Below are 140,160 nucleotides of genomic sequence, written 5' to 3' on the forward strand. Positions count from 1 at the left end.
AAACGACGGCGGTGTGCATTATAGTAATTTATACTTAGGTGAGCGTCATACAACGGCAAAGACAGTAATAAAATGTAGTCCTGATTCAGGTGTGTGGCTGCCCCGGGTTTGTGGTACTAATTTCAGGATTGGGTGCTGACGAAAGAGCAGAAGGAATGTTTACGCGCCCGGAACTACTTTGAAACGCAAGACGAGCTAGAACAAATGTGTGAATGTCTTAGCTCAGTCTAAATGCCTTGGTGAAAGAATGGATTGCCACTGTCAGCAAGAAGAAGCTACCTGAGCAGCACAGTAAAGTGTTTACTTTTGGCACGTATTGACTTGATGTGCATTTCAGAGGTGCTGATATTGATACTCTATGCGTTGCTGCAAGACACGTGGAACGGACTGCTCGCTTCAGCTTGCAGATGTAGTCGGTTGGTCGTCGCCTGAGAAGCGTACGCGAGGCTATAGCCCTGCGCCGTTCTTCGGCGGGCAGTATGGCAGGAGGTACTTCGAAGTAGCACCATGCCGCCGAGTACCGATACATCGCAGAAACACATCGCTTGCTTGCAGAAGCCGATCCAGGCTTGACCGAGGAAGCGCACGACTTCATCCATCGAATCTCGACTGGAGTGGTTGGACTTCTTGTGGTATGCCTGCTCCTATTTAGTATGCGATCATCGGAGGAGATGACACAGGCACAGAAACTGAATTATGAGGGCAATTTGCAAGACGCATGGCTCAGACCCTTTTGACTGGCCACATTTGCAAGACGCATGGCTCAGACCCTTTTGACTGGCCACATTGTGAGATTAAGCAGAGGCTGTGAAGAGCATAAAAGTGTCTCGTTTACCACCGGTTCTGCTTCTGCATGACTTCTTCTGAGACGTTGATGAGGAATTCATCGAGGATGAATTACATGTACCTCATTTTAGAGAATCCATAGATATTATACTCGGAGTTGAGCCCAGTGCAGACGTTAGAGATGACATCTTGGAAACTGAGAGCTTAGCTGACTTGCGCCCACTGGTTGAACCAGAGCGGGACAGAACTGATATTCGGCTGCTGTTTCTTACGGTAGTAGCTTCAACATAATAGTAGGTTGTAGTCGTTTCCAGAGGGGTGCCGGAGTTTAACTTTAACATTGTTTAGGAATTGAAAGGGTGATTCGTTCATGGAACGCCTAGCTAACAGAGTAAGGACTTCGTTACGTGGCTAGGAACCATCGGCAGCTAGTCTACTCCTCCATAAATGTTATTTAACTTTTAGTTCTTGTGTTAGTGCTGAAACGGTCCCGTCCCTTATCTAGCTTGGACCACTGATGTGCAGGCCTACTTATTGGATAATTCCTTTATTGTGGTGGCAGTTGACATCGGAGGAGATGACAAAGACACAGAAACTGAATTATGAGCGCAATTTGCAAGACGCATGGCTCAGACCCTTTTCTGGCCACATTGTGAGATTAAGCAGAGGGTGTCCAGAGCATCAAAATTTCTCGTTAATCACTGGTTCTGCTTCTGCACGACTTCTTCTGAGACGTTGATGAGGAATTCATCGAGGATGAATTACATGTACCTCATTTTAGAGAATCCATAGATATTATACTCGGAGTTGAGCCCAGTGCAGACGTTAGAGATGACATCTTGGAAACTGAGAGCTTAGCTGACTTGCGCCCACTGGTTGAACCAGAGCGGGACAGAACTGATATTCGGCTGCTGTTTCTTACGGTAGTAGCTTCAACATAATAGTAGGTTGTAGTCGTTTCCAGAGGGGTGCCGGAGTTTAACTTTAACATTGTTTAGGAATTGAAAGGGTGATTCGTTCATGGAACGCCTAGCTAACAGAGTAAGGACTTCGTTACGTGGCTAGGAACCATCGGCAGCTAGTCTACTCCTCCATAAATGTTATTTAACTTTTAGTTCTTGTGTTAGTGCTGAAACGGTCCCGTCCCTTATCTAGCTTGGACCACTGATGTGCAGGCCTACTTATTGGATAATTCCTTTATTGTGGTGGCAGTTGACATCGGAGGAGATGACAAAGACACAGAAACTGAATTATGAGCGCAATTTGCAAGACGCATGGCTCAGACCCTTTTCTGGCCACATTGTGAGATTAAGCAGAGGGTGTCCAGAGCATCAAAATTTCTCGTTAATCACCGGTTCTGCTTCTGCACGACTTCTTCTGAGACGTTGATGAGGAATTCATCGAGGATGAATTACATGTACCTCATTTTAGAGAATCCATAGATATTATACTCGGAGTTGAGCCCAGTGCAGACGTTAGAGATGACATCTTGGAAACTGAGAGCTTAGCTGACTTGCGCCCACTGGTTGAACCAGAGCGGGACAGAACTGATACTCGGCTGCTGTTTCTTACGGTACTAGCTTCAACATAATTATTTATAGTAGGCTGTAGTCGTTTCCTGAGGGGTGCCGGAGTTTAACTTTAACATTGTTATGTCGCTTCGCAGTGCTGGTTTGCTTTACGTACTATTCGTAGCTAACAGAGTAAGGACTTCGTTAGGTGGCTGGGAACCACCGGCAGCTAGTTCAATCAACTGACCGAGCCCTGTAGGATGCACACGGCTGAGGTTGTAACCTCTGGCTTGACCACTGATGTGCAGGCCTACTTATTGGAGAATTCCTATTTTGTGGTGGAAGTTGACATCGGAGGAGATGACAGAGGCACAGAAACTGAATTATGAGCGCGATGTGCAAGATCACAATAAAATAGTTCATCTAAAAACAGCTTTCAACGCTGGCCACGCCACACAGGCTGTATGTGTTGGTGGAAGTTGACATCGGAGGAGATGACAGAGGCACAGAAACTGAATTATGAGCGCGATGTGCAAGATCACAATAAAATAGTTCATCTAAAAACAGCTTTCAACGCTGGCCACGCCACACAGGCTGTATGTGTTGGTGGAAGTTGACATCGGAGGAGATGACAGAGGCACAGAAACTGAATTATGAGCGCGATGTGCAAGATCACAATAAAATAGTTCATCTGAAAACAGCTTTCAACGCTGGCCACGCCACACCGACTGTTTGTGTAATAACCGGTTTACAAGGGCGGATAACTTAGATGCGCAGCGGCACCTCCGTAACCATCCCCGTGAGAGCGGTTTTCAGTCTTCTAATATCACTGATGCATCAACAACACCCGCCTCATCAACGGGTACCACCGCCTCCGCCGTCCCGCAACGAATTCCGTTTATAGCTCTGAAGAGGAGGTACTAATCAGGGATTGAAAGGGTGATCCGTTCATGGAACGCCTAGCTAACAGAATAAGGACTTCGTTAGGTGGCTAGGAACCACGGGCAGCTAGTCCAATCAACTGCCCGAGCCCTGCAAGATGCACACGGCTGAGGTACAGCCTGCACTAGCTGTAGAGCAATCCTGTTGCACTTCAGCCTCCTCACACGGGAGGAAACTGGCGGTGAGAATGCAGAGACATGGTCGTGCGACTTATCGTGGTGAGGAGAATTCCGTTGATACATCCGAACAGAAGGTCGCAAAGAAAGTGAACGTCACTTTCATGACCACACCGGTGCCAGGCACTACAAGCAATGCATCAGCACTTCTAGAACAATTCCAGCAATTTGTCCAGGCAGCCAGGTAAGTCGCAGACAGAAGTCTGCCTGGCCATATGAGAATCCAGTTTATAGCTCTGAAGAGGAGGTACTGATCAGGAATTGAAAGGGTGAGTCGTTCATGGAACGCCTAGCTAACAGAGTAAAGACTACGTTATGTGGCCAGGAACCACCGCGAGCTAGTCCAATCAACTGACTGAGTCCTGCAAGATGCACACGCTATTGTGGCAACTTCCTTGCTCCGATTGCTATTCATAGCCCGTCAGTGCTTGTACCGATTTCCCAATCCGGTCATCTGCTCGATATGTGCAAGGCAGCTACCCTCATGGCTGAGATAATGCTGGCAATGAAGTCCAACGAAGAATTGTCGGAGGAGTCCGTCGGAAAAATCTGGCGAACATCCAAGCTTCTGTGGTCGGATGTGCTGATGCAACACGAGCCATCTGAAGAGGAATTCCTGGATAGGAAGGGCCTGAAATTCTTGAGTGGTGGTGTTGATGTTGGCAAACATGTGAAGACAATGTTGGAGGGTGGTGCCCCTGACAGTGCCATCATTGACTGGATATCTGCTAATGTCAGTCGTGATGATCAACGCAAGAAACCATTCATCCAGGCGCTGGTGTCCGCTTTGGTCAGCCACAGCGTTGTGCCTGCTGCTGCAGCTGCTGCTTCCATAGCTCCAAAGTACACGATGGACAGCAAGCAATTTATTGAGTGAAAACAGATCCTGGTGGTGAAGTACTTCTGATGTTACCCGTCAGCTGTACGCTGTCTTAGCAGTTGAAGCCTTGGTTTTCAAGTTGGAGCATCCTAAGGGTCTTCTTCATGAAATCTTCAACGCCCTGTATGTGGAGGCAATGTGTGATGCTATAGAGGAAGAGGCTTTCTTTATGTGGCAGAAGCTCCCGGCTGGAGACGCTCCACAAGGCCATGGCGTAGCTGTTCAGTCAGTTATGCAGTTCATTAACTTCCTGCGCAGTGCCGACAAGGCATAAACTGAAGGCATAAACTGACGTCGGCAAGGCGTAAACCGACCGCAAAGCTTGTCGGCTATTTGTAACTCTTCCTTTCCTCTTTCCCTTTTTCTTTGTTTTGTTATGCTTTGCCATGCTCACACATGCAAGCATGCAATTGCTTGCTCGCTCACACACACCTACACACACACACCACACACACACACGTTGGAAGACCATCGCTAGTGCAATGCACATACACACACTCGCTCACACACACACACACACACACACACACACACACACACTTCTATCATCTCCTCTCTCACTCCTGCATTATCTACTCTGTAGATGGAGGAAACTTTCATATAATTTGGAGTTGTCTAGCGATTTTAATTATGTCACCCAACGATTATTTTCCTTTAGTGCGCATGTTTGCTGGCCGGGCCAAAGGAACAAATCTGGTGTTGTTTGGTTGTTGAGGTTCAACTGTTCAAATCTCCTAATTGTGTAGACTCATCGCATTTGTGTATACTATTAGGTCTCTGACATGCCGGCCAACATGTACTCCATCTCTCTCTCTCTCTCTCTCTCTCTCTCTCTCTCTCTCTCTCTCTCTCTCTCTCTCAACTCTCTTCGAATCCCTCTCTTTCACAATGTAGTCGTTTAGTTCCTCTTTCTCTCCGTCTCTCCGTATATGATAAATGTCCCACTACTAGTACTAGTACCTGTCCCCAGTTGTTCCTTTGTGTCTGCGATGGTGAGTTATTGTCTGCGATGGTGAGTTATTGTGTGACTCAACAAACCTAACAATGATCAATAGAATATAGATACCTCGTACAAGATTTCGGCATCACCTCGGTCTTTTACTCGGCTTTTTTCCTATATTGAACTCGTATTGAGAATCGGCCTAATGCGAACCACCAGCCTGCAGCGGCAACCCTGGTCACTGGGAATCTAGGGCGTCTTCGAGAACCATTTAAGACGGCAGCAGATGTATGAAGGTACTGATACCTCATTCGACCCCTAATTCTTAAACTTCGTATATTTCGATGTTTTGCCCCAGGCTGCCACCTTAACGCGAACCATCAGCCTACTGGCACCAACCCTGGCAACCCTGGTCACTGGGAATCTAGGACGTCTTCGAGAACCATTTAAGAGGGCAGCAGATGAAGGTACTGTTAAGTGAAAATGCTAGCACAGTAACAGTACAGTACTGGGCAATATTTATCGCTGATGGCTGGCTACGGTCCCACCATCTAAACCGCGACCATTACAATACTGCGATATAAACCCCACCGCTAGTTAACAACGAGTCAACCTGTTATGTTTCATGGGCAGACATTTACCATCGTCCCATATTCTCCTCTTGTATAAGTCTTATGTGCGTCCGGCAATTGAATATGCCATTCCTGTCTGGTCATTTAGGATCACATCATTTTTAACTCGCATGGTCGTATTTTTTCATCCCTTTTCCTACAGAAAACTGGTTCTCTTTGGAATTGTCTTCCACCCCGATTGACAACTTTAGATTCCCTATCTGAATTCAAGCGTCATTTACGTATTCACATTGCTAAGTATCAGTTCGACTGCACTGGTACACCTTTGATGTACAATCATTGATTTACATGCTTGTTCTTTTCTTTTCTTTCTTACTTTCTTTCCTTGTGTTTCTTATTATTCCTTTTTCAAACCAACATTTCACACTCACTTTGCGCACTTTCTCTCGCATCCTTAACTATGTTACTAGTACATACACAAATAGGAGATCCCCAGATAGGCGTTAGCCTTTGGGTAATCCTGAAATAAAGATTATTGAAGATTATTATAGTTATTCGAAGCACTATACGACGAAGTCTTTATAAATCCACAGACGTCAACAGTTTTAGTTTAATAGCTAGTCACTTACCGGTATATCCGTTGCCGAAATTGTATTCTTGAACGCAATTTTCTTCTACTTGGCTCCATCAGCACTCGGCCGAAAACCGGAGATCAGCACCCACTGGGCTAGCATCCAGCAGCCAAAGCTGGGGCCTTTTCCTACTACGCTCGATCTCCTTCTAAACAAAACTGACATGCATTCCGTCCTCGCCCCCATACTTATATCACCATCACATCTTAACTCGTACGGTGCTCCAGATACTCTATCTAGATCTAGATCTACATGTCTGGCACGGTACGCACTGCATACTCATTTTACGTTACGGTACGGGAAGGTATAGGATAGTGCGCCAACCATTTTTTTCCCACAGAGACGGTGATTCGCCAGCTAGAAGCAGATAACGCAGCCAGCATTTTCCAACAGCTTGACGCAGATTCGAAACGCACTCCCCTAGTAAAATAATATAATCTACTACTACTACTCTACTACCATCGACTTGGCATCGGAGAAGGGCGCCTCCAGTTGGTTAACGTGTTTTTTTGTTTTTATCACATTGCACATACTTACAGGAGAAGGGGAAACAAAACGAAGACAAAAACAACAATGGGTGTGTAGGCACTACATAAGATGCGCTGGTGAGATGCGGTGGACTCCCTCGACAAAGGGTCTCGGAATCGGCGGTGGGGGGGGGGGGGGGAGTGTCGGCCCTTAAAACGCCATGACTTCCGTCTCCACAAGACAGCCTTCCGTGATGGGCTCTGCTTGCGTTTTGGCTGGACTCCGGAGCGTATGCCGAGTCATTGTTCTTCTGGCAAGGTTTTCACCATTGAGCACGCCCTATCATGTGCTTCTCATCCATGAGGCACAATGAGGTCAGGGACATCACTGCCCACATACTACGAGGAGTTGCCCATGATATGGCGGTGAAATCTGATCTTGAGCCGCTAACAGGTGAGCACTTTGTGCACCGCACTGCCATCATTGGTGATAGTGCGCGGTTGGACGTGGCTGCTAGTGCATTTTGGGGAGGTAGGTTTGAGCGAGCAATCTTCGATGGTCAGGTGTTTAACCCCTTGCGCGCTCAAATCGAAACCCCACCTCCCTGGCGTCCGTCTATGCCAAGCACGAGAGAGAAAAGGGCAGATGCTATGAGGATCGTGTTCTTTTTTTTCCAGTCCACTACATTTTTCTCCAAAAACAACTCCAAAGCACGAAAAGGCAAAAAACTAAACCAAGAAAATGTGCAATAACATGTTATTTAGAAAGACAGGACAAGTGAATAATTAGTCAGTCCATTGTTCATGATGGTCTCCGGCGGTTACGGCGGCAAGCGAGCCTCCGCCACTGCAAAAGCAGCGTGAGGATCGTGTTCTGCACGTGGAGCTTGCATCGTTTGTGCCCGTCGTCCTCAGCTGCACTGGTGGGCAAGGCAAGGCTGCAGCTGCCCTCTATCGCAGGATTGCTTCCCTCACTTCGGAGAAATCCAGAGAACCTTTCTCTTCTACCCTTTGTCTTCTCCGTGCAAAACTGAGTTTTGCCCTCATCCGTTCAACAACGGCAGCCATACGTGGTCATCGACGCCCTACTACCATCGTCCAGCACCGCTCAGCCAACCTTGTCGTTGCGGAGTGTGAACTGGACTGAAATGGTTCCTGAGTCGCATTCATTTTGTTTTCATCATTATTTTGTTTTGTTTGTATGATTTTCTTGGTTTTTCACTAAGTTTTTCTTATCGTTCTAATTATTATTGGGTGCAAATTTAGCGCTACGTGGCTTATGATTTTTGCTATTTCTTCTGTTTGTATTTAGCGCTCTCGGGTGTTATCATTTCTTTTCTTCTTTTAGCACCAAGTTATTATTTTGTTGTTCAGCTTATTCACGGAGAAGGGGGAGAGCCCGAACGTGCGGATTATTACACTACCTTTAAAAAACATTCCACGGGACTCTTTTACGGGCAAAAGCAACACAAAAGCGCCAACCACGCGCCGACGTGTCATGTGAACGGCCCTACCACACAAACTCCCAAATATGCTCGACACTTTTTCGCAACTTTAGCTGTTTTGGAAGAATATTTTTTACTGTGGAACCGCATCTTGTGCGGGCAAAACTCAAAACAATTCACTGAAAACCGGCACGTTCGGATCGAGCTGTCCACCTTCTCCGTGAAAAAAAATAGAAATACAGGAAATAAAACACAATAACGCATGGATCAAAAAGCAATGAGAGAGAGTAAAACACTGTACACTTGATGACAAAAATCCGTTCAGTTCCCACACAATACCGCTCCTGAGCCGGATCAGACCACAATCCGAGCTTGGGCAACCGCCAGTGAGCCAGAAGCAGAGACAAGGTCGTGGCAGTGGATCAGTTGGCCCGCACCCCGGAGACAGGCAACACTTGCACGCAGGAGGGCGAAGCTCAACAGAACACGAATCCAGGCCTTGACGGAGGGGTAGGCTTCACGAGTGTTCTCGCACGACATGAACGCAATGCGCTTGTAGAGAGAAGTAGCGGAATTGCCCATGCCACCATGCGCCGAGAAGGCCACAGGGATGAAGCCTGCCCACTCAACGTGTTGAATCTATTCTCCATAGGCCCGGTGCTCCTCACGCTCATGTACTTTATGGAGCGTGCGGGTTGAAGACCCTGAAGACCCGCACGCTCCATAAACATGTACAAGTAGGTCCGTTCAAACCGGCCGCCGTAGATTCCGCTTGCGACAACATCCAGCCGACCCAGGTCATCCCGCACAGCTGTTCGATAACGCAAGTTCTCCCCGGTCAAGGGACCTCTTCGAACTTGGTCTCACTAGCACCGCTTTTCAATGGTTTTCAGACTACTTGATGTATCGCCGGCAACACGTGGAGACAGGACAACCAGAACAAGGCAGAAGCACAACATAATGCCAGTCAGGGGTTCCTGAAGGGTCAGTTCTCGGACCTCTGCTCTTCGTTCTGTATGTGCGGGACATTGCCCGCGACCTTGCCCTCTCATGACGTCACCACTATTCAGTTTGCTGATGATAATATCTTGCTGCGGGCGAACAGTCCACAGCCAGAAGTTATCTCCCAGCGCCTCACTACTGCAGTTCATTACCTGGCCACTTGGTTGAAGAAACGTGGATTGATCCTTAACGAGACAAAGACACTGATGCTTGCCATACCACACAATAAAGCGACAACCCTCGACATCAATGTTATAATTATGCAATTTAAAGTCCTACCAGTGGTCACATCTGCCGAATACCTTGGACTTCATTTTGACTTGGACATGAGTTGGACCACAATGGTGGACCATGTTGCTCGTCGCAATGCCTGCACAATTGCTGTCCTGCTGCGATATGCTTCCTCGCTGCCATATCAATGCTGACTCACCTACTTCAGATCTATCATTTTGCCAGAATTGTTGTATGTTTCTACACGTATTAGTTACTACCCGTATAATTATGTCAGTTGCTCAGGAACAACGGCTACATAGACTGTTCAAACGTGCCGCTCGGGCAGTCTGCAAGTCTCTACCGTGGACCAGCATTTCTCCCCTGCTAAATTGAATGCATGTAGATCTACTAGTATAGTATGTGACCTACAGGTTTCTGGGCACTTTGATTCATCGACACGACCCTTCTCACCTTATCGGCTTCCCTCACTGGCCTGAAAACAACTTGCGTGCTGGCATTCAGGAAGTTCTTTCCTGGATGTCGTCCTGGAGATTGTCCCCAAATCTATCAAAAACAAAGATCATGCTCTTCCCGCCCCAGCCAGAGTTCACAACCCTCATCCATGCCAACTTTCCAAATCCAATTGACATAGTGTCTTCTCACAAACACCTTGGCATTGTGATTGACTCTGCACTCTCTTGGGTATCCCACATCGAATATATCTGTAAAAATCAAGTAAATCCTTAGGAATTCTCTCCCCCCACTGCACCTACCTCCCACTTTCTTGCAAGCTTCATTTTTATTCCCGTAGCTATGCAGAAGATGTTACTTCAGTAACGTCTGGCGCTAGCCAGGGTCCACACAGCTTTAATTTGGTGTTTGTTTATGTGTTTGTTTGTTTGTGTCACGCCTGGCGCTATCCCGTATCTGTCCCGTACTGTACCGTACCAGCAAAGACAGCTGGCCACAATATTTTTGATTGTTTGTGCCATCGACATGCCTGGCGCTATCCCGTACCTGTCCCGTACCATCAAGAGTACGGTACCATCAAGAGAATGAGTATATATGCGAAGGGTATGGGGGGAATGCATTCAGTGCAGTACCATTAAATTTTGTGTGGATTTGTGTGCGAGGCCGAGATCCCACTAGCAGGCTGGCTGGGCCGCCTGTCGACCAGCCCGAGAATCGCATGTAGGCCGATAGCATAATAATTATAACGTATAGACCTTATTCGATAAACGTCACAGTCACGTGAACCGGGGTCCCGGGATCCAGGGAGTGGCAAGAGATCTGCGCTCAGTGCACAGTGGACTCTGTGTGCGAACATAGGAGTAGATAAATACCGGTATTTTACTACTCTTTTGTACAAACTGGGCCTTTCTTGCCACTCGTTTCTCGTACGCGTGCCCTAGCTTATGACAAATCCCTGGAGGCGAGTCCAAAAGTCACGTTATCGAATAAGGTCTATATACAGTCATGTAGATGTATAGCAGGGAGTCATATTATGTAAACGACTCCCTGCTGTATGGGGAGATTTTCTGGAAAGAAATACGAAGTAGGGAGACGAGTAAATGCGATCAGAATGGATGTTAGTTGCCGTCAGTATAATAATAATAAGAAGAAGAAGAAGAACGCCCGTGATCGGCAGAGTCAGCGCCGGTCCCAGAAAACGTCAGGACAGACATCCCGTCGACTCCAGAACGTCCGTGATCGGCAGAGTCAGCGCCGGTCCCATAGCTATGCAGAAGACGTTACTTGTACTTCAGTATCTCATTGAAACGTTTTTGCAATACAATGATGTAGCTAATCAAAGGAAAAAGCATTTCCATCAGTTCTAACAACATGCGCGATGAGCTAGGCAACAAAGCATAGCGCAGGGCCCTGAGCTTCCAAGCTCTCTCGTTTAGTCTACCTTCGCCCAATATTAATTATGCCGATACGTCTTGGGTTGGATTATCCTCTTCCGCTGCTGCAAAGCTTGAAATACACCCACCTCATCTCATGTGTTTGAATTGGTTCTCTTCTCTAAGAACTAGAAACTCGCTTTTACTCCCTAAGTGTAACTCATCCACTCTTTTGCGCTCCCTCTCTTTATTTCTTTTTCTGTTTGCCTCACTTTACCCAGAGAAGTTAAGGATCTGACCTCACTTCGCCTGTTTAAGATCCGTGCCGCCCCTTATTTACTACGACATAAATAGCTCATCATCCATATGTCCTTTGCGTCTCTGTGTTTTTCACTGTTTTTTTTTTGACATTATCTTTCTTTACGGAATTGTTGTTGCTGTTCATTTTGCTACTCTTTCTTTTTCCCTCCCCTTATTTTTATTCATCGCCGTGGTTGGCAATCACCCACTCTCTTAACATTGGCCGGTGTTTCCACCGCGTCTTGAGATGTTGTAATAAAATATGAAATATAAATTATCTGGCACCGATGATGTTTGCACGATGCATGTGGCACCCTATAACAGTCCTTTTTTTGCTGCCATGCCCTCAACCCGCACACCAGGGGTCCAAAGCAACTTGCTTTAATATAGTCCCACCTGCTAGCAATGCTCGTTCTCATAAGTGCGTAAAGGAGGAGCTGAACAAGCGCTGAGGACCGTTGGCCATTCACAACGTAGTTGCCTCCATACCATATAATTCGCAAGCCCGCGCGGGAGACAACAATGTGAATGGCCAATGTGAATGGCCAACGGTCCTCAGCGCTTGTTCAGCACCTCCATGAGCGACACTGACTCACGCTGCTATCAGTGGTGTTCACGAGGTGTTTGTCGCGCTGGAAACGGAGCGTCTCTGTAAGTGTGTATCCCTGGTAATGTTTGTGCCTGGAGAGCACTATAATAAGTGTTGCTCTTCAGGCACAATCTTCCTCAGCCTACTCAAGCTCAACTGATGAGGGGTGAATTCCCCAAAACACTGTGTATTGAGCAGGGAGTGGTGCTTTCCTGCAGGTTTGCCCAGTGGACGGTTCGATGGACTTCTCGTGTGCTCTGGATGGCAGTCTTGACTCGTGAGTCAGTCAAGTGAGAATTCAAGTCGGCAGGAAAACCGCGAGCCCCCATGTAGGGAGCAACACACACTTCCTCTTTCATTTTATTTGTCCATATAAGATTAATTTCAAGCAGTCCCCATTCCATTGTTACGTAGATTCACTGATGAACTATGTAACAAGAAAACAGTTCTGAACAAATCCTCCCTTTCCCTTTCGTTGTGTGCCTTGCGATCATCGCATAACATTTTACACATACATAATTATCGACATATTTAGTAATTATTATAGGGAATGCTTACGTACCAGTACTGAATTAGTTCTCCTTGTAGCTATATTAAAACTGCTGTCTCCGAAACGCTTGTTAGATTATAATACATGAATACGGCATGGTACGGGACGGTACGGGAAGATACGGGATATATACGGGATACTGTGCGCGTCACGTGAAAGGCCCTAGCACACACGTACACACGGAATGGGAAAGCGCACCAGGTAGACATAGCCGGTTTTTACTACCAGTTCTGCTAGCAAAATATCGAAGTATTTTGACAAGAGAATTTGCTGGCAAAACGGAGCAAAATATCGATCTTTAGCAGTGTGCTTGCAATAGATCTTCTGAGCGTTGTCTAGCCAAATGCACAACCATTTTAGAGATACTATATTGAGGAGCTGCCACCATCGATAATATGGGGCGCAATGGAGAGTTCAATTTATGAATTTTCGGTAGACTATAGAGCCGTGGGCGGACAGAACCAATTGGTCGCATAATGAAAAACTCATGCTCCGATATTTTGTTTACTCTGTTTTAGTTTCTTGAGATAATTAGTCAGCTTTTTCTCCACCCGGTAGGCATGGGCGGGTAATGCTAGCATTATGGCTGGCATTATAGTCCCTTTTTTCCAGGTGGCATAATGCTGGCATTATAACACCATTTCGCATGCAAAATTGGCATTACAAGCATAATTGCCGGTCGACAACGGTGTCATGCATGAAGCTGGCTAGGTCCAGTTCCGAAAATCATGCATCTGAACCCGTCCGGCTTCGTCCGGAGACTTGACGTTGCAAATCAACCTTCTCAGTGGATTGTTTCAGACAACATGCTCACTGCTGTTTAAGTTTTTTTCTTTCTACGCTTTGGCCTTGATCCAAGACGGCCTTCTTAAATAGACTTTTCCAACTTTCAAACTGGCATTATGTAGTAATGTGAGCACTATAAGTGGCATTATATCCTCATTATTATGAGCATTGCCTTTAGCATTATCGCAGCAAATAACTAGCATTACCCGCCCATGCCTACCACCCGGGCTGTATTATCATGAGTAGACACCGGACCAAGTTTTGTGAACCTGCTTGTGTCATCCAGTATGACCGCCATTTTTGCTATATAATCTTGTGTACTGATAATTACTGTGGGCCGGCCCTTATCAGGCCTTGTGATCCTAATGTCATGGTTGTTCATTAGATCACGCCGACCTTAGAGGTGTTCTCTAGATAGTGAAAAGGTGCTGCTGTCTGTACCCTTTTCTGCATGTTCTTCAGCGATAGCCGGAAGGTGGCCTTCTGATTATCAGAAACGGTTGTAAAATCACTAAGGAGGCGTTGATGGAACACGTCAAATTGTGTCAGGACTAACTCCTTTGTGTTATTGGATGGCCGAACTCCAAACTCAGGACCCCGGCAAAGCAATTCTTGTTGCACGGGAGATAGCTCGATGTTAGCAAGGTTGATACCATCAAATTCCGTAAATAAGCCCACCCTAAATAACGCCCATGTCCGATAATACGCCCAGTTTTAGGCGGTGTACACTTCAAGTCCGTTTTAGCGCCCATGCCCGAAATAAGCCCAGGGCGTAAAGTGGACAAGTGGTGTACCTATCAAATCTGTAATTTATCGCTACATTCTTGGTTACGACCAAATTTTCAGCTGTGGCTTGATGTACCTGTACCGCGCTCAGTGTGAATGGTGGTTCACTGAAACTAGTGGGTTGCTGATAGTTTGATCTTCTGCAGATTGCGTCCGAAATAACGCATGCCCTAAAATAAGCCCATGCCCAAGTATACGCCCGGTTATTGACGCTCTGCAAAGTATACGTCCGGTGCTTATTAGCGGAATTTTACGGTAATCGTTTCAGTGTGCGTTGACTTTAAAGGAGTCATATCTTTTGCACTTAGCCATTTGAAGTTTTTCTCATACTTAAACTTTGCGAGTAGTTTGACCCATCAGTCCCCACCAACTATAGACCTGTATCCCTTCTCCCAATAGTGTCCAAGTTGCTGGAGAGGGTAGTGCAACACCAGTTAGTTCGTCATTTGGACTTGACCCAGGCATTACCCGAAACACAATTTGCCTTCCGCAAGAAATGTTCCACGGAAGACGCCCTCTGTGTGCTGACTGATAATCTGCAGAAGGCGAGAGACAGTGGCAAGACCACAGGGCTGTGCTTATTAGACATGTCGAAGGCTTTTGATAAAGTGCACCACGACAAGTTAATTCAAGACCTCCTTGCGGTTGGAATTTCTGGAAAAGCCCTTAGTTGGTTCGTCGACTACTTGTCCGGCCGCAAGCAGCAGATCCTCATCTCGCCTTCAACCAGCCCTGCTCTGGCTTGCACCTGCGGAGTGCCCCAAGGCTCTGTTCTCGGCCCTGTCCTCTTCAGTATATACACACGCGATGTCCCTTTGGTTTCCTCGCCTGTGCCAAGTGTACAATTTGCAGATGACATAGCCCTGTACGACTCCCAGGCCTCAGCGGCGGAAGCGTCCAGAACCCTCACCACAGCGGCAACTGCTCTGGCCGGTTGGCTGAAGTCCCGAGGCCTTATCTTGAACGCCACCAAGAGCCAGGTTCTGACTATCTCTCCCCAGCAGCATGTACAGGAAGTAACAGTCAAAAGCGGCGACTGTCTCCTCCCCTCAGCGTCTTCTGCGCGCTACCTCGGCGTTCACCTTGACAATCGCCTAGATTGGGACACCCATGTAAACTATGTGGTCACCAAGGTTGCCAAGAAAATTGGCGCCTTGTGGCGGGCACGCCGAAGCCTATCAAGACGCTCTCGTCAGGTGTATGTGAAGGCGGTCATAATGCCCGACCTGCTTTATGGCTCCTGCTGTTTTTCAGCCGCAATGCGAGAGGGTCAACTGAAACGACTGCAAACCACGCAAAACAGAGCCATCCGCTGTATCGATGGCAACCCGCCCCGGACAGCCATGCAGCCGCTGCTCACTGCTCACTCCCTGTACCGTGTCAGCGAGCTCTACAGGCAGAAAATATTGATCACCATCTGGCGGTGCATCCACGCCCGCACCAGCCCTGTGCTCGCCCAGCTTCTGACCCCGGCACAAGGCACCCCTACCCGCCATCAGAAGTCAAATGGCCTACTAAGCCAGGCAAACCGTAGCCGCCGCGGTCAGCGGAGATTTTCTGTTGCTGGTGCTCTGCTGTGGAACGCTCTCCCTGGTGAGGTCCGCACAATGACCCGGCTACCTGAGTTTAAGCATGCATGTGTACCATACGCCTGTAGGGAGTAGTTCGAGTTGCTGCTGATTGCTCTGCTCTCCCTCCCCGTGCAGTTCAGTAACCCGCACGTAGTATCACAGATACATCGTATTCTCTCTCTCCCCCCGTTTACCCGCAGTCATTAGTATCCTATTCTCTTACTTTGTGCTTCCATAGCTTTTGCTATGTTCTTCCATAGCCACTTCTAGGCTAAGCCTTCGCCGTCATTTTATTGGGTCGTCATCCCGTTTGAATGTGCGAAGTGAAATAAAAAACCAACCAACCAAACCAACCAACTTGCTGCTTGCGATCATTCTCTGCAAGCCAGCTGATAGCCAGTAAGTTGTAGCACGTCAGTACCGTCGGTCAGTGTCGCGCAATATCATCGCATGATGAGCTGGTTGTTTAGTAACTGGAGGTGCTAGTGGACATTAATGCCTAACTTGTAGCTCCTTGATCCTTTTCCTTTTCATTAAGGATATTATTGTATCGTATCTGACTGGAGCACTCCCAACAGAAGGGGACGGCTTCTTACGGGGAACCCTAGGTGTGTTTGATGTGGCGGCGAAATTCAGCGGGGACGTAGCTTGGCAACAGACCACAGGCAGGGCATTGCAGCGAGCTGCGCCATAACAGTGAATTGAAAGAAAGCCATATCGAGATGCAGCACTAGGCAACACGAGGGCCGAAGTGGTCTTCTCTCTTATGAGAGCATTGGAGCGAGAGCCAGCGGATCGCAGCGTATACAGACAACAAAGTAGAGAGCTGAGCAATCCAGATACACAGCGATAAACAAAACAATACAATTAATTTTAAATCCTAGACACTGGTCTAATTTGTACACATCGGGCAAGAGTATGAATTTAGGCAGTGGCCCGGGGTATACCGATAGTACGATCGAAACCAAAAATGCGGCTAATGGCAACACGGCTAGCAGTGAGAAGTTGATTGCGAAGATTCTGCCATAAACAATAGAAATATGCGTTGCTTCCGTGTCCAGGGTGTCAGTGCAAATGGACCCGTTCTGGATTAGTGAGATACACCGCCAGAAAGCTCTGACGTCAGTATGGAGGTGTACTCATGAAACGGCAGGCCGACCACTGTGTCTCGCCCAACGGAAACCAGAACTCGCCTCCAGACTGAAGATGGCCTTCAGCTGCCGCAAGCTAGGACTTGTTCTGGCACGGTTTGGCATCGCTGCCGCAACTGAATGAAACTCGCTGCCTGCAGCTGTAGCGGTGCCCAATGCCTAACCAAATTTAAACTTGCAGCCACATCCAATACGCTTGACCACTAGTATTCATTTTGATTTCCTCGAAATGTGCGATCTCTCCGCTGTAGCCCTATTGCTCTTCTTCTATTCTTCCTTATCTCTCTCTCTATCAATCTCTCTCTCTCTCTCTCTCTCTCTCTCTCTCTCTCTCACACACACACACACACACACACACACACACGCACACACATGCATGCCCAAGACAGCAGTCAAGTGCTATCAATAAAGAAGCGCATTCTTGGGGCCAGCCATTTGTCTACGCAACACCACAAGGAGAAGAAGACTGCACAAGCAAACGAGGTAGAGCAGCAAAATTATCCGGCCACATCATTTTTAGGGTTACTGCAAATGGAAGGGATTTTGATCTGAGAAAAGCTTGCAGGAACTTGCCTAATGTCTCCTGTGTCGGATGAAGAGATAATTCACAGAGCATCGATAGCTTGTTTGCACTAAGGACTACTAGTACCAGTTGCCACGATACACCTTATCCCAATGATCCCAGCCCTAGCATGGTTTACACCTCTCACTCCCTGGTTAATATCGGTAACGGATTTGATACACCCACTATTCAGCCATTGTGCAGCATCGAAGTGTCAATGGAGAGCAGCCACTGAAGAATTGATTACGTATTAGCGTCTTAACATCTTGTAGTAAAACGGAGAGGTTCCAGGCTGTGCTCAATACCGAAAGGCAGAGCTAGTTCAAACAATAATGAGGGGATGAAAAAGTTTGACTCCAAATCTCACGCACTGAACGATCATCGGAAAAACGTTATGAGTAACTCTGGCTGTTGTTTTATATACATGCACATATACCCACAAAGCGAAAGTGTAAATGACAGCAGTTGTGAAAGATTGTATCAGGGCATGACTTTGAAAGGTGTGAATGACAGCATTGATGAAAGATACTACATAAACTTCAAGTGACACGCGCTGGACCTGGTTGTCTGCTACTTGACTAGGTGATGCCTGGGCTGTGGATGGTTTGAAGCTTCGAAGGTAGTACTTATTCTCGTGGCGACACTTTGACACAAGTTCACTCTTCTTGTTAAAGGGGAAGTTCATCCTAAAATTAAAACTTCACCACAACCTGTAGCGAAAAATGCACTGATTCCAATGGTGAAGGTTCCAGGTTGAGCGGAGCAGCCGCTCTAGAGTTATGCCTGCTTGAATTTTGCACTAAATTTGGTGACATCATGATGGCGTCATTATCAACTTGCCCAGACCAGGCCGGATTTATGACGTCAGAGAGATAGACTTTGTATGGGAGTAGAGGGGGAAAAACCAATGCTTTCTTGTTTCTCAGCAACATTGAATGTCATGCTAGATTTTTCCAGTTGGAATACCGATAGGGTGCCATGTGTCCCATACCCAAGTTTGAAAAAGATCCGACTTCTTTGGGGTAATAGAGAGCCAAACTACCGAATTTTGGGGGGGGGGGTTGGGTGTTTGCGCGATTGCCAATTTTTCAGCCAGGCATAAGTTGCACCTTTTGCTTTAGTTGCTGTAGGCCACTGCTTTGCGGTGGATTGCTCATTGAATGCTGCATGTCCTCCCTTCATCCTTCTTGGCCCAGACGTACTGCGATAGGCGGGTGCCCTTCTCGTGTTGTCTGTGGCGCAATGATGATTGGGGGTTATACTTGTTTGAATGTTGTTGCTGTTGATCCAGTACACGCCTTTTTCTCTGTACCTGTGGTGACTCTTGCCTTATACACGATGCTCTCGGTTAGACACGCTCCGTCCAGTGGGCATAATTCTTTCTTCCGACAGTTACAGCTCCTGGTGTCGTTGTCACCTCCGTTGGTTTGTTTCTTGGGTTGTAGGATCGTGTTATTGTGTTGCTTGATGATACTGGCCATATTCTGCATGCACCTATAAGTAACTTTCTGAGGCACCTATTGGTGTTTAGAATTTCTTTTAGAACTTTATTATTCATGTGTATATGTGCTGCCACTATTTTTAAGAAAAAAACTTTTACGGAGCTACGGTTGAAGATTTTGATGAGACTTGAGCCTTTAGGAGTTTAGGGAAGTGTTTGGCCACTAGCTGGAGGAAGCGATGTCCGACGACTATGGCGCCGTTCTTGCTGAACGATGGATTGAACCATATGATGTTGCGGTGACGATTCTTTTCTTCTTTCTTTTCTGGTCCGTTTTACGTTCGTCAAAGTATTGTACGTTCTCCCGGTATCCACTCTCTCTCTCTCTCTCTCTCTCTCTCTCTCTCTCTCTTTCCTATCTCTCTCTCTCCTTTCTCTCTCTCTCTCTGTCTCTCTCCTATCTCTCTCTCTATCTATCTATCTATCTATCTATCTATCTGTCTATCTATCTCTCTCTCTTTCTCTCTATCTCTCTATCTCTCTATCTCTCTCTCTATCTCTCTCACTCACTCTATCTATCTATCTATCTATCTATTTACTCAAGTCTGTGGACAGCAACTGTTTCGCTCTGTTAGAGCTCATCAGCACAGCTCAGAGGACCGAAGCGCAGCTCTTCGCAATGAAATACGTTTCCGTGAAGCAAAGCATTTTTATAAAGAGCTGCGAACCCCGCCAATAGTGCTCGAAATGCTCCAAGAGCAGTGAGCGTTGCACAAGGCGACCGGCAATCTATCTATTTATCTATCTAGATATTAATCTATCTCTGAGTCTCTGTATTTCTCTCTCTCTGTATCCCTCTCTCTCTATCTCTATCTCCCTCTTTCTCTCTCTCTCTCTATCTCAATCTCTATCTCTATCTATCTATTTATCTATCTATCGATCTATCTCTCTCTCTCTCTTTCTCTCAGCATGTTACAAGCAGTGTACTTTGTAGGGATGTGAAAGCCCCTTCTTTTCATTTTGCTGACCCGTACAGTTCTAACTTTTGCTTTGTGGTGCGTGTTTTTGCGTGTGATGCCAAGACCTCAGGTCGGCAGAGCCACCAATGCCCCACCATCACTGCTGCGTCTCGGTGCAGCCCCTGCTCAATAGTTGTCACGGTTGTCCTAGTCTCAGTACCATTGTCTTTCTTTATTATTTTTGAGCTGGGAATGTGAAGAAAAGAGGTTTGGGTGGACACACCCATTCCAGTCTAACTGCAAATCTGAACCAATGCCATTATTTATGGAAACGAAAAAGGATCAAGGAACTACAAGTTACGCTATACTGATCAAGGAACTACAAGTTACGCTATACTGTCCACTAACACCACCAGTTACTAAACAATCAGCTCATGCGATAACATTGCACGACACTGACCGACGGTACTCACTGTAGATCTACTGACGTTCTACAACTAACTTGCATCGACATGCATGACCATCCGCCAACGTCCTTCACAGCTGAGACTTTCAGCTCGTGCTTATCTTGGCTGCGCTCACCTTCCCCTCCTTATGTTATTTCTATAACTTAGAACCTTCCAATTTATTTGGAAGGCTGTTGGAGTGCGCATCCAAGATGTGCTAGAGCTGTTAGCCAGTTCTCGCATACACTCCGGACTGTAGTGGACTTTCCCATAAAAAATAAAAATAAACGAGAGAGCTTGGAAGCTCAGGGCCCTACCCTATGCTTTTTTGCCTTGATGACCTAGACAAAAAAAGCATAGGGATGTTACGAAGTCTGAAGAAAATGTTGAACGGCCTCTGCTGGGATGACGACTACACCATAGCTCAGTGGTTAGAGCATCGCTGGCTACAAGCGAGGGTCCCTGGTTCGAGTCCTGGTGGTGACAGTCAAATTTTTTCTTCAGACTTTTCCCGTTTGTCTCTTTCCCTCAAACCAGTTAAGATGTTATAAATTCTTATAAATTTCTACTTTTTGTTTTTAGACATAACCTGAGATTCGAACCCGCACTATCGCCCTGCATGCATCCCCCGATACACTTCGCATACATACTAATTCTTCCAAGTTGCTTCACGTTATGATCTTGTATTTCTCGTATACATCTTTTTTTTAATGATCGTTGCCCATTCCATGTGGACCAGTTTAGCTTTCGGAAGCACCGTTCTACCGGACAGCTTCTCACCAAGGTTACGAACGACTGGCTTGTCTCGCGCGACGCTGGACTGCATACGGCGGTTGTCTGTATTGATTTGAAAAAAGCGTTCGATATGGTGAAGCATCAGCAGCTTCTTCTTGCTCTCGCAGCTGTCGGTATTTCGGGAGCGGCCCTGGCCTGGTTCCAATCATACCTTTGTGCCAGACAACAGCGGGTGGTTACCCACACTGGAACATCTCCATTGGTGGCAATCACTAGTGGCGTGCCACAGGGCACCATTCTGGGTCCGGTTCTATTTAACATCTATGTGCGGAAGCTCCCATTGACAGCAGAGGCCTTTTCTTGCAAGCTCCCGATGTTCGCTGACGACATGACGTTGTATGCCAGCAGACGTACACAAGCTGAGGCCGTCGCTACCGTTACTGATTCGTTATCTGCAATTTCTGTGGATCTAGACGAGCTTGGGCTGCGCATTAATACAACAAAGACTGTAACTTTGATGATTTCTAAGTCTTCTCAGCCCCTCACAACTCCAATCGTTTTTAACCAACAGCCTCTGACTCAAGTGTCTAGCACGAGAATCCTAGGAGTCATTGTAGACAGTAATGTTTCTTGGTCTGGTCACATAGACTTTATCGTTAGGAAGACTTGCACGAAAATTGGCGCTCTTCGACGGTGTTTTCGGCAACTAAGTTTGAAGGCAACACGGCAGTTTATCCTCTCTGTTATCCTGCCTGACTTATTATACTGCTGCTCTTGCTTTGCAATGAAGCTATCCGCCAAGGACCGGCAGCGACTCTCGTCCGTTTATCGTCGTTCTGTACGCGCTGCTTGTGGCTCGAAACTACAAGATGACGTCATGCCGCTGTTAGCTAGATTGTCGATTGATCCGTTTGAACATTACCTTATTCGTAGCATTGCTAAATTTATCCATGTTAATCATGTCGTTTTCCCTCTCCCAAATCTGACGGACCTTTTCCCTCAAGTTTCAACCGGCCCTAGGACAACAAGAAGCTCTTTTAATGCTGCTATTGCAATATCTAAATTCCGGACGACTGACGGTGTCAATTCCTTTTCAAATCGTGCTGCCCTGTTCTTTAATTCTTTGCCTGTGGAGTGGCGCACCCAGCACCGCACTACATTTGCTAAGCACCTTCAGACCATGCTAAAAGACGCAGCGTCTTTTCAGAAGTATTTTGATCTTCTTTTCAGCAAACTCCCTCATTGATCTGCACCGCCTGTATTGTATAACTGTGTTTACTGCGTTCCTAGTTTAAATTCGTTTTTAAAAACATCTCTTTAATTCTTGCATTATCCCATTATGACAGTGCTTAAAGACGCAGCGTCTTTTCAGAAGTATTTTGATCTTCTTTTCAGCAAACGGCCTCATTGATCTGCATCGCTTGTATTGTATACCTGTGTTTACTGCTTACTGCTTACTGCTGCTTTATTGTTCCAAGTATCAGTTTAGTTTAGTTTAAATATCTCTTATTATTATTATTATTATTTTTTCTCACCCCACACCTGTAACCGTTTGAAGGTATTCTTGGAAAAGACAATGCTTGCTCAAGGCAACACAACTGATATAGGGCACTTCGTGCCCTAAGGTGATAACGCGCGTGCTGACAGGATAGGGAAAGGTGCAAGATACAGAGCTAGAGGGCAGATAAGGTTAGCGCTAACAGGGAACTGTTACACCATCCCTCCCTCCTAAGCGAGGCACAGGTGCCTCCAGGGAGTCGAGGAATATGTGGAAAGGGAATAATCAAAATGAAATCGTGTCAACCCAACAACGCTCATCTAATTGAAGCACCGTGCAAGGTAACCAAGGACAGTCAGGCGAGTGAAGATAACGGAAATGGGGAAAAACTAAAACAGGAGGGGAATGGATTGCTTAACACAACAAGGATCAAGTGGGAATTCTCAAGGTACACGTGCGATTGAATTTGAGCGAGTAACATTTCGCGGTAACCATAGTGTCACTAACATGCCCTGGACGCCCTGTAACGCCTCAGAGCAACTATCGGCCTACCGGCCTCGTCCAGCAAGTTCTCTTCTGGCTCCCAGGTGGCTTCGTCGTCTGGGTACCCTTGCCACTTGACAAGGTACTGAGTCTGATGCCTTCGCTGGCGATCGTCAAGAATCTTCTCCACCATGTATCTGGTCTGACCGTGCAAGTCGGTGAACGGTGGCGGGGGTGGCTGCCGCCTGCCGGGAATAGTATTCTGCTCATACCGGCGCAGAGCAGTGACATTGAAGACAGGGTGGCACCGAATAGCGCTGGGTAGATCCAGCTGATAGGCGTTGGGTCCGATCTTCTTGATGATTGGGTAGGGCCCGAACCACTTAGGGCGTAGCTTCTGTGAAGGCTGATCCCGGGCTTCTGCGGTTGTTAGAAAATCCTTGTACACCAGCACCATGTCGCCAACCTTCAGGTTGCTGGGCACCCTTCCCCTGTCTGCATACTGAGCTTGTCTAGCCTGAGCGGCAATCATGGCGTCCTTTGCCAACTTGACGGCATCCGCCCGATCCTGGATCCAGTCTGGGGCACTCCCTCCTCCCCTCCGTGCCAGGAAATCTGGTGGGGACTTGGGATTAAGTCCATAATTTAGATAAAACGGCGTGCTAGTAGTGGAAGACTGATATGAACTATTAATTGCAAATTCGCAAAGAGGCAGAAGCTTGTCCCAATTATCTTGTTTGTGGTTAACAAACGCTCTAAGCACATCCTCAATTACTCTATTCATTCTCTCAGTCTGCCCATCGGTCTGTGGTTGATTGGCAGTACTAAACGACAAGGTGGTACCTAATTGATGAAACAATTCCCGGAAACATTCAGAAGTAAATCTTGGGTCCCGATCACAAACAATAGTGGAACTCAAACCGTGTAATCTAAACACATTCTGGAGATACAAATCAGCAGAACCCTTAGCGTCAATTTTGGAAGTCGTGGGGACTAAATGGACACATTTTGTAAGCCGGTCAACAAATGTATAAATTGCATCAAAGCCCTGAGGGGTCTGGGGTAAGCCAACGATAAATTCCATGGAAATATCTTTCCAGGGGGTGTCTGGTACTGGGAGCGATTGCAGCAAACCGGATCTAGGCAACCCACCCTTAGTGCGCTGACATATGCCGCAAGACTTAACAAATTTCTTCACGTCAAGACCCATCTTGGGCCAATAGAAGAATTGACGAAGCCGGAAATATGTACGATCCCGTCCCTGATGGCCTGCCGTAACACAGTCGTGGTACTCCTGCAGGAGCTGAAGCCTTATTGCACACTTGGGTACACACAAGCGATTGTTTGGTGCTGCACGGAGGTATAGGTACCTGGACTCTTCATCCCAATAGTACCGCTCGTGTAGATTATCAGAGGAATCGCCGCGCAGCCGCTGAATTATTGGGGAAAGCTGCTCGTCATTCTGATATGCTTCCGAAATCATCTCAGCAACCCTATCACTCAGTTCCAAAGCAAACTCAATCGTATTCAAATGGGGTGCTGGTAGGATGGGTGGGCAATCCTTTTCCTCAACTACATTGCCAATTGCTGGCCCGCGCAGATCAGGGCGGCGGGATAACGCATCAGCCATATTTTCCTTGCCGGGTTTGTGATTAACTGTGAAGTCATAGTCTGCAAGAAATTCAACCCATCTAGCTTCGCGCTTAGTGAGATTGGCTTTTGTGCTCAAGTAGACTACGGCCATGCTGTCACTGAACACTTCAAAATGCTGGAATAGATAAATTCTGCAGGATCGCAGTGCAAACACCACCGCCAGGGTTTCGCGTTCTGCAGCAGTGTAATTTCGCTCCGCTTGTGACAGCTTACGACTGGCATATGCCACAGGATGCCAAGCACTATCGCTTTCCCCCTGTTGGAGAAGGACGCCTGCTATTGCAAAATCACTTGCGTCTGTTGCAACTCTGAAAGGCTTCTGCACGTTTGCTAGTTTCAACAGCGGTGCACTCAACAAGGCCTGTCTCAGGGATTCGAATGCATGCTGACGGGGGCCACTCCATTCGAACCTGGCATGTTTGCCAGTGATCTCCTCTAATGGCCGCGATATAGTAGAGTAGTGCTCAATAAATCTTCTAAAGTAGTTCGCAAAACCAAGGAACTGTCTCACCTCCGTAACTGTCGTCGGTGGCTGCCATTCCCTCACTGCTTTAAGCTTCTTTGGATCTGGAGCGATACATTCACCGTCGATGCGATGCCCTAGAAACAGAACATCCTTGACACCAAACTCACATTTCGACTGCTTACAGAATAGCCTATTTTTCCGGAGCGTCTCAAGAACTGTCTGGATATGTTCAAGATGATCTTGCCAGGATTTGCTGAAGATAAGAATATCATCCAGAAAAACTACCACAAACCGCCGTAAGTACGGTTGGAGAATACTGTTCATCAGTGACTGAAACGTGGCAGGGGCGTTAGTTAATCCAAAGCCCATGACCCGGAACTGGAAATGACCGAAGGGAGTATTGATAGGCGTCTTAGGTACATCTTCCTGACGGATCCTAAGCTGATTGTATCCCGAGCGTAAATCCAGCTTACTGAAGTATGAGCTACCTTGAATGGTATCAAACAGGTCATCAATGTTTGGGAGGCAAGCTTTGTTTTTGATGGTGATCCTGTTCAAATTCCGCCAATCACAAACCATGCGCAATGAGCCATCAGACTTTTTAACGAAAAAGACTGGGGCACCGTATGGCGACTTGCTGGGTTCGATGAAGCCCTTGCGGAGGAGTTCCGTGAGCTGGGCTTGCAATTCGTCCATCTCGGGTTTGGGGAGACGGTAGGCAGCCCGTGATGGAGGAACGGCACCCTCCTCAGTCACAATCTCATGGTCGACATCCCTCTCAGGCGGAAGCTCGGTCGGCAGGTCGTCTGGAAAGATGTCCGAGTACCGCCGCAGAAGGTTAGCCAGCTGCTCTTGATGATCTGGGTGTTGTCTGGCGGCTGATGGCTTGCTGTCCTCCTCCTCGTCGTCAGTAGCGTTGACCCACGCCAGGATTCCCTGCGCGCCTTTCCTCAACTCGCGGCGAGCCTGAGAACCAGATATGAGCATGCTCTCAATTGGCGGCGACTCCTGACGCTCCGTATCACTATTTTGGCCGGAAGGGGGTTTAGCAACGAGCGGCTCTCCGTTCAGTTTGACTTCGTTGGTCTGAAAGTTGATATCCGGGTTGTGTCTGGTCAGCCATGGCTTGCCCAGGATAGCATCATAGCGGCTCAACGGAAAAACTGTGAAAGATTGGGTGTCGCTGAAGTCCTTCACGATAACCTTTACCGGACCGGTCCTCTGCAGTCCCGATGATGTTGATGAGCCATCAGCCAGGGTTACCTTCAGTGTTTCGTCCTTGCTCTCCGTAACAAGGCCGTTTCTTTGCACGAAAGCTTCCGATATGAAGTCGTGCGTCGATCCCGAGTCAATAAGCATAATTGCCCGGCGGCCGTTGATCCTGCCCTCAACACGGAGAAGGTCATGCTCCAAAGGAAGCTCCGTGTCCTGTAGTGCGATATCAACGTTGCTGACATGGGATTCCTGTTCGGCAACATCTTCCGAATCAGCTTGCAGCGTCGGTTCTTCCAGCTCTAGTACGCTGTAACGGTTGCGTATGTCAACCGGGTAACCGTTGGGTGCTTTCCGCTTGGTCGCCAGCGAGCGCACAATCCCGAGCTAGGTGACCTGGCTTCCGACAAGCGAAGCATCCACCCTGCCGACTCAGGTGACGCCTCTCCTCCGGTGTTAGCCTTTGGCTGACTTCGGTGCTGAATCGGGTTCGGCTGTTGGTCCGCCGTTTGCGCTGACCTGATCGCTTGGCTCAGATCAGTGGGGTGCTCTCGCAGCACCCGGGTCTTGACAGATGGGTGCAGTCCATTTACAAACAGCAGTCCTCGGGTCAGCTCGTCGATCTCAGGCACTTGTAGGCTTAGGCGCGAGAACTCGGTGACATAGCTCTCCAAGCTTGAGTGCTGCCTGACAGCGAAGAGATCCAGTCGCACCCGCTCTTGATGATGCAACGGACCGTATACCTTGGCGAGGGCTTCACGCAGCGCTGGCCACGTCGAGAACTCCACACCCGTATCCAACGATGCGATGAGCCATAGCTTGGCGTTGCCGCTCAGGAAGCCCGCTGCGTAATCCACCATCACCGATGAGTCGGTGATTCCCAGTGACCGAATCGCCAGCTCAATGGAGAAAGCCCACTCTTTGAACTGCGAGGGCTTGCCATCGAAGATCGGCGGCTCCTTAGCGTGCCGAGGCTTCCCGGACGAATGAGCGGGCGGCACAGGGAGCGGTTGTTGTCAGAGAGTTATGCAAGACGTCGAGGTGGGCGTCGAAAGAATGGCGTACTCTCTTCGCTGGTGGAGGCAGTCCTCGGAACAGCAGCCATCTATGGCTGACGGAGGTCCCGCCAAATTTGAACCCAAGATCTGGCACCTGAAGGCACATGGTTTCCAGCAGGGCCCTAAACTGTCCAAGGACGAAGAGTACAGCCTGGCGAGCTTCAAGCGCGAAGCAATGGCCCTGTACAAAAACTCGCGAGTGCCGCAGCCGAACCTGTCTCACTCTGATCGTGAGCAGCTCGTGAAGGTCGGCAAGGACGAGTCGGTCATCATAAAAAAATCTGATAAAAGCAACAAATTTGTAGCAATGAAAATGACCACTTACCTGGAGAAGGCAGAATCCCTGTTGTCGGACGAGTCCCGGTTTGAGAAAGTTGAGCTTACTGTCGACCAGTGGGAGGAGGAGACCCGAAAGATACTCCGCCGAGTTTGCGAGGGATCCTTGGAAAAGGATTTATACACAGCCGTGATGCCGGGTGACAACAGCTTCCCTGAAATGTACGGTCTTCCAAAAGACCACAAGTCCAATATTCCTCTCAGACCAGTCGTTGCGGCCTGCGGCAGCCCAGTTACAAACATCTCCATAGTCCTCGAACGCATCCTCAATCAATGTCTCCAGTTCGTGCCAGCACACCTGGAGAACACTGTTGAAGCACTCCAGTGTATGAGGAGCGCGTTTCCCAACCTCAAGGCCCCGCCCGGCACCATCATTGTGACTATGGATGTGGTGGCCCTTTACCCTAGCATCCCGATTAACGATGGCATTGCAGCAGTCATGAGAGTCCTCCGACAACACGAGGGCAGCATCGATCTGTTCGGTTTCCGAATTGGGCAGGTCAAGGAGCTCCTCGCACATGTGCTGAGCTCCAACTACTTCCGGTTTGGAGCGCATGTGTACCACCAGAAGGATGGTGTGGCTATGGGCAATAACCTAGCGCCCCCCTTTGCCATCCTGTACATGCATGACCTAGAGAGTTCGCTCTTGCGTAGTGCACCTGCCAGCCCAGTTCTGTACAAGCGCTACATCGATGATGTTTTCATTGTGTGGAACCTCGGTCCGGAACTTCTGCAGAGTTTCCTAGATCACTTCAATAATGCCGATCCTAATATTAAATTCACTCACCAATCCACGGAGTTGACTGGCTCAATCAATTTCATGGACACGACCGTCCATGTCTCACCAGATGGATCTATATCCTATGAACTATACCGCAAGCCATGTCACAGCGGACTGGTATCAGACTACAACTCGTCAGTTCCCAACCAGCAAAAGAAAGCAATTGCTTCCTCTGAGTTCCTGCGTGCCGTCCGCCTATCCTCCGATGCCGACACCCTAAAAAGAAGTGAAGAAAAAGTAACCAACATCCTAAAATTCAACAACTTCCCAGAGTCAGTTATAGTTTCGGCACGTGAACGAGCTATGCGCCCCCGACGTGTCAGAGTGCAGAATGAATACCGTGTCACCCTCAACCTACCGTTTCACACCGAGTATATCCACAACAAAATTCATAAATTACTCCGGAAGTACAAGATAAATGCCCAGCTGATCATGATTTACAGGAACCGCCGTCTAAGTTCTATGATTTGCACGTCTGCCCTCCGCAAACCACCATGCCGCAGGTATGTAGACCCGTCCAGGCCCCGTAAACGGGGGCGGCCCAAAGCTGCTTGTGTCGCCTGCATGTCCGGTTCAGGAGCATGCACGGAGCGAAATGTTGTATACCACCTCGAGTGCAAATGTGGTGATAAATATGTCGGAGAGACGTACCGCAGCCTCGCTACCAGGACAAAAGAACACAACGACGACGCACGCAACACAGTGAGCGGCACCGCGCTGGGTGAGCATTTCGCGGCCAAGCATGCATCTGACCCATTGCCATTGGGAGCAACGGCTTTCTCAGGCATCCGGGTTCTGGGTTCTGAGCGTGACCGCCCCAGGAGGAGGATCCGGGAGGCCATCAATATCAGGGAGCGATCCCCGGAAATTAACAACAACAGTGGCTGGGATCTGCTATAACACCACCTTACTGCGAGTGGCGCGGGGCTCTAGACACCTCACTGGTGGTGTGAGACTGGAACTGGGCTGTTATCACTGCTGTAGCGCAGTACATGTATCTACTTTCCTCGCCGTTTGTGCTTGTGTTGTCATGTATATGTAGTAATGCACACCCGCCATGACGTGCTTTGCACTTCTCTACGCGCGCTGTCACTATGTACCGCGCTTTGCTTGCTTGCCTCCTTCTTTTATACTGCTGTTCTTTCCATGTCCACTTCATTCCTGATGATGGTCATAAAGACCGAAACGTTGTAACGATACCAATGGATTTGTGTGAAATGCAGTGCTCTCTTGAGTGTAGGCAGGTTGCCTGCAAACAATTCAAATAATAATAATAATAACTTTATTAGGATGACCCAAAGGCAGACCGCCTATCGTGGGATTTACTCGTCTCCCTACTTCGTATTCCTTTCCAGAAAATCTTCCCATACAGCAGGGAGACGTTTACATAATATGACTCCCTGCTATACATCTACATGACTGTATATACGTTATAATTATTATGCTATCGGCCTACATGCGATTTCCGGGCTGGTCGACAGGCGGCCCAGCCAGCCTGCTAGTGGGATCTCGGCCTCGCACACATATCCACACAAAATGTTACTGCACTGAATGCATTCCCCCGATACACTTCGCATACTAGAGATCTTTCGCTAACGATTTTCGTACACCATTTTCGTTGTGCGGGAACGAGGTTACGAAGATCTTATCCCTAACCGTAAACGTGTCAGTGTACTATGGCTTCAAATTTACCTGCACCTGTTCCTCCGACACCTATTACACCGGATAGGCAACGGATAGTTTGGGACTCAGGCATGGACTTGGTCCTGCTCAGACAGATTCGTGGATCAGGAAATCCTTTTGTCCGTGGTTCGTCGGTAATGGATGATGTCGTGGATGAACTATCCTCACAAGACCGGCGATTCGGCAATTTAAAAAAGAAAGGCGCTTCAGATAGGCTGCACCTGCTGATGTCGAAGCAGAAATCCAAAGATAGCAAAAGCAAATCGGCCTCTGGTATTGTAGAGGACTTCTCCGAAGCAGACGTGCTTCTAACCGAGCTACAGGAGCTGAAGGCCGAGAAGGAGCAAGCCGCAGTGGCAGTGGTGACAGCCAAGCATGCGGAAAAGGCTGTGGCCGAGCAGATGCGAGCCGATGCTTGTAGGACCCTTTCGGAGAAATCTTCAGCGGAAGACCGGCCCCAGAAAACCAAGCGGAGCAGCACGTACGATCAAGCGGATCCTATTATTACGTACCTCGAGAAGAAAAATGATGCTCTTCTCAAGATTGAGGAGAGAAAAGTGTATTTGGAGGAGGAGAAGTTTGCTGCTTCTCATGGTGCAAATGCAGTCGCACTGGAGGAGCGAAGACTCGCGCTGCAGGTATGACCCATTTTTACTTTCATGCTGTATAGAATAAATTTCAAGAGAAAATGCTTCAAATTGTTCATGTGTTCAATTGTTTTTTTGTTTATTGAATTTTCTGATTTCTGTTGGTGATTCTGTTCATGTTACCCAGGAGAGGGAGATGGCCCTGAAGGAAGAGGCTCAACGGGACGAGCTTGCGTCAAAAAAGAAAAAGGAACAAGAAGAGAGCAAGAAAGCAGAAGATGACCGTCAAGATCGCAAGCAAAAGGCAGAACAGGACCGCGAGGAACGCAGTATGTTTCTGCAGCTAACGGCAGCCACTGTCAAAAAAATGCAATAGCTTTTTCACTTCTTCACGAAGGAACAGCCCTTGCTTTGTAGCTTATCCACTAGTCCCGCTTTCACCCAGCACTTCACAGTTGTATACCTGTAACCATTCCAATGTTAACGTCATTCTAACCAGTGTTATCAATGCCTTTTGACCAATTTCACCATGGAATTTCATTGAACAGATATAACAGAGTCTTCACCATTCCATAATAATGAATGACTAAACGTAGTCTGTTTTTAAAACTGCTAAGTAGAGGGAATATCCACAGCCAAGATGTTTACAGTTCTTTCATGGTCTAAGTGTTTGTTGTAAAATGGAGAGATGGCACAGCAACAGAATGATGTAGTGCTGACATCATTGTAGATACTCTGCTAAGGTAGGTGGAGATAAGTTGAAATACTTTGATGTCTTGTTGCCTTCTCGGCAGATGGTACGGCAATTTGTGAGGAGTGCAGACACCTTGTAGTAGGCAGCAACGGGCTGAAGCATGATCTTCTGCTGCTTCTTGAAATCATTGAACGCCCACTGTGCAACGACATCACCAAAGCTCCATTCCACCACCATACGTGCAGAATTCATAGCTGTATTGAATTCCTGTTGCTCAGCTGTTAACGCAGCTCCTTGATAGCCCTTCATAAGAAACGGCGACAGTGGGTATGCGGGATCTCCATACAGTGCACATGGCTGACCATTTGGTTTCCTGGCAAACTGTTGCAGCCTAGGCAGCAAACCACTTTCCAAGAGAACACCTGAATCGTGCCGTCTGCCTTCAACGGGACCAAATAAATGGCAAATCAAGCCATCTGGTGTGACACAGGACTGGTATTTGAGGGCATGAACCCGTTTATGTCCATTGTAGAACATGCGCTGGTGAATAGACGGCTTGCAAACACTCCTAACTGTGCCATCAATGAAGCCCCATACATCCAGTGGCACACTTGTCTTTCGTCGGACTGCCTGGCAATACTTGGCAAATCTGGCAGGTGTCAGGAACTGGTGGGTAAACGGATCAGTCAACAAACCATCCCAATTCCTGAAAATCCATTGCAGGGTGATATTGAACACGATGCTCAGTGATGGTTTGGACCTCCCAAATTCTTCGCACATATCACCAAGAGTGTTAGGATACGAAAGACGCCTCAAAACCACCAGCAGCCCTTCCAATCCTGTCCAACAGTGTCGTGACGGAGCACGAAACCTCGCTGGGAGGCTGAGCCGTTCAAGCAACTCCATAACCTGTGCTTTCGTGAAGCGATATCTGCGAGAACATGTCTCCTCATCAATTTTTTCAAAGTTTAATCGATTACCCACATGCTGAGGGAGATTCGCACAGGTATCTTCAGTTATGCAATGGATGAGAAGTAGGAGCTCCTCTTCATCCAACATTCCATTCTCGTGCTCAAGAAGGAACAGAGATAAAAGCATTTTGAATTTTTGATGATTGAGTCAGATCCTGGCTATAGCATACAATTACAGACCGGTCGTAGCTTGAGTGATCATGGAGTGGAGATAGGAGGAAATCAAAAAACCAGCGTGGGGAATAGAAGGGTGCAAAGTTCAGGTCATGAACTGCGCACCGCCGGTGAGAAATATGTTGCTACGACAACAACGCAACGAAATGTGGACATGCGAGCGAAACGAAAAATTTACGAAACTTCGGTACGTAATCCAGACCAAAGGAAAATTTTTTTTTTTTTTTTTTTTTTAGATTCCAGTGACTCCAAGCCTCTTGTACGGGCAAAATAAACACAAGTGCAAGGTCAACAGCTTAGTACCGAGAGAAAATGAGCTGAAATGGCTGTGAAAACAGTCTTATACGGAGGAAGCTACAATGGCTGTGAAAACAGTCCAATAAGGAGGAAGCTAAAATGGCTGTGAAGACAGTCTAATGCGTAGCAAGGCGAGCCTCAGCCTGGACGAGGTCGACAGGCACAAGGTTGATGTGACGGCGGCGAACGGAGCGTGATCCTCGAACGCACCGGATCGCAGACCTAGCAAGAGAGAAAGCCAAGCAGCAGCGCATCCAGCAAACGACTTTGCTGTAGCTCTCCTTGCGCTTAGAAGCCAGAGCATCAGCAATCCGCTTGACGACGATGGCTGCCTCTGGACCCATTCCGCCGCAAGAGGAGAAGACCAGTGGTGTGAACGAGCCATGTTCAACTTGGTTAACTCTTTCGCCATACTCCCGCTTCTTGGCACCTTCCAACTTGCGATAAATAGATGCAATGGGCTGGGACCGATAGCTCGCTGCGTGGGGATAGAACACCCTCGTATCGAAAAATGCATTGCGGCTATGGTTCCAAAAGCCCCGCACCCGGATGTCCGCTCGCGCATCGGGCTCAACATTGGCAGTACGATAGCGAAAGGCTTCACCGGTGATGGGTTGGAGTGTCGGCTCAACTTCCACATCGTTGTGGATCTCTTTCATGCATGAGGCTAGGAAATTGGTGACCTCATCATGGCGCATGTGAATGAAGCCCGACAGCTTACATATCTGGGCATGGTCCACAGTGAACCGCTCTCCACAAGGACAGGTATCCGGCAGCCTATCCAAGGGCCAGCCATAGCGCAGGTGGACATGATCATGGAAATCGGCTTTCGCGTCGAAACACAGCCCATGTTCCGATACTGGGATGGACGTGAGCGTACTAGAGCCTCCCTTCTCTCTGGCTAATGACATGGCTCGCTGTTGGAGTGGCGGCAGCCTGCTCTGCACCTCATTAGCTCTGGTTGTGGCGGATGCTCGGTTACGCTGGTGAACAACTGCCTTTTGTTCTCGGTCGTGCGCGACCAAAGGAAAATTAACGAAAATCGTTAGCGAAAGGTCCGTAATTATACTCATTCTCTTGATGGTACCGTACTCTTGATGATACGGGACAGGTACAGGATAGCGCCAGGCATGTCGATGGCACAAACAAACAAAAATATTGTGGCCAGCTGTCTTTGCTGGTACGGTACAGTACGGGACAGATACGGGATATCGCCAGGCGTGACACAAACAAACAAACAAACACCAAACGAGAGAGCTTGGAAGCTCAGGGCCCTGCGCTATGCTTTGTTGCCTAGCTCATCGTGCATGTTGTTAGAACTGATGGAAATCCTTTTTCCTTTGATTAGCTACATCATTGTATTGCAAAAACATTTCAATGTACTGAAGTAACGTCTTCTGCATAGCTATGGGACCGACGCTGACTCTGCCGATCACGGGCTTTTTTTTGCTTTTTCCTTTGATTAGCTACATAATTGTATTGCAAAAACGTTTCAATGAGATACTGAAGTAACGTCTTCTGCATAGCTATGGGACCGGCGCTGACTCTGCCGATCACGGGCGTTCTGGAGTCCAAGTGAATATACGGGAAGCAGTTCGGATGGCTGGGCCGAAGTTGTACGGCGTCGGGTCACGTCCCGGTACGTGAAGCCTGTGGCCCCAGCTAACCCCAACATCCTCACAGGCGTAGAAAAAGTCGCGAAATCTGTGTTCTACGTGGGCAATGTCCACATGGAGTGTAGCGCTAACGCAATCACTGACTGGTGCAAGGACCGTGAGGTTGAGGTGCTCAATTGCAGTATTAGCGAATCCCGGACCTTTGGCACAGCATATGCACGACTGACTGTCCTAGCGACGGATGAAGGCAAAATACTCAGTGCAGGATTTTGGCCGGCAACAATTAGCCACACCGTCCGTAAGTGGCGCTTTGCCGACGGTACCAACGTGACTGAACGTGGTGGTGATAGTTCCTCGTCATAATCATGTTGTCTATGTCTTCCCTCAACTTGCATGCTACCCCATTCTACCCCAGATCAGAATCCGACCTAACGCTGATAACCATGAATTGTCGGTCTCTCGTCAATAAATTAGCTGAACTTTCGATTGTTCTGGAGAGCACTAAGCCAAGTATTGTTTGCCTCACGGAGACCTGGCTGTGCCCATCTGTTTCCGTGCATGTACCGGGCTATTCCTGTTTCAGAAGAGACAGACCAGCACACGAGAACAGAAATGCACACTCTTTCACTAGAGGATATGGTGGTGTCGCCGTGCTTGTCCGGACTGATGCTTTTCAACATATTCTCCACAGACCCGACCTGCAGCGTCAGGGCTGTGAATCTGCCTGGGTGGAAGTTAAGTCTCAATGCACCCCTAACCCTATTCTTGTATGTTGCATGTATCGACCCCCTTCCCAATCGGCGGAACAATTGTCCTTCTTCTCGGATATGCTGGTCGATGCTATACAGTCCTCTTGCTATGACGAGTGTGACTTCTTCCTGACGGGGGATTTTAATGCCAAACATAATGATTGGTGCTCTTCTGACTCCACCTCTACAGCCGGTACCAACCTACAGACAGTTTTTTCAATGCTTGGGCTCCAACAACTAGTGAGTTTCCCAACATACACTTCATCAGCGGGTGCCAACTCATGTCTTGACTTGTTGGTAACCAACAAACCCCGACATGTCCTCTCAGTCGACCACGCAGCTCCTCTTGGCACATCTGATCATCTGCAGGTTGTTTGTACGCTCAACTATGCATCGTGCTCGACACCACAAGCGACTGCTAAATCGTCCCTCCATCCCCAGGCTCAGTACAGGTATAAACAAGTGCCTACCCGTGTCTGGCAGGTTGTGAATGAAGACTTGTCTAGGTTGGACTGGTCATTACTTCATCGGCATTCTGATGTTGATGATGCCATTGTCCTGTTTGATGCTTTACTACAGTCAGCATTCCATCGTCATTTGTTGCCTTACAAAGTTATTCCGCGGACAGGAGACTACATTAGGCCTCGTCCTACTATGCGGGATGCATCCCGACCCTGGATCACTCCGGACCTCAAGTGTGCTGTGAAACTGAAGCGAGATTTGTATAGCATTTATAGGAAGTATCCAACCAGTGAAAACTTCATTGCCTTTAAGCGCAAGCGTAACGAAGTGAAATGTTTGTCACGTACCCTCCATCGTCAGTATGTACAGTCGGTTCATGCCACCCTGTCTTCCCATGATCGCCCTAGTCTCCATCAATTTCTCCGCCATCTCCGTAAGAACTGTAGTCGGGAGCCGATCCGATCAATGACAGCTTCAGACGGCACGGTAGCAACAGATCCCGCAGACATAGCAGACATATTGAACACGCAGTTTACGTCGTTTGGACTTCCTGACGACCCTACGTGGCCTATACCACCACTCACCCCTTCACCCTCAATACCTGCGTCCCTCCTATCATTGTCGACTGGTACAGCCCAAGTGAGGAAATATCTCCGTAATCTGAAAACTGGCAAGTCCCCTGGTCAAGACGGAATTACCAACGAAGTTTGGAGAGCTCTTGCTCCGTCTGTTGCCTATCCTGTGTCAATTATCTTGAATATGTCATTTCGCGAAGGGAAATTCCCAGCCATGTGGAAAACTGCGGTAGTCGTGGCCACCTACAAAAATAGAGGACCACGCACCACCCCCAGCAACTATCGCCCTATCTCATTGCTCTCTACTTTATCAAAAGTGTGCGAACGTGTTGTATATGACATCATTTATGATCATGTTCGCATTTCACTTTCGCCAGCACAGTCGGGCTTTTGTCGGGGTGACTCCACCAGGTACCAGGTTACCCGCCTCGTGCAAGACATCCACACCGCCCGGAACGCCCATAACCATGTTGGTTTAGTTTTCTTCGATCTCGCAAAGGCCTTCGACACTGTTTGGCACAGGGGTCTCTTAGCTAAGCTGCGAACAGTATATCGCATTGATGGCAAGGCAATCGGCTGGCTCTCATCGTATCTCTCTAACCGACATCAGCTTGTACGCCTCTCAACTGTGTTATCGGAGCCTTTACCCGTTACTTCTGAAGTCCCCCAGGGTTCAATCCTTGGGTCACTGCTATTTCTCCTGTATATTAATGACCTCCCCGATATTGCCCCTGGTGTCAGCCTTTTCGCTGACGACACAGCTCTGCTTTGCTCCAATGCTTGCCCTATACGACTGCACGAAGCCATGCAAGATAGCATTGGGAAAGTTATAACCTGGATGCATGATTGGAAGTTGCAGCCAAACGTTGATAAAACGGCAGCTATGTACATTTCCCCGTCTCCCCCTTCCCTGCCACTTTGTTTTCCTTCTTCAAGTGTTGCTATTCGTATTGTTGAAGAGCATAAGCATCTTGGCGTTATTATTGACTCTAAATTGTCGTGGTCACCCCATGTGCAGTATGTCTGCAAGCGCACAAGCTCCATCCTTGGGGCTCTTCAAGCCCACTGTAGACATCTTCCTCTTTCTTGCAAACGCTTGTTTTATCGTTGCTATATATTGCCCTTACTTGACTACTGTGATACTGCTTGGTCTGGCATAACTACTACTGCATTGAACAAGCTAGAAACCCATAACCGCATGCTCCTTAAAATCTTATTTACCAAAGATCGTCGCTTTCCCTCCGCTAGTCTTTACGAAGTTGCCAAGATCAGTCCCCTTTCCACTCGACATAAGTACCACCTCTGTGTTCTCATACATAAAATATTACTAAATAAAATACCCTTGCATATGCAGGCTTATAATTGGTTCTCCGAAACACGGAATACCCGGAACTCACTCAGTCTCCCACGCGCTGCCTCCACCCTATTCACTAGATCCCCGATCTTTGCTGGCTATGTGTTTTGGGCAACATTACCAACGCAGGCCAAGACCAGCACGTCGATGGATAATTTTGTTGCTAAAATCTCTGCTCAATTATAGGTTTCATGTATATCCTGCTGGTTTGTCTCCTCCTTTGCCTTCTTTGCCTCTTATTTGTATTCTTTTATCTGTTTTACTGCTGTGGTTGGCTTTCACCCTTGTCTCAGTTTTACTGGCCGTCATCATGATGTGCCATGAGATAATGATATAAATACAAATACAAAAGTCGACGGGATGTCTGTCCTGACGTTTCCTGGGACCGGCGCTGACTCTGCCGATCACGGGCGTTTATCTTCTTCTTATTATTTTACTGACGGCAACTAACATCCATTCTGATTGCATTTACTCGTCTCCCTACTTCGTATTTCTTTCCAGAAAAGCTCCCCATACAGCAGGGAGTCGTTTACATAATATGCCTCCCTGCTATACATCTACATGACTGTATAAACGTACATAGCAGACTCAGCGGAGGACGTTCAGGTTGGTTGTAACTCTGAGTTTCATGCCGCTAGGCAATCATCAGACAACTGATACTCGGGTCTACCCAACAGTATGCTTATAAACATAGAGCCACAAGCATAAACAAATTTAGCGCTAAATCTGGTGTGAGGTATGGGGAGAAAGCTGGCGCGGGCCAAGGCGCGACAGGGGGAAGTGCCAGGATGGTGGCGGGCAACAGGCAGGTGTGAGCATGAAAGCGCGGAAAGAGGCGATGGGGAGGCAGTGTACAGCAGATGGGTGGAGGTGCCAGGAGGGTGGCGGGCAATGGGCCAGTGAGATCGCTACAAGTAGGGAGTCGTTTGGTGACGGGCAGGCGTGAGCAGAGTGGCATCGCCGACTACAGGCCAAGGGATTTTGTTATTAATAATAATGGGTGCTCAGGCAAAGTGCAGGACAGTACTTGGTCAGTTCATTTGATAGGTGTGAAATTTGCGAGGCGGAACTTATTCTCGTGCCTGCATTTCGAGACCATCTCAGACCGCTTGTTGAGTAGGAGCTTCTTGGGTGTAGTCAGGATGTGGAATTTTTCCGCGGTACAAAGATTGCATTTTTTTGACTCACATCTGTATGATCGGCTCTTCTCCCGCACCTTCCATGTAATGGTCAACGGCTTTCCCTCGCTCTTCAGCTCCCATACGTGTTTTGCGAGCTCAGTGCTGTTTTTGTATTTCTCATGACGCATGGAGGTCAGGTGGTTGGCGTGACGGGCTTTGAAAGGTGTCTCTGATAGGCCGATGTAAATCTTGCTGGTAGATTCTGCAGTGGCCTCATACACAATCTCCTTCGTCTGGCACTCTCCGCGCAGCGGGCAGGATTCCTTGATTCTACAGTTGCATGCCTTGGTTTGTTCTGGCTCTCGGAGGTTGCTCTTGTTGTGGCTGCTGATGACCGCTCCCATGTTGGGCATGCAACTGTAGCTCACTTTCAGAGTGTTACGGTTGAAAATCTTCCCGAGCTTGGATGTTTTCGGGAAGTGCCTGGAGACAAGGCTCAGGAACCTGCCAGCGACGTTTGTGCTAACCCAGCCAAATCGGAGGTGGGTGTGGTGAGCAAGGCTATACTGGAGAAGATCGTGGCTGCTGTGCGTCGCCAAACGGCCGTGAACCTATGGAGGAGCACCATGTCGGTGATCGAGTGGTTCAAGGAGATACCCGACAAACAGCGCCACACGTTCCTATGCTTTGACGTGGTAGAATTCTACCCGTCAATTGGTGAGCAGCTCCTCCGTCAGGCCTTATCGTTCGCGGAGCAATTCACCACGATCGAGCCGCGTGAAATGGACATCATCTTTCACGCCCGGAAATCGCTCCTATTCCACGATGGCCGCCCCTGGATGAAGGACAAGGGCGACATGTTCGACGTAACAATGGGAAGTTACGATGGCGCCGAGACGTGCGAACTTGTGGGAGCCTTTCTTCTCAACCAGCTCTCAAGCCTCGTCGATAGATCCGCTATCGGCCTCTACAGAGACGATGGACTGGCCGCCCTCAAGGACACCAGCCCACAGGCCGCAGACCGCCTCAGAAAAAAGTTGACGGAAATCTTCAAGCGCTTCGACCTCAAAATTACCATCGAAGCGAACTTGAAGGTGGTGGATTTCCTGGATGTCACCATGAACCTGGACACCGGGAAATTTCAACCCTTTCGAAAACCAAATGACAACCCGCTCTACGTCAGCAAGCAGTCCAACCACCCGCCTGGGATCACCAACAACATCCCTGCTGCTGTCAACAAGCGCCTTTCCGCTATATCGAGCGACGCGGAGGCATTCAACCATGCAGCCCCCGTGTACCAGACCGCATTAAAGGCCAGTGGATACACCGAAGTGCTGAGCTTTCAGCCCGAGGCACATGAGCACATGGGCAGGAAGAACCGCAGCCGGAAGATCATATGGTTCAACCCTCCCTACTCCAAAAACGTTAGCACAAACGTCGCTGGTAGGTTCCTGAGCCTTGTCTCCAGGCACTTCCCGAAAACATCCAAGCTCGGGAAGATTTTCAACCGTAACACTCTGAAAGTGAGCTACAGTTGCATGCCCAACATGGGAGCGGTCATCAGCAGCCACAACAAGAGCAACCTCCGAGAGCCAGAACAAACCAAGGCATGCAACTGTAGAATCAAGGAATCCTGCCCGCTGCGCGGAGAGTGCCAGACGAAGGAGATTGTGTATGAGGCCACTGCAGAATCTACCAGCAAGATTTACATCGGCCTATCAGAGACACCTTTCAAAGCCCGTCACGCCAACCACCTGACCTCCATGCGTCATGAGAAATACAAAAACAGCACTGAGCTCGCAAAACACGTATGGGAGCTGAAGAGCGAGGGAAAGCCGTTGACCATTACATGGAAGGTGCGGGAGAAGAGCCGATCATACAGATGTGAGTCAAAAAAATGCAATCTTTGTACCGCGGAAAAATTCCACATCCTGACTACACCCAAGAAGCTCCTACTCAACAAGCGGTCTGAGATGGTCTCGAAATGCAGGCACGAGAATAAGTTCCGCCTCGCAAATTTCACACCTATCAAATGAACTGACCAAGTACTGTCCTGCACTTTGCCTGAGCACCCATTATTATTAATAACAAAATCCCTTGGCCTGTAGTCGGCGATGCCACTCTGCTCACGCCTGCCCGTCACCAAACGACTCCCTACTTGTAGCGATCTCACTGGCCCATTGCCCGCCACCCTCCTGGCACCTCCACCCATCTGCTGTACACTGCCTCCCCATCGCCTCTTTCCGCGCTTTCATGCTCACACCTGCCTGTTGCCCGCCACCATCCTGGCACTTCCCCCTGTCGCGCCTTGGCCCGCGCCAGCTTTCTCCCCATACCTCACACCAGATTTAGCGCTAAATTTGTTTATGCTTGTGGCTCTATGTTTATAAGCATACTGTTGGGTAGACCCGAGTATCAGTTGTCTGATGATTGCCTAGCGGCATGAAACTCAGAGTTACAACCAACCTGAACGTCCTCCGCTGAGTCTGCTATGTACTAAGCTCTGTCTCTGACATTGAGCACTCTCTGCAGCTCGGGGATCAACGGATTCGGATTTGACTGAATAAACGTTATAATTAATATGCTATCCGCCTACATGCGATTCCCGGGCTGGTCGACAGGCGGCCCAGCCAGCTTGCTAGTGGGATCTCGGCCTCGCACACAAATCCACACAAAATGTTGCTGCACTGAATGCATTCCCCCGATACACTTCGCAATATTATACTCATTCCCTTGATGGTACCGTACTCTTGATGGTACGGGACAGGTACGGGATAGCGCCAGGCATGTCGATGGCACTGAGGCTGTGTTTACATGAAGCGTTTCAACCCGGGTTGAGTTCGACCCGGGTCAGATTTCAACCCGCCATGTGCACAAAGTGAATGGCGCGTTTACATGACGCATTGCGCTTGACCCGGGTTGAAATTTCGCCCCGGGTTGATTTCAACCCTCCCCCCAAGGGGAGGGTTGAAATCAACCCGGGTCAAGAAATTCGTACAAACGTACTTCTGTGCGTATCTCGCGCCAGGTTTGAACGGCACTGCAGATGCAAATTTCGCGCGAACGGATTCACGTGACCATACAGGACTGTAGAAGTGGACTTTTGGCGGCATATCAGTATTTGACCCGGGTCAACTGTCTTCATGTAAACGCTCACCTCTTTTGTCCATCGTACAGACTTTCAACCCGGGCTGAACTCGACCCGGGTTGAAATTTCTCATGTAAACACAGCCAAACAAACAAAAATATTGTGGCCAGCTGCCTTTGCTGGTACGGTACAGTACGGGACAGATACGGGATAGCGCCAGGCGTAACACAAACAAACAAACAAACACCAAATTAAAGCTGTGTGGACCCTGGCTAGCGCCAGACGTTACTGAAGTAACGTCTTCTGCATAGCTACGGGAATTAAAGCTGTGTGGACCCTGGCTAGCGCCAGACGTTACTGAAGTAACGTCTTCTGCATAGCTACGGGAATAATCATCTACTTTTGGTTTGCTCCTTCTTTTCTTTTTATCTCCTTATACTGTAAATCAACAAATTTTGGCCGATGAGAAATAGAAACCTCTCTATTAGAGGGGTTAAGATGCACGTTATTTCCGACGTGACGCGCAATTTCACGTCAAATTTGAAATTGATCGGTATTTTTGCTCTCACATGCATCCATTGCTCAATCATGCATCATTTGCCTATAATTATGACAAACTTTGGCCTGCGATTTACTTTGGCCGGTTGGTACCAAGCGGCGAAATCAGCGAAATTAAATCGCCAGCGAAAATTAGTTGCTAATTTTAATACAGGAATCGGATTTTCTGGCCTTTTTGTAGTAATACATGTACATTGACCTGTTGAGCCAATGACGACGCCGAATGCATGGTTGCCTGTGGAGCACATTACCTAACTTTACAGTCTCCTAAAATACGTATCCTGTCCGACGGCAAAAGAGGCTGCAGATTTAGTTTTTCTGCGCGTCGACGGGATGTCTGCGATGCGAAAGTTCAGCTCGCGTTATTTGGCTCGCACGTCGAAAAATCAACGCGAGTGACCTGCTGCTCACGTCGAAATTTGGACATTACATAACTTTACAGTCTCCTAAAATACGTATCCTGTCCGACGGCAAAATAGGCTGCAGATTTAGTTTTTCTGCGTGTCGACGGGATGTCTGTCCTGACGTTTACTGGGGCCGGCTTAGACTCTGCCGATCACGGGCGTTCTGGACTCGACGGGATGTCTGTCCTGACGTTTCCTGGGACCGGCTTAGACTCTGCCGATCACGGGCGTTCTGGACTCAACGGGATGTCTGTCCTGACGTTGCCTGGAACCGGCGGACTCTGCCGATCACGGGCGTTCTGGAGTCGACGGGATCTCTCTTCCGACGTTTCCTGTGACCGGCGCTGAATCGCTCGTTCACGATTATTTTGGAGACGACGGGATCTCTCTTCCAAAGTATGTTTATGCTGACGCATCCTATCACCTATTCGGCGTCTATTCTAATTTAATTTCCTCCTCGTCTCCCTTTTTCTTTCCAAATTTCCCTCTACATCAGGGAGTCGTATACATAATACGACGAATATTGTAACTGTACGGGACAGATACAGGGGCCCGCAAAGATTGTGGACAGCTGTTATGTACAATCCTGTAGAGCCTTTGTAGTCACAGATACGGGACAGATACGGGACAGATACGGGATAGCTCCAGCCGTGACACAAACAAACAAACAAACAAACAAACAAACAAACACCAAATTAAAGCTGTGTGGACCCTGGCTAGCGCCAGACGTTACTGAAGTAACGTCTTCTGCATAGCTACGGGAATTAAAGCTGTGTGGACCCTGGCTAGCGCCAGACGTTACTGAAGTAACGTCTTCTGCATAGCTACGGGAATAAAAAGTTAGTTGTAGAACGTCAGTACCGTCGGTCAGTGTCGTGCCATGGATTCGCATAAGCTGATTGTTTAGTAACTGGTGGTGTCAGAAATTTCTGGCACCAACCAAAATGCAGAGCTAAATGCTCTGCCGTATGATTGATTAATTAATTTTAATAAAACAGCTGCTTTGTTCTTCTAAAGAAAATCTGGGAGTCGACAAAGAATGACTGCTTCAAAAGTGAGCGGTAATTATTCTTGACGAAGTGCGGGTGGTACGTAGTGCAGAACACTAAATGTTTCTGTACTTTAGTAGCGGATGACTTCTTCCGAGTGAAGAGTTGCGGTGTTGCTTCTACCGCTTCAAATATCGGTTTAAGAAAGTCAGGTGGATATCCTCTTCTTCTGAGCCGAGTCCAAAACTCAGCACGGATGGTGAGGATGTCTTCGAGCAGCTGGTTTGTACGATTGTATCTGATCAGCTCCGCATTGATGAATGAGCGTAGATTGGAGCGGGGGTGGTCAGATTTAAATGGGATATATAAGTAAGCATTACGTTTCTTTTGGAATGTTCTAAAAGAAAACTTACGAGCAAGAACATTAGGTTTGAATATTTCTAGGTCTAGGAAGACTGCAGTAGAAGAAATAGAAGACCAAGTTAGTTCAATATCGCATAGATCTTGGTAGACAAGAGCGTTAAAGCGTATCTTGTCAAAGGTTTTACTAACGATCAGACATAAGTCGTCAATAAAACGTCCGAAATAGTACACGGACGAGCGAAACGATTGCAAAGCTTTTCTTTCGTGCATGAATAGAAAAATGTTAGCAATATTGACAGCCATGGGAGTACCCATTGCCATTCCGAACTCCTGATGAAATAGCTTACAATCAAACTCGAAGTAATTGTTCTCAAGAACAAATTCTACAAGGTCCACAATCAGTGAACAAAGCGGGTGTTCTACCTCTACCAGGAAATCGTTAATGGCTGAAATGGTGTCTGACCAATGCATGTTTGTGTACAGGCTAACAACGTCAGCTGTGACTATCATGGCGTCTTCAGGGAAATCACGTTTAGCAAGGATGTTTGTTAGACTATGCGTGTCCTGAAGAACTGTGCTTGCTTCTGTCTGTGCAAAGGCTCTACAAAGGTAGTGGTCTACTAAGCGTGAAGCAGGCGTTGTACAATAGCCTATGCATGAAACAATAGGCCTTCCCTTTATAATACCGTTGGGACTAGGGTCCTTGTGTATCTTCGGTAGTAGATAAAACTTTGCAGGTTTAAAAGGGAAGTTTGCAAGCAGCGCTATTTTATCATTAGATGATAAAACTGAATCGTGTTTCTCGATAATATCAATAAGAATGGGTTTCAGGAAATGTAGCTCAGGTACTATGTTGTCAAAACTCACAGATGAAACTGCTGGCGTAGGAATGAGTCTATAGTACTTTGCATCAGATAGTTGTCTATAACCTTCAGAAACATAGTCTTCAGTGTTTAGCACAACTGTACCCAGATTCTTATCAGCACTAGCTATTAGTTTTGTGTTTCAAAAACCACTCATCAGACATTGTAACATGTACATCAGGGAGACCCAAAATAATCATTAATTTTTCAACTCCCTGATCATAGACTGATGTGCATGCAGTAACCGCACTTGAACGGACCCTTGACTGACCCGGTTGCAATGTCTGTGCCAGGTACACGTGTACCCGGTTGGTTTCAAATCCTGGAGCAGACACTAGGAATTGTGTTTCCCTCCCTTCGTTGGTGCGGGGAGCGACACACAATTCCCCAAGTATTGTCGAAGTCCCACGAACCTCTTCTTCACATTTGCGACTTGCATTCTACTTCACACCGCTGCTCACTTGCTCAAACAGCCACAGTATGGTGGCAGCTTCATGTATTTACTACAGCGGCTTACATGACCACGAGTGCTTGGTCACCTTGACTAGTACTGGAAATGACACACAGTAATGTTCACAGGTAGCATAGACTCATTCACTCTTTACAGCAAAATGTCAATACTTGGCAAGAATGTAACAGCTGGAGATGAAATCCTTAGAAATAGGCCATTTGATGTTGAAGTTGTCGTAGGCATAAATGAAACAGTACCACTTACAGAGTCACTGAAATGACTTTGCCTGGCAGCAGAAGACTATGTTGCGGTGCCAGAAAAACAGAAAGAGAGACAACACACAGGTAAAGAGAGAGTGAAAGAGAGAGTTTGTGTGTGTGAGGGAATGAGAGACAGAGGCACAGGTAGAGAGAGAGAGAGAGAGAGTGCGGGAGGGAGTGTGTGAGATAGAGTGTGTGTGAGGGAGTGAGAGAGAAAGAGAGAGAGACAGACAGACAGACAGACAGACAGATACACACAAACAGGTAGAATGAGAGTGTGAGAGAGGGAGAAAGTGAGTGAGTGAGCAGGTGACACATGCATAATGGAGACTCCATTATTCATCCCAGTGTCTGGTTATAATGTGGATTTTGTAGAAAAAAGAAGAAAAACATCATTATGCCAAAGAGATCAGGAAAGCCAAGGTATTGACATTTTGCGATGCACAAGCACCTAGAGCAATTGAGACTATTGCCAACTAAGGATGGCCATGTGCTGCTGTGGTGTTTAGCCTGTGCACAAGGAGGGAGAGCACAAGGAAAAAATAGGGTAAGTTGCTATCCAATCATGCAGATATCTAGAGAGCTTTTCAAGGTTAGACCAACGGTCGCTTTTCGGGATTACGTTCGAGAAGGTTTTCGAATCGCTGGTGCACAGGCAAAGCCCAACTCACAAACCATACTAAAAATTATTTTGAAAAGTCTAGAGATTTCCATTCTCAGCTCAGCCAAAAACAGTACTACTCGCAGCTAAAGCTTCTAAACATTGACGTTAGAGGCGGCCGGGCAAGTACGGCCACCGTCAACTGGGTACAGTGTCCTACCCTCCTTGGACATCTCTCCTCACAGTCTCCTCTTGAATTTAAAAGTCACACAAATACTCATCTTATTATTTTGCTCACTTAGCAATACAATCTTTTCATTTTCTTTCTTCTGTTTACTTTTTCAGCCTAATCCTCCCTACCCGATCTCCCTTTGGTGCGTCCCTGGAGCTATGAAGCCAAGACCTCTGGTCGGCTGAGCTTAATGGGCCCCACCACCACACTCCATTATTAACCCTAGTGTCTGGAGATATGTGGATTTTGTAGAAAAAACCTCATAGCCTACCTGCTGGCTATGGGCAGAAAAATCCGGTGACAGGGTCACAGGGGTAGACCTCTTCCGCACACGTTCTCCCACGCCATCCTGGTTTGCAACTGTTAAACAAAGTCACATGCAATGGCAAAGAGACAAAAGGCAACGGAATTAGTTCACTTGTTAATCGTGCCTTTAGAAATAATATAAATATATATAACTTATGTTTGTATGAGCATTCTTCCGTCTCCATCTCTCTTTTCTTTCCAATGTTCTTTCCCTTCCCCATCACTTCCCATTTCAATCAATTTCTCTCTCGCATCCACCAATGGTGGTATTGAGCACGTCTTTTCTATCATTAAAGACCCTACCAAAATGTTCAAAAACTCTGACCAATTGCATATTGTCACCATTGGTCTCCTAGTACACATATACTTCGAAGTAGATTATATCTCCCGCTGACACAGATACTTCCAGTGAAATACTGAATAACCGTCTTACAACATCCTTCTCTCTCCCTCTGTCTCCTTTTTCTTCTTTTTTAAATTTCGGCCAGTCGGCTTTTATCATTAATTTTCGTCTTGGGGGTTAGACAAGGGGAAATAGCCATGTAGGGGTGTGAGCCCGCCTTTCGGCACCGGGAGTTGCAGCTCGCTCGACTCGACTGAGTGAAGAGAGCCCACACATTGATCTCGTGAGCTGTGTCGTGGGGACTTTGCAGTCAGATGCGCGACTACGGGGCTCGAACTGCAACTGCAGTACCCAATGCACTACCAGGGAGCCACTTTTGCGCTTGCATGTTTCACACTCTCTTGTCTCATTTCTTTCCATCCGAGTCCATTTCTTTCCTTTCATATCATTCTGTGAGAGGGTCGAAAATTCACTTGTCCATGCAGGAAGGCAGCAATGCCTGTTCATTGTTGCGATGTGAAATGCTGTGTACTGCAGAATGGGTAATTTTAGTGGGTAAATTGTTTAGCGCTTTAATCAGGATCAATTCGCGATGAAATATTTTAGCAGTCCGAGCTTCAGAGTTAAAATAGAAGGTGACTATCACTATACTGTCCATGCAAAATTTTGATTGGCGTTGTAAACAAAACGATCACGGTTCGCGTGAGACAAGTTTTCCGCATCCGTAGGAACGCCACCACCCTCTAGGATCAAAGCACAGCTGCAGCTCCTAAGCGGTGGGAGGTGAGTAGATCAGACCCACCACCAAGTGGTCAAAGACCGAAATCCCATTAACTGCATCCATGTTTCCCTCGTGCCAGGCCACGAGTTCCTAATCATAACTGTTGCAAGGCCTTAGCGAAAACACTATATTCGCTAAAGCCGCTTTTAAAAATATCTGTTTTACAGTCCAAACCAAGCAATCAACATAATACATATTTCAGCACATACACCTTGTTATGGTGTATGTATGTATTACATGTACATTGCTCAGTGATCAGTCATGTCTTGCTGTGTACATACCTGCAGAATTGGTTTGTCCCATCATTTACACAAACACCGTGGAAGCAGTAATACGTCGGGGCGCATGTTGGTGCCTGTGTTGTTACCGGCATTGTCGTGGTTGTCGGCATTGCCGTGGTTGTCGGCATCATTGTGGTAGCTGGCCATTTCATAGTGATAAAATGGGAGAACAAAGTAGTCCCAATATTTTTGCCAGCAGCATTCACTTGGGTCACAGTGACAGTGTATTGGGTGGAGGCCCTAATACCGTAGATTGGAGCGTATACATGGGAATCGGGCATTGTTGCTGCAAAAAGTGACAACAGAGGATGAAAATGAGCAAGAGAGTAGAGAGATAGACAGACATCGCCACAACAAACACACACACCAAACACATACCATATTTTCCAGAGTATCAGCCGCACTTTACTAAACACTTGTAATCCACCCCAAAGTAGTCAGTGTGGCTTATACTACGAGCGTACAGTGGTGAAATGATTAGTGATATATTAGGTAGATGTCTGCATTTCTTGACAAACAAAAATCCGGAGGAATGCCACGACCCTGAAGGATCAAGGCACGCCTTAATAGACACAAATGCAGCACATGAAAAAGCAATAATTCTGAATACATAGTAACTTATAAAGAGAACCATTTGTAACACAAGTAACGACAATGCCTCTTATAAACCTGATGAAGGCTTTTCTACTATCACTTCTCAAATCAGTACATGATAATAATGTTATTACACTTATTAGTCACATGAACTGATTTGAGAAGTACTGTCATGAAGGCAATGGCCTTATCAGATTTACAATCGCCTTTGAAGCTACATTCTTACCAGGGAGTAGTAAAATATACATATTTTACTACTACCGGATTTGGACTAAATTACACTGCCAAATTGCACCGATTATGCATCTGTACGTATTCTGCTTGTAAGGCCACCCTTTCTTTTTTCGTTGTTTAACGTCCGCGCCCGCGTACCTTTTTGCCTCCGACCGGAAAAAAAAACAAGAAAGTAGTAGTACTAATAATATGCGAAGTTGTTGTAAATACATGATTGTGTAGTTTCACAGTGTTCCGATCATGACCTTAAACTTATAATCTTGCCTCCCGGGCATGCCATTGTCTTGTGTTCTGTTTCTTGTTTTTGTTGGCTTTTAAATATCGTACGGTGTGTGTCCTAGTAAAAATCCAGATGTAATGAATTCATGACATGCTAACTCCATGCTATGTACCTGTTTTGTTGGATTCATCAGGCATGTGCTCCAATGTACCATCAAAGAGTGTTGTTCTATGCCTGCAAGTGCCGTTAGACCAAGAAATATTGTATATGTCACATGCTTTACTGGTCAAAATGTTTGATTGGGGTTTCCAGTTTTTGGAATTGGCTTTTGTTTGTTTTTCGCCCTCCCGCGTACCTTTTCGCGAAAAAAGGACGTTAAATAATGAATTAACAATGGGTAGCCTAAGTGCTAAAACGTCAAATCAGCGTCACCCAAGTTGCTCATTTGTAAGATTATATCACAAGGCGCGCGTCACAGAGAGGCAAGGATGCAAAACATCTGCATCAAAATCTTTTGAAACTCCCAGAGAGAAATTCAGATTGTTGATGGCTACACATCCTATTCAATTAGGCAAGAAATTGTTTCCACCGTCAGCTTAAGGGGGCACATCACCCAAAAATTTCATATGGCATTCAATTGACCGTAACTTTGGTGTTTCTCAGTGGATTTGAGTGAAGTTTTGACCACACACTCCTGCCACTATGCTGGCCCTCAGGACATGATTTACAAGTTCTTGCGCCTCACTGACAGGCTTTCCAGGCCGGAAAAACTCAAATTTCCGGCATAGTGCTACGGTGTGCGAGCCACCCAGGAGCCAAACAAATGCATTTACATTTTTTCACATTTTCGTGCCCATTCTGTCCGTGCGCGGGACCCAAACCTAAAACAAGTCCAGAAGCAGCCATGGGTGGTGGGGTAGGGCCCCTCAACGTGGCCCTGGAATCTGTCACAACGGAACGAGTGGGCGTTCTTTCACGGGCTCCCACAGACCCAAGTCAATTTTTGAATTTTTTTAGGTTTAGCACGTGCTACGAGGTCGTACCTTTGATACAACATCCAGTGCTGGGACCTCCACAGCAAGCCATTTCCACAGCGCTGCACACCAAATCCAGGATGCCCTCAGAAACCGGCAAAGACTGCCACTCACGTTTCACTACTGCCTAGTACTGAATCCTACCTGACTTCTTGACACGACTCAAACTTGCCAAAGTCACTAAATCAACGTCAACTACAATAATCAAGCCACATATCTGCAACGTCACGAGGGTGCTGGCAAAAGTCCTGCTGCACGGCGGCGGGCTTCGCCCGCCGCCGTGCAGCCCAATACGTGGTTTTTTAACGTGATTTTTTGGACTTTTTTGGACTTGGGCAAAATTCTGCACACTTTCGCGTGTTTCCATAATACGACAAGTTGCGCACGGTCTGCTCACATTCAAATACAGTGCTGCCAACAAATGACAGCATGCAACAAAAAAATCTTTCCTTGCAAGGGCACATTTTCGGCCATAACTCTTGAACGGCTGGTCAGATAGGGACACAGTTTTCAGAGAATTTGCAGCTATTCATGCTCTTTCAACTGACGTAGCACTCAATATGAATTTACAAATTTGATTTTTCAGCGAATTTTTGGGTGATGTGCCCCCTTAAGAAATGTACAGTGACCAAGGTTGGCTATGGGAGATAGCATAAGACCTTGGTACAGAGTAAAAAAATCTTACTTACTTTGGGCCACTTTGATGAATGAACCTCGAAGGGAACACTTTTTGCCAGCCGCACATGGACATTGATCAGAAGTGAAGCACTCAGTGGCATAATAACTTATCCTGTAAGCGAAGTATAGATTGCGGTATTTCCATGCGATGAATGACTGGAGGCGCACAAAGACACACAACATGGACTCAGATACCTATGCCTATTTCAAACATGCAACGTTGTCTGCTATTCCAAACCCGGCCGCATCAGACAGGTCATCTTGTGTCACTCGCAGTGGTCGCCAACCACCGCTTTTGCTATAATGGAGAATCTTTTTAAAAGGCTACACTTGCTGCCAATGATTGACTTCGGCTGAGTTCATATAAATATTATTATCAGCAGCAATAATCTGTATTATGTTTAATGATAGCTTGCATAGACCTCGGTGCTACCGGTGGGACCTACCGGTAGGACCATCATACACAGACATGCTGCAGGGCCTCTGTTCTAACATTGACCTAAAAATTGACTCTAAACTGTTGCTAAGCTAGGGGCTAATGAAGGGGTCCACAAAATTTAGACGTGATCGTACAAGGCATTTCACGAAATTCTAGGGCAAGCCTATGGTAAACACGTCCACTTCTCGGCGGGGGGTACATACTGCCGGAACCAAGTCACACCGAATACCACTCCAAGCATCTCTGGTTGCAGCTGCGAATAGCGTGACTCTACATCTGATAGAGAGTGACTGGCGCATGCCACTGGTAACCAACAGCCACTGGTATTCTTCTGCCACAGAACTGCTCCCAGACCCTCTGGCCATGCATCACAGCTGATAACTTAGCAGTAGGGACGTCCAGCACTGGTTGAAAGAATGTCAACGCTTGCAAAGCTGAAGCTATACTAGCCTTTGCTGAGGTGACTGTCTGCAGGATTTCATCATCATTATCTACACTGAAGGGATCATGCTCTGATAGCTTGCGCAGAGAAGCCGTGATCTGGGCCAAGTTCGGAATAAACTTTCCAAGGTACGTAGGCATCCCCAGGAAACGTCGCACATCAGAGATAGTTTTTGGAGGGGCCAGCTCCTGGATGGCTTGTAACTTGTCATAATCTGGGGACAAGCCGGTCACACTTAGCCAATGTCCCAGATAGTTGACACGGTCCTGGTTCAGTCGGCGCTTGGTCCAGTTGAGTTGGAGGTTAGTGATCGCAGTCGCTGCTTGACTGCTTCTAGCCGTGCAACGTCTTCTGCTTGATTTGAGCCAAACACTAGGATGTCGTTGATGTAGACGATGACCCCTGACAGGCCTTCCAGAATGTTGGACACCACTTGCTTGAAAATCTCAGGCGCACATGCAATCCCGAAAGGTAAACACTTGAAACGGAACAGGCCACAGTGCGCTGAGAAAGTCGTTAGAGGCCTTGCTTCTTCTGACAAGAGTAGCCGATGGTATCCAGAATCAGCATCCAGAACTGAGAAGACCCCTGTGCCATCCAGCTGACCTGTAACCTAGTCAACTGTTGGGAGAACATTGCGCTCGACGGGTGTAACTCTCTTATGCAGGTTCTCTGTAGTCCACGCATAGCCGCAATGCTCCATTCGGTTTGCGGACTGGAACAAACGGTGGCACCCACGGTGTCACTTCCTTGAATGACGGGTACAATGATATCTAACTTGGTCAGCCGTGTCAGCTCGGTCTCAATGTCAGCCCGGATACTGAAAGCCGGGCGTCGTGGTGGCTGGGCCAGAGGTTTTGAACGTTCTTCCAGAGATTGGGAAAGGCAATATAATTATATGCTATAATATGCTATGTATACTGGCATATTACATCACTATTTCGAAGAAAAGTGACAAGAGAGTAGTAATGTCTCCGCTGAAAATCGCCCGAAGGGTGCCTGGTGGACCAACGTCCCCATAACTTCGGTGTCCGAATAACCGAGCTATCAGTGTGCTCAGTATCACATAGAGTTTTGAGACCAAAACACATGGAAGCCTGAGCTCAAATCACTTCGAAGTCTGTTTCACTTGAAGCAAAGCAGTCAAAATATGACATTTCTCCGCAATAAATTGGTAGACTTTTTGTTCCTTTGTCCAAGAGAGTGGTGGCATTCCTGCGGATGTGCAAAGCTCGGCTTCCAGCCGAGTCTCACACGAACCGTGAATTTTTTGTTGTGCCTTTGTCCAATTACCCCCACACATCAACATTGGCTGGTTGCAGTCAGTTGGGAACAGAGATGGTCCGGAAAAAAATGGAAACCATGAAATGTTTTTTTAACTCGGATGGAGAGCCAAGGATAATTTATAGAGAAGAAAAAGGACCAAAGAACTACTTGTAAAAGTTATGCTACAATAGCCAGTTAGTTGTAGAAAGTCAGTACCGTCGGTCAGTGTCGTGCAATGTTATCACATGAGCTGATTCTGTAGTAACTGGTGCCGGGCGTTAGTGGACATTATAGCATAACTGGTAGTTCCTTCATCCCTTTTCTTTTCTATGTATTTTTAGCTTCCACTTTTTACTTACAGAGAATCTCACGAATATCTGGCCTGGCCATATATAATATATAGGCAAGAGCTCCGCCACATTAGCCGAAACTGCACGGATGCATAAAATGTAGACACACATGCAAACATAATACACACGGGCACACACACACACACACAATGTGCCCATGAGGACCACACACACACACACACACACACACACACACACACACACACACGCACACACACACACACACAAACACACACATACACACACACACACACACACACACACACACACACACACACACGTACACATGCATACATGCATACACACATACACACACACACACACACACATACACAAACACATTCAGCTGGGAAATAACAATAGAGGAATGTGAGGACATGCCCAAATGAATACTTGTTACAAGCTGTGTCAATCACTTGTGGTAAGACTTGAGTCAACCATGCACAAAGTTGAACGCTTTAACGGTCCATCGCCGACTCTCTAGAACTGTTACTTGCATAGCATTGCAGTTCTCTCCTCTGTACGTGAGAACTGGAAGACGGGTGTGAGGGTGTGCAATGGCAAGGCCGTCAAACTTTGTTCCATCCAATTGGGAACATTTTGCATACTTCAGACGTATCGTGAAAATTTTAACTTGTCAAACTCGAAACTCTCACAGCAGAGTAAGGCCTGGCTAAACTGCACAACATCCGTTTCCACAGCACCCAGATAGGCGAGGGAACCGGATAATCAAACACACGTGCTGCATACGCATATGGCACATGACCCTAGGGTCAGTCAAGCTGCCCCTGCCTCTCCCCCACTCCTGCCATTCCATTATGTTTCATCGCTGCCTTGCTGCTTTGTGCCGTCAAACGGTGTGTTGTTTTGTAAAAAAAATTTAAATAAAGTATGAAATTGTACGGACATGGATATAGATACCATGCGGTACGGGGGGGGGGGGGGGGGGGTTCCTTTCAAAATTGAAAACTTCAAATATTCCAGGTAGGAAAAATGTTTGGTTTGCACTTTTGGAAATGTGTTCATCATCGGCTGGGTATCAGGTTTTCGAATGTCTCAGTGCGTTGTCCTCGTATGAGTGCTTTGCCCATGTGCCTTCAGTGCCTCGTCCATCATTTCAGTGCTTTGTCCATGCCTGAGTGCTTTGTTCATGCCTTAGTGCTTTGTCCATAATGCTTTGCCCATATGCCTTCAGTGCCTCGTCCATATATGATTGCATTGCCCATATGCATTCAGTGCCACGTCCATGATTTCAGTGCTTTGCCCATGCCTTAGTGCTTTGTTCATGTAAGTTATGTGCTGCCGAGTTGTGCCATGACTATACTGATCACAACCAGGTTCAACTGATGGACCGCTGCTCTTAACTCGTATCCGTCTGTCCTTTCAGATATCCAGGAGACCGTATTTTCCAGAGCGTGAGCCGTACTGCACTGGAGTACAAGCCGAGCCTAGACACAATACAGACACCTAACCTGTTTATGGATGGCAATAAACAGAATCAGCTGAAGCGTCATTTCAAGCTGATTCTGTTTATTGCCATCCCAAAACCTTTTGTCACCTCACCACCTGTTCAAATATCCTGTTTATCACAGAAAAGTTGACCATCGTAGTAAAAGTCGAACCGGCTTCTTTGGGTGAATCACTGGTGTGTCTTAAGCCTAGTTCACATTCGACGGGGCGCGACGGGACGCGACGTAAGGATCGACGGGAAGCGACGGGACGGTCTGACGGCGTCCAATGTGAACACCAGGAACGGGAACGCAACCGTACTACCGTACAGATCGGGAAGCGACGGGAAGAGTTGGATCGAACCAACTTTTCATACCGTAGACGGGCGTAGACGGGGGGACGCAAGCGTACAAAACGGCTGCAATTCGAGTGTGAACAGGAGACGGCGTCGTGCGCCGACTGCTCCCGATTCGTACTTGGAAATTTTTAGCATTTCGAACACTGCGCTTCCCATGATAACTCACAGAATGGCTAGCACGACTTGAGTTGAATTTTAGCAACAAAAGATCTCATGTCACTTATTGTATTTAGGGATAGTTCAGTAGCGTGACAGACAAACTATTCTATCATTTCCTGGGGCTATTATTTGAATGCCACAACTTTCAGGGCTAATTTTTTGGTCTTCACGAAAAACTGGTACATGTTTTGTGAACTTGATTCCGCTTCTTTCAAGGAGAAATAATTGAAAAGAAGTCCCGAAAAACGAGAAATTAGGTCCAAAAGTCACCCCGTCACGGACCGTGCCTTATGACTCGCGCCGTTCGACGGTGAACGTCGCAACGACTGCTGCATGTCGTGTCGTACGAATCGTACAGGATTTTACAGCTCACCCCATGGCCCAGCCCTCCCGACAAGCCCTTACGTCCCGTACCGTCGGCGTTGCGTCGAATGTGAACTAGGCTTTATACTCCGGAAAATACGGTAAGTCTGCCCTACTATAATGACCTTACCAGAAGAGACAGTTTTGCCGTTTATGATACCACTTTGTGGTTCTGTAGGTGCTGCTGTCGGAATGGGATCAGCTACCGCTGGAACAGCAGAAGTAAAACAAATACTTAGTTATGTGCAATGGCAGTGCATGAATGAGAGGCCAATGCTTGCTAGTTACTGGAAGGCTGCTCTTGATCTCCAGTTTGACCTCAGTAATACTAATACTACACCTGGCCAAAGACTGCACTTCTGAATCATCAATCATCCCACAGTTCAAAAAGGTTCTAAGAATGTGCGAGGAATACCCCTTGACTGACCAGAGCTCTATGACATTCTCCCATTTACTTAGCATATAGCGTCGACGGTGAATCGGACACACTTTCCAGGCTTAGCTGCCGTCATTGGTTCTATTTTACAATAGATAAAGACTGAGGGTCTTATCAGCAGCGGAAGAAGTGTAGAACGACAACAACACAAGATCACCTATGTCTCACAGGAGCAGAGCTATCATCAAATGTTTGAGCTAATGCACAAACACTGGCTGATACATAAACAGGAGCTGATACAACGATGCAAGCTGGCGTGTCTTCAAACCCTGGCTGGCCTCAGACATGCACAAATGGACAGAGACTGAGAATGCATGGTCGGAGAGGGGGGGGGGGGGGGCATATGGCATCTTACCGGTTCGAATAAGATTGCAGTACAGAAGGACTACAGCTAGTAGCGCTGTCAGCATACGTACTCTTGCCATCTTGCTTCAGCTACAAGGAGCAGCAGAGAGAACACATTCGGACATAAATATATCCACAGAGCTGCTGCGCAGATCTACAACAGTTGTGGGGATTTCCAGCGACTGTAAGGTAAGTAGAGGTCTCGACATACAGTACAACGTCCCTCATCTGTATGACCCGGACCCGGACCCAGGCACTTGCATCTATCGGGCCCTATTCTGACGCATCTAGAGCGACCAACAATTGTTTTCGACGAAAAATGGCTCCAAAAACGTACGATGTGAGATTTGAGTTGGGGCCGGGCATTGCGCAAACTAGGAATTGCCCGCATGCGCACCTCACATCTCAGATAGAGGGGGCAGGTTGTACTGTAACTTAGATGCAGTCATCATGGAGAATCTTCATGCGCCTTCGACAGGAAGTGACGACAAAGCCTTGCAGCAAGAGTACATAACCCCCCAGAGTGTGCAACTCCCACATACAGGTCGTCCCTCGTTAATACATAATCTCTGGGACTTGACAAATGTTATGTATTAACGGGGTTTATGTACTAAACGAAAGTGTACATAACTTGCTTGTATACCAGAATTTTTCACTTTTTTCAACTTTTCTGAGTGTTTCTTGCTACCATGACTAGGCAGCGAGATATTCTTGATTCCCTCGATATAACATAAAAATTATGTTATAACGGTCACATTTAGCGAAGATTCTACAGTTGACATGGTACATGCCCAGCCGCACCTGTACAGTCACTCGAAAAAAAACAGAGCTTTGTCGGTTTGTGATGTGCGATCTGATTTCTATGCTAATTGCTTCCACAAGTAGAAACTAGAACACGATGTGCCTCCACTGGAAGGCCAAAAGACCAGTAAATTATGTACTATTGAGGTAGGTGACATGCGGGTATGGAGAAATGTTATGTACAACTGTACTAACGGGGTTTATGTACTAACGGATTATGTACTAACCGACAAAATTTGTATGGAAGTGACCACGTTTCGTCCGGGACTTGAGATTTCTTATGTACTAACGGGGTTTATGTACTAACCGGACTCGTATTAACGGGGGACGACCTGTACCCTGTTGTCCCGACAGAATTTCAAGTTGACGTCATTATTTATGTACTCTTGCTTGCAGTATAACTGATACTGGCTAAAGGTGCCCTCCCCTTCCACGTATTACCGGAATCATGCACAACATGCTTGTTTGCAGAATATAATCTGCTGTGTAGACCCGTATCTAAGACGCACTAACAAGTTATTACACAATTCCAGTGAACACGCGCGCGCACACACACACACACACACACACACACACTCGGCAGAACGCAGGCTGTTTTGGCACTACTCAATCATCTCTATACTCAATCCCTGTACTGTTAGCTGGCTTGACTTTGTTATGCCTCTGAGCCTGAGGGGTGTTCCGTGATTTCCAAAAAAATAATATTGAAAAATCCATCCTCGTGCAAGATGCGGTTGAGTGCAGTGGTCAAGAGCGCTGGCAGAATTTTTAATTTTCGTACAATTGTTGCACTGCACACTGTATTGTACGAGACTGTTGCACACGCCATGTGTGTTTTCCGAATTTCAGAATATTTCCTCGATTGTGCCTTTCCGAAAAAACCGAAAAAAAGGATGTGCCGAAAAAACCATTTCCAGTGTTTTGTAGTCCAAAAACTTCAACAAAAAAGGATGGGCATTATACTGGGCGTGGGGTACGAGCTAGTACTAGTCTAGGGTCCATCTTACTTCGTTTTTCTTAGCCGTTTATCATCTTTGTGTCTTTGTACAGTCAGATCTCGCTTATCCGGTCCTCGTTTATTCGGATCCCTCGCCATCCGGAAGAGAATCGCTGGTTACCGATGTGCAGCATATGTTATGCATACAACATAACCGGACCTCGCGATCCGCATACCGGTGCAAGATTTTGCGTACAAACTGGTTAAAATGTGTACAAAAAGCTTCGTCGTATCCGGTTGCACGTGGCTTGCAGAAGCTAGAATCAGGAAGTTGTACAAGCAAACGAGGTCCTTGACCTGCTGGGTGCATGCAGACAGCACTCAGCTGCATGCACTTGTCATTATAGCAATAAAAACTGCTTTATGGCAGTTTTCTAAAAAAAGTTATTGTGTTCTAGTCCATGGACCTCGTCTAAAAAGTAAGAAATTAACGAAATGTGATAGCCGAAAATTAAAATTTCACACAAAACCTCACAATAATCACGACACTTGAAGATCTAATAGTACGGCTTTCAACACTTGTTTATTCCGACACTTGTACTTGTACAAGTACATGTACTGCGCCAACATGCTTGCATATGAAAGAGGACCACGAGGGGAAAAGGTCGTCTCGCATCCTGTGTGTGATTATTGTGAGGTTTTGTGTGAAATTTTAATTTTCGGCTATCACATTTCGTTAATTTCTTACTTTTTAGACGAGGTCCATGGACTAGAACACAATAACTTTTTTTAGAAAACTGCCATATTAAAAGCAGTTTTTATTGCTATAATTTTTTTTTTTTTGCTAAAGGATATAATTGTGTAACCAATGGAATGCCCTAATGATGGCCTACATGTAGCGCCTCTGCATGTTGTTATTATTATTTTATTTATTTTACTAGGGTGTTTCCCACAGACCTATGTTCTTCTTACGGGAGCCCCTATGTGTATCATATCAAATTCAATACCGTTTTACACGCATTGATGTGCAAGCCTTTTCTTGCAGAAAATGGAACTAGTCTTGCATACATGTATTCATGTTCTTCTGCAGGGGAATCATATGGGTCGTGGCGGTGATACTTTTTTTATACGCAAGTCATTCTGTGGATTTTGCCGAATTTCATGACTGTCATAAAATTGTCTTGTCTTTCAGAAAATTCAGATGTCCACACCCTAAATCACATTTACTTGAGAATTGTAACCAGGTGTGTGCCGCAGATGTTTTTGTTGATTCTGTGTTTATAATTGTAGTCATGGCTTGTCGTGATAAGGTCATCCGGCATCATATTGTAGTGAAATCGTAATCCTGTTGATGTCGATAACACTTTTGGAAGCAGTTCAGTGTCCACGATTGTCTAAAACAACACAGCAAAGTAGGAACAATAAACATGCATTAAAATGTAAACAAATACATCGCTGAGTCCGACACCTCGTTCCAACAACTACACTGATCCTGAGGATATAAGGGGCAAGGATATATATTATGGTTTTAGGTACTGAGAGATAAACAAGGCATTCCATAATAGTAAAATGTTACACGACTTCGGGGGAGTATGAATGATATCTAGCAAGAGTACATTATGGGGGGTTATGTACTCTTGTATCTAGTCAAACCTCTTTAGGACGAACATCAAGGGACCGATGGCATTTGCTCTGTGAGTCTGTGTTAACCCTATTTTATAACGAGTGAAAACAATTATTTCTCCAATAGAGACACGAATAGATTTCTTCTACAGCGAAAGATTCTAAGCCGGACCAAACCATTGACTCGTCTTTTATGAAACAAATGAGTCACTGAACCTTTCTTTAGCAACATGACGGCAACTGAAACAACAACAGAGAAAATACGATACATGTATAGCACAGTCTTGCAGGTACTACAAACAGATTGCAGATCGTAATTCTTGCTCTACCGGCACGCAACTTTATTTGGGGCATGGCAGTGCAATCTCGGCGCTACTCACAAATCAAACAGCCCAGACTCGAGTAAACAAATCCAATCGTACGAGATTTTCACGAGACGAGACTGCACCCATTGGCTTGTTTCGTATGAAGCAAACAAGTCACTGAATGCATGAACCTCTCCATAATGGAGATTTTCCCTGATATGCGAATTTATTTTGCATACTAGTACTCGGCCAATGCGTCTTTGAACCTTTCCCTCCAGATTGGGAACTGCCAACGATGCTATGCCACTGCAAAATTCAGATTCTACCCTATGATCGGAGCACGGAATGCCGGAAGCAATCATGACCAGTGCCTTACTTGTAACGCACCAATGTACAATGAACACGAGTATTTCGACAACACATCTATTTAAAGCCTCAGCAGCAACATAAGCCTTACGGTCAAGAAGGTGAACTCACGTTCTTCGCACACTGTTGGCAATGGCAAGGTGAAACGAATGGATCTAAATCCGAATAAAATCAGCACACGTTTCCGTAGTAGTAGTAGTATTTATTTTATTTACCATCGGATGCCTCAACAGTGATACACACAACTCTTAAGAGGGCCGATAACGGGATAAGTGGAAAGGAAAGGAAAAGAAAAGAAAAAATAGAAAAAATTGGAATTCAGACATCAAGCAGTACAGTAATCAAACACCAAGTCAACTTCAATCTTAGTACAAGAACTATCAAGATCATCGAGAAACTCAACAGATTCCAAAAAGAAGGTCAAAATACTTCTTAAACGCCACTGGGTCTTTAAAAAGATCCCTGAGTTGGTTTGCAAATGTAGAGGTACGGTGGTGTCTGCGCCACTCGGCAGGTAGTGTATTAAAGAAAATTGCGGCAAGATTAGAAAAAGAATTTACTCCATCAGTTGTCCGGTGCTTAGATATGGCAATGGAAGCATTAGAGTGGCTTCTAGTTCTAAGGCTTGTTGTGATCGGTGGAAATAATTCCGTTAGGGTAGGCAGTGAGATGATGACATGATTTCTATGAATAAACTGGGCAAAGTTGAGAATCATAATTATAGTGTTCAAATGGATAAATCGCCAATGTGGTCAATAATGGCGTGATGTCGTCCTGTGACTTAGCACCACAGGCAGCTCGCACAGCACGGCGGAACACAGTAGAGAGCCTTTGGCGGTCCTTAGCGGACAGCTTCGTTACAAAACACGAACAACAGTACAAAAGATCAGGTAGAATGACTGATACAATAAATTGCCTCCTGGCCTTCCTGCTCAATTGCCGAAAGGACCGACGAAGAGCGCCAACCTTAGCACATGTCTTGCGAATTACAAAGTCAATGTGAGGCGACCACGTTAGGCGGTCATCAATGATGACCCCCAGGATTCGGGTGCTGGTAACGCGGGTCAATACCTGATCGTTGAGTATCACAGGAACAGACAGGTGTAGGGGGAGTTTGGAAATGAACATGGCGACAGTTTTGGCAGAGTTGACTGACAACCCTAGGTCCGCAAGATCTAGAGCAAGCACTGAAAGTACCTTGTTGACGGCACCGACAGCTTCATTTGGCGACCTTCTACTGGCATACAGCGTCATGTCATCCGCGAACATCGGCAGTTTGCAGGAAAGAGCATCAGCTGTGAGCGGCAGCTTCCGCACATATAAATTGAAGAGCACAGGGCCCAGAATGGTGCCTTGAGGTACGCCACTAGTAACTGGTACCAGAGGAGACGTTCCGATGTAGGTAACCACGCGCTGCTGCCGTCCACGGAGGTATGACTGCAACCAAGCCAGGGCTATGCCAGAAATACCCACGGCCGCGATTGCGATGAGAAGTTGCTGGTGTTGCACGGTATCAAACGCCTGATGTATCATGCTAGCTACTCATGTATTGCGCATGTACTTCAAGTTGTTATCACCCGCATAACGCGTATTGTTACGTTATACGCCTTGGTTCACGTGATTACGTCATGTCTCTATTGGACGCATGCACGCATCCATATTCTGGATTCATGTGTTCTTCTCCTTGCTCTTCTTCCTCACTTGAGAATGTAAATAATTAGTTTCTATTATCTTGTCACCAAGCTAGTTCCTGTTGTCTAGTAGTAGTGGTGTGCATGAGAACATAACATGGCGCAGTGAAGTTTCGTACCTGTGTTTTTCTAGTTGCCCGTGGTGCATCCCGGTTGTGTTCGCACGAGGCCTGCAGGTCCAATTACATTTTATTTATTTCTCTAGTCGTGACCGTCTTCCGAAATGTCAGATGCAGCTGCACCAAGTGTGCCGAGCGCAGATATCGCTGCTCTTGCTGATCTCTTCAAAAAGCAGATGGAGGCAGCCAATGAGCGAGAGAAGCGTCTCGATGCAATTATCACTGGTCTTACTCAACAGAGTCAGCCTCGCTCGTCGCCAGCACCGCCAGCTCCAAAGCCTGTCGCGGCGGAGCGACCCATGCTGCTGTCCTCCGCGTCCCTGTCAGAGTTTGCTGCCTGGCAGGAACTGTGGGAAGACTTCTCTCGGTGCCAGCACCTGACAGCACAGTCAAGGGAAACCAGGGTATCTGCCATCCGTCAGTGCCTTGACGAAGACCTCAGACGTTTCATCAGGGAGGGCACCATTGTCATCGCGACCAATCCTGATGCGTGTGACGTCTTGGAGGCGGTCAAGCAGTTTCTTCGCCGACAAAGAAACCCGATACTTGACCGAATTGAATTTTATAAGCGCACGCAACAGAAAGGGGAATTGTTTGACGGGTTCCACACTTCCCTGAAGGAGTTGTTTAACACGTGTGATTTTGTGGAACACGAGCTCTGTTCTGCCTGTTCGGCACGTGCCTGTTCTACGTGCAAAACTAATCTTGCACGGGTCCACGCGGACATGATGCGAGACCGCATTGTGATCGGTATCCTGGACGACACCACCCGTCACAAACTGTTGTCCACCTCCGACCTGACATTGGAGGCGACAGTCAAGGTGTGTCGTGCAGAAGAGGCAGCCACACAGACCAGCCACCACATCCCTACCGCCGGCCAAGTCAATGCTGCCAGGAAGTCGTCTTATCAGCGCGCGAAGTTAGCTTCACAGCCCCCAGTTGAGGCGAAGCACACTTCTGCTCGTGATAAGTGCCGTAACTGCGGACGCACAGCGCACACGAAATCGCCGTGTCCCGCGATCAACAAAGTGTGCCTTAACTGTAATGGAACGGGTCACTTCCGGGCAATGTGCCGCAGGCCTGCCAAGAAGCCGGACAAGTCGTCCAAGATCGCACACTTGCGACTCAACCGAGCATCTCTGTTGGACGACGCAACAGTTTCCGTTGCCACCCAGCTTGTGACCGAGCCAGAGCCCGTAGCTCTTAGTTGGCTCCCGGATACTGGTAGCGACGTTGATGCCATCGGCACTCAACACCTTGACCAGTTAGGCGGATTTGTCGAGAACCTGCTTGACGACATCGACGATGTTCGTACCGCAGATGGCGCCAGTCTCACCCCTGTTGGCAAGATTTCGGCGACTCTCAGTTGTGGACCAAACCAGCACACGTCCACCATTCATGTCTATGATGGTTTGACTGATGCCCTCCTATCCCGTTCATCCTTGCACGCCCTAGGATACTTGCCGTCCGGCTGGCCGAAGCAAATCGCAGCAGTCCAACAGGTAGTCCCATCGGCCGTTCCCGATGCACCTGCGGACAAGGTTGTGTCCAAAGCCACCGACTCAGAGACGATGAGAGCCGAACTCCTAGCTGAATTCGCTGACGTCTTTGATGACTCTGTGTTGAAGCCAATGCTTGGTGGACCTATGGAAATTAGAGTGCGAGCTGATGCTAAGCCTGTCGCTGCATATCATGCCCGCCAGATCCCGCATGCGTACCGTGACCAAGTGAAGTCCCAGCTGGATGACATGGTCCGGGATGCCATCATCGAGGAGGTCACCGAACCCAGTGCGTGGTGTCACCCAATTGTCATCGTGGACAAGAAGGGGACAAACGAGAAGAGGCTCACCGTTGATTTCAAAAAGCTCAACGACCAAGTCGAACGCCCTGCTCACCCCGCACCAAGCCCTCGTGACGCTGTATCCAGCGTTGGCAACGCAAGATATTTCACAAAGCTAGACGCCCGCCACGGCTATTGGCAAGTTCCTCTGAGCGAGGCCTCCCGTCCGTTGACCACGTTCATGACACCTTGGGGTCGGTACAGGTACCTACGCAACCCACAAGGATTGGTCTCTGCCGGAGACGAGTTTAATCGCCGCACCGACGCCGCGTTCGCTCATATCTCCCAGTTCCAGAAGGTCGTTGATGACTGCCTCGTCTACGATAATGACCTGAACACCCACCGATCTCACGTCCGGGATGTCCTGCTCTGCGCCCGGGAGAATGGCATTACTCTGAGCGCCAAGAAGTTTGTGTTCGGCATGCCAGCCGTGGAGTTCTGTGGTTACCGCATCAGTGCTGACGGCTGGACCGTCGATGATGCCAAGGTCAAAGCTATCAGCCAGTTTCCAGCTCCCAGCAACCGCACTGATCTCCGATCGTTTATGGGTCTTATCAACCAGTGTGGTGAGTTCACCCCGCACCTGTCTGAGCACGCCGCCCCGTTGCGCCCATTGCTCAAGACGTCCAACGAGTTTGTATGGGACTCAGTTCACACAGACGCAGTCAACGCTGCCAAGGCTGAGCTGTTGTCACCATCAACGCTGTCATTCTTCCAACGTGACCAGCCACTCCGCCTAGAGACCGATGCATCTGCTTTGCATGGCCTTGGCTACGTTCTGTGGCAGTTGCAAGATGGCAAGTGGCGCATTCTCCAGTGTGGCAGTCGATTTCTGTCGGATCCAGAATCCCGGTATGCTGTCATCGAACTGGAGCTCCTAGCTGTCGTCTGGGCGGTGAAGAAATGTTCTCTCTACCTCGCCGGTACATTGTTTGAGCTTGTCACCGACCACCGGCCCCTCACACCAATCATCAACTCGTACTCGCTCGATCAGATTGAGAATCCCCGGCTCCAACGCCTGGTCATGAAGCTTCGTCCATACCAGCTGCATGCCACTTGGCGTAAGGGTACTGACAACGCTTTCGCCGACGCGCTGTCCCGCAATCCAGTGGATGATCCCACCCCTGACGATGAGCTCGGTGAACACCCAGCCCTTCGTACTCCTGCCATACGCGCTTGCATTCGGAAAGACACCGAAGGCCAGATTGCCAATCTCCGGTTTGCCGAATTGCAAGAAGCCGCTCGAGCTGACTCGGATTATCAGGCACTCCTCACCACCGTCCGGAACGGATTTCCCGACGACAAACGCGACTTATGTCCTGCCGCCCAGCCGTATTGGACAGTCCGTCATCATCTTACAGTCGACCAGGACCTGGTACTGAAAGGTCCTCGCATTGTTGTCCCGCGTTCCCTCAGGCGTAGTGTGCTTGACGACTTGCATGCTGCTCATCAAGGTCTCAACCGTACCAAGGCTCGTGCTCGCCAGGTGGTGTATTGGCCCCAGCTGTCCAACGACATTGACAATATCGTTCGCAGCTGCGCTGAATGCCGTCACCACGCACCTTCCCAAGTGAAGGAACCGCTGCTGGCAACTGAGGATCGTTGTCCTGCCCTCCCGTTTGAGAGCACCAGCGCGGATCTGTTCGAATGCCAAGGCTACCAGTTCCTGGTATACGTGGACCGCAAGACCGGCTGGCCCTGTGTTGCCAAGATAGGACGCACCGCCACCTCCGCTGACGTAGTCCGTGCGTTCCGAGGCTGGTTCGCGGATCTCGGTGTCCCAGCTGTCCTGACGACTGATGGTGGTCCGCAGTTTACAGCGCAGCGTTTCTCCGCCTTCTGTCAGCGTTGGCAAGTCCGCCACGTCAGATCCAGTCCGCATTACCCACAATCGAATGGCCATGCGGAGGCGGCTGTCAAGGCCATCAAATCTCTCGTGTACAAGACCACCACCAACGGAGACATTAATGTCGACGCCTTCCGTCGTGGCTTATTGGAATGGCGTAACACTCCCCGTAGCTCCGGTCAGAGCCCAGCGCAGGCCCTGTTTGGCCGCCCCCTGTCGTCATTCGTGCTTGCCCACCGGACCAGTTTTGCCCCAGCGTGGCAAGAAACCGCTGACGAAATCGACAGTCGTGCCTCTGCCCAGTCTGAAGCAGCCAGTCAGCACTACAACCAGTCTGCCCGTTCTCTGCCTGCCCTCCACCTTGGTTGCCCTGTGGATCTACAAGATCCCCGCAGCAAGTTGTGGAACGCCCGCGGTACCATTGTCGCCATTGGGAGCCACCGCGACTACATGGTCAAGCTTCCCAGTGGCCGAATATACTGGCGAAACCGTCGCTTTCTTCGTCCTGTTGTCTTGCCCGTCGCACCTGCACAGCCGATGCCTGCTACCCCCATCACTCAGCCTGCCCCGCCAGTCCGGCGCAGTCAGCGAAGCCGCCAACCCCCGTCTAGGCTGAATATTTCGAACACTCGTGGCCAAACTTATGATTAGCTGCCTGTGCGTCTTTCTGCCTCTTGTTGAGCTCAGCTATTTTCGTATTCAGTTATCTCTATCTGCTTTGCCGTCCTTTCTAGTTGGTATTAGATGCCTTGTTGTCATCTCAGAAGGGGCGTGAGATACATGTATGTAAATGTAATTGTTATATTTCTATCTCAGAAGGGACGTGATGTATCATGCTAGCTACTCATGTATTGCGCATGTACTTCAAGTTGTTATCACCCGCATAACGCGTATTGTTACGTTATACGCCTTGGTTCACGTGATTACGTCATGTCTCTATTGGACGCATGCACGCATCCATATTCTGGATTCATGTGTTCTTCTCCTTGCTCTTCTTCCTCACTTGAGAATGTAAATAATTAGTTTCTATTATCTTGTCACCAAGCTAGTTCCTGTTGTCTAGTAGTAGTGGTGTGCATGAGAACATAACAACGCCTTCTTCAGGTCAACGCAAACAACAGCTGTATGCAGACCCGCTTCGCGGGCTAGCAGCCAATCATTCGTTACCTTCGTGAGGAGTTGCTCGGTCGACCGGTGCTTCCGGAAACCAAATTGATCTTCATGGAACGGGCAACGTTCTTGGAAAAACACCTGGAGACGAGAGAACACGAGCTGCTCAAGGAGTTTGGCGAGAATAGATGTTAGAGACACCGGGCGGTGATTGGAAGGGCAATTACGGGGGCCTTGTTTTGACTTCAATATCGGGGTGATGTGGGCAATTTTGAACCGGGATGGAAAGTGTCCAGAAGAGAGGGAAGTGTTGTACAAAATGGTAAGTGAAAGGGCGACTACGTCTTTCGATACCTTTAGCAAAAAAGGCATAATTCCGTCCGGGCCAGGAGCTTTGCGGCTCTGGAGGGCACTGATTAGCCTTTTCACTTCTGAGGCAGTTACCGCCTCGAACGTCCTGAGGTCCGTAGAGTTAGCCGGACCCATTGGCAGATCATAGGTGGCATGATTATCGGTGACAATAGCGTGGAAGTAATCGTTTAGTCTCTCAGCTGGGATAGTAACTGTTTGCCTCTGTGGCGTACGCTTGGTGATCGTGTTCAATATTTTCCAGAACTGTCGAGGTTCCCGTTCATACGTCCTGCACCGATCCGCGAAGTAACGATTCTGAAGATGACGGTACAAGTTGTTGGACTGACTACGTAATCTCTTGAACTGCGCCATTATGGCCATGTCACGAAAGTTGGCTGCTTTTAACTTCTTGAAGGCTGATTTGCGTTCCCTGATCAAGTCAAGAAGAGCCTTGGTCATGAAAGGGCAAGTCTTCCGATTCCGCTTCGGTCGCTTCCTGGGCACATAAGGCGCTGCAATATCAAGTGCAGCATTAAATTTCTCGGCCCATTCGTCTAACATCAGGTCAGTGTCAGTGGTTGCAAAGTGATGAAGATTGGAAGACAACAACATACCGCAGAAGCGGTCTGCGTCGAAGCCTCGGTAGTCTCTTCGTTGTCTGCTTGGTTGCTGACCATCGGTGTCGGAGTTCCGTGTGCCCGCTGTGGGCAATGGGACAGTACTGAGGACCAGGCGATGGTCTGAGAACTCACAGTCTATAACGGATGCTGACGTGACGAGGTCTATGCAGTCAATCGACGTGCGTGTCGAGGCAGTGATTCTGGTTGCGTCCTGGACTTTATTGGCCATCCCGCACGGGAGTAAAAGTGTGTTCTTTTAAAAGGTGTTGGAAAACGCTGGATGCCTGATGCAGGAAGTCTACATTGACGTCGCCTAATAATACAACATTTTCGCTGACCAGTTGTTCTGTGGCTGTGGCAAGCCGAGTCCAGTACTCCACTGGCTCGGATGGGGGCCGATATATGCAACCGAACAAAACACCATCATTGACTGTGCCGGTTCTGAGCCACATCAATTCTAGACTGGCATGCGAGTGGGTCAAGACAGGAGTCACATTAACTTGGTCGTTCACGTACATGCAAATTCCCCCTCCTTTCCTGCAGGGGCTGCAGGAGGACAAGCACGAGCAGCCCTCAGCACACGGCCGATCACGACGGAAAAGAATTGCTCCCGGCACCGAGACCTCGTTGTCCAAGATGCTGGTGTCAAGCCACGTTTCAGTAACTGCCAGAAGATCCAGGGCATGTTGGTCTATTAACTTAGCAATAATGTGTGTTTTGTGTCTAAGGCTGCAAATATTTATGTGGCCAACCTTTATGTGGGTATATGAACAGCTTACGGGGGCCGACGGTTGAAGAGGAGACGATGGTGTAAAGGCTGGAGCATGCGGGTTCAAGGGGAGTGGGTCAGTGGTTTGAGCCATTATGCTTTAACGGGTTTGAGAGCCCAGGCCTCTGTACCAAATCGCCACTCTCTTACAGTACGGCCAACTTCATCAGGCCAGAACGATTCTTCCGCGACCTTCTTGGCGTCCGTGACCAAGACTGTAATACGAGCAGAGGCTGTTCTAAAGTGGACGGAGGTGTACACGACGCTTTGTACTACAGATACGCCTTGTGCCTTGCAGTGTTCAGCTATTGAATCCGCATCGCAGTCCGGGTCAACATTTCCAATGTAGTACACCGTCACGCGGGGTCGTCCTACGAGTCCAGGTGCACTCTTGGGTGTTTTCGGTGCTGTGTACCGCGATGTCTCCTCTCTACGGTGATTTGGCTTTTGCGTACGTTTGTCGTGGCCAGGTGCATGTGGCCTTGGTGGCTGCCTTGCGGAGTCTGCGTACGATTTTTCTGCAATGTGCTGTGCAGCTGGGCCTCGTGTTTGCACAGGTGCACGTGGTGATATGAGTGACAGGTCTGGGGTAGCGTCGGTACTCGTACTAAAGTGCATGGGGAGGGTACGAGGTGATTTGGCTTTTTTTAACATTTGCCATTTTTTAACAAATGTGTAAAATTTGCTTTTCTTCTGGCTGTTTCTCTGCTCCGGATGGCTGTATCGAAACATGGGTGGTGGCAAATAAGAGCCAGTTTATCGTAGATCAACATTGACCAGAAAATTTGGTGCATATAATTTTAATTCTCCCTGCTACGTCGGTATAACTAGTGGTGGGTACTTTGCCATTTTGTGTAAAATGTGTAAAATGAGCCCCTGAATGGACGAGGAGGACAGTGAATTGCTTCCGCAGGGCCTTTGGACGACTTCAGGCCGTCTTGCCATCACTAAAGACAGTAATGAAGAACAGTAGGTCGCGGAACACACTCTGTGAGAACGAAAACATGGCTGCTATGCTATGCTACCTATCCAATTCCACCGTATAACACAGCCACTAGTTACAAATACAAAAACACGGCTTTCGCAGCATACAATGCAGTTCACTCCTCTGTTGACAGATTAATTTTCATCCACTAGCAATCCTTGAAGTGATATCTATCAACTTCAGAACATTGATGACCGAATATCCCAGTTTGTGATGCCATTTTACAAATTTGTTAAAAAATGACACACCAATTATTTGAATCCTGAGAATACTAGGAAAGTAGGAGATGATTCAAGACACTTTCCAAAGTGGGATCATTCCCATTTTTGGACACAACAGGCATGAAGGATAGCACTTCCACTTGCAACAATTCATTAGGACGTAGCTTGTCTAGAAGTGACTGAAAAAACGTCATTTTACAACCATGTTAAAAAAAGCCTCGCGCATGCCTGTTCAGAAGGTCCTTTTTCACATACATAATTACAATCACGTCATGTATGTACTACATATAAGTACAAATTTTCGTTTTGAATCAACTTTCGCTATATTCGTTAGGGGGCACGAAATAACTAAAGTTTGTACCAAAGGAAAGTTTTTTTCTGAACGTTCAGGGTGACAGACCTCGACCAAAAATGGAATTTAGTACGTAAGAAGCCTGCTGGTGGAATGATCTAACGAAAGATTTCGTGAATGAAAACTTGTACTTCTACAGTAGAAGCGGCCTGGAGCTGTTTTCAGTAGGTAGACCCAGGGTCTTTGGTAAAGTGTAGTGAGTCCACAGGGGACATTTCATTTGAGTAAGCTTATCCGCGACAGCTAGAGTGTATGGTAGCGTGTATGAATGACTTCCTACAGTACATGAGGTCCCCCCCCCCCCCACACACACACATTTTTTCTACAAAATCCACATATCTCCAGACACTGGGGGTGAATGATGGAGTGATGGAAGTTTTGAACTCTGTGCGATCAGTGATTTTCGGTATTGGGCCCCATGCAGATGGTAGCAACTGGCTATCTGTCACGGATCGTAGCTGTACTTGTACTGATGAGGTCTCATGGCCAAAACAGCTTGCGCTGGGGCGTAGCAGCCGGTCTGGCCGGTCAGGCTTTGGCCGGACCACGTTTTCGCCCGACCACGGCCAAAAGCACCCAGAATCATCGGCAGGATTTTGCACCCTAATTTCAATTTTTTCCCGGGGGGAGACCACTAGGCCTCCGCGGAATGTGCCGGCATAATTTCGGGAATTATCGGTGTGATTTTTAAAACGGGAATTATTGGCAATTTTTGTGGAATAATCGGTAAAATTTGAGCAATGCCCCCCTTTTTTCAATTTTTTTCCATTTATAACACCCTGATTTGTACCAAAAAGCTCATGATCCTGAAGTTGATTGCCCGGTATTTCAAAAAAGAAAGAAAAAAAGCTTCCAGCCGAGTTTCACGCGAACCGTGATTTTTTTGCCCGTACAAGTGGCAAAAAACCCGTACGCGGCACGGTATCTGCAAAAAAGGGAAGAAAAAAAGAATTATTGTTAGAATTATTGGTGGAATTACGGGAATAATCGGTCGAAATTTTGAGCAATGCTCAAAAGAATTATCGGTAAAAATTATCGGTAAATCGAGCATATTCCGCGGAGGCCTAGAGACCACCCCCAACCCCCTCTGACCGGACCACCTCCAATAGCAGTGCTACGCACCTGTGCAGGTGTGTGAAGCATTGAACATTGGCAAATACAATGCATGCGAAAAGCGAGCGTTCACTTCCATTGGGCTACATAGTGTACAGTCGTTTTTTTCTCTCTGTGTCGACTGTGTGTTCCTGAGAATGGTTCGGAGTCATCGGAGTACAATCAGTCATGTATATCTACATGTGATATATCTACATGTGTATATGAATTCTATCTACAGTGAAACTCATTGGGTACACAGCAAGAGAATGCAATCATTCAAAACGAATGTTTACCGCCATCTTCGCAGCACAAACTGGCTCTGGGCAGTCGATTCCCTATGAATAGTATGACGCTAAGACAGTTTCTCCCCCACGATCGCTCGTGTTAAGCCTTGGGTTTTTGCATCTTTCTTACCTGTACAGCTCTATCTTCTTCTTTTTTCATTGTTTTTGGTGCGTGTTTTTGGCCGTGACGCCGAGACCTCAGGTCGGCAGAGTCATCAATGCCCCACCATCACTGCTGCGTCTCGGTGCAGCGCCTGCTCATTAGTTGTCACGTTTGTCCTAGTCTCCGTACCATTGTCTTTCCTTATTCTTTTCGAGCTGGTAAATGTGATCGTAGTAAAAAAATAAAAAATACAAAAAATAAACAGCTGAGACTTTCAGCTCGTGCTTATCTTGTCTGCGCTCACCTTCCCCTCCTTATGTTATTTCTATAACTAACTTAAGCTGTGTTCACAACTGGCGCGTGGACGCGGTACGCTTGCGGTTCATGCGCCCCCAAACGCGCGCTCAGCCTTTCACAAAAAACAGCAATCCGAGTCATATTTAGCGCGTGCGACACCTTCGAGTACTAATTTTTTGACCCCGCCAGTCAAAGTGACTGGCATGTACGCTGATACGCGCCTGATACGCGCTGAAAATTCCAACATGTTGGAAGTTCCATTTCGGCGCGTTTCCGTACGCATGGCGCCCCAAAAGCCAGCAAAAATACGCACAAACGCGTGGTTTCACGCGTGCGAACAAAACACAATTTGCCATGGCGGAGGATTGAAAACAAATCACATAATGATGACGTCGCATGTGATCAGACAGCAAGAGAAGCATAGCATAGTCCGCACAATCACGGGGCAAGGCTCAACGGGACATCCTAGCCTCCACGACAGCCAGGGAGGCACAGCCATCCATTGGAGGCTGCCAAACTCGGCGAGCCCCACGCAGACACATGACACTCGAACGCAGCAGGGCGAAAGACAGCCTGCAGCGGAGGTGGGCAATTAGCACAGAATACGCCTCCCTCCCACGTAGCGACTGGAGATGTGCAATCCGGCTCACCAGTGCAGCGGCACCCTTGCCGCATCCTCCGGTGGAAGAGAGCACAAAGGGGAGAAAAGTGGATCGCTCCACTTCTCGGACTCTCCGATCATATCGACGCCGTTTCTCTTGCTCATGGTGCCGGTAGCAGCCAGAGAGAGAGGAGGTGCGGTTCGAAGACGCATAAGGGTTGAACACCCGTACATCAATAAAAGTGCGTTCGAACCGACCCCCCCAAACTCCACTGGCCACCACATCCAAACGAGCTTGATCCTCGGTTGATGCTGACCGGAGCTGAAACTGCTCCCCAGTCAGGGGTTGGAGATGTGGCTCCACTGCGACGTTGTGGGCGACACCCTTCAATGAGCTTGCCAGTATGTCGCGCACCTCGTTGTGGCGGATCGAGGGGAACCCACCGAAAGGACAGGACAAGGCGTGAGCAGTGGTGAATGCCTTCTCGCAAACACAGGTGGTGGGCAGGCGAGAAGGCGTCCAACCGTAACGGAGGCAGAGGCCATCCCGGAATTCCCCCTTCGACAAAGCGAAGCCATGGCGAGCGATGGGTCGGCAGGTAAGCCAGCTTGATGCTCCCTTCTCCTCTGCCAGACTGATAGCGAGATCGAGTTCGCTGTGTTCGGTGCGGAACGTATCGGCAGCTATCTTCATTGCCTTTCTGGCCTCAGAGCGAGCCTGACTCTTGGCCCTGCGGACACAGGCAAGAGCATCATCGAGGTGCTCTTCTTGCGCCATGATCTTGTCGTACAGCGCAGTGGTGATTAGCCTGGAGGTGCCGTACTGTGAGCCAAAAGTGGCAGGGTTGGCCACGCCGAGGCCTCCATGCCGGCAGGGGAAAGTGAGCAAAATGCGTTCAGCTTCACTGGGCGCCGTCCGTCCACTAATGGCAGGGATTAGGCGGCGGTGGATGATGTCCTCCAGGGGTGCCAGCTGTTCTGCAGAACCATCGAGAACCCGACACAGGAAGGACCACCGGTGTTGGAGGCTGTTCACCAGTGCAGAGTAAGCTGCTTGAGGCTGTGACCGGGCGAAATCTGTCAGCTTGCACAGCTCCTGCGACCAGGTGGCCACCTTGGAAGCCACAAACTCCTGCACAAACTGATCAGTTCCGATGGCTGATCCAAGGTGACGGCACCCGTCAGTGGTGATAGACACACCCGTGCCGGCGAAGATGGTCTCGGCTGCCTCTAGCTTGTCCCGCTTGACGACGAGGACGGACTTGCTGGGGTTAATGAAATACCCGAACACCGGCCCATCCCCGACGAGTCGGTCCCACCACTGGCGGAGAGGGTTGAGCCCGCCACCCGCGGACGAGTCATCCGCATACCAGCTCTGGCGTGTTCCTGGGGTTGCCACTCTGCGCACCAGGGGGAGTACCCCCAAAGCGTACATCGGCATAGCAAGAGGATCTCCCTGCGTTGTGCCTTCTCGCGATAGGAGGCACTCCCCGTCCACGAATAGGCGGGCCGGCTGACGGTAGCAGTTTACGATAGCGGGTGTGATGGCTGGACAGAGGTGCGCTACGTTGCGCATACATGCTTCTCTGTTAAGGCGATTGAACGCATTGGATGCATCCGCCATAAGCACAGCGTCAACGTCTTCTTCATGGAACGTGTCGTGCATGGCGTGAATTTCACGCGTACACGCGCCAGTTGTGAACACAGCTTTACTTAGAACCTTCCAAGTTGGAAGGCTGTTGGAGTGCGCATCCAAGATGTGCTAGAGCTGTTTAGCTGTTTAGTGTTAGCCAGTTCTCGCACTTATTCGGGAATATAGTGGACTTTGTCGTGCCATGTTATCGCGTGAGCTGATTGTTTAGTAACTGGTGGTGTTAGTGGACATTATAGCGTAAGGGCCGGGTTCCACTGCGGCTCCGCGGCTCCGCGACACTTGGCTGCATGCAGCGGAGCAGCGTGGTTTCATTGACACTCGCCATTCGCGGTACCGCGGTCGTGGTCTACACTTTTTGATGACGTTTCACCTGCCTGCGCGCGCGCGCGCACGCGAAATCAAAAAAATTCTCGTGTTCTGGCCTGCGCAACGAATTAAATTTTGAATTTTAAAATTCTGGCGTACGAAACAATGCAAAGTACGGGAAACAGGTAGAGCCGCGACCGTGGCTCGCAGTCACTATGGTAATGATGACGTTTCAAGCCGCGAAAGACGAGCAGCGGAGCCGCAGTGGAACCCGGCCCTAACTTGTAGTTCCTTGGTCCTTTTTTTTTTACTGTGTAATACATCTAACAACTACTTGTGTTATGATGACAAAACGACTTGGTGAATTCAGTGTGTGCTCCAGAGCCGGGTCAGCGGTTGGGGGTGCTTCAACCCGTTTGGACAAAGAACACCGGGTTACCTGTGACCCGGTTTGGAATACAATACACACCCATGTAACAAAGTGTCTGGAGTCTTTGCTGCAAATAGTGCTCAATACCTCAAAAAGGGCAGGGCTTTACCACACGGGGCAGAACAACAGGGACCAAAAATCTTTCTCGTAACTCCAAGTTTCGTGTTTCAAAAAACACTCATCACTACATCAGGCATGTAACATGTACGTCAGGGAGCCCTAAAATAATCATGAATTTTACAACTCCCTGATCATAGACTGATGTGCATGCAGTAACCGCACTTGAACGGACCCTTGACAGGCCCGGTTGCAATGGCTGTGCCAGGTACACGTGTACCCGGTTGGTTTCAAATCCTGGAGCAGACACTGGGAATTGTGTTTCCCTCCTTTCGTTGGTGCGGGGAGCGACACACAATTCCCCAAGTATTGTCGAAGTCCCACCAACCTCTTCTTCCCATTTGCGACTTGCATTCTACTTCACACCGCTGCTCACTTGCTCAAACAGCCACAGTATGGTGGCAGCTTCATGTATTTACTACAGCGGCTTACATGACCACGAGTGCTTGGTCACCTTGACTAGTACTGGAAATGACACACAGTAATGTTCACAGGTAGCATAGACTCATTCACTCTTTACGGCAAAATGTCAATACTTGGCAAGAATGTAACAGCTGGAGATGAAATCCTTAGAAATAGGCCATTTGATGTTGAAGTTGTCGTAGGCATAAATGAAACAGTAACACTTACAGAGTCACTGAAATGACTTTGCCTGGCAGCAGAAGACTATGTTGCGGTGCCAGAAAAACAGAAAGAGAGACAACACACAGGTAAAGAGAGAGTGAGAGAGAGAGAGAGAGAGAGAGAGTTTGTGTGTGTGAGGGAATGAGAGACAGAGACAGAGGCACAGGTAGAGAGAGAGAGAGTGCGCGAGGGCGTGTGTGAGATAGAGTGTGTGTGAGGGAGTGAGAGAGAAAGAGAGAGAGAGACAGACAGACAGACAGACAGACAGACAGACAGACAGACATACATACAGATACACACAAACAGGTAGAATGAGAGTGTGAAAGAGGGAGAAAGTGAGTGAGTGAGCAAGTGACACATGCATAATGGAGACTCCATTATTCATCCCAGTGTCTGGATATGTGGATTTTGTAGAAAAAAGAAGAAAAACATCATTATGCCAAAGAGATCAGGAAAGCCAAGGTATTGACATTTTGCGATGCACAAGAACCTAGAGCAATTGAGACTATTGCCAACTAAGGATGGCCATGTGCTGCTGTGATGTTTAGCCTGTGCACAAGGAGGGAGAGAACAAGGCAAAAAATAGCGTAAGTTGCTATCCAATCATGCAGATATCTAGAGAGCTTTTCAAGGTTAGACCAACGGTCACTTTTCGGGATGACGTGCGAGAAGGTTTTCGAATCGCTGGTGCACAGGCGAAGCCCAACTCACAAAACCATACTAAAAATTATTTTGAAAAGTCTAGAGATTTCCATGCTCAGCTCAGCCAAAAACAGTACTACTCACAGCTAAACCTTCTAAACATTGACGTTAGAGGCGGCCGGGCAAGTACGGCCACCGTCAACTGGGTACAGTGTCCTACCCTCCTTGGACGTCTCTCCTCACAGTCTCCTCTTGAATTTAAAAGTCACACAAATACTCAACTTATTATTTTGCTCACTTAGCAATACAATCTTTTCATTTTCTTTCTTCTGTTTACTTTTTCAGCCTAATCCTCCCTACCCGATCTCCCTTTGGTGCGTCCCTGGAGCTATGAAGCCGAGACCTCTGGTCGTCTGAGCTTAATGGGCCCCACCACCACACTCCATAATTCACCCCAGTGTCTCGGGAGATGTGTGGATTTTGTAGAAAAAAACTCATAGCCTACCTGCTGGTTATGGGCAGGAAAACCCGGTGACGGGGTCACAGGGGAAGACCTCTTCTGCACACGTGCTTCCACGCCATCCTGGTTTGCAACTGTTAAACAAAGTCACATGCAATGGCAAAGAGGCCAAAGACAACGGAATTAGTTCACTTGTTAATCGTGCCTTTAGAAATAATTATAACTTATGTTTGTATGAGCATTCTTCCGTCTCCATCTCTCTTTTCTCTTTTCTTTCCAATGTTCTTTCCCTTCCCCATCACTTCCCCTTTCAATCAATTTCTCTCTCGCATCCACCAATGGTGGTATTGAGCACGTCTTTTTATCATTAAAGACCCTACCAAAATGTTCAAAAACTCTGACCAATTGCATATTGTCGCCATTGGTCTCCTAGTACACATATACTTCGAAGTAGATTATATCTCCCGCTGGCACAGATACTTCCAGTGAAATACTGAATAACCGTCTTACAACATCCTTCTCTCTCCCTCTGTCTCCTTTTTCTTCTTTTTTTAATTTCGGCCAGTCGGCTTCTATCATTAATTTTCGTCTTGGGGGTTAGACAAGGGGAAATCGCCATGTAGGGGTGTGGGCCCGCCTTTCAGCACCGGGAGTTGCAGCTCGCTCTACTCTACTGAGTGAAGAGAGCCCACACGTGCACACATTGATCTCGTGAGCTGTGTCGTGGGGATTTTGCAGTCAGATGCGCGACTACGAGGCTCGAACTGCAACTGCAGTACCCAATGTACTACCAGGGAGCCACTTTTGTGCTTGCATGTTTCACACTCTCTTGTCTCATTTCTTTCCATCCGAGTCCATTTCTTTCCTTTCATATCATTCTGTGAGAGGGTCGAAAATTCACTTGTCCATGCAGGAAGGCAGCAATGCCTGTTCATTGTTGTGATGTGAAATGCTGTGTACTGCAGAATGGGTAATTTTAGTGGGTAAATTGTTTAGCGTTTTAATCAGGATCAATTCGCGATGAAATATTTTAGCAGTCCGAGCTTCAGAGTTAAAATAGAAGGTGACTATCACTATACTGTCCATGCAAAATTTTGATTGGCGTTGCAAACAAAAAGATCACGGTTCGCGTGAGACAAGTTTTCCGCATCCGTAGGAACGCCACCACCCTCTAGGATCAAAGCACAGCTGCAGCTCCTAAGCGGTGGGAGGTGAGTAGATCAGACCCACCACCAAGTGGTCAAAGACCGAAATCCCAATAACTGCATCCATGTTTCCCTCGTGCCAGGCCACGAGTTCCCAGTCATAACTGTTGCAAGGCCTTAGCGAAAACACTATATTCGCTAAAGCCGCTTTTAAAATATCTGTTTTACAGTACAAACCAACCAATCAACATAATACATATTTCTGTACATACACCTTGTTATGGTGTATGTATGTATTACATGTACATTGCTCAGTGATCAGTCATGTCTTGCTGTGTACATACCTGCAGAATTGGTTTGTCCCATCATTTACACAAACACCTTGGAAGCAGTAATACGTCGGGGCGCATGTTGGTGCCTGTGTTGTTACCGGCATTGTTGTGGTTGTCGGCATTGGTGTGGTTGTCGGCATCATTGTGGTAGCTGGCCATTTCATAGTGATAAAATGGGAGACCAAAGTAGTCCCAATATTTTTGCCAGCAGCATTCACTTGAGTCACAGTGAGAGTGTATTGGGTGGAGGCCCTAATACCGTAGATTGGAGCGTATACATGGGAATCGGGCATTGTTGCTGCAAAACGTGACAACAGAGGATGAAAATGAGCAAGAGAGTAGAGAGATAGACAAACATCGCCACAACAAACACATACCATATTTTCCAGAGTATCAGCCGCACTTTACTTAACACTTGTAATCCACCCCAAAGTAGTCAGTGTGGCTTATACTACGAGCGTACAGTGGTGAAATGATTGGTGATATATTAGGTAGATGTCTGCATTTCTTGACAAACAAAAATCCGGAGGAATGCCACGACCCTGAAGGATCAAGGCACGCCTTAATAGACACAACTGCACATGAAAAAGCAATAATTCTGAATACACGGTAACTTATAAAGAGAACCATTTGTAACACAAGTAACGACGATGCCTCTTATAAACCTGATGAAGGCTTTTCTACTATCACTTCTCAAATCAGTACATGATAATAATGTTATTACACTTATTAGTCACATGAACTGATTTGAGAAGTACTGTCACGAAGGCAATGGCCTTATCAGATTTACAATCGCCTTTGAAGCTACATTCTTACCAGGGAGTAGTAAAATATACATATTTTACTACTACCGGATTTGGACTAAATTACACTGCCAAATTGCACCGATGATGCATCTGTACGTATTCTGCTTGTAAGGCCACCCTTTCTTTTTTCGTTGTTTAACGTCCGCGCCCGCGTACCTTTTTGCCTCCGACCGGAAAAAACAAACAAGAAAGTAGTAGTACTAATAATATGCAAAGTTGTAAATACATGATTGTGTAGTTTCACAGTGTTCCGATCATGACCTTAAACTTATAATCTTGCCTCCCGGGCATGCCATTGTCTTGTGTTCTTTTTCTCTTTTTTTGTTGGCTTTTAAATATCGTACGGTGTGTGTCCTAGTAAAAATCCAGATGTAATGAATTCATGACATGCTAACTCCATGCTATGTACCTGTTTTGTTGGATTCATTAGGCATGTGCTCCAATGTACCATCAAAGAGTGTTGTTCTATGCCTGCAAGTGCCGTTAGACCCAGAAATATTGTATATATCACATGCTTTACTGGTCAAAATGTTTGATTGGGGTTTCCAGTTTTTGGAATTGGCTTTTGTTTGTTTTTCGCCCTCCCGCGTACCTTTTCGCGAAAAAAGGACGTTAAACAATGAATTAACAAAGGGTAGCCTAAGTGCTAAAACGTCAAATCAGCGTCACCCAAATTGCTCATTTGTAAGATTATATCACAAGGCGCGCGTCACAGAGAGGCAAGGATGCAAAACATCTGCATCAAAATCTTTTGAAACTCCCAGAGAGAAATTCAGATTGTTGATGGCTACACATCCTATTCAATTAGGCAAGAAATTGTTTCCACCGTCAGCTTAAGAAATGTACAGTGACCAAGGTTGGCTATGGGAGATAGCATAAGAACTTGGTACAGAGTAAAAAAATTTTACTTACTTTGGGCCACTTTGATGAATGAACCTCGAAGGGAACACTTTTTGCCAGCCGCACATGGACATTGATCAGAAGTGAAGCACTCAGTGGCATTATAACTTATCCTGTAAGCGAAGTATAGATTGCGGTATTTCCATGCGATGAATGACTGGAGGCACACAAAGACACACAACATGGACTCAGATACCTATTCCTATTTCAAACATGCAACATTGTCTGCTATTCCAAACCCGGCCGCATCAGACAGGTCATCTTGTGTCACTCGCAGTGGTCGCCAACCACCGCTTTTGCTATAATGGAGAATCTTTAAGTCTACACTTGCTGACTTCGGCTGAGTTCATATAAATATTATTATCAGCAGCAATAAGTATAATATACTTATGTTATCGCATGGTTGCAAGGGCCTTATGGCATATTATTGCCCCGAGAGGTTAGCCCGAGGGCCGTAGGCCCGAGGGCTAACCTCGAGGGGCAATAATATGCCATAAGGCCCGCAGCAACCATGCGATAACAAATTTATCACATGGCCCACAGAGCAGACCATTGGGCTGCTGTTGAAATTAGCCCAAATGCCAACACATTATGACCACAATGTATATTGATGTGCTATCATTATCAAAACAGGAAAAATGAAGATATTTCTCCTACACCCTAACAAAAAGTCTGCTACAGGCCATCAAAGAGTATACAGTACTGAAAGACGGAGACAGAAAAAAAGTGCCGGCACCGCATCGTCATAGCAATAGACATGGCAACGACAAAAAATACAGCAGAATTATAATTTCAGTTGAAAAATTAAGAGTGCTACCACAAAGAGTTCTTCATGTTTACATGTGTATCAGGAAGTTGTCAAATACAGTACTGCAACAAGTGCAAGTATTTGACGACTCCCTGGTGTGTAATTCTGAGGACAATTTTTCTTCTTTTTTCAGCTCCAGATCAGATAGCTGTATTTTTCATTGCAAAACATTCCTGAATTGTTGTGTTTGTTGTTCAAGCAAAGGTGAAGGCAGAGGACAGATGAGCCTGGTAAGAGTTTTGCGTTGCACATGAAGACCACACACAGGCAGTGACTTTGCGAGGATTTGAAAACGCACGACGCTGAGTTGAATTTGTGTTATTTCAAATAATTGTTCGTGATCACAGTACCACTTCGAGCAGAACTGAATCTTATCCACAAGCTTACCGACGGTCAGGCTGCCAACATGACTGAACAAATGATCCCTGCAAGCACCACACGGCAGACGTCCGAGGCCATGTCCATTGCCGGGATGTCCATCTCCAAAAAGAATTCCATCTTCGTCTCAATGACAATAGAGAGGTTTTGCATTCCGAATTTCGGAATTATTTTCGGAATGTGGCGGCAGCAGTCGAAAAAGTAGTCGAACTTTCGGAAGTGTGGTGGCGAAAGTGCATGGTTTTCCGAAAATGAATTTTCGGCTCTTTCATGTTTGGGAGTGCATATTTGAATACAAAAAAGTGTATTTTTCATGTTTGTGTTTTTGCTTTCTGCTGCTCTCGATTATTTGAAATTTTTTCCACGTACAGGGGTATGTAGTTTTGATTTTTGCTGCTCTCGCTGATCTCGCCATGTTGACTAATCTTCTCACACACCATCACAATCTATCTTTCTTTGCCATGGAGCCTGCTGACCGTACAAGACAGTAGTTCGCCAACCTCGTCTTCAGCTGTTGGATCACTTGGTCCACCATCAGTCCGTCCTCGTCTTCGAACCGCACCCAAATTCAGTTTGACCTGCACATGGATTTGATCCTGCTCAACCCCTTCGACGCTCTCCATTTTGTTTTGCATGGCAACCCTTGGAAACGAAGTCGAATCAGATTTTCGGAATGCAAAACACTGAAAATGCCGTTTTTCGGCACTCTTTTTTTCGGAAAAGCACAGTCGAAAATCATTCCGAAATTCGGAATGCAAAACCTCTCTAATGCTACACTGCGACTCGTCGAAGAGTCGTACAGTCTACAGAGTCGTCGTAGTCACGCGATCACTGAAATAAACTATTTTTTTGCGGGCAAATAAACTATTTTTTTGCGGGCAATATCGCATATTATTGCCCGCGGCGCGAAAGGTGCTGATTCGCTGGAGTACGGGCAACAATCACGTGCCATGTGATAATCTGTATTATGTTTAATGATAGCTTGCATAGACTTCGGTGCTACCGGTGGGACCTACCGGTAGGACCATCATACACAGACATGCTGCAGGGCCTCTGTTCTAACATTGACCTAAAAAATGACTCTAAACTGTTGCTAAGCTAGGGGCTAATGAAGGGGTCCACAAAATTTAGACGTGATCGTACAAGGCATTTCACGAAATTCTAGGGCAAGCCTATGGTAAACACGTGCACTTCTCGGCGGGGGGTACATACTGCCGGAACCAAGTCAGACCGAATACCACTCCAAGCATCTCTGGTTGCAGCTGCGAATAGCGTGACTCTACATCTGATAGAGAGTGACTGGCGCATGCCACTGGTAACCAACAGCCACTGGTATTCTTCTGCCACAGAACTGCTCCCAGACCCTCTGGCCATGCATCACAGCTGATAACTTAGCAGTAGGGACGTCCAGCACTGGTTGAAAGAATGTAAACGCTTGCAAAGCTGAAGCTATACTAGCCTTTGCTGAGGTGACTGTCTGCAGGATTTCATCATCATTATCTACACTGAAGGGATCATGCTCTGATAGCTTGCGCAGAGAAGCCGTGATCTGGGCCAAGTTCGGAATCAACTAACTTCCAAGGTACGTAGGCATCCCCAGGAAACGTCGCACAGAGATAGTTTTCGGAGGGGCCAACTCCTAGATGGCTTGTAACTTGTCATCATCTGGGGACAAGCCGGTCGTACTTAGCCAATGTCCCAGATAGTTGACACGGTCCTGGTTCAGTCGGTGCTTTGTCCAGTTGAGTTGGAGGTTAGTGATCGCAGTCGCTGCTTGACTGCTTCTAGCCGTGCATCGTCTTCTGCTTGATCGGAGCCAAACACTAGGATGTCGTCGATGTAGACGATGACCCCTGGCAGGCCTTCCAGAATGTTGGACACTACTCGCTTGAAAATCTCAGGTGCACACGCAATCCCGAAAGGTGAACACTTGAAATGGAACAGGCCACAGTGCGCTGAGTAAGTCGTTAGAGGACTTGTTTCTTCTGGCAAGAGTAGCTGATAGAGTCCAGATTCAGCATCCAGAACTGAGAAGACCCCTGTGCCATCCAGCTGACCTGTAACCTCCCCAACTGTTGGGAGAACATGGCGCTCACGTGTTACTCTCTTATGCAAGTTCTCTGTAGTCCACGCATAGCCGCAATGCTCCATTCGGTTTGCGGACTGGAACAAATGGTGGCACCCACGGCGTCCCTTCCTTGAATGACGGGTACAATGATAGCTAACTTGGTCAGCCGTGTCAGCTCGGTCTCAATGTCAGCCCGGATGCTGAAAGCCGGGCGTCGTGGTGGCTGGGCCAGAGGTTTTGAACCTTCTTCCAGAGATGGGGAAAGGCAATATAATTATATGCTATAATATGCTATGTATACTGGCATATTACATCACTATTTCGAAGAAAAGTGACAAGAGAGTAGTAATGTCTCCGCTGAAAATCGCCCGAAGGGTGCCTGGTGGACCAACGTCCCCATAACTTCGGTGTCCGAATAACCGAGCTATCAGTGTGCTCAGTATCACATAGAGTTTTGAGCCCAAAACACATGGAAGCCTGAGCTCAAATCACTTCGAAGTCTGTTTCACTTGAAGCAAAGCAGTCAAAATATGACATTTCTCCGCAATAAATTGGCAGACTTTTTGTTCCTTTGTCCAAGAGAGTGGTGGCATTCCTGCGGATGTGCAAAGCTCGGCTTCCAGCCGAGTCTCACACGAACCGTGAATTTTTTGCTGTTCCTTTGTCCAATTACCTCCACACATCAACATTAGCTGGTTGCAGTTGCGGTGGGAACAGAGATGGCCCCGAAAAAAATGCAAACCATGAAATGTATTTTTAACTCGGATGGAGAGCCAAGGATAATTTATAGAGAAGAAAAAGGACCAAAGAACTACTTGTAAAAGTTATGCTACAATAGCCAGTTAGTTGTAGAAAGTCAGTACCGTCGGTCAGTGTCGTGCAATGTTATCACATGAGCTGATTCTGTAGTAACTGGTGCCGGGCGTTAGTGGACATTATAGCATAACTGGTAGTTCCTTCATCTCTTTTCTTTTCTATGTATTTTTAGCTTCCACTTTTTACTTACAGAGAATCTCACGAATATCTGGCCTGGCCATATATAATATATAGGCAAGAGATACGCCACATTAGCCGAAACTGCACGGATGCATAAACATGTACACACACATGCAAACATAATACACACGGGCACACACACACACAATGTGCCCATGAGGACCACACACACACACGCACACGCACACACACACACACACACACACACACACACACACACACACAAACACACACATACACACATACACACACACGTACACATGCATACACACATACACACACACACACACACACACACACACACACATTCAGCTGGGAAATAACAATAGAGGAATGTGAGGACATGCCCAAATGAATACTTGTTACAAGCTGTGTCAATCACTTGTGGTAAGACTTGAGTCAACCATGCACAAAGTTGAACGCTTTAACGGTCCATCGCCAACTCTCTAGAACTGTTACTTGCATAGCATTGCAGTTCTCTCCTCTGTACGTGAGAACTGGAAGACGGGTGTGAGGGTGTGCAATGGCAAGGCCATCAAACTTTGTTCCATCCAATTGGGAACATGTTGCATACTTCAGACGTATCGTGAACATTTTAACTTGTCAAACTCGAAACTCTCACAGCAGAGTAAGGCCTGGCTAAACTGCACAAGATCCGTTTCCACAGCACCCAGATAGGCGAGGGAACCGGATAATCCAACACACGTGCCGCATACGCATATGGCACATGACCCTAGGGTCAGTCAAGCTGCCCCTGCCTCTCCCCCACTCCTGCCATTCCATTATGTTTCATCGCTGCCTTGCTGCTTTGTGCCGTCAAACGGTGTGTTGTTTTGTAAAAAAAATTTAAATAAAGTATGAAATTGTACGGACATGGATATAGATACCATGCGGTACAGCTAGCATGCACACACAGTGTAAAACAAGCAAGACAAATGACAAGTGTATGCAATTGAGTTCTGTCCGCATGCAAGCAGCAGGTGAAGGAAGCAATACGACCCACTTTGTTTGTAAAACTTTCTGATTCTAGCTTCTGCAAGCAGCGTGCAACCGGATCCGACAATGTTTTTTGTGCACAATCAAACCAGTTTGCACGCAAAACCATGCACCGGTGTGCTGATCGCAAGGTCTGGTTGTGCCGTGTGCTTCATGTATGCTGTAATTTTGGGTAAGGGGTGATTTACTTGCGGACCACAAGGGAACCGGCTAAAACATGACCGGGTAAGCAAGGCCTCGCTGTTTAGGCAAACTGGAAATATTCCCTGTGCTCAACGAACAGTATTGTTGTTGTGGGCTATCACAATAATTCTTCCGAAGCTGGAGTGTTCTGACTTGTTCCTGTGTGTGATTTACCGTGCACTCGTCTTCAATACGTCTACATGTACGTATACAGTACCTGCCCCCTTCGGGGGGGGGGGGGGTACAGTACCTGCCCCCTGGGGGGGGGGGGGGGGGTCCTTTCAAAATTGAAAACTTCAAATATTCCAGGTAGGAAAAATGTTTGGTTTGCACTTTTGGAAATGTGTTCATCATCGGCTGGGTGTCAGGTTTTCGAATGTCTCAGTGCTTTGTCCTCGTATGAGTGCTTTATTATGCCTTCAGTGGCTCGTCCATGATTTCAGTGCTTTGTCCATGCCTGAGTGTTTTGTTCATGCCTTAGTGCTTTGTCCACAAGGCTTTGCCCATATGCCTTCAGTGCCTCGTCCATATATGATTGCATTGCCCATATGCATTCAGTGCCTCGTCCATGATTTCAGTGCTTTGCCCATGCCTTAGTGCTTTGTTCATGTAAGTTATGTGCTGCCGAGTTGTGCCATGACTATACTGATCACAACCTGGTTCAACGAATGGACCGCTGCTCTTAACTCGTATCCGTCTGTCCTTTCAGATATCCAGGAGACCGTATTTTCCAGAGCGTGAGCCGTACTGGAGTACAAGCCGAGCCTAGACACAATACAGACACCTAACCTGTTTATGGATGGCAATAAACAGAATCAGCTGAAGCGTCATTTCAAGCTAATTCTGTTTTTTGCCATCCTAAAACCTTTTGTCACCTCGCCAACTGTTCAAATATCCTGTTTATCACAGAAAAGTTGACCATCATAGTAAAAGTCGAACCGGCTCTTTGGGTGAATCATTGGTGTGTCTTATACTCCGGAAAATATGGCAACTCTGCCCTACTATAATGACCTTACCAGAAGAGACAGTTTTGCCGTTTATGATACCACTTTGTGGTTCTGTAGGTGCTGCTGTCGGAATGGGATCAGCTACCGCTGGAACAGCAGAAGTAAAACAAATACTTAGTTATGTGCAATGGCAGTGCATGAATGAGAGGCCAATGCTTGCGAGTTACTGGAAGGCTGCTCTTGATCTCCAGTTTGACCTCAGTAATACTAATACTACACCTGGCCAAAGACTGCACTTCTGAATCATCAATCATCCCACAGTTCAAAAAGGTTCTAAGAATGTGCGAGGAATACGCCTTGACTGACCAGAGCTCTATGACATTCTCCCATTTACTTAGCATATAGCGTCGACGGTGAATCGGACACACTTTCCAGGCTTAGCTGCCATCATTGGTTCTATTTTACAATAGATAAAGACTGAGGGTCTTATCAGCAGCGGAAGAAGTGTAGAACGACAACAACACAAGATCACCTATGTCCCACAGGAGCAGAGCTATCATCAAATGTTTGGGCTAATGCACAAACACTGGCTGATACATAAACAGGAGCTGATACAACGATGCAAGCTGGTGTGTCTTCAAACCCTGGCTGGCCTCATACATGCACAAATGGACAGAGACTGAGAATGCATGGTCGGAGAGGGGGGGGGGGGGGGGGCATATGGCATCTTACCGGTTTGAATAAGATTGCAGTACAGAAGGACTACAGCTAGTAGCGCTGTTAGCATACGTACTCTTGCCATCTTGCTTCAGCTACAAGGAGCAGCAGAGAGAACACATTCGGACATTATCCACAGAGCTGCTGCGCAGATCTACAACAGTTGTGGGGATTTCCAGCGACTGTGAGGGAAGTAGAGGTCTCGACATACAGTACAACGTCCCTCATCTGTATGACCCGGACCCGGACCCAGGCACTTGCATCTATCGGGCCCTATTCTGACGCATCTAGAGTGACCAACAATTGTTTTCGACGAAAAATGGCTCCAAAAACGTACGATGTGAGATGTGAGTTGACATGGTTGAGGCCGGGCATTACGCAAACTAGGAATTGCCCGCACCTCACATCTCAGATAGAGGGGGCAGGTTGTACTGTAACTTAGATGCAGTCATCATGGAGAATCTTCACGCGCCTTCGACAGGAAGTGACGACAAAGCCCTGCAGTATAACTGATACTGGCTAAAGGTGCCCTCCCCTTCCACGTATTACCGGAATCATGCACAACATTCTTGTCTGCAGAATATAATCTGCTGTGTAGACCCGTATCTAAGACGCACTAACAAGTTATTACACAATAGATGACTTGCACAAAGATTGTCTGGGTTCGAGACGGGGCAAGTGGACCTTCTGACTCTGACTTCCCCACCTTTTGAGTTCGTGACTTTCGCTTTTTGCCTGACGAACACTGAGCTAGTTTTTTTGGCTAGAGAGTAGAGTTGTTTTGATTCGGCTTGTATCGTCATGCCGAAGCGCTGCTGCGCTCCTGAATGCACTAGCAGACGAAAGATGGAACTGAGGCTCCCATTCGATACGTTCCTTGCCGAGCCGGCCGGCCGGGAGGCAGAAAAATGAGAGAATATTATTTTAGTATCATTGGTGTAGGCTGCAACAAGCACGTCTGAGAAAGAACTCGATTCCCTTTGATTCGGCTGCACTAGCTCCAGAGCGACCCTCTCCTGAGGACAGACTGCGGAGAGGCCAGGAACCTGCCGAGTCACGAGTGGAAGCCCAAACCACGAAAATGAAGGGTGGAAGGACTGAGTGTGAGAGCCAGATGGCCTTTAGTAGTACTTCAAGTAGTATCTGAGTTGAAGGAGAGAACAAGTGTGCTGGAGAAACGCTGCGAAGTCCTCTGGCCTGATGTGTACTAGCTACTGTTGAAGTCTCACTTGTTCCGATATGAACATTTCATCAGCCCTGACTCTGAGCAGCTGTATCTAGACTTGGACTTAGGCCAGAGACATAGCATTGTAAACCTTACTGAAGCCATATGTATCCATTGCCTGGCTCTAGTGAGAAACCAGTTTGGCGCAGGCTCGCAAACTATGATTGAACCAGAGAGTGGTGGAAAGTCACATTATACCTCTCCATGATTAGCTGGTAATGACGACGATGCGGCTCCGGCTGGGTCTAATGGGAAAGTAACTTGCATACCCGTTTAGTTGAAACGAGGCAACAGTACCCCATGTACTGAAGACATGATTGAACTACATTATCTCCTCCTGGAAGAATGTGGAACAAATAATGCCAGAGTGTGTCTGATACACATCACAGTCTGCTGAGTATGTTCATTATTGTGGACTAAACAGAACTGCGCTGTGAGGTACCTTCTGCGTTGGACCTACAGTTGAGCCACTACTCTTCTTGCAAATTCCATACAACGGTGAAAGGATTTGTTGGAGCATCATCAAACAGTGCATTCACGTTCATCATACACTGGCTCCGTTGCCTACAGTAGTTCACATTTTGACGGGGCGCGCTGGGACGATACAGAAGGAGCGGCGGGAACCATTGGAGTGCTCATGATTCTGGTTAGCGGAGACGGATGTGAGTGTCGGGAACGGGAACGCAACCGCACAACTGTACAGATCAGGAAGCGATGGAAGAGTTGAATCTGTTCAACCTTCCATGCCGTGTACAGGGACACAAGCTTAAAAATGGCTACATTTCGAATGTGAACTGGCGATGGCATTGTGTGGCAACGAACACAACTGCAACTGTTCAAATTTCAGCATTTTGAACATTATGCTTCCTATGATAACTCACCGAATGGCTCACATGACGGAGTTGAACATTACCAGGCTTGGAGTATCATTTGCTGTATTTATGGATAGTCCTTGAGTTTTCAGATGAAGTGCTTTATAATTTACCTGTCGTTAGGCCTTGACATATTATGCTAATATTTTCGTGAAATTATGCTTTTCGCATTGCTGAAAATATTGCAGAATGATGCTAGTTTTTATGCTAAAAGTTATCATATTATGCCGCATTATGCTCACATACATGTATGCTGCTAATGTATAATGGTTCTGTGCAAAATAGCAGGGGATTTTTTGTAGATGGCGTTGTACTGTAATAGCAAAAGTTCAACGGGGTCAACGCACCGTCCGACCTAGCTACGACCGTCACTGATTGTAGTGGACTAGTAGTAGTAGTAGTAGTAGTAGTAGTAGTAGTAGTAGTAGTAGAATTTATTATTTTACTAGGGAACTCCCAACAGGCGTTGCCTTTTTACTGGGAACCCTAGGACTGGACATGTTCTCAAGGAAGTCGTAAACCTACGACTTCCTGGTGCATCTACTTGTACTTATACAGCATGTACAACTGTGTGGAATTTGATGCGAACAGGCGGATTATTCCAATTTTATGCGATTCGTATGCAATTTGCCTCGAATTATGCGATTATTCGATTTTGGTAGGAATTATGCGAAAAATTATGCTAGCATAATCTGTCAAGGCCTACCTGTCGTTCCTTTAGAATGGCACAATGTCCATGGCTGCTTTCTTGTCTTCATAACAGACTGGTATGATCAGCATGATTCTGCTCTATTTGAGAAGAAATAAAACTTTCCTTTCGGAAAGGAAGCACAGAAACGTCACCCCCATAGACTGTGCTTTATGACTCTCGTCCATCGACGTTAACCGTCGCAATAACTGCTGCATGTATGTTGTGATGTGCGAACCGTACAAGATTTTACAGCTCTGCACCCACGCCTTCCCAACAGGCTCCTATATCCCGTACCGTTAGCGTCACATTGAATATGAACTAGGCTAGCACAGTTATCCTTCGTTCTTTTAATGGCGGCGGGTAGCATGGAACTTGACGTGTTCTTGGGATCCTCGTGCAACACTTGCTGTTCCCGGATGCCATATTATAGAGTGCATCGAGGTTGCTTCTATGCTCACTGTTGTTTGGTAAGACAATTTTTTTATAACTATTTCACCGAAGAAGGGTAGTTTGGGTTGGTTTGGACGCCTGGCTTCTGTTCACATAATAATATTGTACAGTCATGTACTTCCACTAACCCTACAAGTGCACATGCATGACTCATGAGCTGCTGAAGACAGTGACGGTACTGATCATGTACATGTACATGCCGTGCACCGTTCATCGATCATGCTGACAAAAAGTACAGTACAGACGGTGTAGGGTGCCCGCAGTGTAGCCTCGGTGCACAGGGTGCACTTGCCCCGTCTCACTCGCGGCTCGGATCTTTGAGCAAGTCATCTATTGCAGTGAACACGCACACACACACACACACACACACACACACACACACACACACACACACACACACACACACACACACACACACACACACACACACACACACACACACACACACACACACACACACTTCGGCAGAACGCAGGCTGTTTTGGCACTACTCAAACATCTCTATACTCAATCCCTGTACTGTTAGCTGGCTTGACTTTGTTATGCCTCTGAGGGGTGTTCCGTGATTTCCAAAAATATTGAAAAATCCATCCTCGTGCAAGATGCGGGTGAGTGGTCAAGAGCGCTGGCAGAATTTTTAATTTTCGTACAATTGTTGCACTGCACACTGTATTGTACGAGACTGTTGCACACGCCATGTGTGTTTTCCGAATTTCAGAATATTTTCTCGGTTGTGCCTTTCCGAAAAAACCGAAAAAAAAGGATGTGCCGAAAAAACCATTTCCAGTGTTTTGTAGTCCAAAAACTTCAACAACAAAAAAAAGGATGGGCATTATACTGGGCGTGGGGCACAGCTAGTACTAGTCTAGGGTCCACCTTACTTCGTTTTTCTTAGCCGTTTATCATCGTTGTGTCTTTGTACACTGATTCTTACCACGGTTGGATGTATTTACAGCTTTACAGTATCATTATCACGAGTTGTTTATTTACGACCCAACCCAGACAATCAATCTTTCCAGAAATATTAAAAGTACCCGCCTCGTCTACAGTCTCCTATTAGTAGTAGTACAGGTCTGACCACCTGTACTGTACATTTATTGGGGATAATACGGTACACGTATCTGCCTTTTTCTGACCAACTGTATCATGCTTCCAAGATGACTATCACACACAACACGCCGCAAAACCTTTCACTTAGTACTAACCTTGATGTTGTTCTTGGCTTGGATTGGACTCTGCCCTGACTCTCGCAGTTTGCCCTGATCGTTGTAGCGTACTTCCTTTACTCCGAACTCCACAGAAACAAAGAATCTCAGTTTCCCACCTTCCACCTCAGTTACCTAGCCAGCAACTAAAGCACTAATAGAGGTAGCTACCTCATGTAAACAAAACTACGGCAGCTTACTACGGGATTGCACGACGAAGAATGCGTGGTCATCTTCACTTGGAAAGCTACACGACTCCGCGAGCTCGTACTGTGCAACACCGATGCTGGTTTGCGTCAGCCATAATCAGCGTGGCTCGTTATGAACGATGGCCGGACCAAAAAACGCACAGAGGCTTTAGTTGAGGAATCGGACTTTGTATCTAATGCCTGGCCTGTGCTTGCGGTGGTCAGTGGTCACTACTGCACTGAACCCCAGATTGACAACGCTTCGAGTTCAAGTGTGCCAGAAAGTACCAGAAAGGCGAACTCAGCAAGCGCAAGCTACTTTCTTTGCACTTGCAGCGTTTGTCTGGAGGTGCCTTCACGGGAAGGCTAGTGCCACCAGGTAGCAGGCTGTCCAACCGTTCTGCTTTGAGCAGGACAGTCCTGCTTTGGACCCAAACACGAGTATACATTGACATGGAAGAGAATTGCCTTTCTATACATTGTATAAGGGTGTCCTGCATTGGAATGGTGGCAAGGTTGGACAGACTGATGTAGTCGTTGTCCGGACTGTTCGTCAGACCTGCTAGCATGCTAGCATGCTGGCAGGAGAACCCGTTATTATTGGCGTCATCAGAGGTCAAGTGGTCTGCTCAGTCAGCCATCCTCCACTCGCTCAGGCGCTTCTCGGCCGTCCGTCGCAGGATGTGCACTCTGGAACCTGCTGCCGGATGACGTTCGGACCATAGCAAGACAGAAGAAGTTTAGCACACGTTGCTTACCATGTTGTTGCTCTCCCTAGCTCTTCTTGACCACCCAGTCACCCCTGAAGCAGTGAAGGCCTAATACTCGCTTGACTCCTCTTTTACTAGTTTAGATACTTTTTCTTCTGTAATTTTCAATTTCCTGTCCCTTCTTTTCTAAATGCGGCTTATCCATCCGCCTTCATATCATTGGACCTAGTTCCCGTTTAGTGTGAACCAACCAACCAAGTGCCGAGACCTCAATGCAACATTGGCTACACATAGCTGTCCTGCAGTTCGCAATTGCCATCAGGCAGGAAAATTGAACGTTCCTCCCGATCGCTGGTGAGCAGAGAGCAAGGGAACATCAGCAACAAAATTTCTTCCTATCCAAGACGACAGGAGGTAAGGAATAAGCTGTGTTGTGATCCAATGCATTGCTTACTTGCTTACTAAGAGTGCCAGTAGATATACTGTAGTCTGTAGCCTAGTGTAGGCGCCGGTCGAAGGCAGAAGTGTCTGAAAAGGAAGAGTGAGTCTTGTAACGCAGCTCGTTTAGGTACTATCATAGCGGCTGTGCATGAACAGCCAGCGAAGATTACGGAAAGGTGAGGAAAGGGTCGGTTGCACTGACAGTGTGAGTGTGAAAGAGGTTCTGCAAAAGCGGAAGTAACTCGGTACGGACAGCGTGTCACGTCACCATGGTCACTGTCAGGTGGCAGATCAGAAGGCGCGAAAAATAATGAGACATCACCATTCACACTAGAAATGTGTGGGTGTAGACAGCGCGACCATTTCAGCACTGCTCACTCGCCACTGAGTCGTCAGGTGAAGCTGGTGGACTTTGCACCCGTCTACGCAACACGCTAGTAATAGTAGTTCTACTGGGCCAGCTTTGTGCTCAGCTGCGAACATCTAATTCTTCACGAGAGTCAAACCTTTCAGAGATAAGAATCAACCGTGGAAGTAACTAGTTTCGTTTCACTTTTCGTCTCTCTGCTGAGGTCCAGGATATAATTATTATTGGTGACAAGGAAAAGGTTAGGTGTTCCGCTATCTTCCCACGCTATGCTAACGGTCGTTTCCGAGCTGAACAGAAAATGGACACCATGGATGCAAGCGCTGCCGGTCAGGTTTCTGTACATCTAGTGGATTGTAGTAGACCGGGCATGGGAGCAAGCCAGGAGCACTTCAACTGTGTAAGCAGAGCTCTTTCGATTTCAAGTCGCCCGCCGAACAAAACATTATGCCGTGGTTTAGAACTTAGATTTAGAAGGGTTACTGAGAAAGCAGGGAGGAAACCATATTTTGGTTTTACTTCATTGCGTTGTGTAGTAAAAAATTTGAAATAATTATTATTGTGTTCTGTACTACCATTATTATTGGTATTGGGTGGATTCGAAACTGAGGCGACTGTATTTTTCTTACGTACAGACCACCTCGTGCATGCCTGTTCAGAAGGTCCTTTTCACATATACCGTATTATCTCTAATATAAGCACAGTCTCCAATAATAGCACGTCTCCAATAATAGAACACCTTGGGGCGGCATTCAAAAAATAAAGTGCTCAGTCTCCATTATAAGCACACTGTGTAAATTCATTATCTGTACCGGGGAAAAAAACCTGAAATGTGTGTGTCATACATGAATTTGGCATGGCAACATGCCTCTGAAATGAGGTTGAAATAATAATGGAACAGTCTCCAATAAAGGAACGTCTCTATTAATAGCATGGGGCGGAGGTACATTGAAAAAATAAAGGACCGTGCTTATATTAGAGATAATACGGTAAGCAGCCTCGAGGTATTTTCAGTAGGTAGACAGACCCAGGGGCGTGGGCAAAGTTGAACTGAGCACACAGGGCTAGGGGACCTTTCACTTGAGTAAGCATATCCGCGACATGTCGACAGCTAGAGTGTATGGTAGTGTGTATGAATGAGTATATTGACTGCCTACAGTACTTTGTAGTCCCCCCCCCCCCCCAGACACACACACATAGAAGTTTTGAACTCTGTGCGATCAGTGATTTTCGGTATTGGGCCCCATGCAGATGGTAGCAACTGGCTATCTGTCACGGATCGTAGCTGTACTCGTACTGTTGAGGTCTCATGGCCGAAACAGCTTACTGCAGGGGCGTAGCAGCCGGTCCGGCCGGTCAGCCTTTGGCCGGACCACGTTTTCGCCTGACCACGGCCAAAAGCGCCCAGGATGCAGGATTTTGCACCCTAATTTGAAATGTTTTCCGGGGGGACCACCCCAACCCCCTCTGGCCGGACCACCCCCAATGGCAGTGCTACGCACCTGTACTGTGTGAAACATTGAACATTGGCAAATACAATGCATGCGAAAAGCGAGCACTCACTTCCATTGGGCTACATAACGTACCGTCGTTTTTTTTTCTCTGTGTTCCCGAGAATGGTTCGTAGTCAGAGTACACGCGTAACTACTTGTGATATATTTACATGTGTGTGTATGAATTCTATCGACAGTGAAACTCATTGGGTACGTACCCGGGTAAGACGTACACCTGCTTACACTGCAGTACGGTCCTTTTTCGTCGCACGGATTTTCCTCCCATAAGCGCATACCGTGAAGCCGCGTATAAAAGCCCATGCTTGTTCCTGTTGAAGCCGATGTCAGCGAGTGAAACTTGAAAACCAGGCTTGTATTCAAAAAAGGCTTCCATATGAGACAGGCTTTTGTACAAGACGTTACGCTACAGTATACGAACACTCTTTTCCACTACCTGAGGGGTACGTCTTATCCGAGTTCCACTGTATTTTTATCGTCTAACACCAGTACATGCACACCACCAAGCTGTGCAAATAGACATTGTTACATTGACTACTGTCTTAAGAAAAAATGGTACGAAATACCTCATCAGGTTCACAACTAGCTTGTCTCCATGCGTGTTTAAAATTTGTTTTATGTGTTTTTTAAATACGTTTCTCTCCGACTAAACCCTCCTTCAATTGAATTTTTCTATTACCTGCCCGCTGCAGCGCAATGGCAAAGGCCTACGTCAAGCATCCGCAATGGCTGCTTGCAGCAATGGTCCTGTTGGCGGTGGTAATGCTAAGCAATGGCCAGAACGCAGGTTAGTGGCAGAGCCGACCATACAGGGATGTCGGACACGCTACGGTTACTGTAAGATCCACGGTTGTTAAAGGGGAAGTTAAGGCAAAAATTAAAATTTCACCAGTTGTAGTCTTCCGGGTGCTGAGTCGAATGGTCTTGGTCCGAGGAAGCTGAGACGCTCCCTTCCTACTTGAATCCCAATCGAACTCGCGCACTTCCACCGAAACTGGGTGACAGCGCCCTACTAGATGGGGATTTGTATGCAAAATGTCACTAAAAGCGCCATTGCGTTCTTATAAAAGCACGGATGACCGCGATTGGCCCATATGTTGTAGTCTTTTGGACGCTGAGTCGACTGGTTTTGGTCCGAAAAGGCTGCGATGCAGCGTTCCTCCTTTATTCCCAATCGAACATGGTCGAACAAGTGGTCACGTGCTCCTGCGTACACCAGTCACCTGGTCACCGTGCCTGCAGGGTACAACTTACTAGCCTGTTTGACCTTTTTTGGGTGCAGTCCTGTCACTCGAGTTGAACTCGAGTTGAACCTTGGTGTGAAAGTTGTCGCCTGCTGGCGTGGTGACCAGGTGATTTGGGCACCCAGGAGCACGTGACCGCTTCTTCAACCATGTTCGATTGGGAATAAAGGAGGAACGCTGCATCGCAGCCTTTTCGGACCAAAACCAGTCGACTCAGCGTCCAAAAGACTACAACATATGGGCCAATCGCGGTCATCCGTGCTTTTATAAGAACGAAATGGCGCTTTTAGTGACATTTTGCATACAAATCCCCATCTAGTAGGGCGCAGTCACCCAGTTTCGGTGGAAGTGCGCGAGTTCGATTGGGATTCAAGCAGGAATGGAGCGTCTCAGCTTCCTCAGACCACGACCATTCGACTCAGTACCCCGAAGACTACAACTGGTGAAATTTTAATTTTTGCCTTAACTTCCCCTTTAACGAAGATTTAATTCTTGACTAGTTTGAGGGAAAGACACAAACGGGAAAAGTCTGAAGAAAAAATTGACTGTCACCACCAGGACTCATTTAGTTCTAACGATGTAACGAATATAAACAATTCGTTTAAAATTTGAAGCCGTTGTTTACTAGTATAAAACAATATGTACATGTACAGTCATTTGCCGGTTTTGAGACAGTATTCGTTAGAACTACACCTCGCTAACCCACTAAAATCCGGAGATCATTAACTTTATTTGACGTTAAAATATCTCGTCTTACAGTACTGTAATTTCACCGATTTTGTGTACCTTTATTTTCAGTATTTTCGGTGTACTGTTTCACACCTAAAATCGCCATACATCGAACAAACACTAACACGCATAATCCAATAGGGAACTGCTTCTCTGTACCTAAAATTTCTGTTCACCTAACCTGGCCTTTTGCCCTCATACTGAGAGTATTGAGCACCTAAAATTTCTGAAATTGGAGTACGACGGTATTGACTGTATCACTATTTAAATTGTTCCCCAGTTACCCGCGAATCAAAAAAATGCCCTGATTTGGGCTTTCAATTTTCAAGTGTTTCACCAGAGCCCCCCAGCCTACCCTCCACCTGGAGTGTACCTCAGGTGGCTGGCCGTACCACCCTAGAGTGCCTTCTGATGGCCCTGTCATATCTAGATCTACAGCACAGACCAAGCCTTGAAGTGTACTCCTTGTGAACGTACTGACTAAGTCACTGACTGGACATGAAGGCAAACACTGAAAGTTCTGAAACGTTGTACATGACTATACAAAGAAAAACAATAACCGAACTTTGATATAGAGTCTTAGATGGCAATAGACTACGTTGGTTGCTCCTGCGTGTTACTCACTCTTCATGCTAACGTACTTGACACTTGATTGACTCGTTACTGCCATCCAGAGTACAAGAGAGCAGGTAAAACCGTACACACGGCAAACCTGCTTCGTACACCGCATGCTTCGGGAAACACCATGTAAGGAGCGGGGATTGACGCTTTCTTGCAGACTTGCCGAATGGACAGTTCAATGATCACAAGCTTCTTGCCGGATATCTGAAGTGGTCGGTAAGGGAATTCCCCGTGGCATTGCACTTATGGGTAGAGCACGAGACTGACCTGCACAGGTAATTGTTGTCCTCTTTTAGATCAGAGGATTACCATGTCATGGGAGTAGGCGAAGAGATAGAATGTGTAGACACATCACCGCTGATGTCTTTGTGTGTGTGTATGTGTGTGTGTGCGTGCGTGTGTGTGTATCTGTCTGTCTGTCTATCTGTGTATCTGTCTGTCCATGTGCGTGCGTGTGTGTGTGTGTGTGTTCACGTATGTGCATGCGTGCGTGGGTGTGTGGGTGTGTGTGTGTGTGTGTGTGTGTGTGTGTGTGTGTGTGTGTGTGTGTGTGTATGTGTGTGTGCATGTGTATATGTCCATGGTTATTTCCACTTTGTACAGCTACGAGGCCGCCAGCTGGTGTGACATTAGGGAATGCTGGACAAAGGACAATTGAATTTCAGTTCTTTGTATGTGACGTCTAAACTGCTTGTTGGCATGTTGCATGCTATCGTTGGTTCACTTGCACCCTTCAATCGGCATGTGGGACTCGTTCAACTCACTCCTCCCCACGATATCGACCACTGTGCCCTTGCACGGTAATACAGTAATGTACCGCGAGAGTGTCCCACCATCTCCTCCTTCCGGGGTCATGTTGTGGAGGTGGTGTCCTCACTGTAGGTCATACTGCACGTACCTTGTACCCGCATGGCACATTGTGCAGTCAATCCATACTCGATTTACCTTCGAGCAGATGCAAGCTCCTCGCGAGAACATGCTAAATGTGACCTTAGTGCGCTAAGGTTGCCACGCCGTATAAGCCTTTGCACTTTGCTATGCGATTTTCCTTTCCTTGCTTGTAAAATCAAGGCGGGGTGCTCTCACGAGACGGGGCGCTCCCACGGTACTTTACGGTACATTAAAGTATAGGACATTCTCGATAGCCGATTGTGGCAACTTACAGGTCCACACAGAAAAGGCATAGTGCTCAGTAATGCTAGGAGACAGAATACGAACCGTAGCTATGGAATTTTGATTGGAGTGCGCGATATAATGTTTCTGATGCCTCATCTTTGAATAAGACATTAGTAATTTGCAGCGAAGAGACCACTTGATTTGAGGATGGTGTGTGTAGGTTATTTTCATGTAATGAAGTGGCTGCAGTGGAGCTTGCGTTCCGTAAGAAATTCTTTTTTTAAATATATTTAAAATCCATTTCCTAATTCTTGTTCCCATATGGGAACAATGGGAAGCCTGAGATAAATGTTAATTAATTGAGGGAACGGAAAAGGGAAAAGTCTGAAGGAAAAATTGACTGTCGCCACCAGGACTATTTTATTTGTTTTTTTAATATAAAGGATACCCAAAGGCTAAAAGCCTATCTAGGGGTCTCCAGGATCAAGGAGATCAGTGAACATTTACTGCAAAGGTAGAAATATATTGTGGTAATGGGCAGTGCCTTCAATCAAAATTCTGAAGTGGAATCTCTTCTGTTATGCACTTTTATTGCTATCTGTTGCATTTCCAGTTACCAGCAAAGACATTCGGCAACAGCACGTTGGCATACAGAGTAGGGTGGAACACAGTCAACTGCAACACACCCTCAGGCCTATGCCCATGTACCGGTTACACCTGCTCGCTACAAGGATCCATTATTGTTCATTGTAAGTCGCTGCTGTTGTTGTTGTTGTTGTTGTTGTTGTTGTAGTAGTAGTAGTAGTAGTTGTTGTTGTAGTAGTTGTTGTTGTTGCTGTTGTTGTTGTTGTTGTTGTTGTTGTTGTTGTTGATGTTTCAAATCTTTATCCTCACGATGTTGTTGTTGTTGTTGTTGTTGATGTTTCAAATCTTTATTCTCACGATGCTGTTGTTGTTGTTGTTGTTGTTGTTGTTGTTGTTGTTGTTGTTGTCCCGTGGCCACTATGGTTTACAAGATATATTCACTGCGTGACAACTGACAATGCAACTCTTCAATCATGGTGTACGTGCCTCCGAGCTGGACAGGTGCACGTAGGTAGCCAACGAAACAGCGTATAAGCACAACGGAGATGAGAACACCACGAGCTAAGAATTTAGAATGATTAGCTATGATCGACACAAGTATTCTGAGAAAGGTCCATTGAAAAGGACATGATTTGAATCTTCAATAATTACTTCTGTTCAAGGCAATGCAACGCGCGCCTTGACCCTTGAAGGGTGGTGGCGTTCCTACGGATGCGAAAAACTCGGGCTCTAGCCGAGTCTGACGTGAACCGTGAACATTTTTTTAAAGGCAATGTTGTCTTGTTGTGGAAGCTTGGCTAATGGGGACCATTCCCTTTCTAGAAAGACCCAACTTGAGTGCTGTTTTTCTCCTGTTTTACTATGCAGCTACCGTTACAAGTGCGAGCGGCGAGGTGAACAGGTTGCGAGATTACACCACATATGCATTAACGGTGACGCAAGTTGATGACGTTGGTAAACCGTTTGGAAGAACCGTATCGTCTGGGATCACCACATTAGAATCACGTGAGTTTTACATTGTAAATCAAACACTGCATCGGTTCTGAATGAGTTGCATATCAAGTGAACACAGTAGATTTTGTCCTCTGCTTACACGGTGCTCAATGCCCAAAAGGGCAGAGCTTCCTTGCAAACACCTTGTTGCCCACAAGGCTGAATGATTTTTGCCTGATGATTGCACAAGAGAGAGACACGCGGTAAGGGCTTGTTCTACCCTATTGCCTACGTACCCTTGTGTGACCTTGGAGACTCTTGTTGGAGTTGCAAGCTGAATCAAGCAATTCAACCCATTCAGTTGTTGCCCTAAGGGGTCGTCTCAAATTTTTTGGTCAAACGAACATCATTCGTTTGGGGGGGGGGTGGGGTGCAAGCCAAAATCGCAAGTCGACCGACACTGTACATATGGCATGTACATGAATGCGATTTTGTCCTCCAGCATAGCAAGCTGCGTTCGTTTCAGAGGGAGGGGAGGGGCCCAAGTATAAAATGAACAACGTTCATTTCAGGGACGACGAAAACATTTGCGACGACTCCTATCAGTGTTATGCTTCTGTGAGCTGATGTGCCGGGCAGCTAGGGTCTACATAGCCTGGATCCGCATTGAATGCAATACTTGCAACAACCCCACCCCGTGGAAAAGTATTAGCGCTGCTGCAGTGCAGTCATCTATATTATCAAGAGTAAATAGTGTCACAGCTCTGGATACAGGGTCTCCGACGGTGAAAACTCATGTCACGTGCTCAAAGTACGAGTACTACGTACAACGAAGGCTAGCACCTATAATCGTTTGAAGAGCTCTTCTTCAGAATGCCGCTGCTGTACGGCACGAATCTTCTAGCTAGGTTATTTTTGCTACAGGTGTTGTGTTGCTCATCAGCCTCTTGTGACCTACAGTGAAACCTGTCTAAGACGACCGCTCAAGGGACCTTCAAACCGTGGTCTCCGTTACCAGGTGGTCTCCTTATCCAGGGTCACTGGAAATAGCATCCCTTGATCCCGGTTTCAGTGGTCTTCTAGGACAGGTGGTCTCTTTATCCGAGTGGTCGCTTTGACAGGTTTTACTGTGCATTGTGTGGTTCTCTCTCTACAGCACCAGGCCCGGTGTCTAACCTGACAGTGACTGCTGTGTCTAATTCATCTCTGTTGCTGACTTGGCTGTCACCGGCGGAACCAAACGGTGAGAATGACAGCTGGTGCAATAATAACTATGCTTGATTCGAGCAAAATAGCTGTGAGTTGTTCAGACAGCGTTTGAGCACACATGCACTGCAGCATATTTCATTGCATCACCGTCGTTGCAACCCATGATTATGACATCAACACAGGCTCTCGCCTTGCGTTGCAATTTTCATACCGTGCGCACACCCCTTGCACTCCCAGCTACGTTGCTCGCGCTTCCGTTCTTCACGCAATGCTAGTTTTGTTTCTCATCACTCGGAAAGCAAATGTAAACTAATGAGTCGCGCATGCTATGCGTCACTGGAACCACTGTGTGCATGTTCAACAAGGCCTGCCACCGGGAGCATGTTTGAATACCGACCGAAACTGCTCGAGTCCTGCTGCAAAGGCTGAGCTGAGGTAATGAACAAGGCGTTACTACTGTCGTGTTGCTTCTGTTTTTGTCTGCAGGAATCATCACGCAATATGGAGTGTCGTATCTACTGGGCGGATCCATCAGGAACATCACACTGCCGTCCACTGCGGGAAACGTCACGCTCTCAAACTTACCAGCCAATGGGACATTCGCCGCAGTGATCTATGCTATGAATGCAGCAGGTACAGGGGTGATCGCTGCAGCACAACTCGGCTTCGACTCCATCAGCGAGGCCGCACCAAAACCAGCTGACGGAAGGTAGCTAACATGTTGACAGCACACAGCCCAGTTTTCACAGACCTGGGGCTTGCGATGTCTCCTATAGCAGGGAAAAACCCTGTGTCCCCAGGACCGGGGGCTGCAAAGTGCCCTACACAAGTCCAGTGTTCACATGTCTGGGGGCTGCACAGCAACTAACTTGCCTGATCGTATTTCATTGGCTGATCCTGTTATTTGAGCATGTCTTTGCACAGTCACATGATCATGACGCTAGTCTTATTCTGGTGACGTACAGTGTGAATTCTAAACTTCTATTTGACTTAGGCTTGTAGTCAAACAAGTTGTGTCAAGTTGTTCCATGTACATAGTACACACTACGAGAATACGAACGACGTGCACCGCGCTTGCTGGCACTTCCGACCAAAATCACAAATTTCCGTTTCGCGCGCGCCTGCATATTTTCGCGACATCGTCTGCACCGCGAAATTCGCAAAAATTAAACAATCGCAAAATTCACCGCTGGACAGTATGTGGACACAAAACAAGACTCAATTACACACGTTAATACTTGCTCCTGGTACTCAGGCTACCATTCTAAAAACCACTTCTTTGCATATATACCATTTTCGTTCCACTCGTCTGCTCTGGATGGCAGTCGTGGGTAAGTCAAGTGAAAATTCAAGTCGGCAGGAATAGCGCGAGCTCCCATGTAGGGAGCGACACACAATTCCCCAAGTATCGCCAAAGTCGCACCAACCTCTTCACGTTCTATACCAGACGGTACATGTACAATTGTGGCCAAAGAAATCCGACCCACGTGCCGACAGCAGTGCCAAGGCTTGTGGTGTTCCTGCGGCCCTCGGATCGGGTTTTGGAATGTGTATGATGTAATTCAAATGGAAATGCGGCACTACTTTACACTCGTGCGAAGGATTTCTTGAACCATGACTGTACATGTGTTTTTGGTGCTTGTAAAAAATCCTATACACTGTATACTGTGAAACGGCTAATTTTGGCGCCGGTGATATTTTTGCGACTTTAGCGAAAGGAGTGTTTTCGCTAAAGTTGTGCCGTGCTGTTTGAAATGTTGTGTGTACAGTGCAGTACTGGTCATCTTCTGTCTTGAACTCTGACTCTTGGTTCTGATTCAGAATACGCTAAAATGTTTACCCGATTAAATTAGCCGCTTTACAGGATACAGGTACATGACTGGTGGTGACAGTGAATCTTTTCTTCAGACCGTTTTCCCTTTTCCATTCCCTGAACCCATGAACACATGTATATCATGTACTCTGTGTGCTGTCTGCAGTGATGGTGAGGCTGACGAGAGCAGCGGCGAGGACAGATCAGAAACTGTGCCACCCATGACCACCGGTGTCGCTGAATCTAGCACTGCAATGGAGAATACACCAACCACGCTATCGACAACTGATCCCACCAGTCTGCCAGTCACCACCTTACCCTCGCTCCCAACAGCCACCACCGCCGCAATCCCCACACCCCAAACTATGACCACCGGAATCCCCACTCTCCCAACCGCGACCACCCCCATCCCCTCACTCCTAACTACGACCACCCCCATCCCCTCACTCCCAACTACGACCACCCCCATCCCCTCACTCCCAACTACGACCACCCCCATCCCCTCACTCCCAACTACGACCACCCCCATCCCCTCACTCCCAACTACGACCACCCCCATCCCCTCACTCCCAACTACGACCACCCCCATCCCCTCACTCCCAGCTACGACCACCCCCATCCCCTCACTCCCAACTACGACCACCCCCATCCCCTCACTCCCAACTACGACCACCCCCATCCCCTCACTCCCAACTACGACCACCCCCATCCCCTCACTCCCAGCTACGACCACCACCGCCACCACTGCACGCCCATCTACCGATACAGCCAGTGATCCCGTCACCCCGTATGTTAGTAGCGCAGCCACTCCCGCGCGTGGTGGTCATTGTGGCTGGTATCCGTCAACCTATGGCAGTGTGGAGATAGTATTGCTCTACTCGCACAATACTATGCTTACAACCTTCAACTCCTCTGGACTTCATCGTGTCCAGCAGCACATTTCTGTTGATACCAGGATTGTGGTGATGTGCTCCGAAGGAACATACGTCCAAGGTGATCCACCGCTGGTGTACCAGACTGTAATTTGTCAGCAGAATGGCATGTGGACTAGGGAACTTGCAAGTTGCATTGGTGAGTTACGCCTTTCCATGCGTGGCTGTGTAGCATACCATGGTAATGGTGGTGCTGCTGCCACTGCTGCTGCCACTGCTGCTGCCACTGCTGCTGCCACTGCTGCTGCCACTGCTGCTGCCACTGCTGCTGTCTTTGCTCTTGTTCTTGTTCTTGCTCCTAATGGTGAGGAGTACTAATTGTGAAGTACCACTCACCATTAGGAGCAAGAAGAGCACATAGCACACACACACACCCACACACACACACTTTGTACTTGTACTTGTTGCTCACTGCCAAAACTGGTCACGTGGGTCTCCCCGGGAGAGGGGAGAGAGACTCACACACACACACACACACACACACACACACACACACACACACACACACACACACACACACACACACACACACCTGTTGCTCACTGCCAAAACTGGTCACGTGGGTCTTCCCGGGAGAGGGAAGAGAGACTCAAAAGGAATATTGGACAGAGGACTCAATTGGCTATTGAACCACCCAATGGCTGACACCCCCTGAAATCCCCAAACTAGGGTGGACTTGAAAATGATCCCACTTATGGGCTCACCACACCTCAGTAAGTGGGTGAGGACAAGGTGCAGAAAAAGGATTGACGGCATCGGGGTATCCGTCCCGGGATCCAACTGCAGCTACCCCTGCCCCCAGTGAAGGTAATACTTGCTACTAGTGTGGCTGGCTAAATCAGAGTGGATCTAATAAAAAGCTTCACTAGCACCCTTGATAGCACAAGAGTTAATCTAGCCAGAAGCAGTCCATGGTTAACAGGTATGTACAGTCGTCCCTCTCTAATCCGGCACCTTTTGCAACGGCATATTCTGCTGGATAAACAAGGGTGCTGGATTATAAAATCCTGCCCTCCAACCCGGCCCACCTGTTAACATACATGTTTGTGTCGTACGTCAAAACGTAGGGATTTTCTGTGTCAATCCAAGTACTTTGTGGAATGCATGTTTTAACATACACTTGGGAATATCCTATGCACCGGCATAGGATATTCCCAAGTGTATGTTACATGTGTTGTGTATGTTACAATGCTCCCTGACGGTATGCGATGTACAACTGCTGGATTAGAAAATCGAAATATGTACAGTTTGAGTGATTTGTTGCAGAAAATCGCTGCTGGAGGCGGAATTCAAGTGCCGGATTAAAGCGTAGAAAATGAACTGAAAAAATCCGTTTTGCCAGAAAGTGTGCTGGTTTGCAAGGGTGCTGGATAAACAAGTGCCGGATTAGAGAGGGACGACTGTATACTTCAAATAGAAAGTATATGAACCCTGGAACCAACAAAAGTGGCAGGTACAACATTACACCTTCAAGCAGCCGAGCCCGTTGGCAACAGACCCAACACAATCAGGCAGAAGTGTACCCACAAACCGAACTAGCGGACACACACACACATATACCCGCAGAGAACAACAATGCTTTTAATACGATATTCCACTATGTCTTTCATGTGCATCTACACTATGCAGAGCCTGGCAGCAGTAGTTCCTCCAAAAGCCGCAAGGTTTCCGTTGTCACCATTGGTCTGGTATCGTCGGCGTGTGCAATCCTTGTGATCGGTTTAATCCTGATTGCTCTTGCTGTACATTGCAAGCGTAAGTGTTTGGCCAACAGAGCACAGAGGACTTTGATATGAGATCTGGACATTCTTTCTCACACTCACATCAGCCATAACTAGTGCAGGGTTGGCTGGAGACAGTCATATTGCCAGCATAACATTCAATAATATAAAAAATATAAAAACACAAAAACACGCATTCCAGATGTTTGTCACTCGAAAGAACAATACTTCTCGTATAGTTCGAATAATCAGCCAACGAGAAGCGTACATCTCTCAATGTTACATGCCTGCTTGGTGTTAGTCCAACATAAGCAGATTAAGACTAAGTCTGGATGCCCTTGTAAGAATGTCTTAGTTGCTGTTTGACATGGACCATCATGCTGGAGGTACAATGTAGGGAAATATGGTGCCCTTCCCATGTCGTTCAGTGATTGCCGCGAGTTGGCATTGAAGCAAGATTGCACAACTGTGATCATGGGACAGTGCGCAACATGTTGCGGTCACTATGTAACGTGTCTGCATCACTAAATGCACTCTTATACGCTCAGTATTCAGGATATCTCATGTTGGCCCGTTAGTATTTTGTTTGATCCGTTCAATCAAGAGTACATAACCATGAATGTACAACTTGACGATCCCCCAGCCCACGGCTGAATTCTTTTATGACATCAGTCTTTGGCGGCGGTTGGGCTCACTGATGCCATCATGCGTAGCCAGAGATCAAAGTACAAATAATTTGTACATTACAGCTGCGGTAGTCGAAGCAGAACAACGGACGATAGATCGATGTGTCTTGAACCTGATGACCTCTCACCGTATCTACAAAACAAGCGCAGGAAAGTATACGCACTTCATCATACTTCTGCCAAGAATGACGCAATAAAATATTCCGCCATGGGTGAACCCATCGCAGCTCAAGATAGTAGTTGCACACTCTTGGTTCAATTCCTAAGGACTACATGTTGAGCTCATCAACTCCACTTTCGTCGGAAAGCTAGCTTCAAACCACGAGGGAAAGTGTGACTTTGATTATTCTGCATGGTGCAAAGTGAAGCTAAACGATGTACTGAATGCAGTGCCTCGGTCATGCTGAATTGGTGGGTAGAAGATTGATCAGTGTTTCAAACTGTTCATAGTGCACTCTTGGTGGAACCTATAACCCATACTGACGGTGAATAGAACTCAAGAAACATTGACGGTGTCAGTTCTCTTTGTGAACATGTTGGAAGTTTCTTTCGTTTTGTTTGTTTCACTGACTGCAGGTCGCTCGGCAATGTATCGCCTTCAGGAAAAACAACATGAAGAGAACATGGAGTAAGTATGGACTGTTGCTGTGGAAACTAGCCACAACACTCTGAGAGAGAGAGAGAGAGAGAGAGAGAGAGAGAGAGAGAGAGAGAGAGAGAGAGAGAGCGAGAGAGAGCGATAGAGAGCGAGAGAGAGAGAGAGAGAGAGAGAGAGAGAGCGAGAGAGAGCGAGAGAGAGCGAGAGAGAGCGAGAGAGAGCGAGAGAGAGAGAGAGAGAGAGAGAGAGAGAGAGAGAGAGAGAGAGAGAGAGAGAGAGAGAGAGAGAGAGAGAGAGAGAGGGAGGGAGAGGGAGGGAGGGAGAGGGGGAGGGGAGAGAGAGGGGGGGAGGGAGAGCTGCTTCACCCTACCTTATGGTGCTTGAACAGATCTAGTTCTATGAGGGGAATCTACCAAGCTAACCCTGTCATACAACGGCACCCGTTAGGGAGTAAGGGCCATCTGCACTTCCATATGAAAACTAGGTCAGCACGAGTCACTTGGTCATTCCTTGTCTGGGTTTCATGATGTGGAACAGATCTGTATAATGCCTGATTTGTACGAGTGCATGCTTATTCATTAGTCAGTTGTCCTGGGTGTGTTTGGGGTGGGGGGGGGGGGGAGTCGTTTCATACCAATTATGCTGTCAGCTACTCCGGGTAGAGGGCATTTGTCTCATACCCATTTTGCTGTGCAACATGCATCTCTTGTAGCATAGCATTATTATGCAACAACAATAATAATAATAAAAATAAAAACTCGGATGTTGAGCCAGTAGTAATATGTAAAGAGAAAAGTACCTATAAGTTACTGGTTATGACTAACAGTCCACCAAGGTAACGGTATCTTACACAGTCAGATAGTGCGACAACGAGGCACAAAACTGACAAGGATATTGAGACATTCGACTGTGTTGGAACTAGGTGTCACGTCAGGGCATCGAATGTCATAATGTCCTTGTCAGTGTTGTGCCTTGTTGCCGCACTATCTGACTGTATATTATCTCGTTACCTTGGTGGACTGCTTTAGTCATAGTTAGTCACTTATAGGTCCTTTGCTCTTTTAAACAATAATAATTCAACTCGGATGGAGAGCCAAGGATAAACATTAAAAGAAGGAGGACCATAAGTACCCTGATTATAATCATTAGTGTTGGACAAAACGGATAACTTGTAAATGTATGGTCCTCTCTTTTAAAACAATAATGGTATTCATATATTACCGGGCAATCCACCGCTTTAGGAGCTGCATCTGCGCTTTGATCCTAGATGGTGGTGGCGTTCCTACGGATGCGGATAACTCAGGTTCCAGCTGAGTCTCTCGTCGTGAACCGTGATTTTTACTGGGCAATGGTCATGCGTGTGAAGACTTCTATTTTCTGATATCTAACCACATGTTTGCTCCTTTGCTGCTGCTGCTCTCTCTCTCTCTCTCTCTCTCTCTCTCTCTCTCTCTCTCTCTCTCTCTTTCCGTTACTATCTCAGGACTGAAATGTGGGATGTAAACCACTCTGACAGCTACCACAAGCAAATTTCAAAACTCAACGAGAGGCACGATTCGCCAAGGTCACACACGGAGGGTGATGACGTTAATTGTGAGGTGATGATCTAGGGGTCGGTAGTTTGCCAGGTTTTTCATCCTTTTTATATACATATAAACACGTATTCCTGAGCTACCCCCCCCCCTTCATTTTATGAGCCACAGAATGAATATGTCCGTGCAGTTTTTTCAGCGTTCCGGATGAAAGCGCAAACACTTCTTCTCTCTTTGCTTGTGTGCTCAGCTAGCTGTCCTTTCTGGCATCTCTACAGTAAGCTTTTTTTTCTTTTTTTCGCTTCTTAGTTTCTTTCCATGACTTCTCTGGCTCTGTAACTGTACAGTCGTGTAAGCGGGCATTTATCCCGCGTTCACTCTGAGCTCCGCTGATGAGACCTGACAAGGTCGAAACAAGTAGCTGTCCGGAGATGGAGAATACGCTGCCTGTATGGTAGATAATACTTAACATACATGCATTTGCTGCTGCTTTTGCTGCTTTTGCTGCTGCTACTGCTGGTGCAGTGAGTCTTAGCCACACGGATACACTTCTCTGGCTGATTACTGCACTGGGACTGAGTTGCAGCACGGCTTTCTCTGTATGTTGTAGCAACTGGTCAAGTTGCAGCCTACCGCTATTCAGTTTGTTTTCGGCTTTTTTGCAGCCTACATTCTACATTGTAGTTCTCTTCCTCGTGCACAGTGGCTGCATGTCATCTGCACTCATCATGCTGGTGATGCAAGTCAGTGATGACCGGCTTCTTGCCAGTTCGTACCGCATCATAGAGCATTTGTTTGTGTGTTTGTCGCCGTATTGTCTCTCTCCAAACTGTCTCTCTCTTTTTTTCTATTTTTTAGTGTTTATTTGAATTCGGATAGCTCAACAGTACAGAAGTACAACTACAAAGAGTACTTGTACCGAATAGAACTTAGAAGGCCCGGAGAACGGGAAACCAAAAAGAAAAAAGAAAAGAAAAACAACAAAAACAGCAACATCAATTTACTGATTATGCACATTGCTTGAAAGTAAATCACAACAATGATTTTAAAAGAGTTAAGCTGTCTTTTAGCCAAATAGCCAATTTGACGCGGAAGTCGTGGGAATCTGCGATAGTAGTGCAGGACTTCAGGTCATCTGGTAAATAATTCCAAACAAGAGCCGATTTACTTGACAGAAAGCCAGACATAGATTGATACTCATGTTATGAGTCGTCTCTCAGGCGCGTATGCTTGTTGTGTTGTCCCGGAATGGACACCTGCGTGGCTTGCAGGCCGAACGTAACAGAGCAGACGCCAGCCTAAAAACTGGATGACGTGCCAATCATAAAAGAGAAAAACAATCTGCCATCCCTGTACCACTCGGCAAGCGTTGGCACTTGGCCCTTTTTCTAAAAACAAAACTGGAGTGAGCTTAGATGTAGCGACATGGGCGGTAATTAGTAAAGAAAGCGAGCTCACATGGAGCAGACCCTTTCTTCACTTTTTTCCTCGTATTGTATAAAAGCAATAATCATGCTTTCAACCTTTTCAAATATGTAGAAACTCACACACGTGTTTATGGTGTTGTGGACTGTTAACTACTAGTACTAATATTATTGTTGTTGATGTTGAATGAAGTTGAAGACACCACTGCAGCTGTACTTATGGTTGATAAATATGGTGGTAAAGACACACCTGGCAATATGGCGGTGAAACACACGCCTGCCCACACACGCTCTAGGCTGCAAAGTTCTGGCACAGAGCTCTCCTTCTCACCACCATCACGATCAGGTCGCGCCTGGCGCGTGGTCGATGCATGGTTGGCGGTATCCGGCATAGCAGGCTGGTACATCAAGTAGCGCATGGCACATAGAAGATGACACAGCAACGGCTCGATTGCGACGTACGTTTCGTCCCCGCTGGACTCATCAGGCAATCTTCTTCTTGGATGTCTTCATACGGAGCTTGACTCGGGAGAATGAAGTTGAAGATACCACTGCAGCTGTACTTATGGTTGATAAATGTGGTGGTAAAGACACACCTCGCAATATGGCGGTAAACACACGCCTGCCCACACAGTGTGGGCTCTCTAGGCTGCAAAGTTCTGGCACAGAGCTCTCCTTCTCACCACCACCACCATCAGTTCGCTCCTGGCGCCTGGTCGATGCATGGTTGGCGGTATCCGGCATAGCAGGCTGGTACATCAAGTAGCGCATGGCACATAGAAGATGACGCAGCAACGGCATAGCTCGACTCATCAGGCAATCTTCTTCTTGGATGTCTCCATACGGAGCTCGACTCGGGAGAATGAAGTTGAAGATACCACCGCAGCTGTACTTATGGTTGATAAATATAGTGATAAAGACACACCTCGCAATATGGCGGTAAACACACGCCTGCCCACACAGTGTGGGCTCTCTTGGCTGCAAAGTTCTGGCACAGAGCTCTCCTTCTCACCACCACCACCATCAGTTCGCGCCTGGCGCCTGGTCGATGCATGGTTGGCGGTATCCGGCATAGCAGGCTGGTACATCAAGAAGCGCATGGCACATAGAAGATGACACAGCAACGACATAGCTCGATTGCGACGTAGATCTACGTTTCGTCCCCGCTGGACTCATCAGGAAATCTTCTTCTTGGATGTCTTCATACGGAGCTTGACTCAGGAGAATGAAGTTGAAGACACCACTGCAGCTGTACTTATGGTTGATAAATATGGTGGTAAAGACACACCTCGCAATATGGTGGTAAACACATGCCTGCCCACACAGTGTGGGCTCTCTAGGCTGCAAAGTTCTGGCACGAGAGCTCTCCTTCTCACCACCACCACCATCAGTTCGCGCCTGGCGCCTGGTCGATGCATGGTTGGCGGTATCCGGCATAGCAGGCTGGTACATCAAATAGCGCATGGCACATAGAAGATGACACAGCAACGACATAGCTCGATTGGTGGTGGTGAGAAGGAGAGCTCTGTGCCAGAACTTTGCAGCCTAGAGTCTAGAGCGTGTGTGGGCAGGCGTTGTTGATTTTATTTGGATTCGCTCAATTTCGCTGACCAAAACGGACAGATTATTTTAAACAATGTCAAGCGATGGAAACGATGCGAAAACAATCTTAACGGAAAGCGAAATACTTGTAGGAAGAAAGAACGATGGAAAAAAATGATTCGAACAGGTTTTCGTACAACACTCTTCAGGAATCACTGTTGTACGAGAACAAATCAGAACAAAGGAAATAATAATTATAGCAAGCAAGGTAGGCTAAGGGGTGTGAATTCCGTCACGAAAGCGTGCACAAAACAAGAGTATGAAAACTAAGCGTTGTATGTGTGTTTCAGCAACAACAATGTGAGAATAAAGAAAGCCTACACACGGTGCATCCTCTACACTTAACATGTACACAATATGCTATACAACATTCAAGCTGCAGACATGACAATTGATATTGTCTGATTGTACTAACACCATTTGAACATGCCGGGTAGCGAGCCAATGAAATCATGGATAAAAAGAAAGGGCAACATGTTGCGAGTTTACGTTATGACTTTCTGTCCCTGGTGGCCTGGCACGAGCCAAACTTCTATACCACCGGCTTACGATTAAAAAATACGGATGTGCAAACTTTACTTACTTACAGTTTCTGTTCACCAAAGTAACCAGATCTTAATTAATACGGGCAGCGAGTGCCACAAGGCACAACACTGACAAGGAGTACTGATACATTCAACGAGCCGACGGGCTGACACCTAACTCCAACTCGTCCACGTAGCAAACCAACATTAGCAACAACCTATGGGCTATGTCCTTCCAAACTTACTTGACTACATGTATTACTATTAGTCATGAAGATTGTGCCTGAAAAGCTGCACCACTTATACTAGTAAGTTATACTGCTCTCCAGGCCAAACCATCACCAGGGATACAAACTTACAGAGACGCTTTGTTTCCAGCGCGACAAACACCTCGTGAAGCCCCTGTTTAGCACAACTCGTACTCCATGAGCGACTCTGACTCGCGCTGCTACCTGGGGCTTCACGAGGTGTTGTCGCGCTGGAAACAAAGCGTCTCTGTAGTGTAAGTTTGTATCCTTGCCCCTGGTCAGGGGCGTCGCACACGGTACGGTCACTACGGTATTGACCGTACCACTTTTTGCCCCAGATACCCCGTGAATCAACAAAATACACTGATCTGGGATCTAAAATTCCAAAATTGTCCTCTCAGCCACCACTCCCCCACAAGTAAATCGTACTTCAGATAGCTGACCGTGCCACACTAAAATACCTTCCGACGCCCCTGCTGGTGATGCATACCTGCCAAGTACTGAGAGTGGTTTTTCTGGATCGCCATTGCAAAATCCCGGGATTTGCCTTGGTTTTTCGGGATATGTCATTTTTTTTAAATCCTTTTTTAAACTTTTGATGGCACCAAAATTGATGGCACCAAAATTTCGATAATAGATGACCGATGATCACACTTACGCATATTCAAGACTCAAAAACGGAGGTTTCTCAGGCTGCGTTTACACGACAACGATTGAAAACGATTTGCGTTTACACGACAACGAAGTAGAACCTAAACGGAACGAAATCGTTGCGTTTACTACTATCGTTTACACGACAACGCCCGAAAACGATACCTAAACGGAACAAAATGGAAACGCACTTCAAAGTGTTTTGAAACGTTTTCAAAACGTTTTCAAAACGTTTTCGTTCTCGTGTAAACGGTGAAAACAGTGAAAACGATTGGAAACGGAGCGCGGCCATGGAAACCATTCCGCGCGGGACGGGAAATACCTGACCTTTGCGACCACCAGCACTTACGAACTCCAACTAACGTGTTACTTCCCGCCCTTGCGCCTAGCCAGCACGTGCTAACTCCAGCCTGATCGCCCGTTTTCCGTTTTCGTGTAAACGGTTCAAAACGATTTGCCGTTTTCGTGTAAACGGTTTGAAAACGATTCCAGGCCAGCCCGTTTTCGTTCCGTTTCGTTCCGTTGGATTCTGCCGGCTAGGCCTTGACGGATTATGCTAGCATAATTTTTCGCATAATTTCTACCAAAATCGAATAATCGCATAATTCGAGGCAAATTGCATATGAATCGCATAAATTGGAATAATCCGCCTGTTCGCATCAAATTCCATACAGTTGTACATGTTCTACAAGTACAAGTACAAGTAGATGCACCAGGAAGTCATAGGTTTACGACTCCCATGATAACATATCCAGTCCACTACAATCAGTGACGGTCGTAGCTAGATCGGACAGTGCGTTGACCCCATTGAACTTTTGCTACTACAGTACAATGCCCTCTACAAAAAAATTCCCCTGTTATTTTGCACAGAACCATTATACATTAGCAGCATATGTGAGCTTAATGCGGCATAATATGATAACTTTTAGCATAAAAATAGCATAATTCTGCAATTTTTTCAGCAATGCGAAAAGCATAATTTCACGAAAATATTAGCATAATCCGTCAAGGCCTACTGCCGGCAGAAACATTGGCAGAATTCGGTACTTTTTCTGGTAATTTTCATGCATGTTTGGTATGTGGATAAAAAACATGGAGCAGAATTCGAGGCCCGCCATAAGGTTTGTATGGTTCTGCCAATTTCACTGCTTTCGGAGCAGAATCTGCCACCTTTTCGAGCAGAATCCGCCGGTCCCTATTTCTCAGGGACTGCTCATGGAAGAAGCACTAGTAGTAAATCAACTGGTACTGCAGGCTACGGTGGTCCGGAATCAATAAGGACAACTCTACAGTATACTGGCCTGTGACAAGTCATTTGAAGTGCTCCAAGTACAATATCAAGGTTGTTTCGTGTACAGTGAATTTCGGGATATTCGACAGGAATTTCGGGATCGCGGGAGTTCCTCCAAAATTGCGGGATAGTCCCGAAAAAATCTGGATACTTGGCAGGTATGGACTGATGGTTTGGCCTGGAGAGCAGTACCGGTATATTCCGTATAACACTATAAGTGGTGCTTTTCAGGCACAATCTCCCTCAGCCTACTCAAGCTCAACTGATGAAGGGGATATCTGAAACCCGTGGTGTATTTCGCCGGCACGTTAAGTCCCATTTCCGCAGGTATAGATTCCATCCTCGAGGTTTTCTCACTTCCTGATTACCCCCCTTCTTTACCAGTACCCTTTTCGCTTGCTTCTACTCAGACTTCTTATTTAACCTCTGCACATTAATCTTTTTATCGTAATATTTTCTTTCTTTTAAGAATTGCACCCTATTGCACACGCATTGTACACGTATATTTATTCTCGGAGACCCCCTTGATTTAGGCTTCGGCCTTTGGGGAATCCCTCAAATAATAATAATAATAATAATAAAAGGGTGAATTCCCCGAAACACCGTGTATTGAGCAGGGAGTTCCAAAAGCCTCTTTTACGGGCAACAAAACACAATTTGCCAAGATGAAGGATGTTAACACAAATGAAGAGAATAATTGTATGAAGAAAAAAGAAAGAAAAAGAAAGAAAAAGAACTTCAATAAGCCAACCTCTACAATCAGCACTACGGAAGAAAACCAGGCGGAATGCCCAAAACCAACATGGAACGAATCCAATCATAGTACCGGTACAAGGCCAGGCAGGCACAGTGGGTTGGTCAAAGACCATGATTGAGATACGAGAGGTACCTGGTTCAAGTCCTGCCTGGGAACGGTTTTTCCAGCCGTGCTGCTACCCACAGTCAACTGGGAACTTGTGGCCAGGCACAAGGGGTACATGGATGCAGCTAATGGGGTCGTTCTCGGCACTTGTGCCAGTGGTTGTGAGACTTACCCACTCACCCCCACCGTTAGGCGCTGCATCTGCCGCTAGGGTTTACCGGGCGTTAGCGGCCGTCGTGAGTTCCCTTCGGGAACGGACACGATAATTTACTTTTACCGGTACAACTAACTTCAGACAAGAACAATACAAAATCCAGACCTCTGAGCAGGGAGTGGTGCTTTCTTGCAGGTTTGCCGAGTGGAAGGTGCGACGTGCTCGTCGTGTGCTCCGGATGGCAGTCGTGAGTCAGTCAAGTGTCAAGTTCGGCAGGAAGCGGGTGTTCCTCGTTGGAACAACCAACTTCATCTTTCATTGGTTTGGTAGGACTTAGGTGCGACGTGCTCATCGTGTGCTCCGGATGGCAGTCGTGAGTCAGTCAAGTGTCAAGTTCGGCAGGAAGCGTGTGTTTCTCGTTGGAACAACCAACTTCATCTTTCATTGGTTTGGGAGAAAGATGCAAACGGGAAAAATTGGCGAAGAAAAATTGACTGTCACCACCGGTCACCGGCACCAGGGGAGGAGCCCAGGACTCGAACTAGGGACCGTGGCTTAGTTATGACCAGCGGTGCTCTACCGTTAAGCTATGGACTACTGTAGTGTGGTGTAGTCGTCATCCAAGCTAGCAGCGACCTGTCGACCTTTTCTTCAGAGAAGAATGTTTTTGGGAGAATGAATTTGAAGACACCACTGCAGCTGTACTTATGGTTGATAAGTATGGTGGTAAAGACACACCTGGCAATATGGCGGTAAACACACGCCTGCCCACACACGCTCTCTAGGCTGCAAAGTTCTGGCACAGAGCTCTCCTTCTCACCACCACCACCATCAGTTCGCGCCTGGCGCCTGGTCGATGCATGGTTGGCGGTATCCGGCATAGCAGGCTGGTACATCAAGTAGTGCATGGCACATAGCAGATGACACAGCAACGACATAGCTCGATTGCGACGTACGTTTCGTCCCCGCTGGACTCATCAGGCAATCTTCTTCTTGGATGTCTTCACACGGAGCTTGACTCGGGAGAATGAATTTGAAGACACCACTGCAGCTGTACTTATGGTTGATAAGTATGGTGGTAAAGACACACCTGGCAATATGGCGGTAAACACACGCCTGCCCACACACGCTCTCTAGGCTGCAAAGTTCTGGCACAGAGCTCTCCTTCTCACCACCACCACCATCAGTTCGCGCCTGGCGCCTGGTCGATGCATGGTTGGCGGTATCCGGCATAGCAGGCTGGTACATCAAGTAGTGCATGGCACATAGCAGATGACACAGCAACGACATAGCTCGATTGCGACGTACGTTTCGTCCCCGCTGGACTCATCAGGCAATCTTCTTCTTGGATGTCTTCACACGGAGCTTGACTCGGGAGAATGAATTTGAAGACACCACTGCAGCTGTACTTATGGTTGATAAGTATGGTGGTAAAGACACACCAAGAAGAGAAGAAGATTGCCTGATGAGTCCAGCGGGGACGAAACGTACGTCGCAATCGAGCTATGTCGTTGCTGTGTCATCTGCTATGTGCCATGCACTACTTGATGTACCAGCCTGCTATGCCGGATACCGCCAACCATGCATCGACCAGGCGCCAGGCGCGAACTGATGGTGGTGGTGGTGAGAAGGAGAGCTCTGTGCCAGAACTTTGCAGCCTAGAGAGCGTGTGTGGGCAGGCGTGTGTTTACCGCCATATTGCCAGGTGTGTCTTTACCACCATACTTATCAAGAATGTTTTTTGTATTTTTTTGTCCTTGATATCTTTTCCAGGATCACTTTCAGAACCAGGGAGTGGTCTACGAAGTACAACACGTGTACCGTTATGGGTACGAGCTCGTACTCCCTGGTGAAAACTGCGAGAGGCCTCACCTAGCTACCTTTTGTTTTTACTCCTCTTGTACAGGTACGCACAAAACCAAAAACAGTTATTATGATTATATAGCTAGCATGCCGCGCGCAGTAACTATGGGTGCGTTCTTAAATTCTCTAGCTTCTAGGAGAAGAAGAAAAGAGAAGTCGAAGAAACTGGGATTCTTCAAGAACGGGTCTCGAAGAATTCGGAGATATTTTGCAGATGTCAAGCAAAATGAAGCGCCAAAGGGGCCGCGATCTTGAGTGCCACGAATATAGTATGCGCTGTGCGTATGCGAAAAGGGAAATCCGTACACTCATGATCAACACGTGGCTTTTAGCCTAGTTTCTTGCGCTGATCCCAAAGCGCGGGAATCTCCAAGTTTCAACCACCTCTGAAGCTTGGAGAGCTTGGAGAGCTTTGGAGAGCCTCCTAAAATTCGGAGAGGATAAGAACAGCTCTCGAACTTTTCGGAGAGTCTCCAACTTTTCCGAGAGGATTTAAGAACGCACCCTATAATACACTAATAAAACAAGTGAAACTCAGCCCAAGCAACTAACTTTCAAAATGTTAGTCAGCTGCCTCAGGCCGCAGGCGTGCCTTCGCAACGACAACGGCAACTGGATCTCGCTGGAGGTAACGGACTTCGAGGATCTGGCACCACGCAAACACATGATGCTGGACCGTACCAGCGCAAAGCACAGCCGAGTGCGAATCTACGCCATGGTAGCAGAATACTGGTCATTTCTCTTTTCAGAGATAAGAGCAGCCAAACGCTTGAACAAAACTGTTGCAGCTTTCCCAGCACCACCACTGGCCGACATGCCGACTGGCACGAAGGAGACCCTCTCGACTTCCCGAATCCTCTCTTCATAATTATCTTCTTCTCTTCTCGCGTTCATGGCGGGCATCCACAGCGGGGGCTGAGGCAGCACGATTCGAAGCAGCATAGGGGTTGAAAACCGGTATATCAAACATTGTGCGTTCGAACCGGCCACCCCAAAGCCCACTGGCAGCGATGTCTAGGCGAGCATTGTCCTCTAAGGACGCAGACCGGAGGCTGAACTGCTCACCAGAGAGCGGTTGCAGTAGAGGTTCCACCAAGAGTACATAAACCACTCTTGGTTCCACCAAGAGTACATAACCCCCCGTACTCTTGGTTCCACGGATACCGAGTGAGCCATCTGGCGAATGAGATCGGCGGTGACGTCACGGATTTCATTGTGTCTTAAAGACGGAAATCCACAGGTCGGGCAGGATAATGCGTGGGAGCAAGAGTACATACCCCCCCCCCCCCTCGGGTTATGTACTCTTGGTGGGAGACGTCGAAGCCGTATGATTTACTGCACGAGTACAAACGAGTACAAGGGCAATACCGGCTGATACATGACCGAACGGCGCCAGTCGTGAGGTCATGTATCAAGCCGGTATTGCCCGTGTACGAGTGCGTACGAGGCGCAGTAAATCATTTATTGCATGCTTGACCCAAACATTCCAGAAAATGGAGAGAAACCTTTCCGACTTACTCAGTCTCCCGACACACTTGTTCAGTGGTAAACATCGTTTGTGGTTTTGAAATTCTCTATTTCTTTACGATATCGATGGTGTTGTTGTTCGTGATTGAGCACTGCGTGTAGGAAGTCCTGGAACAGGAACTGAAACTGGGATGGGCTCCACAACTTCGTCTCGAACGCATTCAGTTCGTCAAGTTCGTCGGCTGCTCACCAACGCATCGATGTCAAGGTTGCATTCACCTGCTGAGGCGGCTGGTTCATGTGGCTGGAACAAGTAAGTTATTGTCAGCTCAGTTACATGCGCGCGCGTGTGGTCTGTCATCATGGTCATTCTCGTGCTTTGTAGTTTGTAGTCAGATCAAGTTAGTTGCTGTTTTGTGTTTCAAATTTGAAACTCCGAACTGTAGCAACTTGATCTGATCACGAACCACAAAGTACAAGAATGACAGTCCGCATGCGCGTACATGTAATAGGATATTACCCAAGTACGAGGGTGTTACCTCCCGAATATCATCCCGACTGCGTAGCAGGAGGGATGATATGAGGGTACGGTAACACCCGAGTACGCGGGTCAATATCCTACTTATCCCAGGTACATCTACGCATTTTGGGGATCGACGCAACTGCGTTCTGAATACAATTACCAAGGTACAGCTATACCAAAAACAAGATGCTGCCTTTCTTTTCAATCCAGTCAAGGTTTGAGAGCGATGGAGCTCGGGAGACAAGTTGCATTTTAGTACCGGTAGTTGGATTAGAGAATAATTATTATTGACGAAGATTGCACTGTTATGATACATAGTCATTTGGTTCAAAGTAAGGGCCATTCTTCAAAGTCACGGCGAGATACCACGTCATTATGTATGGAGGCTGGTGCTGACTTCCTTGTCATTGGATCGGCGTGGAACTTTCGACGGTTTGGGATCTTTGCTGAACACTGTCCGTGCAGGCAGTAACCACATTGTACATATCGCCGGACATTGGCACCAGTGAGTAAAGTGCATTTCGTTGTATCAAGACTCTTCGTTGTATCACTATCGGCCACTATGCAATCAGAAGAACGTTGATCTTGTTATAATTATTATAGGCAAACTGGATGTGTAGCAGCATCTACGTTTTAGATTGTTCTTGTGGTAATCGTACTGGATACAGTGTCATGATAATCACTGCAGGTCACATCTTGCATCCATAACTTATCTACATCACACATGGATTGCTGAGCTCTTCTTCTTTCACACTGTTGAATATTCTGTACACGATTTTTCCTCTCACTTTCACGTCTTGTACTTCAAGTACTTTTCGAGTTGTTACGGTATCTCTCCTTGCAATTAGTAATTATTTTCACTCGGATGTTGATACTTTGTGTAGTTTTCGAGTTTACAAAGAGTGAATGAGAACAGATGCACTTCGAAGTCTCCTTTGTGTCGTAGTGTTGAGTTGAATAATGATTGGAGTTCGTTGTTTGTTTGTGTGGAATCTGGTTTTGGACGTAGTCGCGGAGGTAAGTTCTCTCCGTTCACTTTTACTGTACCGACGGTGCACTCTGCATTGGCATGCTCCCACCCTCTCACGGTTCTGTGTAGTGTATTTTGTCGCTGGGTTTCTGATTGAAAGGACTCCAGTGGCAAGATGCATTGCATCGAATCGAGGGGGGGTGGGGGCATGCCAATGCAGGGTGCACCGTAGTAGGTACGGTAAAAGTGAACCCAGGTAATAATGAATATCATCCCGCGCGGGATTGTATTGGCTATTATTTCCCGGTCAGCAAGGCTCCTGATTGGCTGAAACAGGCCTATAGTACCGTACCATGGGATAATACATATTAGCATTTTGATTGCTCCTTCTAGCCCTATGTTTCAGGCTCTACTGAGCCTACCTGGTAGACCCCCACCGCTTTCGCCAGCAAGGCCAAAGGGGCGGGGGGGGGGGGGGGATAGGCGCGGCAGTAGCTAGTACTAGTAGTAGGGCCTGTAGCGTAGGGCCTAGCAGGAACAATCAAGTGCTAAATATGGAGTGCAATTTTATAGTACGCTTTCGAGTATGTGCGTACGGTGTACGCAGCAGGGGTGATATAGAGCAGCAGGGGTGATATGGGCTAGGCGAGGTGATATCGGCCTATATCACCCGCCTACGAAGGCCTCTGATTGGTTCAATCCATAGAAACCATCACCTGATATGTGATAATTCCATAAAAAAATTCTGTTATGTACATGTACATGTATCACCATAAAAATAAGCAACGTGAAGAAAGTAAAAAATAGGGCCTTTGATATTATTGCAACATGCATTTTAAAGTTATCACTATAGCCGATAATAATGTAGTGAGTTATGCATGTTTTGATTCTTTGTTGCCATCATGATATCCGATATATCATTACATCCGATAATATTGGTTATAGTGATATTTGTACTGGATAAAATACGTTTTGCTTTTGATATTTCGTACCAATATCACTGTAGTCTGTAGCCGACATATTCTTATATCCGGTCACTCTATAGCCGATACAGACTATTTTTCTTTGCAGCAAGATAATGACAATCGCTTTTGCAGAGCCTCCTGGTAACGACATAGGCAGTTTGTAGGCATTACAGTCGTTCTCGTACGCATTCGACCTTCGTGCCAGTTTTCTACAACTAAATTGACCTGAAAAAGACGAAATACAGTATGGACCCGCTGGGGTACGGGGTGGGCGTTTGCTGCGAAGTTTGCTGCGAAGTGGGCGTTTGGCAGTCCGGTTTGCAGCGGACTTTACAGTATAAATAAAGTATACATGACTTTGTACAACAACAAAAGTCGTATCGCTACATAGCAGCAGCTGGGAGTCGTAAAAACGTTGAACCGGGTTTCAACATTGTACAACTCCCCGCTACACACTAGTACACAGCCACTCATGATTCGACGACTTCCTCGTTGTATTGCAATCAGTCTACAGCTGAAAACTGTTCTTCGTTGCTACAATGTCATGACGATTGTACATCTTGCTAGTAGCAAGGGTAGACATCTTGCTAGCAGTGCGGATCGGAGGCAAAGACAAGTGAAGACACTCGTCTTCAGTGCTTTAACTCCGCAGGTTTCCACGCGTGGTGCTACAAAGTGACGTGACGACCTGAACACGTAACCAAATCGGACAAGGTAAGAGTTGCACATAATTAGTGTCATTGGCTGACAAACGGGTACAAGCGGGTGCTATTCACGATCGGTCATTGCGTGTGTGTCTCCACAACTTGTCATGCTGCTACGTGAGTACCATGCACCATGCAGCTAGGATTCGAGTGTCCGGATAGGGTGACAATCATGACTACTGCCTGTTGCAGTTGGTATAAAAAGCAGCCGACGGTTCTGCCTTGGCCGAGTTGGTTGTTTTCTCACCGATTGTACGCTTCAGTCTTACTCTTGTGTAGCCAATGTATTTTAGTCACTGCTGAAGTTAGTGTTAGAATCGGCCGTTTGTTCGCTTTCCCGCTCGTCCGTGCAGAATGGCTGCCGGAAAGATTACTACTGTCACTGTGTCGCGCTGCACAGTAGCGGCGCTGCTCTTGGTTGCATTGTCACTCGCTTCGACGTCAGGTATGTTGATCTACGTGCGGTGTTCAATGTGGGGTTCACACTACTCGTTCTTCTTCTCCCTCTTCCTCTCCCTCTCTTCCTCTCCCTCTCTTCCTCTCCCTCTCTTCCTCTCTCCCTCTCTTCGTCTCCCTCTGTCATACACTGCACGTCTTATCCGAGTACATTGTATCCGTAGATCTACACGCTTTTGATCTTGTATTATGCACTTGATGGGAGGAATATCCATGCGACGAAAAAAGACCGTACTAATCAGGTGTACGTTTTACCCGGGTAGATCTACGTACTAACTTTTTTTTAAACGTACTAACTTATGGGTAATACCGTATTTTTCGGAGTATAGTGCGCACCTTTGTATAACGCGCACCCCCAATATTCATTGGGGGTGCGCACTTCAATCTTCATTGAAGTACATGCATTTCATATTCGGAGCATAGTGCGCACCTGCGATTTAGGGCCTAAAATAGCACATCTAAAGTGCGCACTATACTCCGGAAAATACGGTACATACAATCATCATCAATCATACATGTACATAGCCGTACACAGAGGCTGTACGCCTTAACCTGCAATATCAAAAGTACATAAGCCAGAGTGTGCAACTGTGCACATCAGATCTGAAACAGCGCAGTTCGTGCACTACGTCACCCTGATGAGGTCAGCCAAGCCGCGACTTGCGTACAGCTCAAATTTTCATGTTTCATAGCCCGGAAATCAGCCAAGTTTGCTTGATTTTCGACGTCCTGTTTCAGGATTTCGGTGTTTTGTGTGACTGTGTACACTGCGTACATCCACCGACAAGTGAAGTCACCAGGCTATCCGTATCAAAAAAACCGAAATCAGGACAAACTCAGTGACCTGCACCACCGCGACTGGTTACGCAACTTTTCACCGTACCTGTGGCTTACCATGCCGTCAGAAATGACGCATTGCACGAATTACGCTCCCACAGGAACCATCCCGAGTTGCACACTCTGGTTTATGTACTCTCGGCAATATCAATAGTGCTCAAATGCCCGGAATTGGCAGAGCGCAGTACGCAAGAGGGACACAAAAGAAATTAATAGGGCTGTTTTTTGTTGTAACTCAGAGTTTCATGTAAAAACCAATCATCATTGTCTGATGATTGGTTTTTGCCATGAAACTCTGAGTTACAACAAAAAAAAACAGCCCTATTTACTTCCTTTTGTGTACCTCTTGTGAACATAGCCGTAAACTGACTGTGTTTGGCCAATAGAGTTCAGGGATGAATTTACTGTTAGTTTTTGCATAGCAGTTTTGCTATACAACATCTCAATTGTGTAGCAATGTTTGATTTTTGATTAGCACAAAAAAGATGTCTGTGTACACGTCCCGTTAGCTCTCACCATACGTATGGTTACTTGCATCATACATGTGCAGGCAAATTGAGAGTATAGTCATGTACCACCTACACTGCGCAGTATGCATGTTACTTGACGGCGCAAGCTATAGGCATGGATACTAGTAGCCTGTATGTATCGCAGTTCTCTGCTAGTCGCGGGGGTGTTTGAGTGGCAGTAGATCGATTTTGCATAGCAAACTGCGATGCGATACCGGATAAATTCATCCCTCGAGTTACCGGTAGTAACGGGCCGTGGATGTTCGGGTTGTGTACCTATCAGGTCAGCTCGTCCGGTTTTGCTCGAATACTCGAATATTCGATCGGAGAAATTCAGAGTACTTGAACTCAGGATCTCAGTGCCAACATTCACCCTAACCTAGTTTTACGCAACGTGACTAGGAAAAAACTGTGCCGGTTTTTTGTAGCTCAAAGTCCAGCCAAAGTAGAAAGGTCAAAGGTCAGGGTCAAAGGTCAGGGTCAAAGTTCATGAGTAAAGGACAATTGAAACATGTTGCATAGCAGCTAGCAAGAACTCGCTGTCGACTTTCAGGCTGTGGCAATTGTCAGTGTGGGTGCGTGCGGGTGAGTGTGTGCGCGGGTGAGTATGTGCGCGGGTGAGTGAGTGCACGGGCGTGCCAACAACTCATAACCACACAGTGTGACGAAATCCCACAGTGCTGTAGAGCGTCTCTCTTTGCCAGTTGTTTAACATGCCGTAACCCCACCCAACAAAATGTGTTTGAAAAGGCATACTGACCAACCACCACAATCTCAATCCCTTGACAAGACATGCAGAATCCCTGGATTTCTCTCAAAATCCCTGGATGGCACAAAAACAAGTGAAAAAGAGCTTTTCCCGCCAAAAAAACGTTCTACAGCTGTGCGTACAGCACAGATCGACCCTAGGCCATAGGCTGTACGAGAGCTCGTAGACGTAGTGCAGTTTGATCAGTCGGCGCCCGCCTGTCACTTTGTCAGTGCAGATCTTGCAGGGAGTAGTACAATACCCGGTATTGTACTACTCCCTGGTTCGAAGTGCGAATGAGCACCGTACATACCTTTGCAAAAATTTCAAAAAAACCGGGACATTCGGGCAGAAATCATGGAGTTTTCTAGAAAATCCTGTATCAGACAAAACTTTGGCTTTTCCGGGAGTTTGCTTGAAATCCCCGGGACCCCGGGAAGAGTGTTGATTTTCCGGGATTTTCCCGGGAAAAACGGGAGGGTTGGCCAGTATGAAAAGGGAGGGGGTGTCTCCAGCCAAGTGGCACAATTGGTTAATGTGTTAGGACGCAGAGTCTTTTCATGCAATTCCAACAGAGAGCTCGGAGAGGGGCGGTCCTGGGTGGGTGCAATTGACCGCGCACGCTTGTGGGCTAATCAGACTATGGCCAAAGTCAAGTCTGAACGTGAATTTCCCGTTGTGATGCAGCGGTGCAATCGTGTTTCGAGTGGCAAGTGCACAATCGCTGATCAAACACGATCAAACACGCCGGAGTCATAGAAACATGCTCATGGCTGACCTTAGTTTGAATAGCCTACTCTGACTGGGGCTGAATAGCCTACTCTGACTGGGGCTGAAAACTCACAGGCACAATTAGGCACCGGCGGATTCTGCTCGAAAAGCAGTGAAATTGGCAGAACCATACAAACCTTATGGCGGGCAATTCCTCGAATTCTGCTCCATTTCTTTATCCACATACCAAACATGCATGAAACTTACCAGAAAAAGTAGCGAATTCTGCCAATATTTCTGCCGGCATAATCCGCTGGTGCCTAGGAACAATACAATCATGTACATCAGTACAACTCACTGACATGTACCCTGGGCAACTGTTATACCTGAAACACTAGTGTGAAAAGCACTATTTTTGGTGAGCCTGCATGTCACTCACTGTCTATTCCAGTCACTGCAACTTGCCTTCAAAGTCCACGTTTAAGGTTGCCCGGGGGAATGTCACACTGAAGTTTTCCTGTGCTACTCCCAAGCGGTGAAATGTCCTTGTGGATCTTTCTGATTTGTTGAGAAAGTGCTATGGAAGCACACTCACCTATTTGTATTAAATCTAAAACACATAATTATTTGCTCTGATAAGAAGAAAAGAGCAAAAGCGGTCGTTATTATTTGCTCTGATAAGAAGAAAAGAGCAAAAGCGGTCGTTAAAGCCAGGTGATCTTTAGAACCAGGTCCCATACATTCGTGGTATATCGGATTATGCATACATGTGCATGATTGTACTTCCATATACTACCTCCGACAAGCGAAACTTGGCGCGTTTTTTTACTTCAAATTCCTCGAAATAACTCACGCTTTACAATCAAATCGAATGATTGACTCACCAAAATACAGCTTTATATAGCTCACCAAGGATGCGCACTCCAACCGTTCTATGGTCACGGTCATGCAATGTTATCGCATGAGCTGATTATAACTGGTGGTGTTAGTGGATAATAGGCTAACTTGTAGTTCCTTGGTCTTCTTTTCTCGTCTTATAAATTAATCCTTGGCTCCCCACCAGAGTCTAACATATTTGCCCTTTCTATTTTCTCTTCTCATGATCAGCTTCACCCCAAAGTGTCACGATCTTGAGGTCGGGCATAGCCTTCTACCCGCCGGCAAACCGGGTGTACATCCTAGATGGAGCGTCGGGCCCCGCTAACGCCCTGGACCGCATGGTTTGCAGAATTTCCTTCAGTCTAGGAGGCGCCACTGGCACCAGTCAGCCATCCCAGTCAGCGAACCTCTGGACTTTCAACGGCGAGCCATTGGCTGGTGGAGAGATGATGAGGCATAAAAACCTTACCGTTACCCACTCTTTACCCCAGGGACTTATGCTGAACTACTACTCAAGCTTGTCCTGGAGCCGCAATGTCACCAAGGCGTCCGGGGGCACCTACAGATGCGGGTGGAACGGCGTGTATCAGGAATTCGAGATCATCGTCAACCGTAAGTACAGACGTGCAATTCTGTGCAGCATCGCGGGAAGCGTGAGCTTGCGAAGTCTGAAGAAAAATGTTGAACAGTCTCAGCTACACCATAGCTCAGAGTTCAGAGCGTTTCTGGCCTCAAGCAATGGTCCCTGGTTCGAGTCCTAATGGTGACAGTCAATTTTTCTTCAGACTTTTTCCCTTTTCCATTCCCCCAAACCAACGAATACTTGGAAATCTCGTAGAAACGAGAGAGCTTGGAAGCTCAGGGCCCTACGCTATGCTTTTTTTGCCTTGATGACCTAGACAAAAAAAAGCATAGGGATGTTATAAATTCTTTTTTTATTATAATAAAGACATAACCTGGGATTCGAACCCGCACTATCGCGCGCCCTGCATGCATCCCCCGATACACTTCGCATACATTTGTTTGTTTGTGTCACGCCTGGCGCTATCCGTATCTACCGGCAAAAAAAGCATAGGATGTTATAAATTTTTCAATTCTCCTATTTTTTTTTCAGGCATATCCTGGGATTCGAACCCGCACTATCGCCCTACATGCATTCCCCCATACACTTCGCATTCATACCCATTCTTCCAAGTTGTTTCACATTGTGATCTTGCATTTGAAAGCCCTATTTGAATATGCAGTGTGGCCAGCCGTCTTTGATGGCACGGTACGGTAGGGGATAGGTACGGGACAGGTACGATCGAGGGTAATACGACACCGTCTCCCGTACCGTACCGTACCATCAAACACAGCTGGCCACATACAGCTGCCCGCAATATTCAAATAGGGCTTTCAAACGCAAGATAATAACGTGAAGCAACTTGGAAGAATGGGTATGAATGCGAAGTGTATGGGGGAATGCATGTAGGGCGATAGTGCGGGTTCGAATCCCAGGATATGCCTTAAAAAAATAGGAGAATTGAAAAAATGATAACATCCTATGCTTTTTTGCCGTCAGATACGGATAGCGCCAGGCGTGACACAAACACACAAACAAATACCAAACGAGAGAGCTTGGAAGCTCAGGGCCCTACGCTATGCTTTGTTGCTTAGCTCATCGTGCATGTTGTGGGAACTGATGGAAATGTTTCCTGGGACGGCGCTGACTCTGCCGATCACGCGCACGGGCGTTCTGGAGTCGACAGGATCTCTCTCCCGTAACAATCGACTCATTCCTTGTTCCGTTTGGACTGTAGCTTGTGCTCGTTTTCATTGCGCTTGCCTTGCCCTCTTTGGTCTTTCCATAACCTTGAGCCTTCCAAGTTGGAAGGCTGTCGGTTAGCGCTACGGAGATGTGTTGAAGCTAGGTGCCAGGACGTCGAATGTCTCAGTACTCTGTCAGTTGTGTGCCTATTTATTGCACTTTCTGACTGTATATAGTATCTGGTTACAGTGATGAAGAGTTACTCTTAACTCGTTTCCATATGTCCTTTTCCTTTCCAAGAGGGCATCTTCAGGAATATGTTTTCATCGCTCTTTTTATTGTTGGTAACATGAAAAAATGTGGGCACAAGTTATGCGATCGAGTCCACCAACTAACCAGATTTTGAACGGTCAGAGTTCCTTGGCTCACGAGTTCTTTTTATTGTTCTTCACATATAATTCCACCAGAGTTCTTTATTAATTTTGCTCATCAACACTTTCTCCGAAATCTGTTTGTGGCAAATTCGATAAAGCCTAGGTGATATGTCGACTCCGCTAGTTCGGTTCATTGGGATTCTTCAACTATAGCTAATAGCTGATTTACTGAAAACTTCTTTCTCCAAGAGGCCTATTTGTGCAATCGCACAACTAACGTTGTTACTGGACAGGGCTGGTCGAGCCAGCTACAAGTGGAGTGCTTGACACACAGATATGCAGAGCAGTAGGCATAAACAACGAAGGAGAAGGGCCATGATGCTGCAAGTGAGCATGTACCTTCAAGATTCACCCACTTCAGCGATTGTCTGTCTGACTGTGACGATCGCTGAAGTGCGTGGAACTTGAAGTTACCGCCTCACAGCCCCTCGCCTCGCGGTTGCACATGTATTTGTAGAGCTGTATGGGTAGGGTGATTGCGACAATCAGTGCATTGGCATACAACTTACCGTGCCAGGGAGGTCCAATGTTGCATGATGATGAGGTCGGACTGTCTGATGTGCATCCGCTTTCTTCTTGTTTTCTTGCTCACCTGCAGCCCTTGAAGTACTACTGGTCCGCCAGCTGGGCAAAGATGAATTTATGCCGTCCCGCGTGGCCGTACTGGATGGAGATTCGCGGTTTATAATCGGTGCAGAAGTCTACTGCCTGATTCGCTGGTCGGTAGGCTTCGAAAAAACAGCACATCTCAACAGCGTCTACTGGAAATACAACGGCCAGCCATTGGTGAACAGTGGGCGAGCAAATATCACCGTACGGACCGTGTTAATCGGGTATAGTAAGGAAGAGAAGTTGTATGTTCCCTATTTTCTGGTCCGGATCACCTGGCCAGAGTACTTCACACCGCAACATACCGGCATTTACACCTGTGGTTATGGGTCTACCGTCAAGTCTTTTCAGCTTGTTGTCAACCGTAAGTACAAGCAAGACTGCATACTGGGAGAGTTGAAAGTGTGACGAGTCTAAAGTTTTTAAAACGATTTGCAAACTAAGTTTCCTCCGCCTGGCGGGCACAAGGTTTAAAACGGCCCTGCCATCGCACATCCGTCTGCCATATCTCTAGTACAGAAGAGAGGGAGGGAATGGCACTCCAGTAACGTTTCTTTGATCTTGAGTTAATTTGACGATGGATTTTTTTCTCGTTAAAACGTTAGATGCTGTGCCCAGTAGAGATTCAAGCCTTACAATGAACAAAAGACTGTACTTCCTCCGCGTCATTAAAATTGTTGCTTCCCAGAGTGATTTTTCGAATCAATTTTGTCCACTCGAAGGGCAAAGAAATCAGCTAGAAATTGAGGCAGAGCATTGTCGACGGACCAAGCTTTAGTTTGTGGCCTCCCGCATCGCTGCTAAGGTCGACGTCTTCATCAGACTTTGAGGCAGACCCTTCAGCACTCAACAATATGCTGAACAAGACGCGCGTTCAAATACAGGTCAAGAAACTTCGTTTTCAAGCGATCCATACCACCAGGTGGCAGGTGATGAAGGCAAGCTAGCATTTTTTCAAGTACACTGTAACGACCTTCCAGCGGGATAGGGTAAGTAGTTCCGTACCTTCTTTCCTTGGCAAGCGCTTCGCTGATTTTGTTGGTGTTTTCAGACCTGCTACCTTCGCAGCAACATGCGCCACAAGTAGCGTATTTTAGGAATTTGAGAACACTTTGTTCTTGCCATCATCAACTTCAGCATTTCGTATTCAGGAGAGATACCAGGATTCTTATACCCGAGCTTGCAGTCTTGATAAATGCCCATGCGAACGATGTGGGACGGCACGAACTCCAGAAAAACGATATGCGCTCTGGGGCGGAATAGTGCGGAGCGCGATGAATTTGCTTGGTGCGGAAGAGAGCTCCGACAAAGTCCGAGACCACCACGGCTTCTGTAACAAGTAGACATTGCACAGGAAGGGTCGCACCAATGTTCAAACACAGAAAACAGCGATTCCGACAGTCTGACTAAGACGATCCAAGTCACAAACATTGCGATGTGCGAAGCGACAATTTTAATGACGCGAAGGAAGTATGATTCCTATCTTGACTTGTAATGGACTCGCCCTTGGCGGAAATCTGTTTACGTATTTTCGAATGGAATCGGGCCAGGCCCACCTTCAAGAGAATGCGAGCCCAGTGCATGTACACAGAACATGGTTATTGTGTGTGAACTGTGAAACAAATGGCATGACACCTAGCACTAGAGAAAAGCGAAGCATAGCGTGGACAATACTGTCACGGCAACAGCAGCAGCAGCAGTAGCAGTAGCAAATAGCGTGGACAATAACAGCAACAGCAGTCACTGAGCAGTAGCCAATACCACCTGAAGCATGTAGTGATGTAATCATATACATATGTATAGTGTGCGCATGCGTGCATGCTTGCAGTAGAGAACTCGCAGAGCTTGAAGACGAAGCCTGCAATGGCTACCTCCAGACTTGCATTGTTGTAGTGTTGCCCATCTACATTGGCGCAGTGAACAGGTCAAGATGACAACGAAGGGCAGAGTGCCCAAGGATTTTGTACCCGATTACGCCGGCGACATCGGGGCCGATTTTGAGCTTTGGCTCGAGGATGTCAATGACTACTTAGCAATTTGTAATGTTTCTACTGCTGCTGACAAAAAGCGTTTATTTTTGAATTTGGCCGGACTCTCAGTTCGCAAAGTTGTGAAGGGTCTGGTTATTCCTTCTCCGCCAGCAAATGATGATGGTTCTCCTGGAGACGAGTACGTAGCACTGACGGACGCCGTTCTGGCGCACTTCCGTCCCACCATCAATACGACGTCAGAACGTCACAAATTCCGGCAGCTCAAACAAGGGCCGGAGGAATCCGTCTCCACCTTCGTTGGCCGTTTACGAGAGAGAGTGGACTTATGTAAGTTCGGGGCGACGGATGTGGACAGCGTGGTTAACTCCCAGGTGCGAGACCAGTTGGTTGCAGGTTTGAAATCCCCCGAAGTTCGTCGCGAGTTGCTCAAGGAGTCCAGACTCACCCTCGCAGATGCCATCACCAAAGCAGTGGCACTGGAGACCTCCTATGCGGAGAGTAAGCTGTATGATCCGCCGGCAGAGCCTGCCAATCAGTTTAGCTCAGTGGCTGCCGTTAGTGCGACCAGACAGCAACGCAGACAGCCACGTACAGTATCTGGTTCTTGCAAGTACTGTGGCCGTACACATGCTAAGGGAAAGTCGTTTTGCCCTGCAGCCAACATCCGCTGTCGCAGTTGTAGCAAGGTCGGACATTTTGCGGCCGTATGTCAGTCGCAACGCTCTGGATTAGATGCTAACGCCGTCGACGAGGAGCCCGCCGACCTAGCTGACCAGGCTCATTTGGTTTATGACACCGTGTACATGGCTGAGCAGACCGGGTCACACCGCCAGTTCCTCGCATCGCTATTGGTGGATGGCAAGGAGTGTGAAGGTTTGCTGGATACCGGTGCAAGCCGTACTATTCTCACCGATGACATTGTCCAGCCTACCCGCAGCAGTAATCGTGTCCTCAAGGCGTACACAGGCGGGGAGATTGCAACTTTAGGCATGGCTGATGTAACCATTGCATCTCCTACGCGTACCATGTCTTGTAGTTGTTTTGTTGTACCCCATGGGAAACATCGTATTCTGTTCGGCCAGGATGTGATCTCTGAACTTGAGCTGTTGGTTCCAGCGCACCTGGTGGACACTGGCAATTTGGTTGACACCGAACCAATTTCCATCTCCGTGGATGCTGAAGCTAGGCCGGTGGCTCAACCAGCACGACGTCCCCCATTCAGCGCCAAGGCCGACATTGAACATGAACTGCATCGTCTTGTCAAGGCAGATATCATCGAGCCAGTTAAGGAAGCGTCTGGATGGGTATCGCCGATCGTCCCAGTCCGTAAGTCAAACGGCACCTTGCGTTTATGTGTTGACTATCGGCAGTTGAACAAGTCTATTGTTAGAGAGCGACGTTCATTGCCAACCATTGATGAGATTACTGCGGAGCTTGCGGGAGCGGAGGTTTTCTCGGTTTTGGACGCAGAGTCTGGTTTTCACCAGCTCTTGCTTGACGACCAATCCCGACCGCTTACCACGTTTACCACACACTGTGGTCTCTATCATTTCAAACGACTGCCATTTGGCATATCCTGTGCTCCCGAGATATTTCAGCGTGTTGTAACTGATCTCCTTTCGGGTTTGCCTGGTGTTGTTGTCTATATAGATGACGTCTTGGTGTATGGTCGCAACCGGGCGGAACACGATGCACGGCTCGCTAGCGTTTTGGAACGACTCAAAGCTGCTAATCTCTGCCTCAACTGGGGCAAGTGTCGCACTCGACTGACATGTGTCAAGTATCTCGGCCATGTCCTGACGAAGCAAGGTGTTCAACCCGACACATGCAAGCTTCAAGCTATCAGTGAACTGTCGGAGCCCACGTGCCTCGCCGACGTTCAGCGTTTTCTCGGGATGGTCACCTGTCTGGGCAAGTTTGTTCCTCAGCTGTCTCAAGTAACTGAGCCACTTCGTTCGATCGTCAAGCAGCCAGAGCCATTTGTAGCTACTGAGAGCCTGATTGCGGCATTCAACGCAGTAAAGCAGGCAGTCGCTTCATCTCTGCAGACATTGGCGTACTTCCGCCCATCTCCAGATGTTCGTACGGCTGTCAGCTGCGATGCTTCGCCTCAAGGTTTGGGCGCTATCCTCTGGCAGCATGACGACAAGGGCCAGTGGGTGCCAGTCACTTGTGCCAGCCGATCATTGACTGATGTGGAGACACGCTATTCGCAGATGGAGCGTGAAATGTTGGGTGTGGTATTCGCTCTAACTCGTTTCCGCCAGTACCTTCTGGGCCGGGATGTGGACGTCTTCACGGATCACAGACCACTGCTCCATATAGTTCAGAAGCCGTTTGATGACGTCCCACCACGTCTCCAGCGTTGGCTAGTCTCTCTGATGCCGTATTCGTACTCCCTCAAGCACATCCCAGGAAAGCAACTGTTGTGCGTTGACGCCTTGTCTCGTGCTCCGCTGAAGACCACTGTCTCGTCTCCAGCTGAGTCCCGGTCATTGAATGAGTACGTCAACATGGTTCTTGAGGCAGCACCAGTCAACCTTGAGGAGATCCGCCGTGCCACTCAAGACGACGCAACGCTCCACAGTGTCCTGCAGCGTGTGCTCACCTCATCCTGGCGCGATGCCTCGCCCGCTGAGCAGCCGTACTATCTCGTCAGAGATCAACTCACTGCAGCTGACGGTGTGTTGCTATTGTCGGCACGTGTTGTGATACCAGAAGGGCTACGCCATTCCGTCATGGCATTAGCGCATGAGGGACACCCGGGCCAGGAAGCCTTTCAAGATTCCCTCCGGCAGAGGGTTTGGTGGCCAGGGCTCACCAAGGACGCTAGTCTGTATGTGGAACGTTGCTCCGAGTGTTGGCGACGTCGCACAAACAGTCCGCAAGATCTTCTCCCCACTGAGATTGAAGGCGTGTGGGAGAAACTGGCAATCGACCTGGTATCTATTGAGGGCCACTCTGTTCTCTCCCTCATTGATTATGGCTCCCGGTACCCTATCCTCAAGGTTCTGTCCTCTACAACCACTACAGCTATCGTGGACGAGCTAGATGAAGTGTTTGCCCTATTCGGTCTACCGTCTGTACTGGTTTCGGATAACGGGCCACAGTTTGTGTCGGAGCAGATGACCACCTTCTTGCAGCGGCTGGGCATTCGTCACATCCGCTCCAGCCCACGTTATCCACGTTCCAATGGCATGATGGAACGACTCCATCGTCTCGTCAAGGAAAGAATGGTGGCACTGAAGCCTCATTTACCTTTCCGTCGACGACTGAACCAGGTTCTGTTCGACGTCCGACATTCCCGACACCGCATGTTGGGAACCTCTCCAAACGAGGCTCTGTTCTCTCGCCCATTGCGTAGCAGAGTTCCTACCATGATCCCTCCTCGCATTGTCAACCCCAGCATCCAGCTGAGAGCCAAGGCCACAATGGCACGTGATCATGACGCTCGTCGTGGAGTGAAGGCCTTGCCACATCTGCAGGCGGGCAAGCGGGTGATCCTCCATGACGGATACAATGATCCAGCCAAGCCGTGGACCGTGGTGGAGCAGTACGGGAGGCAAGTGGGAGTAACCGACGGTGTCCGGATTCTGCTTCGTAACCGCCAACATGTCAGAGAATTGGTCTCACCTGCTGCTGCATCGTCTGATTGGCCTGAGTTTGTTGCCTCCGTACCCAAGTCACCGCTGTCCACGCCTCCTGTTAGTGTTCCGGTTCCGACTAGCCCAGCCGCACCACAATCGGCGACAGGTAGTGAGCCATTGGTGCCAGCGTCAACGGAAGCTGAGGCCCCTCTCACCCGTTCTGCACTTGCGGACGCCTCACCCCCGTGTTCTTCGCCTCGTCCAGTTTCTCCTAGCGATGTCTGCAGGGATCAGACCAGCTCACCAGCCAGTGAGTCTCCCAAGCGATTTCATGATGGCATGAAAACCCGTTCTGGCCGTCAGGTAACCCTTACAGAGAAGGCCAGAGCGGCTTATGGATGACTGCTGCTGCTGCTGCGGGACAGTGTGTCCATGGACACGTAGAGACCATTTTACCGTTTTTTTTTGTGCTGAACTTTTCTTGTTTTGTTTTCTTCCTCGTTCACAGCCGCTTGTCGGTAGTATGTAGCGTGGTTGTGTTTTGTTTTTGTTTTTCTCAGTGATTTGCAGTTTTTAATGACTGGCGCATGGCATGCGCATTCGCATCGGTTTTTTCCTTTTCTTCTTTTTGTTTTTTCTCTTTAATTAATTGGCTTTTCCTTCTTCACTTTGTTCCTTTATTTTGATTTCTTCTTCTTCTTCTTCTTCTTCTTCTTTTTATTTGAAGGGGGAGATGTAGTGATGTAATCATATACATATGTATAGTGTGCGCATGCGTGCATGCTTGCAGTAGAGAACTCGCAGAGCTTGAAGACGAAGCCTGCAATGGCTACCTCCAGACTTGCATTGTTGTAGTGTTGCCCATCTACAAAGCACATGTTGTGTGTGTGTGTGTGTGTGTGTGTGTGTGTGTGTGTGTGTGTGTGTGTGTGTGTGTGTGTGTGTGTGTGTGTGTGTGTGTGTGTGTGTGTGTGTGTGTGTGTGTGTGTGTGTGTGTGTGTGTGTGTGTGTGTGTGTGTGTGTGTGTGTGTGTGTATTAATTAATATAGCTTTGGCAATGCACCCTCGTACATGTAAGTATCGTGTACTGCACTGGGGGTGCCACGTTTGGTTGACAATCATCATCTGATCTTTTGCCAGCCTTATTCCAGGGGTCTTCAAGGAGTGGTGACATCATATTTCCAGGGCCTATGACATCATTACCAGGGGGTCTTCAAGGAGTGGTGACATCACAATACCAGGGCCAATGGTATCATAAGTCCATTGCGCAATGACGTAATTTGTACAGCCAACACCCCACACAGCCACCCGGACATGGTCGTCTGGGCCCTCTGGGGTGTTGAACAGTGCATTGCTGATCCCAGCGTACTCACATGCATTACTCATACCTTCTATATTTGGCAATGCGCAATGGGCTTATTAGTATTCATTACCAGGGGTTCTTAGGGGCCATCCGTAAGGCCATGGTAAAAAATAAAGTTGATTCTCAGGTCATGAGCCTGTGAAAATCGGTGCGAGCGAGCGATTTTTTGTTCTATTTCCCACAATTGTTTTATTTCCAAAGATAGGGTCACACATATATGTATGTTTGTCACAGGTTCATATAATTATTTTATTATTCAGGCCAGGGAGTAGAAAAATACCGGTATTTTACTACTCCCTGATTCATGCCTTTCGCATTGACCGTTTTCATGTGCGCATATGCATGCATAGAAATTAAAAAAATCGCCGGTGCGCCGCCAAAAATCGGTGCGCGCGTACTTGAGAATCAAAGATAATTTTTACCATGGCCTAAATACCGATATTTATTTAGAAACGAAAACTAGTCATTTCTCTTCAACCCCCCCCCCCCTCCCTGAGAAACGAACACATACAAACGGTACATCAATATCGATCTTTTTTTTCCTTTTTTCTGGACATGCCCACACATACAAACTGTACATCGATATTTTTCGAGAAACAAACAGGCGCTCAACCCCCTCCCCCCTAAACGACTAGTTTTCGTTTCTAAATAAATATCTATATTAACGGATGGCCCTTTAAACGTAAAGAGAGGTGACATCACATTACCAGGGCATAATTATGGTTCACTTTCTGCCGACCTGCTGAATATTTCATTTCTGCCGTGTTCTTCACAGCAATCTCAGTGGCACTGGTCGTCGGAAACCATGATCTCCCTGGAACACAGCTAGTGACTAAGAATGGAGCACCCAGATCTAGCATTGGTTCCGAAATCTATTGTCTACTTGGCTGGTCAAAGGACGCCAAGAACATTCCCGATATCTCCTCCGTGTTCTGGACTCTCGACGGCAAGCCGGTGGTATCACTGGGAGCTAACGTTGCGGTGATCTCTGTGCGTCACTTGGTAGAACAATACGACACGATCAGCAAGAAAGTCGTGCCCGAGTACTATGTGATCCGTATGACCTGGTCGCCGATCATCACGGCAGCGCACGCAGGTACTTATCGCTGCGGCTACAAAACTGTGGCAAAGTCATTCCACCTCACCGTCACTTGAAGTGTAAGTTCGGTGCACGTGTGCAGCTGTGATGCCGAGACCCCTTGCCTTGGTCGGCTGAGCCTCACAGGTCCCACCCACTCCGTCCTGCTGGATATGTACCATTGTGTCGAGTTCTCCTCCTCATTTTAGTTCATCATGCAAGGAGTGTTCAATAGTTGAAAAATAAAATAAAAAATAAAAAAGTCACCTGGACGCAACATACAGGTCTACCCTCGTTAGTATGACATCGGGTATAGGACAAATCTCACTAGTAGACAACGATAAAAATAAAAACCCTGACGCCTGAAACACGTACACGTTCATTCACGTCCGGATAGTAGATAATACCCCCCTCCTCCCCGGATAGTAGATAATACCCCCCCCCCCTCCCCGGATTATCTACTAACGAAGGTAGACCTGTACTCTCGTTCTCATATTTTTAAATTATTTTTGAGATTGTCTGCGACAGCGCCAAAGGAATGCTTGTTGCAGACCTGGTTAAAGTTTGAAGCAAAGTTGAGTTTTGCCCGTGTTGTTGGTGTTGTCGTTGGTGTTCCGGCAAGCATCTCAATTGGAGAAGATGGCGATTCACTTTCCTGTCCCCGGCGTCATGTATGTGTACAATGTCATGTTCGATGGTCACAATTTCTGGTTGGCGGCTCAGCCTTGGTCTGCAACTGAGCCTGGACAAAGCGGCATGGTCTCCGGTACACGTTGCGCCAAGCAAGTGGTCTAGTTACTCCTAGGCTATGCAGTGAATTCGCTTGTGCTGAATATATCCATGCCTAAGTTTGACCAGCCTCGAAAATCACAAGACGACCGAGTTTACATGAAAATCGCACTAAGGCTGGGTTAACATGAAAATTGTCAACCCATGCAGGTTGACATTGTGTATTGTTTGAAAAGAAGGTGGGTGTTCAGCATAATTATTTTAAAACTAGGGTTGACCAGACTAGTATACTAAGGTGCAGACTAAAGTCCATTTCCAGCGTCCGGTACGGTTTTTTGACTGATTGGTCGGCAAACAGCACCAACATTGTCAACATCATTGATGATAGGATTGAAATGATGTTCTCATTCTGACTGCATTCCTGCTGCAGCCGACTAAGTGGACCACTGCCACCGGGTAACCAGCCCCTGTCCGCCCCCCGACATCACAGCAGAGGCACATACACATTGACAGCGGCAGCCAGCTGCTGGCTCTGCCAGATCACCATGATGCAGAAGCTGCTGCATTGTCCGCAGTCGACCTGCGTGCAAGCTGCATACCGGCGGGCCAGGCTGAACAGGATTCAACCTTTTTTTCCTTTTTTTTTAACATTTTCAATTTCATCACTTTGCTTGCACTCTTTTTTTATGTTCTGAATCTCAGTGACTTTTCAGATACTTTCCGCATTTCACGCAGCAGTTGTGATCCCTGCACACCATGCGATCCTGCATCGCTGCGAGCAGATCAAGGTGGTACTTGGTACTTGCCAGATGTATTATAGCAATAAAAACTGCTTTATGGCAGTTTTCTAAAAAAAGTTATTGTGTTCTAGTCCATGGACCCCGTCTAAAAAGTAAGAAATTAACGAAATGTGATAGCCGAAAATTAAAATTTCACACAAAACCTCACAATAATCACAACACTTGAAATGCTGCTTTCAACACTAAACCTGTACTGCACCAACAATTGGCAACATGCACGTCATGCATGCATAGGAAAGAGGATCACGAGGGGAAAAGGTCTTCTACATGTAGCTTTTCATTCTGTGTGTGATTATTGTGAGGTTTTGTGTGAAATTTTAATTTTCGGCTATCACATTTCGTTAATTTCTTACTTTTTAGACGGGGTCCATGGACTAGAACACAATAAATTTTTTTAGAAAACTGCCATAAAGCAGTTTTTATTGCTATAATTTCTTTTGTTTTTTCTGTCACCAATCAATGGAATGCCCTATATCAAGAGTGCATAAACAAGGACTCTTGCCTATATCAATATGTAAATTTAAACTAAGGGGGCGTTCGTTTTTGATCTACAGGTTTGGGTAGAAACTACTTCTTTCGGTAGAGGTGTTCGTTTTTTGAAAAAAAATTCTACTCAAAAGGGTAGATTCTACTTTCCTCTACCGGCTCTACCGGGAAAAAGTTGGTAGAATCCGGTAGAAGTTGGTAGAGCTACGGGATTTCCAGCAAGATCAAGGATTTGTACACAACTCCATAAAAAAAAGAAACATTTCACGTACGCATCGTGTAAACTACTAGATCTGGTAGAACAGCGTTCGTACACTTGCCTCTACCATCTACCTCTATCGGTAGAGTGACTCTACTCTACTCTACCAAGTAGCTAAAAACGAACGCAGCCTAAATGATGGCCTTCACATCATAATCAATACCGTATTATACGCATTGATGTGCAAGCCTTTTCTTGCAGAAAATGGCAAAATGCATGTTCTTCTGCGGGGAAACATGTGAGTACGTAGTGGTGGACCGTGGTAATACTTTTTTTATACGGAGGTCATTCTGTGCATGTTGCTGTAGCAGAATTTCATGACTGTCATAAAATTGTTTTGCCTTTCAGATATTTCAGATCTCCCCACCCTCGATCAGATTTATTTGAGAAATGTAACCAGGTACGTGTCGCAGATGTTTTTGTTGATTCTGTGTTTATAATGGTTTATAATCATGGGTTTTCGTGATAAGGTCATCCTGCATCATATTGCACTGAAATCGTAATCCTGTTGATGTCGATACAACTTTTGGAAGTAGTTCAAT

General features: G+C 47.2%; 3 protein-coding genes across 4 annotated transcripts; 2 read left to right on the plus strand and 1 right to left on the minus strand.

The window, feature by feature from the left end:
* Positions 1–45,786: 45,786 nt before the first annotated feature.
* On the minus strand, positions 45,787–92,369 carry LOC135817136 (uncharacterized). Of its 2 annotated transcripts, none has more exons than XM_065330260.1 (8): positions 92,212–92,369; positions 56,954–57,033; positions 56,293–56,370; positions 53,843–53,913; positions 51,348–51,492; positions 48,577–48,862; positions 47,137–47,225; positions 45,787–46,542 (listed from the first exon to the last, which is right to left on the minus strand). In XM_065330260.1, exons 2-7 carry the CDS (start codon positions 57,021–57,023, stop codon positions 47,144–47,146), a joined length of 732 nt encoding a protein of 243 aa, XP_065186332.1. In that variant the 5' UTR covers positions 57,024–57,033; positions 92,212–92,369; the 3' UTR covers positions 45,787–46,542; positions 47,137–47,143. The 2 variants fall into 2 exon arrangements, with proteins under 2 accessions (XP_065186332.1, XP_065186331.1); XM_065330259.1 differs by lacking the exons at positions 45,787–46,542; positions 47,137–47,225; positions 48,577–48,862; ... (2 more) ...; positions 56,293–56,370; positions 56,954–57,033 and adding exons at positions 76,275–76,939; positions 77,538–77,626; positions 78,982–79,267; ... (2 more) ...; positions 87,121–87,198; positions 87,784–87,863 and having other exon boundaries at positions 92,212–92,367.
* Positions 92,370–93,212: 843 nt separating this feature from the next.
* LOC135817137 (mucin-17-like) lies at positions 93,213–110,069 on the plus strand. Its single transcript, XM_065330261.1, has 11 exons — positions 93,213–93,523; positions 96,121–96,215; positions 98,626–98,693; positions 99,752–99,887; positions 100,591–100,728; positions 101,813–101,899; positions 102,352–102,574; positions 103,845–104,749; positions 106,240–106,365; positions 107,594–107,645; positions 109,099–110,069. Exons 2-11 carry the CDS (start codon positions 96,125–96,127, stop codon positions 109,223–109,225), a joined length of 1,953 nt encoding a protein of 650 aa, XP_065186333.1. The 5' UTR covers positions 93,213–93,523; positions 96,121–96,124; the 3' UTR covers positions 109,226–110,069.
* A 12,170-nt stretch (positions 110,070–122,239) lies between these two features.
* Positions 122,240–138,789, plus strand: LOC135817138 (uncharacterized). The gene is made up of 6 exons (XM_065330262.1): positions 122,240–122,405; positions 122,749–122,840; positions 126,764–127,147; positions 129,315–129,689; positions 137,042–137,424; positions 138,504–138,789. Exons 2-5 carry the CDS (start codon positions 122,750–122,752, stop codon positions 137,419–137,421), a joined length of 1,230 nt encoding a protein of 409 aa, XP_065186334.1. The 5' UTR covers positions 122,240–122,405; position 122,749; the 3' UTR covers positions 137,422–137,424; positions 138,504–138,789.
* The last annotated feature ends 1,371 nt before the right edge of the window (positions 138,790–140,160 follow it).

This window comes from Sycon ciliatum, chromosome 5 (assembly GCF_964019385.1).
Source record: "Sycon ciliatum chromosome 5, ocSycCili1.1, whole genome shotgun sequence".
NCBI lineage: Eukaryota > Metazoa > Porifera > Calcarea > Leucosolenida > Sycettidae > Sycon > Sycon ciliatum.

Coding starts and splice junctions, on each gene's coding strand:
- LOC135817138 (XM_065330262.1), top strand. CDS start 122,750: ATGGCTGCCGGAAAGATTACTACTGTCACTGTGTCGCGCTGCACAGTA. Junction 127,148..129,314: donor ATTCGAGATCATCGTCAACC/GTAAGTACAGAC, acceptor GCTCACCTGCAG/CCCTTGAAGTACTACTGGTC. Junction 129,690..137,041: donor TTTTCAGCTTGTTGTCAACC/GTAAGTACAAGC, acceptor TGTTCTTCACAG/CAATCTCAGTGGCACTGGTC.
- LOC135817136 (XM_065330260.1), bottom strand. CDS start 57,023: ATGGCAAGAGTACGTATGCTGACAGCGCTACTAGCTGTAGTCCTTCTG. Junction 56,371..56,953: donor CTGCAATCTTATTCGAACCG/GTAAGATGCCAT, acceptor CTGCTGTTCCAG/CGGTAGCTGATCCCATTCCG. Junction 53,914..56,292: donor CGGCAAAACTGTCTCTTCTG/GTAAGGTCATTA, acceptor GCATCCGTGCAG/TTTCGGCTAATGTGGCGGAG.
- LOC135817137 (XM_065330261.1), top strand. CDS start 96,125: ATGGCAAAGGCCTACGTCAAGCATCCGCAATGGCTGCTTGCAGCAATG. Junction 99,888..100,590: donor AGGATCCATTATTGTTCATT/GTAAGTCGCTGC, acceptor TTTACTATGCAG/CTACCGTTACAAGTGCGAGC. Junction 100,729..101,812: donor GATCACCACATTAGAATCAC/GTGAGTTTTACA, acceptor CTCTCTCTACAG/CACCAGGCCCGGTGTCTAAC.